A 121,896-nucleotide genomic window follows, 5' to 3' on the forward strand; every position below is an offset into this window, starting at 1 on the left:
GGACTTTAGTATATGATACCATACAGACTAGACCCAAACTCTACTATATACAGGTGAACGCTAGCTTGCACAGCGCCAGGGTTTAGTTGTTAATGTTATGTTACAATTTGTTTGTTGGAGGAACCCTAATTCCAGTGCAATGTACATTTTGACGCAGCAAGTCTGTCTTCTATGTAATTTCTTTAGATGGCAAACACTACACTGAGAAACGATCTGAAAGCAAACAATTTATCTTAATGCCAACCCCATATGGTGGTGTGTGTGGGGGGGGAGTGGGGTCTCCTTGATTTAATATTTGCTTAAATGGTATTTATAATCATTTTGTACAAGATGCCTATGGTTTTTAACTTTTCTTATCTGTGATGGCGGATAAAACAAGCACCAGCAATGTGTTGTCCAAAATCTCTGTACTTTATTACTTTGATGATAATGAATGTGTATTAAGGAAGCAAAAGAATAGGGAAAGTGAATAGAAGGAGGAAATATGCAGTAAAAATGTAACTATGTCTTGTATAGCAAGGTGTGGCTGTAACGTGCAAAATCGGCTTATCTGAAAACATATCATGAATGATCTGTTTACACCCAGATCTTAACTCTATTCCTGTAAATATTCACATTGCTTTGATTTGTGATGCATAGATTTCTGTATGAACTGTATATGAACACCACTATGAAGCTGGGGATAGGCCTGTGCATACATGGACCCTGTTTAATAGTACACTAATAAAAACGCCCATGACTCCATTTGCTATTATAGAAATAAGGGAAATAAGACCCAATCGAATCTTCAATTTAAAAAAATTTATACATTCCGGGTACTTCAAAACAAAATTTGTGTTATGCCCTGTACACATGGTCGGATTTTCCGACGGAAAAGGTCAGATCGGATTATATTCTCGGAAAATCCGATTGTGTGTGGACTCTATCGGACTAGCAAGATCTAATATTTTCCGACAAAAAAATCAGATCAGACTTTTTCTGATTGTTTGTAGAGAATTGCGATCGGAAAAATTGCCACGCATGCTCAGATCAAATTACGAGACCAAAGCTATCGGCTGCTAGCCTCAACATAGTCCCGTCGTAACGAACAAACGTCATCACGTTCCAAACTGATTTTCCGACAACTTTGTCTGACCGTGTGTATGCAACACCAGTTTAGGGCAAAATCCGTCAGAAAAAAATCAGACGGATTTTGTAGTCGGAATGTCCGACTGTGTGTATAAGGCATTACAGTTTGTTTTCTTTAGAAAGCAGGCAACTTACAGAATGTTGAACCCAGTTTTGAGTGCGAGGAAGAGTTTTATTAGTGCTTTCTGTGTCTGCACAGTAAGGGCTCATTAAACAGGCAGCCTGGGGGTGGTAAAAGCAGGAGGTTGAGCAGCGGTTTAACCAAATACTGGCCGGCCACCTAAACATAGAAATGCAGCCGCTCAGGGCTGTCTACTGCAAAAATTAAACGTGACCCATTCAAGTTACGACCCATTCATTGCCATGCTGCAACATCTTGCAACCTTGTGCAGTTTCAGTGTGGTGGCTTGGCATTTAGAGATTTAAAACCGGAGTTGATAAGGTGACATATCACCTGCTCACCGCTTGTCAAACACCCTCTGAAAAGCGTTCCACTGCTATCCTTCTCTGAAAACTGTCAGTAGGACTTTTTCGCCTAGAGCTCCTGGTGTGCTAGTACTTTGAGGGTCAAATTCCAGAGGCTGCTACAAGGACTGTGACTGCTCATCCTTCAGAAGCAACCTTCAGTAATGCTGGAAGTAGAGGAAACAGACAACTAATATAAGTCTTCATGTACACTAGCCTACACTGGCAGCTCCTAAACTTAAGTTTAGGAACTTATGGCGTTTTTTGCCTAAGCTCCTAAACTCAATTCCATAAAAGCCTATGTGTCAATGTACACATAAGCTTTTAGCATAGTTTAGGAGTTTCTGCGTTTAGGTGAGGTTTAGGAGAAGGTGAAGAACCGCATTCAGGATAGGAACCCTTTGGCCGCGAGAATATGCAAAATGCAGCAAAAACATGCGCTTTGCATTTTCCTGCCACCAGAGGTAAATGTAGGGTGTACAGGAAGCCTAAATACTGCTGGAACAGAACATTGCTTGAGAATTTGTCCTCTGATTCTTGCATGTGTTTTTGGATTGTTCTGCACCCTCATCCCTCCACCCACCTGTCTTCTGCAATAAATCTTCCACCAGACACCCCGATTCTGAGCTTGAGTTTTGTCGGTGTGCTGTTGAGCCGATACCTGGGCTGGCAACCTCGGAAAGAGAGACCCGGGTCATTGTAGCAGACCATCCAGAGGTATACACTAGATGCCTAGACTGTAAGCTCTAACAAGCAGAGCCCTCTGATTCCTCCTGTATTGAAATGTATTGTAATTGTACAGTCTGCCCTCATGTTGTAAAGATCTGCGCAAACTGTTGGCACTTTATAAATCCTGCATAATAATAATAATATCTAAGCCAAGGTTAGGCAACCTTTGATAGGTGGAGATTTACCTGGCAACATGGAAGGGATCAAAGATCACCAGGGTGTGGTGCCCTTTTTTATTACGTATAAAAAAAAAAATATATGAACTGCCAAGGCCCTTATAAAAAAAAAATAAAGACAGCATGAAGAAAGCTTAAAGTGGAAGTCCATGTTAAACTAAAATCCCTGCATCTATAGCCAGCAACATTCCAACACTAACCTGTCTAGCCCTCAAAAGGGCTAGACAGCTAGTTTTAGCATGGACTTCCACTTTAAAGTGGAGTTCCACCCAAAAATGGAACTTCCGTTTTAAGGTAAGGTGAACCCCTGACATGTCACGTTTGGCATGTCATTTTTTTTGGGGGGGGGGGCAAATACCCTTTTTTTAGAGGGTTTCAGCTCCCACTTCCTCCCGGGGCACAGTGGTTCCAGAAGTAAGTTCTCCTCTCCCCCTCCCTCTCGGCAATCGTCTGGGACACGTCACAGGTCCCAGATGATTGCCCGGCCAGTCACAGTGCGCGGCGAGGCTCGCACACGCGCAGTACGTGCTCCACTGTGAAGCCACAGCCAGGTGACAATGCTGGCGACGCAGAGAGGAGGGGGAGACGAGCGGGGCGTTGTTCCCCCACATCGCTGGACCCAGGGACAGGTAAGTGTCCAATTATTAAAAGTCAGCAGCTGCAGTATTTGTAGCTGCTGACTTTGAATTTTTTTTTTTTAAGCGGAACTCCACTTTAAATATAATAAAACAAATGTCACTGTAAAAATATAAATTTAGCCTAGTTTAAAAATTAGCTTTAGTGAGCTTTCGTTCACAATTTTTTTCACGTCAGGAGTGTAATGCCGCGTAAACGCGATCGGAATTCTCGTCTGAAAAATTTTGGATGTTTTTTCCGACAGAATTCCGCTCAAGCTTGGCTTGCATACACACGGTCACACAAAAGTTCGCTGAACTTTTGACCGTCAAGAACGTGATGATGTACAACACTATGATGAGCCGCGAAAATTAAGTTCAATGCTTCCGAGCATACGCCGAATTGTTTCCGAGTGTGCGTAGGAATTTTGCACGTCAGAATTGCTACAGACGCCGGAATTTCCGATAGAAACTTTTTCCGTCGGAAAAATTGAGAACATGCTCTCAAACTTTTGCTGGTGGAAATTCGGCCAGCAAAAGTCTGATGGAGCATACACGGTCGCATTTTCCGACGAAAAGCTCTGATCGATCTTTTGCTGGCCAAATTTCCGATCGTGTGTATGTGGCATAAATGGTCATCCCAACAAGACCAATGCAGAAGTCCATCATGAAGGCAGAACAACTGGCACTGCAGACTGACTTGCTCAACTAGTTTCAGGCCTGAAGATCTGGTCTAAGATGGGTTGAGTTCTGGCCAGTGTCAGATGGGTTTAAGGCAGAGTATAGGGGACAGTAATATGTAGTGCAATGTACAGGGGTCAATAATACGTAGGGCCGAGTACAGGGGTCAGTAGTATGTAGGACAGAGTACAGGGGTCAGTAGGGTAGTGTAAAGAGGTCAGTAGTATGTAGGGCAGAGTACAGGGGTCAGTAGTATGTAGGGCAGAGTACAGGGGACAGTAGGGTAGTGTACAGAGGTCAGTAGTATGTAGGGCAGAGTACAGGGGTCAGTAGGGTAGTGTACAGAGATCAGTAGTATGTAGGGCAGAGTACAGGGGTCAGTAGGGTAGTGTACAGAGGTAAGTAATATGTAGGGCAGTGTACAGGGGCCAATAGGGTAGTGTGAGGTCAGTAGTATGTAGGGCAGTTTATAGGGCAGTATATAGGGGTCAGTAGTATGAAGGGCAATGCATAGAGGTCAGTAGATTGTAGGGTAGAGTACATGGATCAGTAATTTAAAGGACAGTGTACATAGGTCAGTAATATGTAGGGCAGAGTACAGGGGGTCAGTACTTTATAGGGAGTGGCTGTTGGTGGCTCAGATGACAGGGGATCCGACACTCCCAGAAGTGTTTATTTTCAACGTGGTTAATGCAGTATATAAGGCCTCATTCACCCCGCAAAATCATGCTTGGAGTAATACCTTCATTCTGGGACAGATTGTCACCCCTGGATGCAAACAGCTTGTATCCAGCAATGATCATCTGTCCCTAACCTCGGGTTTTCAATCAGTTTGCGATTCCATCTGAACACCAGTGATAGGGGTTGCCACCTCATCCCTTTAAAACCCACATATCAATTGCACAGATTCTGTGGCTTATTAAGGTGGTAATTAAACTCACTTAGTGCCTTATCTGCATTAAATTAGCCTCAGAACCTGTGTAATTCATATGTGTTTGGATTTAAAGGAGAAGTCCAGTCTGAGCTCCTTTGGCTGGGCTTCTCCTATCGGTCACAGGAGTGCAATTTGTTTTTCACTCCTGCGACCTGTTTTCAGCAGAGAGCAGTCTGAAGTCCGCTCTCTGCTGACATCACTGGAATCAGACCAGGCACCTCGTCATCCCGACAAAGTCTGGATCCACCAGGTGCCTGGACTGACGCCCATCTCAGTGAGCCGCTGAGAGCCTGAGACAGCCCCTCCACAGCTTAGTGCTCCAGTGAGCGTGGAGGAGCAGAGAGGAGAGCTGCTGATTGACAGTCAGCAGCTCTCCGCTCAGCCGATCTTAGAGAACCGAGATGCGGCTGGGGAGAGATACAGCATCGGACCGATGCTGCATCCACCTAGGTACATATAAAAGGGGGGGGGACCTTACTTCTCTTTGAGGTGGCAAACTTAACCAGTGGACAGCTGTGGTCGCTGTCAGACTGACATTGCTATGTACAGGCTGGCTATCAGCATTTACCTGTGAATCAATCCACAGGAATCAGTTAGACTCTTGCTGCAGCTTTCACTTTTTTCCCATGTGAATGAGGCCTAATTCTTGTTAGGATGAAAATAATGCAGCAGAAAAGAGGGCTACTGAAGTAACATTTTTACAAACTGGCCACGTGTATGTAGGCAGGTGCAGTCTATATTCTGCACTGCAAGTGGCGCTCGACCACAGCGGCAATGCAGGTGGGGGTGGAAGTGGAGAGTTACCTTTTTCCTCTATGATGTCCTCGCTCACAGGGAGGCAGCTATCCAATTGGATGCTGATGCCCCATGTGATTTTGGCGAGCACCTTGGGTTAGACCATGTCGATTTAAGACTTAAGGCTGCCGGGCTTGGCACGCTTTCCTGCAAGTGGCTAGCATAGGGAGGGGAACCCCATCTGTCAGGGACAGTACTGAAGGAAACGTTCCTTCCAGGAAGCTTTCCCTTTTGAGTGTGGACAATCTAGGCAGCTAGCATTTTTACATTATGTGAACACCAAGTCTTCCACTGTGAGTGCAACCTATTGTTTTTATATGTTCTCCAATAAACGTTAATACACTAGAGCGGCTGTGCGCTCTCCTTTCCTCTATATTTTTTCACTAGCCTTTTTAAAAGAAGGTCAGCAATAGCAACAGTACAATTTCCATCATCACAGGTGTACTTTAAGACTTTCTAAACACAAAACCTTTAATGCAGCCTTTCTCAACTTTTTTACCTTAAAGGAACCCCCCCCCCCCCCCAAAAAAAACGAAATAAAAGTTATCAGGACTCAGGGGAAACCTTACTAAGACCAATTCATACTGGGTCATCTGCAAAGTTATCTCCAACAATTGTGGTCAGTAGGAAGAATGCAACCCTTACAGACAACTAAAAAGACAATTGTGTCTTGCTGCTTGCTTTGCCAAGTACCATGGCCCTGGAACTATGCAGGAGCCAGCAGGTCAATACGCAGCTCAAGTAACCCTTGGAACGTTGTGGCTCCATGGAACCCTGTTTGAGATTAGCTTTAATGTAACTGAATGAGCACATGAGAGTCTTTGAACCATTCATAAAGAATTTTAGTGCCATCTAGTGGCAGTGGTATATAAAAAGTATATACTGTATCATCACTGCAAATATGTAACTACGGCTTTTTATAGTGTGTAGACCCTTTGAAGTAACCATACAGTATGGCCCTTTCATGTGGCCCTTGTCAGGTGGTAAAAAAACTGTGGTTAAGGCACGTTTCTAATTTGTCTCGACTGTCTGCCCATACACAAGACTAGGAAGCTAAACTCCTGACAATGCGATCCACTGTGAATCGCAAGTTAGCTGCCAGGCCCATGTACAAGAGGCCTATAAGGTGAGATGGCCCAATGGAACCAAATAACTTTCTCCTACCGAGGCTTCTGTTTGTATTCATGAAGCCATATATGAGCGCCATAAGGTGGGACCCCCACATATCTTTCAAATGATGGCCACAAATGGGGACTGAAATAAGAATTTTTAAAATGAAATCCAATGACACCTTACGGGCCATATTCACTTTTAACTACACCACAAAATCCCTGATTTGAAGCCACACCCAAAATATATCGCCCACATTTTACGCATGCCCTCAAACAATTGTTTGCAGATTTTTGGCAAAAGATACAATTTCCCCTTTTGTCTAGCAATTTTTTCAGTACACCTGAGGTGATATTTTTGTCTGGTTGATGAAGAATAGCAAAGCACACAGCAGCTCACCACTGGTGTGTCATTATTTTAGCAGATACATGGCTGGGGATCAAGTGGGAACAACATTGAGGGCCTGAGGATAACAAGTGCCTTTTGCTATGGGCGCCATCTACTCAAGTCCCTAGCATGCCTATTGATAACGTATCCATATTTCCTCCAGAGCTTGGACAGTTGTTCCCTTAAAGGAGAAGTACAGCCAAAGCTTGTGGATCACAGGAGTGCAGTTCGTTCTGCATTCCTGTGACCCGTTTTCAGCAGACAGTGGGCTGAAGACTGCTGTCAGCTGACATCACAAAGCCAATCCAGGCTCGGGAAAGATTGTGACCATATGGTTGGGATCCGCCTATATGCCTGGACTGTCACCAGGCTCAGCGTCTCAGGAAACCGTTGTGAGCCTGAGCAGGCAGCTCCCGCCTCTTCCCAGCCCAGCGCTCTAGTGAGCGTGGGTGGTAGAGCAGAGACTGACAGTCACCAGCCCTCTGCTCACAGAGCTCTGATAACTAAGAAATTTGCAGTGTTTGATCGCTCGGTTCTCACTTTTAGAACCTGCGGGGGACAGATGCAGCATCGGACCAATGTTGCATCCACCTAGGTAATTGTGCTTTTTTTTTTTTTTATTATCTTTTAAAGAGGAAGTAAACCCTGATGGGTTTACTTCTTCTTTGTCTCCCTGCAAAGGTAAAGCATAATGGACTACTATGCATCGCATAGTAGCCCATCATGTGTCACTTACCTGATGACACAGGAGCCAGCGATGTCACTGCTGTCCCCTGTAGTGCGGAGCGTCCTTCTTACGGGTGTCACTGCTCTCGCCACTCACAGCGCCGAAGCAGCAATGACGTCACTCCCGCGCATGCGCACGGGAGCCGCCACTAGCAGCGGCATGCTGCTAACGGCGATAGTGAGCCTGCGTGCCGCTGTCTACGCCGCATGCGCCGTAGACAGAAGTGCCTGTATTCTAGTAAATATCTCCTAAACCGTGTAGGTTTAGGAGATATTTCTTGGACCTACAGGTAAGCCTTAATCAAGGCTTACCTGTAGGTCAAAATGGTTTGTAAGGGTTTACAACCACTTTAAAGCAGCCTGTTCTCTGCCAGTAGCTTGTAGATTATGACACAGCATGCGTTTTCTGCTCCATAGACTTCCATGGAATTCCATCAAAAATGCATGAAAACAGACACCTCCTCTTAGCAACAGTAATACATGGCAAAAGCGCAAAATACATTAAAAACGCATCAAAAATATGCATGAAAAAATGCAAAATGCGCCAAAAAACGGTCCTCAAAACTGCATCAATCACAGATGCATAGACGTAAGCGGAAGTCCACCCTAAAGTGTAGATTCCGCTCATTGGAACCCTCCCCCCCCTCCGGCGCCACAATTGGCACCTTTCAGGGGGGAGGGGGGTGCAGGTACCTGTACAGTACAGGTATCTGCACCCACTTCAGGCGTAGATTCTGCAGAAGCTACGCCCCTTTCCGCAGAATCTATGCCCCTTTACGAAGGTCCCCTGCTGTCTGCTGGGAAACACACGGATTCCAGAGACAGCGGGGACCATCCTTATTGCGCAGCGCGACTCGCGCATGCGCAGTAGGGAATCGGGAAATGAAGCCGCAAGGCTCCACTTCCTGATTCCCATACCCAAGATGGCAGCGGCAGCACCCGAGAGACGATCGAGAGATCGGCTTCGGCAGGGCTGGACTGGGACAAAAATTTGGCCCTGGACTTCATCCAGACCGGCCCACTCCAATTTTGAAAACACGCACAAAAACAGTATGCTGCGCACTTGCACGAGAGTGACGTCATCACGGCCCGGCTAGCCACATAGCAGGAGTAGGCAAACCCAGAAGCAAGACCAGGTGAAGGGGGAAGCCCCCGGCAGCAGTGACAGTGCATTACTGGAGGGCTTTGCTTCATAGGTCAGTTTGTCATCTGACAATAAAATCGTGCCCACACTGTAAGGGCTTGTTTAGGTCCAGGCAGCATGAAACAGGAAGATTTGCTTACTTGATCCTCCATCCTGTTAGACTGGTCCTCAGAGTCTTCTCCCCCCATGTTTCAATGACTTCTGATGTCATCAAGACTGATGCAGAAACCATAACACCATTTTTTCCCATTGGGCCCCCTTCATTCCATAGGGTCCTTCTTCTAGGCCCCCTACATACCATACAACCCCTACATTCCATAGGGTCCTTCTTCCCATTGGGGGCCCCCTTCATTCCATAGGGTCCTTCTGATAGGGCCTCTACATCTCAAATCTTCATTCCTTAGGACCCCTTCTTCCCACAAAAGCCTCTTCATTCCATGGGTCCCCTGGTGATCTTTTATTTTCCAGTCCCTCTCTACCCCCTGGTGTCCCCCTGTCACCTGCCCAAAGCCTGGCTCTGCATTATATATTTTAAAATAAACAACTAATGCACACACCTATTTTTGATCAACCGCAGTAGTGAGAAGCTGCCAACATCAAACAGGTTAACACAAACCCACAGATAAATTGAATATATAGAAAAGGATGTGACGCTAATCAGAATAACATCAAAAATCCATTTGGTGCAAATAATGATTCAAATAATATGCAAAATCCAACATAGCTAAAAGTACATCAAAAGTGTCAATTAATATTGAAATGTGCATAAAAAATTTTTCAGCAAAAAATTCATATATAAACCATTCATTATAAAACCATTATAACCATTGGATATAATGGTTTCATAATTAAAACCATTATATCCAAACTATGTCCTTGGTATTAAAGTGCAAAAAGAATGCAAAAAAATGGGGGTTTTAATTATAAGCATGGTTTATATATGAATTTTATTTTTATTTTTAAAATATTTTTATGCACATTTTTATATTAATTGACAGTTTTGGTGAACTTTTAGCTACCATATGTTGGATTTTGCATATTATTTTAATCATTATTTTCACCAAATTGATTTTCTATGTTATTTTATTTAGCGCCACATCCTTTGCTATATATATATATATATATATATATATATATATATATATATATATATATATATATATATATATACACATACACATATACATACAGCCATATTCTATATACAGTATAATTATATATATACACACATATACAGCTATATACACAGTATATATACACAGCCATATGCTATATACAGTATATATACATGTTATTTTATTTAGCACCTCTCTCTCTCTCTCTCTATAGAGATATATATATATATATATATACAGACACTACCGTTCAAAAGTTTGGGGTCACCCAAACAATTTTGTGTTTTCCATGAAAAGTCACACTTATTCACCACCATACGTTGTGAAATGAATAGAAAATAGAGTCAAGACATTGACAAGGTTAGAAATAATGATTTGTATTTGAAATAACATTGTTTTTACATCAAACTTTGCTTTCGTCAAAGAATCCTCCTTTTGCAGCAATTACAGCATTGCACACCTTTGGCATTCTAGCTGTTAATTTATTGAGGTAAGCTGGAGAAATTGTACCCCACGCTTCTAGAAGCAGCTCCCACAAGTTGGATTGGTTGGATGGGCACTTCTGGCGTACCATACGGTCAAGCTGCTCCCACAACAGCTCAATGGGGTTCAGATCTGGTGACTGTGCTGGCCACTCCATTACCGATAGAATACCAGCTGCCTGCTTCTGCTGTAAATAGTTCTTGCACAATTTGGAGGTGTGTTTAGGGTCATTGTCCTGTTGTAGGATGAAATTGGCTCCAATCAAGCGCTGTCCACTGGGTATGGCATGGCGTTGCAAAATGGAGTGATAGCCGTCCTTATTCATTTATTTAATGAAGATGCCAGTTGGGGACCTGTGAGGCGTCTGTTTCTCAAACTAGAGACTCTAATGTGCTTATCTTCTTGCTTAGTTGTGCAACGCGGCCTCCCACTTCTTTTTCTACTATGGTTAGAGCCTGTTTGTGCTGTCCTCTGAAGGGAGTAGTACACACCGTTGTAGGAAATCTTCAATTTCTTTGCAATTTCTCGCATGGAATAGCCTTCATTTCTAAGAACAAGAATAGACTGTCGAGTTTCAGATGAAAGTTCTCTTTTTCTGGCCATTTTGAGCGTTTAATTGACCCCACAAATGTGATGCTCCAGAAACTCAATCTGCTCACAGGAAGGTCCGTTTTGTAGCTTCTGGAAGGAGCTAGACTGTTTTTAGATGTGTGAACATGATTGCACAAGGGTTTGCTAATCATCAATTAGCCTTCTGAGCCAATGAGCAAACACATTGTACCATTAGAACACTGGAGTGATAGTTGCTGGAAATGGGCCTCTATACACCTATGTAGATATTGCACCAAAAACTAGACATTTGCAGTTAGAATAGTCATTTACCACATTAGCAATGTATAGAGTATATTTGTTTAAAGTTAGGACTAGTTTAAAGTTAGCTTCATTGAAAAGTACAGTGCTTTTCCTTCAAAAATAAGGACATTTCAATGTGACCCCAAACTTTTGAACGGTAGTATATATATATATATATATATATATATATATATATATATATATATATATATATATATACAGCCATATGCTATATATAGCAATCAATGGCTGTGCTGGGCCGGCCAGTTACCTGGACTGGTTCCAGCAGCACCACCGGCCTCCCTCATCTGCCGGGGACTTCTCTGCCTGTTGGCTGCTCTCAGGACATCACACGGCGGCCCCCGGCTCATTTAAATTCACAGCGTCCGTTACCGCGGGGGCCGCCGGAGATAGCCGAGTTTTCATAGCTGAAGCTGAAGAGCTGTCGGAGAGGAGGGGGCGGGGGAAGCCGAGCGGTGACGGAAAAGGACGACTGCGGCCCGGAGGTGGCCGAAGATCTGTGCAGTGTTCTGAAAGCACCGAGTGGGGGCGGAAAGAGCCGAAGTGCGCCGCGCTGCGCTCGGAAGTACAGCGGTGCTCAAATTAATGGCTGCGCGAGTAGCGCAGCCATTAATTTGGCAGGCTGTCACTGAAACCGGCCCACTGAGCCATCGGCCCACTGGGAAACTCCCGGTAGTCCCGATGGCCAGTACATGCCTGGGCTTCGGGTGCCGACATCGCGGGCGCGCTGGGCGGGTAAGTGTCCTTATTTTAAAAGTCAGCAGCTGCAGTATTTGTAGCTGCTAGCTTTTAAAAAAAAAAAACGGCGGACTCCCGCTTTAATGTTTGGTTAAAGTCACATTCTCTGCTTTATAAGGAATCAATCACACGAGCATTAGTTAAGAGTTCCAGAGAGGTGCTCATATCTGTTTCCCACTGTTCCATACATGGTCATTTGCAAACGAAGCCCGTTAACGCGTTAAATAGGATAGATAAATTACATGCAAACACTTTTATATAAAATAAATAAATAAAAAAAGTAGTTTGTTGCCATCTAGTGGCCACGTGGGGGAATGTGTTTGTTTCAACTACACAGGTATTAAAGGGACAGTGTCATGTTATCATTATTGAAGTGTAGGAGAATACTGAGTACCGTATATACTCGAGTATAAGCCGAGATTTTCAGCCTCTTTTTTGAGGCTGAAAGTGCCCCCCTCGGCTTATACTCGAGTCATCGCTGTCTGTCTGCCCGATCAGCGTGTCGAGCAGACAGACAGCGGCCATTCTAGGATTCAAAGGCCGCGCCTCCGTCTCCGCCTTCGCCTGTGATAGGCGGAACACTGAATTTCCCAGCAGTCTGTGTTCCGCCTATCACGGACGTCCTCTCATCCTCTTCCGTAGTATGAGGATGAGCGGACGTCCATGATAGGCGGACCACTGACTGCTGGGAAATTGAGTGTTCCGCCTATCACAGACATCCGATAGGCGGAACACTCAATTTCCCAGCAGTCAGTGGGAAATTGAGTGTTCCGCCTATCACCGACGGAGGCGCGGCTTTTGAATCCTAGAATGGCCACCGACGAAGAGCTGCGGGACGGGCCGGGACGCAGGCCGGGACGGGACGCAGGCCGGGACGCAGGCCGGGACGGGACGCAGGCCGGGACGGGACGCAGGCCGGGACGGACACAGGCTGGACGGACACAGGCTGGACGGACACAGGCAGGCTGGACACAGGTAGGCTGCACGGACACACACACACACACACACACACACACACACACACACACACACACACACGGATGCATGCACACACAGGGATGGATGGACACACACGGATGCATGGACACACACACACACACACACACACACGGATGCATGCACACACACAGGGATGGATGGACACACACACACACGGATGCATGGACACACACACACACGGATGCATGGACACACACACACACACACACGGATGCATGGACACACACACACACGGATGCATGGACACACACAGGGATGGACGACACACAGGGATGGACAGGCATGTCTCACCCTCGGCTTATACACGAGTCAATAATTTTTTCCAGTTTTTTGGGGGTAAATTGGGGACCTCGGCTTATATTCGGGTCGGCCTATACTCGAGTATATACGGTACCCTGCCGTCATTGTAATGCTTTAATTTGAACGCTGTCTGAGTCACTGACTTGCAGAAGTATAGCGATAAGTAGTTTGGACATTTCCCTGACACTCATACAATATGCTTGTTCTTGGATTGTTCCTGAAACTTATTAGAGTCAGACACAGCCAGGCATCTAGCCTTGTCAGAAGGAGGACCTAAATGGCACTCCATAATTCTCTTATGAAAGAAGAACTTTAATTGCATTCTGATTTTGCTCTTTTTCTTACATGTAAAAGCGATTTTTAAGAGAAATGTAACGGGCCGACTTTGTGAGTGAACGAAGCACATACATACCTCCCGCTCACTCCTCTGCCGCTATGTTCATCTGCGGGTGGAAAAACCAGCGTTTCTAGATATAAAGGAACACAGGACTCCTGCCTTCCTGAAGTGATATATTCAGTGGCTCAGTGATTACTTTCCAGGCCCAATACTGTCATATGGATATATTTCCACCTGGTCCAATCAGAGAACACTGGTTGGACCAGTGCAACTGCATTAGTTGAGAAAATGCAAAGTGTTATTTAAAGTGTTACTAAATCCACAACAGTAAAATCAGCCAGTATATGCAGTAGAGCATGCTTGTTATACTCACTGTGGAACCTAAGGGGTTAATCCTGCCCATTGTGTAAAAAGGCTGCTTGATCCTGTCTTCTCTGATCCTCCCCCTGAAAAAAAAATATAAAATAATAAATAAAAAAAAGAAAGCACCCCTGTCCCCCCGCGCTCCCATGGAAGGCAAACGCAAGCGTCAGTTTCGTGTCATATCCAGTAGACCTCTTCTGTAAATCTAAAATGATAACCTGTAAAGTGGTAATCTGTAACGGCTTTTAAAAATGTATGTCATTTATCGCCGCTGCACGGTTGTACGTAATTTTAAAGCATGACGTGTCTATGTACTCGGCATGAAATAATTTTTTATATTTTATCAAACATTTGGGCAATGTAGTGTGTTTTAGTGCATTAAAATTCAAAAAGTGTTTTTTTTCCCCAAAAAATTGCATTTGAAAAATTGCTGCGCAAATACTGCGTGAAAAAAAACACCCCCATTTTATTCTGTAGGATTTTTGTCTTCGAGTAGTTAGAAGAGAACAGGACAGGTAGCCCAAATGACCCCTTTTTGGAAATTAGACACTCCAAGCTATTTGCTGAGATGCATGTTGACTCCATGGAATATTTTATATCTTGCCACAAGTTTCGGGAAAGTGAAAATAATTTTTTTTTTTTCACAAAGTTGTCACTAAATGATATATTGCTCAAACATGCCATGAGCATATGTGAAATTACACCCCAAAATACCTTCTGCTGCTTTTCCTGAGTACAGGGATACCACATGTGTGAGACTTTTTGGCAGTCTAGCTGCATACAAGACCCTGAAAACCAATCACCGCCTTCAGGCTTTCTAAGGGCGTAAATTTTTCATTTCACTCCTCGTTACCTATCATAGTTTCGGAGGCCATGAAATTCCATGGTCCCCCAAATGACTCCATTTTGGAAAGTAGACACCATAAGCTATTTGCTGAGAGGCATGTTGAGTCCATGGAATATTTAATATTTTGCCACAAGTTTCGGGAAAGTGAAAAAAAAATGTATTTTCACAAAGTTGTCACTAAATGATATATTGCTCAAACATGCCATAAGCATATGTGAAATTACACTTCAAAATACATTCTGCTGCTTCTCTTGGGTATGGAGATACCACATGTGCAGGACTTTTTGGAAGCCTAGCCATGTACGGGGCCCCAAAAACCAATCGCCGCATTCAGGCCTTCTAATGGCGTAAAATGGTGATTTCACTCCTCACTACCTATCACAGTTATGGAGACCCTAAAATGGAAAGATAGCACAAAAGCCCCTCAAGTGAATCCATTTTGGAGAGGAATGGTGAATATTTTGCAGATCTCATTTGTTTGGAAAATGAAGAAAGAAAAGGAAATTTTATTTTTTTTTTACTTTTTTCAATATCCAAAACTTTGTGACAAAAAGCGAGATCTGCAAAATACCCAACATGCCTCTCGGCAAATAACCTGGAGTGTCTACTATCCAAAATGGGATAATATGGGGGGGGGGGGGGGTGCTATCTGGGCACTTCATGGCCTCTGAAACTGTGATAGGTAGTGAGGAGTGAAATCAAGAATTTACGCCCTTAAAAAGCCTGAAGCAGTGATTGATTTTCGGGGTCCTGTACGCAGCTAGACTGCCAAAAAGTCCCACATATGTGGTATCCCCATACTCAGGAGAAGCAGCAGTATTTGGGGTGTAATTTCACATATGCCCATGGCGTGTTTTAGCAGTCTATCATTTAGTGACAACTTTGTGAAAAAAAAATGTTATTGTAATTTTCCCGAAACTTGTGGCAAAATCTAAAATATTCCATGGGCTCAACAAGCCTCTCAGCAAATAGCTTGGGGCAGTGGCGGTCCATCCATAGGGGGTGCACAGCCAGTCACAAAGAAAAAATGAAAACAAAAATAATATATATATATTTTTTTAAACTGTCCATTTAAAAAAATAAATAAATAAAAAGAATAGAAAAAAGGACCATAAGTGCACCGTGTTCAGGCGCCATACACAGTGCACTATGGGAAGCACCACGTCTATGCAATCACGAGATTGCAGATGTGGCGCTTCATTTGCAGGCTTTTAATCCGCCTTGTGGCACGATCCATTGTGCCGAGTAGCTTCCGCATTACTATGCATATTATATGCATTAATATGGCTGGATGCTTTGAGTGACATTCGAGTTATGATGTCACTTCCGCTTTTATCTCCCAGTGCGCCCCAGCAGAGGAAGCATGAGGAGCGGACTCCTCTACTGCCGTGTGACTACACAGTCACACTGGGAAAATACATCCTATCCAGCCAGCCAGTGTATGGAAGGAAGGAGGCAGAGGAGGTGTCAGGACAGCTGCCTGTCACTAGCCACGGACTGCAGCCTGCTCAGGACGGAGCCTCATTAACAGAGATATGCAAGTTCTCATCATCAACTGTCTATCTTTCTCCCCCCTCTCACCAAGTGTCTTTCTAGCTATCTCACTCAGTATCTATCTTTCTATCTCACTCAGTATCTATCTTTCTATCTCACACAGTATCTATCTTTCTATCTCACACAGTATCTATCTTTCTATCTCACACAGTATCTATCTATCTATCTATCTATCTATCTCACCCAGTATCTATCTATCTCACCCAGTATCTATCTATCTCACCCAGTATCTATCTATCTCACCCAGTATCTATCTATCTCACCCAGTATCTATCTATCTCACCCAGTATCTATCTATCTATCTCACCCAGTATCTATCTATCTATCTCACACAGTATCTATCTATCTATCTCACACAGTATCTATCTATCTCTCTGTAAGACTTACTCCCAAAGGAGCAGCTGAGTGAGATTGGGCCTGTACTCTGCTATTAAACCCCCACTGAATTGGCTCAGTCCCCTTGACACAGCTGTGGTGCAATGTTGGTGTGGAACTAATGGTGAAGGATAACCCCACAATATACAATATAATAACAGTATACCTTTGTTATTACCCAGGTATCTGATGGCTCCACCTGCTGCTGAAAAAGGAACAACACTCCACACCAACGTACTTAACCAGATATGTATTTTTACTGACTAAAACTAAAATTCATACCAGACCCGAAGGGCCTAGTATGGACTGGGGGGAACCCACCATTTTTTTCCTTGATTTTTCATCTATATTGCCAGGAGTCGTCAATACATTATTATTATTATATTATTATATACAATTTATATAGCGCCAACAGTTTACGCAGCGCTTTACAATGTATGGGGGGGGGGAACAACACAATTACAGTACAATACAAAAGGTACAGGAGGGCCCGGCTCGTAGAGCTTACATTTTAAAAGGAAGGGGTGATGGTACAAAAGGTAATAGCTGCAGAGAATGATTTGATGGAGGTGGCTCAGGGACAGTTGTTAGGTGGGTGTGGGATAGGCTTCCCTGAATAAATGAGTTTTCATGGATCTCCTAAAGGTGAACAGGGTAGGGGCTGATCGGACAGACTGGGGCAGGGAGTTCCAGAGGATGGGAGAGGCTCTGGAGAAGTCTTGAAGGCGAGCATGAGAGGAGGTAACAAGGGAGCTAGAAAGCAGGAGGTCCTGGGAGGAGCGGAGGGGACAATCTGGGTGAAATCTGCAGATGAGGTTGGTGATGTAGATGGGGGCGATGTTGTGGATGGCTTTGTATGTTATGGTTAGCATTTTGAATTTTACGCGGTGGGGTAGGGGAAGCTAGTGAAGGGATTGGCAGAGAGTGGCGGCAGTCACAGATCGATTAGTGAGGTGTATTATCTAGCAGCAGCATTCATAATAGACTGAAGGGGGGATAGCCTGCTTAATGGTAGGCCATGAAAGAGAGAGCTGCAGTAGTCAAGGTGGGAAATAATCAAGGAGTGAACGAGTTGCTTTGTGGTGTCATTAGTCAGGAAGGGTCGAATTCTGGAGATATTGCGGAGGTGAAGACAGCAGGATTTAGCCAGTGATTAGATATGGGGGCGACAGGAGAGGTCAGAGTCGAGGATTACACCCAGGACTCTGGCATGTCTGGAGGGACCAATGGTTGTGTTGTTGATATTAATGGTGAAGTCACAGGAGGGGGGATCGTGAAGGAGGAAATATAAGAAGCTCAGTTTTAGAAAGATTGAGTTTGAGGAAGTGGTGTGACATCCATACTGATGTCATTCAGTAAGTGCCACGTATTAGTGCCACGTGTCATCAGTGCCACGTATAAGTGGCATCTGTCATCAGTGCCACGTATAAGTGCCATCTGTCATTAGGGCCACATATTAGTGCCATCTGTCATCAGTGCCACGTGTCAGTGCCACGTATAAGTGTCATCAGTGCCACATATCAGTGCCATCTGTCATCAGTGTCACGTGTCATTGTCCTGGTGCTCCAGGGCCTTCAAAAGTGTAATAGGTAGTCAACAAGTTAGATGTGTAATTTATGCTCCTAGAACACATGATGGCGCTCCCTGCATGTTGGGCCTCTCTATGTGGCCAGGCTGTGAAAAAGTCCCACACATGTGGTATTGTAATACTCAGGAGGAGTAGCAGAATTTTTTGGGGGGTGTCATTTGTGGTATACACGTGCCATGTAAGAGAAATAACCTATTACAATGACAATTTTGTGGAAAAAATTTAAAAAAATAAAAATTCTTAAATTTGCAAAGAATTGTGAAAAAATGACAACATCAAAAAGTGCACTATGCCTCTTACTAAATACCTTGGAATGTCTACTTTCCAAAAAGGGGTCATTTGGGGGGTATTTGTACTTCTCTGGCTTGTTTGGGTCGCAAGAAATGAGATAGTCCACCAGTACATCAGATATGATCAATTTTGTATGATTCGCACCACAGCTTGTAGACTCTCTAACTTTCACAAAGACCAAATAATATCCACTAATTTGGGTTATTTTTACCAAAGACATGTAGCAGTATAAATTGTGGCCAAAATGTATGAAGAAAAATGTATAATTTGCATAATTTTGTCACAGAAACAAAGAAATAGGCTTTTTTTTTTTTTAAATCGGTCTTTTTTCATTTATAGTGCAAAAAATAAAAACCCCAGAGGTGATCAAATACCACCAAAAGAAAGCTCTATTTGTGGGAAAAAAAGGACAAAAAATTCATTTGGGTACAGTGTTGCATGACTGAGTAATTGTCATTCAAAGCGAGAGCACCGAAAGCTGAAAATTGGTCTGGGCAGGAAGGGTGTTTAAGTGCCCAGTAGGCAAGTGGTTAAAAATGATTGTTTTAAAACTTGTTTTTGCATTGATACATGTACCCTGGGGCCGTATCCTGGGTTTGCATGTTCGCTAGAACTTTTTGCCTGTTCGCATGTTCTAGTGTGAACGGAACCGGGGGGGGGGGGGGGGTCGGTTCATCCCTAGTTGGTAGCACACCCCTTGGATTGATAACTGAAACCAATTGCTTCCTGTAACCATTGATGAGTTTCTTACACCTATCTACTGGAATTTTGGACCATTTTTCTTTCACCAACCGCTCCAGGTCTCTCACATTGGGAAGGGTTCCTTTTCCTAACTGCTAGTTTAAGATCTCTACACAGGTGTTCTATGGGATTTAGATCTGGACTCATTGTGGGCCAGTTCAGTACTCTCAAGCGCTTTGTCTTAAACCATTTCTGGGTGCTTTTGACATGTGCTTTGGGTCATTGTCCTGCTGTAAGACCCATGACCTCTGACGGAGACCTCAATTTTCTGACAATGGGCCCTACATTGCAACCCAGAATTCTTTAGTAGTCTTCAGATTTCATAATGCCATGCACAAAGTTAAGACATGCAGTGCCTGAAGCAGCAAAGCAACCCCAAAACATCAGTGAACCTCCGCCATGTCTGACTGTATTCTTTTCTTTAAAAGCCTCATTTCTTTTTCTGAAAACAGTAGAATGATGGGCTTTACAAAAAAGCTGTACTTGTTTCATCTGTCCACAGCACATTTTCCTAAAAGGATTTGGTCTTCCTCAGAGTTTCAAGTTTTGACAAAATTCAATCTGTCTTTTTTTATGTTTCTGTGTCAGCGGTGGGGTCCCCCTGGGTCTCCTACCGTAGTGTCCCTTTTCATTCAAATGGTGACATATAGTGCGAGCTGATACAGTTGTATTCTATGCTCGAATTTGTCTGGAAGTTGATCAAGATTCTTTATCCACCATTCGAACAATCCTTTGTTACACTCTTTGATCAATTTTTCTTTCACCCATGTCCAGGGAGATTAGCTACAGTGCCATGGGCTGTAAACGTCTTGACAATGTTGTGCACAGTGGACACAGGAACATTAAGATCTCTGGAGATAGACTTTAACCTTGAGATTGTTCATGCTTTTCCACAATATGTGTTCTCAATCCTCAGACAATTCTTCTTTGTCTTCTCCATGCTCCGTGTGGAACACGGAGACAAACAGAAAGAGTAAGTACATTTTTCACCATTTTAACTGGTTGTCTGTGTGATTTCTATATTGTCAGCACTTGTTAATTAATACAGATGAGTTTAATTACAAAATTACAGGAGCATCAAACTTGGAAGGCAAATATTTCTAACAATTTTGAGAAGGTACCAATAATTTTGTCTAGTCCATTTTTGGAATTTTGTGTGGAATGTGTCAGATTCGGCTTTTTGTTTCTCCACTTTTTTGTGTCACACCAATACAAACAAAAGAAACATAAGTTGCAAAACAAATAAATAAAAAAAAAAAAAATCGCAATAAGCGTATATTGATTGGTTTGCACAAAAGTTATAGCGTCTACAATCTATGGGAAAGATTTATGGTATTTTTATTGTTTTTTTTGTTTGGTTGTTTTACTAGTAATGGGGAGATTTTTAGCAGTACTGCGACATTGCAGCGGACAGATCGGACACTTTTGACAAATTTTTTGGGACCATTGACATTTATACACCGATCAGTGCTATAAAAATGCACTGATTACTGCGTAAATGACACTGGTAGGGAATGGGGTTAACACTAGGGGATGATCAAGGGTTTAAATGTGTTCCTTAGTTAGTGTTTCTTACTGTATGGGGGATGGGACTGACTGGGGGAGGAGACGTATCGCTGTTCCTACTTACTAGGAAAAAAACGATCTGTCTCTTATCCCCTAACAGAACAGGGATTTGAGTGCTTACACATACAAATCCCTGTTCTGGCTCTTGTGCTGTGATCATGGGTGGCCGGCGGCAATTGCACCCACCGGTTGTTTTGCGCACGGTGCCATTTTGCCGACATATATTGGTGTGAGCCGGTCGGCAAGTGGTTAATGAATTCAAGAAAAACTAAACAGTATAGTTACCCCAATTTTTTTGTATAATGTGAAAGATGATGTTACGCCGTGAGAATTGTGAGATAATGATGACCTTTATTCTGAGCAAAATAATCTTGATTTTCATTTTAGCAGAAATCGTGCAGCTCTAATATATATATATATATATATATATATATATATATATATATATATATATATAAAATATATTATGGATCAGCCATCATAATTCAATATAAACCATCAAGGCATGGACTCCACAAGCCCTCTTAAGGTATGTTGTGGTATCTATCACCAAGCTGTCAGTAGCAGATCCTTTAAAGTAGATGTGAACCCCCTATCTTGTAAAACAACCCATTCATTTAATAATAGAAATGAAAGGCAAAACATTTGTGTACACAGTACACATATAAAAAAAAAATATATATTATAAAAACCCTTTTTCCTTTTTTGGAAGTGATCACATACAGTGTCCTCTGTTCTCAGCTGCATAAGGAGCTCAGAGTGCTGGTCGAGGACAAACAGTAGCACACTAGTCTTCCCAGTGAATGGCTGTGCGGTGGGGGGGGGGGGGGGGGAGGTTGGCGTGTCAGCACAAGACTGATTATTGGAGGAGAGAAGGCAGAGTTCCCAGCACAGGCAGAAAACTGACCACACTGTGCTCTAATGCCTAGTGTGGTCAATTTTTAATATGAAAGCAGAGGGACTGTCAGGAACACCAGGGATTTTACACAAAGGAAGCAATACAAAGAGAACAGGATACTTTTTCATCCAAGTACATGATAAAGCAGAAATATTAATAGTTGGGGTAACATGTTCTTTAAATCCTGTAAGTTGTGAGGGTGATCTCTGTGGATTGGACTTGTTTTTCAAGCATTTCCCTCGGATACTCGATTGGATTGAGACCTGGAAAATTTAAAAGCCAAATCAACACCTCAAACTCATTGAGTTCCTTAAACATTTCTTGAATTCATGAGACCAGGCCACCTTCTTCCATTGCTCTGTGGTCCAGTTCTAATGTGCCCATTGTAGGCACTTTTGGCTGTGGATACGGCTCACCATGGGTGCCCTTACCTGTCTGTGGCTATGCAACCCCATATACAGCAAACTGCGATGCATTGTATCTCTTTTATTGGATCGGACTATACTGGCCTGTCTTCTCTTCCCATGTGCATCAATGGTCCCACGACCCTGTAGCCAGTTTATTGGTTTTGTCTTCCCTGGACCACTTTTGGTAGGACCTGACCACTGCAGATTGGGAACATCCCACAAGAGCTGCAGTGTTGGCATTTCTCTGACCCAGTCATCTAGCCATTACAAATTGGCTCTTATCAAAGCTTCTAAAATCCTTACACTTGCCCATTTTTTCTGCTTTCAACACATCAACTTCAGGAACAACATGTTCACTTGTTGCCTTATAATATATACCACCAATTTCCAGATGCAATTGTTACAAGATAATCAATATATATATACTGTGCAAAAGTTTTAGGCAGGTATGAAGAAATGCTGTGAAGTAAGAATGCTTTCAAAAATATATTTTAATTGATTATTTTTATCAATGTTATAAATTGAGCTAAAAGAATCTAAATCCAATCAATATTTGGTGTAACCAAACTTGGCTTCAAACCAGCATCAATTCTTACACTTTGTACACTTGCACAGTCAGAGCTGGTTCACCCAGGGGCGACTCAGATCCGACTTCAGGTCACCCCTAGTCGCCAAGTCGCGCTACATGTAAAAATCAATGTAAGTGAATGAGAGCCGTCTTAATGCACACTACTGAAGTCGCTCCGACTTCAGAAAAGGTTCCTGTACTACTTGTATCCGACTTGTAGGCGACTGGTACCCATTGATTTCAATGGAGGTCACCTCCAAGTCGGATCTCTGTCTATATGGAGGCGACTCTCACAGAATTATCAGCTCTCGAGAAGGAACTCCACGCCAAATTTATAAAAAAAAATTGGCGTGGGTTCCCCCTTCCGAGAGCATACCAGGCCCTTAGGTCTGGTATGGATTTTAAGGGGAACCCCCTACACCGAAAAAACGGCATGGGGGTCCACCCCAGATCCATACCAGACCCTTATCCGAGCACGCTAACCGGCCGGCCAGCAAAGGGGGTGGGGATGAGCGAGCGCCCCCCCCTGAGCCGTACCAGACCGCGTGCCCTCAACATGGGGGGTGCCTTGGGGAAGGGGGGGCCGCGCGCCCCCCCACACCCCAAAGCACCTTGTCCCCATGTTGATGAGGACAAGGGCCTCTTCCCGACAACCCTGGCCATTGGTTGTCGGGGTCTGTGGGCGGGGGGCTTATCGGACTCCGTGAGCCCCCTTTAATAAGGGGGCCCCCGGATCCCGCCCCCACCCTATGTGAATGAGTATGGGGTACAATGTGCTCGCTCATCCCCACCCCCTTTGCTGGCCGGCCAGGTAACGTGTTCGGATAAGGGTCTGGTATGGATCTGGGGGGGACCCCCATGCCGGTTTTTCTGCGTAGGTGGTTCCCCTTAAAATCCATACCAGACCTAAGGGCCTGGTATGCTCCTGAAGGGGGAACCCACGCCGTATTTTTTTTTTTTTATTTGGCGTGGAGTTCCCCCTTGAGAGCTCATTCTCTGATTGGCCACGGCAAAAGTCGCCTGGCCTGGGGCGACTTAAAGTCGTGTTGTAAGTCGCCCCAAGTCGTGTTGATAAGTCGTGTCCATGTATCCTTTAAAAGTCGTGTTGAAAGTCATGTTGCCCCTGTGTGAACTGGCTCTCAGGGATGTTGTAGGATTAGAGTCAGGTGTATGACTAATCAGTTATTCCAATCAGGTGCTAATGATCATCAATGTCATATGTAGGTTGAAACACAAACATTAATTAAAACAGCTGTGTAGAAGGCTTTAAACTGGGTAAGGAACAGACAAACTCTGCTACTAAAGAGTTTGTAGAAGACACATGGTCTTACACCATGGCAAGGCTGAGCCCAGTGACAATACACAAGGTAGTAATACTGCATCAGCAAGGTCTCTCTCAGGCAAATATTTTAAAGCATACCAGGGTTTCAATATGTGCTGTTCAAGCTCTTTTAAAGAAGGACAAAGTAATGGGCAATGTTGAGGAACATAGACACAGTGGTCAGCCAAGGAAACTTAATGCAACAGATGAAAGACACATCATGCTTACTTCACTTTGACATCAGAAGATGTCCAGCAGTGCCATCATCATAGAACTGGCAGAAACCAGTGGGCCCCAGGTACACCCATCTACTGTCCGGGAAGTCTGGCCAAAGTGGTCTTCATGGAAGAATTGTGCCAAAAAAAATATCTCTGACATGGAAACCAGGCTCAAGAGTAGCTCAACTATGCATGAAAGCATAGAAACTGGGGTGCAAAAAATGTCAGCAGGTGCCCTGGACTGATGAGTCAAAATGTGAAATATTTGGCTGTAGCAGGAGGCAGTTTATTCACTGAAGGGCTGGAGAGCGGTACAATAATGAGTGTCTGCAGGCAACAGTAAGGCATAGTGGAGGTTCCTTGCAAGTTTGGGGCTGCATTTCTGCAAATGAAGTTAGAAGTTTGGTCAGGATCAAAAGGTATCCTCAATGCTGAGAAATAAAGGCAGATACTTATCCATCATGTCATATCATCAGAGGCATGCGATTGGCCCCAAATGTATTCTGCAGCAGGACAATGACTCCAAACATACAACGAATGTCATGAAGAACTATCTTCAGTGTAAAGAAAAATAAGGAGTCCTAGAAGTGATGGTTTGGTCCCCCACAGAGCCCTGATCTCAACATCATGGAGTCTGTCTGGGATTGCATAAAGAGACAGAAGGATTTGAGGCAGCCTACATTAACAGAAGATCTGTGGTTAGTTCTCCAGGATGTTTGGAACAACCTACCTGCCGAGTTCCTTCATAAACTGTGTGCAAGTATACCTAGTAGAATTGATGATGTTTTGAAGGCAAAGGGTGGTCACCCCAAGTATTGATCTAATTTGGATTTCTCTTCTGTTCATTTACTTTCCATTTTGTTAATTGATAAAAATAAACAATTAAAACTTCTAGTTGTGAAAGCATTCTTAATTTACAGCATTTTTTCACACCTGCCAAAAACTTTTGTACAGTAGTGTGTGTGTGTGTGTACTCACCGGCCACTTTGCATACCTTGGTTGTAACGAGTGGTTATTGGAGTTACTGTTTTGCTGCCTTTTTATCATCTCAAACCGTCTGCTTAGAAAATAGAAAGTCTCTTATAGGAAAAAATCCAGAGAATAGCAACCGTTTCACAGCTGGATTTTACAGTCCCTGGATAGACCTTCTCTAACTAGGCGTAGCAGCCGGTAGGGTGTTAAAGCGGAAGTAATCCCATCAATCTAGCAGTTTGAAAAAACAGTTACACTCCCGGCATGCCGGAAATGTTAACTGTCACATTGGTTGTGCTCACAACCAAACTGTCAAACCATCCAATGGCTGGTGTCATAACTGATCACATGTGCAGCTTCATGGCAGTTAAAGATTAAATAGAGGCCAAGATGACAGCTTCGTTGGCTGAAAACGATAGGAGGGTTCACTTCCACTTTAAGAAAAGTCTCTGTCACAGACTTGAGTGTAGGATATTTGAGAAAAGTCTCTGCCGCAAATTTAAAGAGCTATTATACGGTACCAGTATCTCTCAGCCGATCCGGCGATACCGTACGAGTGTAGATCCATGTAGTGTCCTTCCACTAAGCCTCCAGAAGTCTTCAGAGAAGCCAGCCTTGCGCGGGGCCTTCTCCTGAATTGTCCTCCCCTGGAGTTTCTCTAGTTGCTGGGCCTCTCCCTTGGATGAGACGGCACCTTTGGATCAATAGGCCCCAAAATCCATTCAGGCCTGCCACTGCAGTTGCGTTGCCTCGGGCTGGCCAGCCCCAAGACTTGTAATGCATGGTTCCACACCCCAGGCCAGGAGGGCCATAGTGGCTGTTCAGGAGGACCAGAACCATACAGACAGAAAATATTCTCTCCAACAGAGCAGAACCCGCAAACACGTGATGTCAGTACCTTAAATACCATCTCCCAGAATGCACAGCAGGAGAACACTCCCACTGGGCTGGTTCCGAAAGAACAGTGGCATTCAATACACCTAGCTAGACTGCGTTCTCACACTTACCGGCAGTGACAGCGACACCTGCGGTCAAGAACCCAGTGCAACCCAGCAGGACTGGCACTGAAACCAGAAATTTAGAGAATTAGCCCCAAAACCCAACTATGGTTTCAGGAAAGTTACCTTTGAAAAAACCATAGTGCCCGCTCATCAGAAGCCAGCGCTACATATATAATTGTGCAAACGTTTTAGGCAGGTGTGAAGAAAAAAATGATTAAGAATGCTTTTAGGAAAATTATACGATTCCCATTATTGATATCATATACAGTGAGTATAAAAGTCGTACTAATATGTGTCTGCTGCATGCAGTTGTGGACATTCGTTTTGGTTACAATCTCAATGATGAACAGAGCAGGAAAGCCCCAGCCCGCAGCTCTGCATTTCTCAGGTTCCTCTTTTCACAATGATCAGGCTCAGGCTCGGATAGGCACTCGATTGAGGCCGCCTACTTCCTGTGTCTGGGCTCTGTGAATGGGACTCGGCGCTCTGCACTGTGCGGCCAGGTTGGGGGACATTGCAGCTGGTAGGTAACAGTGGCCCCCGGGCCAGAGAGGGGACAGCAATAAGGGAAGGGGTGGGGGAGGGTGTTCTGGAGGCAGACACTGTAACCCTTTCTCTTCCAAAAGCTCAGCATGGTCTCCTTGCTGACTGAGATAACTTTACTTTGTTTCTTGCCGGGTATGAGTTGTGCAGTGCAGGGGGTGACAGTGCAGCTCCTATAAGATCTTCTGTACACACTTCTGTATACCCATCATTCCTGTATATATACCTCTGTATACACCTCTGTATACCCATCACTCCTGTGTATATACCCCTGTATACCCATTGTTCCTGTGTATATGCCTCTGTATACCCATCGTTCCTGTGTATATGCCTCTGTATACCCATCGTTCCTGTGTATATGCCTCTGTATACCCATCGTTCCTGTGTATATGCCTCTGTATACCCATCGTTCCTGTGTATATGCCTCTGTATACCCATCGTTCCTGTGTATATGCCTCTGTATACCCATCGTTCCTGTGTATATGCCTCTGTATACCCATCGTTCCTGTGTATATGCCTCTGTATACCCATCGTTCCTGTGTATATGCCTCTGTATACCCATCGTACCTGTGTATATGCCTCTGTATACCCATCGTACCTGTGTATATGCCTCTGTATACCCATCGTTCCTGTGTATATGCCTCTGTATACCCATCGTTCCTGTGTATATGCCTCTGTATACCCATCGTTCCTGTGTATATGCCTCTGTATACCCATCGTTCCTGTGTATATGCCTCTGTATACCCATTGTACCTGTGTATATGCCTCTGTATACCCATTGTACCTGTGTATATGCCTCTGTATACCCATCGTTCCTGTGTATATGCCTCTGTATACCCATCGTTCCTGTGTATATGCCTCTGTATACCCATCGTTCCTGTGTATATGCCTCTGTATACCCATCGTTCCTGTGTATATGCCTCTGTATACCCATCGTTCCTGTGTATATGCCTCTGTATACCCATTGTGTGTGTGTGTGTGTGTGTATATACCTCCTGTATACCCATCGTACCTGTGTGTGTGTGTGTGTGTGTGTGTGTGTATATACCTCCTGTATACCCATCGTACCTGTGTGTGTGTGTGTGTGTGTATATACCTCCTGTATACCCATCGTACCTGTGTGTGTGTGTGTGTGTGTATACCTCCTGTATACCCATCGTACCTGTGTGTGTGTGTGTGTGTGTGTGTGTGTGTGTGTGTGTGTGTGTATATATACCTCCTGTATACCCATCGTACCTGTGTGTGTGTGTGTGTGTGTGTGTGTGTGTGTGTGTGTGTATATATACCTCCTGTATACCCATCGTACCTGTGTGTGTGTGTGTGTGTGTGTGTATATATACCTCCTGTATACCCATCGTACCTGTGTGTGTGTGTGTGTGTATATATACCTCCTGTATACCCATCGTACCTGTGTGTGTGTGTGTGTGTGTGTGTATATATACCTCCTGTATACCCATCGTACCTGTGTGTGTGTGTGTGTGTGTGTGTGTATATATACCTCCTGTATACCCATCGTACCTGTGTGTGTGTGTGTGTGTGTGTGTGTGTGTGTATATATACCTCCTGTATACCCATCGTACCTGTGTGTGTGTGTGTGTGTGTATATACCTCCTGTATACCCATCGTACCTATGTGTGTGTGTATACCTCCTGTATACCCATCGTACCTGTGTGTGTATATACCTCCTGTATACCCATCGTACCTATGTGTGTGTATATACCTCCTGTATACCCAGCATTCCCGTGTACACACCTCCTGTATACCCAGCATTCCCGTGTACACACCTCCTGTATACCCAGCATTCCCCTGTACACACCTCCTGTATACCCAGCATTCCCGTGTACACACCTCCTGTATACCCAGCATTCCCGTGTACACACCTCCTGTATACCCAGCATTCCCGTGTACACACCTCCTGTATACCCAGCATTCCCGTGTACACACCTCCTGTATACCCAGCATTCCCGTGTACACACCTCCTGTATACCCAGCATTCCCCTGTTCACACCTCCTGTATACCCAGCATTCCCCTGTTCACACCTCCTGTATACCCAGCATTCCCCTGTTCACACCTCCTGTATACCCAGCATTCCTGTGTGTTGGGCTCTGATAGGGGACTCTGTCTTCCTCTTCCCCCATAACTTCCAGGGGGACCCTCTGGGGGTGTACACCCCACATCTCACCACATCTCGCTCTTATTTCTGTTTGTTTATTGCACTGCAGTAGTTTATGCGTTTGGGTGCAAGTTCCCGCAGTGTTCAGTTGCACATTGGCGACATTCATTCTTGCAAATGGGCATGAGCTGCAGCACACCACAATGTGCTATTATGCATTATGGTGCGCTGAGTTATAAAAAATGAGTACATGCACTTTTTTGTTGGTGCAGGAGGAAGCCTGTTCATGGGCAGTTAGACTCGGCATGGTAACCTGTAGAAGAATGTGCGCTGACACACATGCTTGACTGCAGAACCCGGCCTACAGGCATTTAAAGCGTTAATAAACTCAAAACCAAAAATGCAATATATTGCAGCTTACAGAGACGTAACTAGAACTTTCAGTGCCCCCCTGACCCCCGGCCAGGGCCCTTCCCTCTGAGTCCCGAAGTGGAATGCCAGGGCCCGGTTACAAGTGTGACCTTAGTAGTAGTTCTGCCACTAGTGTCAGTAGTTTATTTATGTATGTATATATAATATTTTATTTTTTGTTTGCAATTTTATTTTTTATTGTTATTCACAATTTTTTTGGAAGCTCTGTTGGGGTGCTTTGGTGAGATATCAGGGGTCTAAACAGACCTCTAATGTTCCACCTTTGAGACAGAGAGGAGATTGAGGACACCGCCCTTAATCTCCATCTCTCCAGCCTCAGCTGCACAGAATGAATGGACAGGAATAGCTCTTTCCATTCATTCACAAACAGAAGCATAGAAAACACAGTTTACTATGCTTCAGTTATGAATGAACAGAATCAGTGATTAGTACCTAACATCGAATCAGAAAAGGAAGGGGCCACTAAATTACATATTTACCGGCTCCTTCCCCCACTCTCCATCCAGACACAGTCCCGCAGCAGCCAGCGGAAGAGAGGGGAGGGGCAGAAGGGCAGACAGGGGGCAGCAGAACCTGGATAGGTGTTGTGGTGGGGGCAGCATGTAGAGAAACTGCTCTCCTCCATTTTCCTCCTTCAGCCTCAGAGAGTGGAGAGGAAGCAGGCTTTCAGCAGCTGCAGGAGGTAAATCAGTTTATATGCTGCCCCTCCCATCCAGGTCTACAGGGGGGGCCAGGTTGCAATTGCAATCCCTGCAACCCATGTAGTTATGCCCCTGACACCTTACCAATCATTAGATGTGGTGGATGCATTTGTTTTCTTTTTTTAGGCTTTTTACCTCTGTTTTTACCAGTTGATCTGGCCAGTAACATACCTCCTGTATTAGGTTGCCTACACTCTGGATGAAGGGGCACAGGCAGCACCTTTTGGACAGCAGCATTGTCAGTCTGGGGGAGGGTATTGTAAGACCCCATACACACTATTGGATTTTCTGCAGATTTTTGTCTTCAGATTTACCAAAACCATATAATATGAGGTCAACCCTTAGGGGTTTCAGTTTGTATGCAATCAGGCAGGCTCTTGTACTACATGGTTTTGGTAAATCTGAACAGAAAAATCTGCAGAAAATCTAATAGAGTGTATGGGGCCTTATGCCGCGTACACACGGGCGGACTGTATGGCGTACTTAGTTCGTCATACAATCCGACGGACAGTCCGTCGTACTTTCGACTGAATGGACTTGACCACACACGGATGCACAAACAGTCCGTCGAAAGCTTGCGCGATGACGTGTACAGTACGTACGACGGGACTAGAAATAGGAAGTCCAATACACAGCAAAGCACTCTTCCGCCGTGTAAATCTTTTCTGGGCATGCGCCATTCTTAGTCCGTCGAACTAGCATACTGACGAGCGGATTGTTCGCTGAAACCAAAGTATGACGGACAGAATTTCGAAAAATCCGAAATTCTTAGTACTCCGGACTGCACGCTGAAAAAGTCCGCTGAAGCCCACACACGAGCGGACTGTCCGCTGAAATGTGTTTCGACAGACTAAGTACGCCATACAGTCCGCCCGTGTGTACGCGGCATTAGGCTGCATTCACACCTAGGTGTATTGCATCGTGAGCAGCTTTGCCGTGATTCTGCCCGTTATTTCAAAACGCCCAGTTGTAAATGATAAATCGCACAACGCACATTTCAGATGCCATTAATTTAAATAGCACGTAAAAAAACACGGTTTGGTTCTGACACGATTCTCGCGTGATAAATCATGCTGCGATCACGACACATCACATCGCGTGAAGCATGTGGTCCAAAAGAAGCTTCTGAACTTTTTTTTTGACAAGCTTCACGCAATGTGGTTTGCCGCGATTGCAAGTGCGATTTATTGTGGTGGAACCACACCGCGTTTTTAGTTGCCCTTTAAATGAATAGCATCTGAAATGTGCGCTTTTGTCATTCAAACCCGGGCGTTTTGAAATTGCGTGCAGAGTCGCGGCAAATCTTCCCGCGATTCAAAACTCCAAGATGTGAATGCAGCCTTAGAGGAACCATCTGATTTAAATACGGTAAAAAATTGAAGCCAAACTCCAGCTACCACTTTAGAGGCTGTTACAGCAAACTTTTAAGGATAAAGGTTTTACGTAAATGCTAATCATTGTAAGCACCTCTGTCAGTGGGAAATAGTAGGACTTCTTGCCAGTTTTTTTCGGGTAGAGTAGCCCATTTAAATGACTGGGCTGCCTTACATGCCACGCACAGGAATGACATAAAACGTATGCACATTAATGTGAACCGAGACTAAGCGCCATTGCAAATGGAACCTTATACCTATAATATCCCTGGGAGTCCTAAATGCACTCGATGAACATGCTTCATGGGAGGAGGTGTATCCGCTGGAAGCGGAATATGGAATATAAAAGAAGATACAATATCCACAAATAGAGAGAATTCTGTGTTTATGCAGTCTGTGAGAAATGTGTAAAGGAGGAATAGCAGTGTGCAGAGGGTTAAAGTGTGATGAGTAGTTCTGCTGGCTGAAGGGAAAATAAGCAAATATATTTCTCTATCCACACAAATAAGGTGAATGGAGGAATTACCAGCCACTCCCAAACCCTCACCCCGACCCCCCCATACCCACCCCCCAGGCATTGTATTCTGACATCAGCGATGTCCGAATAAACTGATCAGAAGCTGCAGCCCTAGGAGTCAAGGTTGTGAGCCTTTTCTTCTAGTCTGTGTGCAGAGCACGGCTGATAAACCAGTATAGTTATAGAAGCAGCTCTGTGCATGTTTTCCTACACTCATAGGTAATGTATTGTGCTTCTGGCCATAGGCTAGTTTGGGTATAACATTTGAATATGAAGGTCATAAAAATTCCTGTTTCTAATTAGCTCACTCACCTGTCGGCAACACAACTTCTGCCTTCCAGATTTCTTTTCCCTCTACTGAGTGCTGCCAGAAGAGCCATATTTTTACCTATTCTTTTCCTATGCTTGTGATTATAAACTGACAAATTGCTTGAAAAATATACTATTGTTTTGTTCTTGCAAAGAAATAAAGAATTAAAAAAAAAAAATATACAAACATTTAGGCCCCCATTCACACCTGTCAATCGCTGCAATATACAAACATTTAGGCCCCCATTCACACCTGTGAAACGCTGCAATTCTGCAATCTCCGCGATCTCAAAACACGCTACAATCAAAAAACACAGGTTTAGGTGCTATGATTTTCAATGGCACCTAAAAAGGGGTGTGGTTTCGCTGTGATTGTCGCACAGCCAATCGCATTGTGTGAAGCTTGTTGCCCCGAAGAAGCTCCTGCTCCTTTTTGTAAACTCAGCTATTGAGGTATAGGGGTGTTTGCAGCCATTGTTGCTTTTACGTGTTAATCAAAGTACTAAACGTATGATTTATTTTTTTTGTTCTGTTTTATTTAAGGTCTGCAATGACTGAGAGTGATAAACCGACTCACTGCTTTTCCCTGTAACAACGGCTGCTCTATGTTGTAACTGCACTGCGTGTTAATGGTCTGCTTCACAGCCAGGTTCCCAACATACAGACAGACATAGACTCAGCTCTGCAAGTACATTCCAAGCTTCTCAATATGGAAAATGAAGGTGAGCACAAGATTTGAGGTTTTATTTATTAGGAAGACTAGAAACATGTCTATGAAAGTTTTGAACAGATTTTTTTTTATGTTACTTTGTTATTGCTCTGTAGTGTGGTAGGCTGCCTAAAAAATATAAAATTATATTACCCTTTATGTTTATAAAGGTGACAGGCTTAACTGGTATTGGCAGCAGTAAACCATGCATGAGACTGGGACCAGTCCAAGCAGGTTTACTTTCCCAGTAAGACAATTAACGAACACTGTTTAATGCAGGGGGGTTTGTACAGCAAGTCTGTAGTGTAACATAGGGCATCTGCACGTCCGTGTCACAACTCAATTCCTGACTAACAGGGTGCCCCTGCAATTAAAAGAAAGCTTTCTTTGGCCACACTCCTGTTCTTGGTCACAGAAGAGCACTTATTTCTGTACTCCTGTGACCCAGATGCAGCTGACCAGCTCTCTGCTCAGAGAAGGCAGAGAACTGAGCAATCAGCGGTCATGTGATCACTCGGTTCACGTTCTTAGAATCGGCGGGGGGCAGCTGCAGCCATTAGGGTGAATGTGTAGGGGTTGTTTTTTTTTTTTTATGCACTTCTCCTTTAAATATAATGCAAAATAAGTCTGACAGGGGTGGTATCCCTTAATTTTATTTGGTAACCCTGATGCAGATGGCTAAAATGTTCTTTTGATCATACCAGAACATTCAATGCAATTAAGACATGGAAATGAACCTGTTTTACGCGGACCTAAGAAAAAATTCTGCTCAAACTATGTTATTAGAGATAGTACTTTACTTCCTTATAGGAAGGGTGTGTAGGATGAATAAATTCTGGATTATCAAGATAGTTGTTACATAATATTGCCTAAATTCTTTGAAATGATTGCATACATTTCTTGAGAAAACGGATAATATTGGGTAACAAATGCAGTATGCTTGTTGTTTTCGTTACTCTTGTATTGTATAGCTCAGGGGTAGGCAACCATTTGAGCAGAGTGTGGCGAAAATATTTTTCGAAGAATCTGAGAGTGCTGGCTATATAAAACAAAATGCACCTTCACACTCTCAATCATGAAAAATACATTTTATAATATAATTTATTAAAACAACTTGAATAATAGTAATATATACTGCGAGGTAAGTCTGGTAAAGTTGAAATGAATATGCCCAATTCCTGCCCCTTCACACCTTGGATCAGTCCCAATTCCTGGCCCCTTTACACCTCGGATCAGTCCCAATTCCTGGCCCCTTTACACCTCGGATCAGTCCCAATTCCTGGCCCCTTTACACCTCGGATCAGTCCCAATTCCTGGCCCCTTTACACCTCGGATCAGTCCCAATTCCTGGCCCCTTTACACCTCGGATCAGTCCCAATTCCTGGCCCCTTTACACCTCGGATCAGTCCCAATTCCTGCTGGGGACCCGATGCACGTGGCCACGCGCGATTGCGTGCACGAGCACCAGCACGGGGATTTGTGTGTGTAAACACACAAATCCCTGTGTTGTCAGGGAAGAGGAGCCATTTTGTTTGTTCCTACTAAGTAGGAAAAACGATATGTCTCCTCTCCTAGTAAATCCTATCCCCATGAAGTTAGAACACACTGAGGGAACACACCATTAACCCCATGATCGCCCCCTATTGTTAACCCCTTCCCTGTTAGTGACATTTACACAGTTATCAGTGCATTTTATAGCACTGATGGCTGTATAAATGCCAATGGTCCTAAAAAAAAGTGTCAACAAAAGTCTCTGATCTGAATGTCGCAGTACTGCCAAAAAATTGCAGATCACTGCCATTACTTGTAAAACAATAAATAAAAAAAAATTGCCATTAATCTTTCCCATAGTTCGTAGACACTCCAACTTTTGCGCAAACCAATCAATATACACTTATTGCAATTTTTTTTATTTTTTAACCAAAAATATGTAGAAGATTATATATTGGCCTAAACTGATGAAGACATTTTTTTTTCTTTTAAAAACGGGGATATTTATCGCAAAAAGTGAAAAAAACTAAAATTTTTATTTCAAAATTGTCGCTACTCTCTTTTTTTTTGTTTTTGTTTATAGCGCAAAAAATAAAAATCAGAGGTGATCAAATGCCACCAAAAGAAAGCTCTATTTGTGGGGGAACAAAACGAATGCTAATTTTGTTTGGGTACAGCATCGAACGACCGCGCAATTGTCAGTTAAATCAACGCTGTGCCGAATTGTAAAAAGTGCTCTGGTCAGAAAGGGGGTAAAATCTTCCGGGGCTGAAGTGGTTAATATGTTGTAAAAAAAAAAATCAGTTGTGATACGAATAAAAGACTTTGTATGTTATATCGGGGGGTTAAAATTGTATCCAAATATCTAGGTGCAGTCGCAGAATTCATTCCTGCCACAATTGGTCTCTCTGGTTTCAGGGGATCCTTATGTATTGTAGGGAGTACGTAAAATACAGGTGTTACTGGGTATCTAGGAATGAAGAAGGTTTTCTTTCACCATCAATAATACCATTCTTTAATGCCTTATTAGCAACAAATTCTGTCTTAGTTTGTACAGCAGCTGTTAACACTTACAGGGCAGTAGGCAGAACTATCTGACACCTTTCTGAGATCTTCTCCTTCCTAATTCACAGCAGTTATGAAGAGGAAGCTGTTGGCATCAGCCCTGTTGCAAGAGCATTGATTAGCTACACTGCTTGTGCAGTCTACCTAAATATTTGAAAGATATATCCACATGCACACAGTTATTATTTATTAATCTATTATTACTAGTTACTTATTTTACATCTTGCAGTCTGAAAGAAAGAAATGATATATATTGTCAGTGCTGTCCTGGACTACAGAGCATCTCCCCCTCTCATCTTCATGACATAGGTTCTATAGGCAGGGCTGACAACACTGCTTGAGATTTTAGTGCAGCAAAAGCAGCATTGTCCCCTAAATACAGAAGGTTAGTAGCTCATTGAATTTTTTGCAGGGTCATTGTTTTTGTACTTGTACTTCTGCAGAAAAATTAGAACACTGTTCAGGAGCCTGACATTGCGCCCACAGTCTACTGTTCACGAGTTACCTAACATTCATTACGTCCCTTTAACCACTTGTGGACTGCCCGCCCCCAATGTACTGCAAACAGGTGGCTCGCATTTTGTAAAGCGATGTACCTGTAAAAAAAATAAAAAAATAAAAATATTCCAGTATATACCATAGTTTGTAGGCGCTATGATTTTCACTCAAACCAATCAATATACACTTATTGGAATTCTTTCTTTCATCAAAGAAATGTAGCAGAATACATTTTGGACAAAATTTATGAAGAAATGTTATTTATTTAAACAAAAAAAATTTGGATATGTTTTGTAGTTTGTTGTTTGTTTGTTTGTTTTTTATTTTTTTTTTTTTTTTTTTTATATTGCAAAAAAGAACCCAGTGGTGATCAAATACCAGCAAAAGAAAACTCCATTTGTGTTAAATAAAAAAAAAACATGGTATAAATTTAGTTTGGGTACATCATTGTTTGACCACTCAATTGTCAGTTTAAAGTAGCTCAGTGCTAAATAGCAAAAAATGGCCTGCCCATGAAGGGGGGTTTAATCTTCTGGAGGGCAAGTGAATAATGTAAAACAACTGCACCAGGAAGATCACATGCAATTAATTGGTGAATAAATATACAGCTTTAATTCCATTAAACTACATTAAGATGAGTTGTAAAGCACAGCCACTGCTTTGCACCCCTGGGCAGGAAGTACAGCATGAATATGTTAAAAAAAAAAAAAATTGTGGCTGGTTGCGTTGAGTTATTTTGAGGGTACAGCAAATTTACACTGTTATACGAGCTGTACACTCACTACTTTACATTGTAGCAAAGTGTCAATTCTTCAGTGTTGTCACATGAAAAGATATAATAAAATATTTACAAAAATGTGAGGGGTGTACTCACTTTTGTGAGATACAATACTGTAATTATCAGCAATGATTATACTGTTTATTTAATAATGTGTTTTTTTTTTCTTTAAGGTGCTCCAGAAGAAGAGCTGAGGCAAAGAAACAAGGCCTCACCCTCAGAAGAAACAGAAACAAAGGACACTGAAGAGACCAAAAAAACAAAAGGAAGGTCAAAATTAGGAATATCGTCAAAATGTAAGATCTTCACATAAAAAAAAAATCATTATTACTGGTACTTTTTATTGCTGACATGCCCAAAATTAGTGACTTTGGTGATAGTGGAGTGGCTAAATCTATGCTTAATATGCATTGTTGCCCTTTATATCCTGCACAGTTAGTGTGCAATTCAAGGGAGTGCTAATGCAATTGTCATATCTGCAAATCTTGGCAGAGCTCATGTTTAGAAGTGTCTGAGTTATCCATCATAATCAGTTAAAATCTCACCTTCGTAGTTCGAACAGGGTGGTTCCAATGGCCAATCAAAAACGAGGTAAATAAAAGCTGTGTGCATTGCAGAATCGGATCTCACTGACTAGTTAAGATGTGTCTCTAGAAACAAATCCAATCCAATGTTTCATTTTGTTGTATCTATAAATGAAGAAATATACACTTGTAATATGTACCTGAAGTTATGTTATTGGGTACAATATCCTGGTGTCTTGTGTTACTTGGGGCATCAGCAGTCATCTCATCTTTCCTGTAATCCTGGTGAAGACGCAACCCTGCACTGCTTGCCATATACAGACCTGCCATTGTATGTGGCTGTAGAGTAGTTCACGGCAGAGTATATCCAGCCTGATCCGCTCCAGCAGTTCCCAGGAACATGAAGCTTGAAAGAAGTTTTCATTATTTCACACAGAGGCCACTTCAACTCTATAGGAGGGTCTGTTATCCTGGACAACTGCAGGAAGCTCAGTGTTAATTACACTGGGTCCAGCCATTTGGAGCTGTGTCTCACAATACAATTATTGTACCAAGCATGGGTTCAGTAAGTTCAGTGATGGTTGTCGAAGAGTACCTGCCAAAATCCACAATGGATAAACCTGGAGTTGACAAAACTGAGCAACATTATCCACTGGACAACCAGGGACATACCAGTACATCGCTGGAATTCAGCTGGTTATACAGGGATGATGCCTGCAGCTTCAGGCATTATCCGATACTGTTTTCTTATTTTTTTTTTTTTTTTTAGAACCAACGGTCTACTCTCTTCTGAAAGCAACCCTAGCTACTAACTAGCTACGCACATTATGTTACAAGCAGTGGGAGAGGACATTCTCCCCCCGCCCCCGTCCACACTCCGCCTTCCATGGCTTTCGCGGACTGTCCCATCCCACTTATTAAGGGTGTGACTTCAACCACCAACCCCCCTACCACCATACACGGCTTTATTATCCCACTAGGACACCTGATCAACCAGCCAGCGCTTCCGCTGGCTGATTATAGATGCAGACAAGGACTGGAACAGCTTTGATCGCCTCTGTGATATAGGAACCTGGAAGTGATGAGCTTACATTACTTTTGATTTCCCTAGAATGAAACGGCACAGTTTGTAAAAATGAAAAGCGTTTTATCACACCGATCTTGGTGTGATCAAATGCTTTTAAGGGCAGAGGAGGGATCTAGCGTCTTATGGATTCCAGATCTCTCCATAAAGAGAACCTGTCACATGTGATGTTTACATTCCTTTTGACAGCAATAAAAGTGATTGAAAAAAAGCATTTAAAGAGACAGCATATAAAAAAAAAAATTAAAGTGCCTACATTCCCCTGTGCTCGTGCACAAAGGCGAACGCATGTGTCGGTCCTGCATGCACGCAATCTTCCCACATGTGAGGGAGTACAAACGAACGTCAGATCATAGGCAGTAATTCTAGCACCAGACCTCCTGTGTAAATCTACAGTGGTAACCTGTAAAGGCTTTTAAAGCGTTGCCTATCGATAGTAAAATTAACATTGTTTTGTTGCCGCTGCACGGGTATTCACAATATCAAAGCGTGACATGTCTATTATTCGTTTCCTCGGCGTAACATCATCTTTAAATTTTACAAAAAAATTTGGGTTATGTATTGTGTGAGAGAGAGAGAGAGAGAGAGAGAGAGAGATTTTATTTATTGCTTTTTAACATAACAAGTATACACTAGACCCAATGGGCCACACACAAAAAGAACTATTTACATTTCTTCAGCATTGACTCTCTCCTCCTCCTTCCAAATCGTCACTCAGTGAAAGGATTGGAATAATAATAAGGCCACTTTTTCCTAATAACAGTCAAGAGTACTTTTCAATATGTCAAATAGTTACATACATGTTAAATCCCTCAACAGGTGCATTCCATTAGGTGCCACCGTAGTTTCACTATTCATCCAACTGCCCCACACCTTATCAAATTTCTGTGATATGCCCCTGCTAATGTATGTTAGCCTTGTATAAAGGTGCAGCCCTATTAATCACACCCTTCCACACTGATACAGATGGAAGATTGGGCTTTTTCCATGATAACACTATCGTTTTCCTAGCGTAATAGATTAGGATCATCAGAAAAGTACGAGTTACTAGCCTCTCTAGAATCTAGCCTCTCTTTGTGGCTAGATTGTCTACCAAACTCAAAAGGCACACCTCTATTGTGGGCTGTATAGCAATGGCAGTTATTTCTGCTATACATTCTGTGACCCCCTTCCAAAAAGCTTGGATGTACGAACAATTCCGAAAGATATGCATGAAATCGGCGGTGAGGGAACTGCACCACCAGCAACTAGGAGACTGGGTAGGGTACATCTTAGCCAATTAAGCTGGAGTAAGGTATATACGATGCAGGAATTTTAAATTGAATGTGTTGGTCCCTAGCAAAGACCAATCTAGTAAAATTAATGTCCCATACATCATCCCAGTCATCCCCATCAATCTGGCGGAACACCTCAACCCACACCTCCCTACGCTTTGAAAGGAGATCTCCCTCACCGAACAGTTGTTTATATATTGTAGACAAGGCCTTGTCCAAAGTGTTCTCCCTCAGTTAAGACTCCAAATCACTCATTTTCAGGGTAAAATACCAATATCTCCAAATCGGGCATTGTATTCATGTCTGAGCTGAAGATAACGGAACAAGTCAGTGTTGGGAAGATTAAATGTAGTTTTCAGGGCGTCAAACTGCAGAAGTTTCCTACCACCCACTAAGTCTTTCAGCGTCGTAATACCTAATTTAGTCCAGATGATTGTATCATTGTATCAGGGTACTCACAAAAATGCATTCATTTAGGATTCTTCCAAAGTGGCATGTGAGGAGAAATCTCAGAAGTCCCATCTTGGTCACTGCTACCATGCCCTACTGGTTGCACGCATGGATATTGTGAGCCTATACAGAGCCCTGACACATGTGGCAGCGCCTCATAAGAACCAACAATAGCCGCCTCTAGTGTATTGACAGTGCCATCCTCAGGCAGAGTAAACCACCTGTGCACGAATACAAGCTGACCCGCTAAGAAATATCTGTGAAAGTTCGGGACCGCCAGACCCCCTTGTTTCCACGGCAGTTGTAACACCCGGAGTTTAAGTCGTTATAAGTTGATATATTCTTTTGAATATATATCTCGGTATCCAAACTGGAGAATTCCGAAATATATATAAAAACATAGGTAAAAATGTAATTTTTACTAAATTCACCCTACCTGTGAGTGTCAAAGGTAGATTCCTGCCATGCCTGCAGTCTGAATTTTAGTTTAGTCAAAAGCAGATCGACATTCAAGGCAAAGTCCGATACAGAGTTGGGTATTGTGTTATTTTTGCATTGAAATTCAAGAAAGTATATATTTATTTCCAACAAAAAAATGGCGTTTGAAAAACTGCTTCGCAAATACTATGTGCTATAAAATAATTGCAGCACCCGCCATTTTATTTTATAGGGCCTCTGCTTTAAGAAATATATGTAATGTTCGGGGGTATCTTGGACACTTTCTATCAAAAAATACTGATTTTCACATGTAAACAAAAGTGCCAGAAAAGGCCTGGTCTTCAAGTGGTTATATAAAATAGTGTTCACTTGGAGTGTTGATTTGAACATGTGCATCCAGCGTGTGGGCAGAACCATTTTCCCGGTGACATCATTAAAGTTGGCATCTTTATCTGTACAGGGAATATTGGAATATTTGCTTACTGTTGCAGCTACTAAAAATTGGAATGCACCGATACCATTGTGTTACGAGTACTGATCCTATTAATGAACAAGAAAAGTTGTAAATATTAATCGTTTATAAAAATAGAAATTAACCAAAAAAAGAAATCCGCAGGAAAATAATAATGAAATGGAGAATAAGGAGTTGTTTGAGGCTGATTAGTAAATTTAAGGGGTTAAACAGAGGTACATTTAATAAAAAACAAAATCTGTAGATGAAGAAACAAATAGATGCAATGTTTCTTTTTATCTTAGTGTTTCAGGCCAGGTTCACATTGGTACGACATGGAAGTTGGACAACTTCTGCTCCGACTTTGCCCTACGACTTCAATGAAAGGGATTCGACTTTGATCTGACAATAACGGGCCCTTTGAGTCTGGTATGAATCTTGAGGAGGGGACTCCACAACAAAATTTAAAAAAAAGAAAAACTGCGCAGGGCCCCCCTCCGAATTCCATACCAGACCCTTATCTTAGCACGCAGCCTGGCAGGTCAGGAAAGTGGAGTGGCGAATGAGCACCCCCGGACCATACCAGGCCACATGCCCTCAACATGTGGGGTGGGTGCTTTGGGGCAGGGGGGGCGCTGTGCCCCCCACCCCAAAGCACCTTGTCCCCATTGATGAGGACGTGGGCCTCTTTACCAAGGCGGGCCCCCAGATCCAGGCCCCCCACCCTAAGTGAATGAGTATGGGGTACATTGTACCCCTACTCATTCACCCAAAAAACATGTCAAAAATAAAACCAGTACACAGTTTTGACACAGTCCTTTTTATTAAAGCGGTAGTAAACCCGCTATTTTTTTTTTTTTTTTAACACCTGCAAAGCAAAAGGCATAATGAGCTAGTATGCACCGCATACTAGCTCATTATGAAATACTTACCTTAGAACGAGGCCCCGACATCTGGCACGATCCCCGCCGAGGGAGATGACATGCTCCCTCGGCGTTTCTTCCAGGTATCGCGGCTCCGGCGCTGTGAATGGCCGGAGCCGCGATATCGTCACTCCCGCGCATGCGCGCGGGAGATTTCTTTCCGGCCGCCGGCCACTGCCGGATTTTCAGGCCGAGAATCCCCTCGTGCGCATGCGCCGCTGCAGTCAGCGGCGCATACCGAGGGGAATATCTCCTAAACCGTACAGGTTTAGGAGATTTTTTTTACCTACAGGTAAGCCTTATTATAGGCTTTCCTGTAGGTAAAAGTTACAAAAAAGGGTATACAACCACTTTAACCACTTCCCACCCGGCCAATGCACATATACGGCCGGGTGGGAGCCGTTTACTCCTGATAGGACGTTCAGGAACGTCCATCAGGAGGAGCGGGATCGCGCGCCCGCGCAGCGGCGCGATCCCGATGCGCCCGTGTCACCCGGACACGGCGCATCTCAGATCGGCAGGAGGGCTCTGTGATTGGCCCTCCTGATCACATGACGGCCGTGTCCAATCACGGCCGTCATGTGATGTAAACAAACAGCCGGTTGCTAGGCAATCGGCTCCTCCTCTCCTCACACAGAAGTCATCGCTGAGGAGAGCAGATCGCTGCAGCCGGCTGATGATCAGTGAGTATGAGCTGTTTTTTACAGCTTTTTACTCACTGATCACTAGTCTAGTGTACACACAAATCACCACACAGTAAACACACTAAACAGTATAAACACAATGTCCCCACACATGTCCCCAAAACATACATGTCCCCAAATAATAAAAACACATGTCCCTATTAATAAAAACATGTCCCCCACATATGTCCCACTAAAATCACATGTCCCAATGATTATCTGCACACATATGTACGTGATCACCTGCACACATATGTACATGATCATTTGCGTACATATGTCCGTGATCACACAAACCAATTATTATACACTTAACGGAATTTTTTTTACCAAAAACATGTAGCAGAATACATTTTGGCTTAAATTTATGACAAAATTTGATTTTATTGGATTTCTTTTAAAATAGAAAAAAGAAAATATTGTTTTTTTTTCCAAATTTCCGCATTTTTGCGCTTATATCGCAAAAAATAAAAAACGGAGTCGTGAATAAATACCACCAAAATAAAGCTCTATTTGTGCGAACAAAATGATAAAAACTTCATTTGGGTACAGTGTAGCATGACTGGGCAATTGTCACTGAAAGCGCTAGAGCGATGAAAGCTGAAAATTGGGCTGGGAAGGAAGGGGGCGAAAGTGCCCTGTATTGAAGTGGTTAAAGCAGCTCCAGCGTGTCTTCTTCCGTTGGTCCTTCTCATTGCACTCCTAGAACTCTAAACAGATGTTGCAGTCAGTTTTGCGGTGAGCCAGTTGCATGGAATATTGCATTCCCGGAACATCTCTGGGTTTACTGTACTTCATTTCTGTACATCTAAAGTTATGCTAGGGCACAACATTTCTTATTACAACATTGGGACTGATAATGCATCGGTACTTTCAGAGTCATTGACCTGAAATAAGCGCGTAAATTTAGGACTCCCGGTCTTCATAATGGTTCCAGATCAGTAATTCAAAAAAGTCAGAGGGTTAGCAGGGCAGGCATCTAGAACTTTTGCTAGCGACTTCAGTACGTCTTGAAGCGACTTTAAAGGAATGCCTGGGTGATCTTCCTGTAATGTCGGATCCAAAACGCATCAATATAGAGGAGGATCCGACTTGGAGGTGACATCTATCAAAGCCTATGGGCACAAGTTAGGTAGAACTTTTTTTAAAGTCGGCGTGACTTCAGTAGTGCTAATTAAGACAGCTCTCTTTGACTAGCATGGGATTTCACATGTCATGTGACTTGGGGTCACACAAGTCGGATTCCAAGTCACAATAGTGTGAACCAAGCCTTATTTATCTATGGAAAACCTTTATTCCAAAAGGAAAAACTGTTTACTATAGCTTCTTGTGAAATGTTAGCTGGATTAAATCTGCTAGTACATCAAATTACCCCCCTAACCCCCCCCCCCACATTAACAATGCAGCTGTCCAAAGGTGCCCCCTGTGCTCCTTCATCCAGAGTGTAGGCACTCTAATACAGAAGATATTAGAGTGCCTAATACCTTCACAGGTGAAAAAAATTGTGAAAAACTCAAAAAAATTACAATTAATGCAGTCAACACAAGTTTTGATAAACTGCAATATGTTACGTTTTTGGTTTTGGGTTTAATACCGCTTTAAACTGGAACATAGACAAGGATTAATAGATAAACAATCTGCATATCCAGTGAGTTATTAAATCAGCTGCAAAAAGTGAGTACACCCCCAAATGAAAATGTCCAAATTGGGCCCAATTAGCCATTTTCCCTCCCAGGTGTCATGTGACTCATTTGTGTTACAAGGTCTCAGGTGTGAATAGGGAGCACGTGTGTTAAATTTGGTGTTTATAGCTCTCACTCTTATACTGGTCACTGAGAGTTCAACATGGCACCTCATGGCAGAAAATGCTCTGAGGATCTAAAAAAAGAATTATTGCTCTACATAAAGATGGCCTAGGCTTTAAGAAGATTGCCAAGACCCTGAAACTGAGCTGCAGCACGGTGGGCAGGACAGGTTCCCCTCAGAACAGGCCTCTCCATTGTCCACCAAAGAAGTTGAGTGCGCGTGCTCAGCGTCATATCCAGAGGTTGTCTTTGGGAAATAGACGTATGAGTGCTGCCAGCATTGCTGCAGAGGTTGAAGGGTGGGGGTCAGCCTGTCAGTGCTCAGAACACACCCCTCACACTGCATCAAACTGGTCTGCATGGCTGTTGTCCTAGGAGGAAGCCTCTTCGAAAGATGATGCACAAGAAAGGCCGCAAGCAGTTTACTGAAGACAAGCAGACTAAGGACATGGATTACTAGAACCATGTCTTGTGGTCTGATAAGACCAAGATATTTGGTTCAGATGGTATCAAGCGTGTGTGGCGGCAACCAGGTAAGGAGTACAAAGACAAGTGTGTCTTGCCTACAGTCAAGCATGGGTTGTCAATTAAAATTCAAGGAGGTCCGGTCACTAAAAATTTTTCTGGCCGAGGTCCGAATCACAAGTCTGTGCCATGAAAGATTGTATATACATCATCTTTCTTTTTTTTGGGGTGTAAGCCCTGCTCTCTGATGCTTTTCTTACTGCTTCCTACACACACTCTGGTAATACTGTGTAAATGTCCCCAATAGTGTTCCGCCATACATCAGGTGTCCCTACTAGTGTAATTCAATACATTGGGTGCCCATCAGACTACCCCCATAAATTAGTGGCCACCGTTAGAGTACCCACTTATTTCAGGTGTCCCCATCAGAGTGACCACTTACATCGGGTTTCTTCATCAGAAGGTCCCCTTACATTAGGTGCCATCATCAGGGTACCCCTTTACATCAGGTGGGCCCATCAGAGTGCTCATTGACATTAGGTGTGCCCCCTTACATCGGGTGTCCCCATCAGTATGCCCCCTTAACATAAAATGTGCCCATCAGCATGCCCCTATTTTATGTTAAGGGGCATGCTGATGTACACATTTTGTTGTGCCAATTACAGTGCCCCTTAATAAAAATGTGCTCATCAGAGTGCCACTTTACAAAATATGCCCATCAGCGTGCCCCTTAACAAAAGTACTAGGGAGTCTGCACATATGGCAAGCTGCAGGGTGTGGAAACTGCGAGGTATCATACCTCACAAGGAGTGAGAGGAGAGCTGTGAGCAGCAGAGGGGCGAGGAGCGCATGTGACATCACGTCCCAACTCGCAGCCCAGCTGGGAGAAAGACTTGGGAGCGAGAGCCGTAGGAGAGGGCAGGGCGCACACGCAATGGTGTTCCAGCAACTAGAGGCGGGGTGCACATGCAACGTCATTGTCCCTGCAAATAACTGCTGAAATACGGCAACACACTGGTGGCCTGACGGACTGGGGGCCCCCATTTAATGACGGGTGGTTTAGACATTATTGGCTGTGTTGCGTTATTTTGAGGGGACAGCAAATGTACACTGTTATACAAGCTGTACACTCACTACTTTACATTGTAGCAAAGTGTCATTTCTTCAGTGTTGTCACATTAAGATATATAATAAAATATTTACAAAAATGTGAGGGGTGTACACACTTTTGTGAGATACTGTATGTCACTAGAGGGAGAAAAATAGTGGACAGATGACATGGCGATCCCACAAAGGTTGGTTTACAGTACTACCAAGGCTGTCCGGGTGCTGGACAAATGTGACTCACTAAGCTTCCTGTGAAGAACGGCTTTTTGGGTGAAGTTGTTGTCAAAGATGTTTTTCCAAAAGAATAAATAGACATTCATGTACTTTTTTTTTTGTTTTCTTCTTTTCAGGTGTGCAGTGGTTTGCAAAGCTGTTTATTGGATGCCTGTTAATGGTCACAAGTGGCATGATGTATGCAATTTACCTATCCACCTATCATGAGCGCAAGTTCTGGTTTTCTAGTCGGAGGGTAAGAATTCTATAGAATATTGGTAGTTGCTGAAGTTCTGCTAAGTTTATCTGTCACTCTGATCAGTACTATGAGGCAGCAAGTAACATGTCAGGAAGTCAAAATGATAAGAGATAGCAGTACAGTGAAGGAAGTGGCGAGATCCTGCATCTCTTGTGGCATTCTAAAAAACTTTCATTAAAAGGTTTAGTTCACATTTTCACAAAAAAAATGAAAAGGGGAACTAACATCCTACGTCCTCTCTACCCCCTTGGTCCCCACTGTACTTACCTCTGTTGGTGATGAGTTGTAAGTGCCCACATAGCCAATGTAGCAATCTGGGAATTTCAAATTCCCTGTTCTTCTTTCTGCAGGGCTTCCAGGATAGATCAGGGCAGTTCTCTGTGCTGGTTCTGACCAATCAGAATTGCCCTGATGCTGTCCCAGAAGCCCTGCAGGGAGAATGGGGAAAAGAGAGGAGTTTTCAGATCCCCCAGACCACCACATCTTCTGCCTGGGCACTGCCAGCTTATTACCCATGGAGGTAAGCGCAGAGAACTCCGGGGGGGGGGGGGGGGGGGGTTTGATGTGGGGAGGGTGGACCTCATGCTCTGGTATGGCAGGTCGGCAAGCCCAGATCTTGATCAGCAATCACAGAGCATCAGAGTGCCTTAAGCCAGGGCTGCCAGCAAAGGATGCAGGCAGCCACGGAGGGTGCAGGAGCCGCATAAGCCAATACTTCCTCTGTGTCACAGGCAGAGTGATACTAAGTGCACATCACCTGTTAAAGTTACAACGTGTAATGACAATGAGAACGGTGCCTGTAGAACGGTGCCAGCAGAAGCTGGAAGAAGTAAAGGTCAGTCTATTAACCACTTCAAACAAGATATATTTTTGTTCTATTAACCGCTTTAGCCCCGGAAAGTTTTACCCCCTTAATGAAAAAACACAGAACAGTTGGAGCGCTGCGAGTCTAGGGGCCAAGTAGAGTGCTCTGATGAGGAGTAATCAGATAAGTGGATCAGACCCACTGCAGCCAGCACAGCATGAAAGAGATGTGACAGTCAAATAAAACAACACAAAAGACAGCGCTCTGAAAGAAAATAAATCCCAACGTAGTACTGTATGCATAGACAATGCTATTTATGCTATTTATTCCATAAAGTAAAAAAATGGTTGAACAGCCAAAGTTTAAAATAAATGTTAGTGAACATTACCAGTGACCTCCGAGTGCATAAGGGGAAAGTAATCATTTAGGAGGCTTCCCTGAAGATGGTTTGAACCTCAATCACCATCCAAGGAAATGGAGGGAAGAAAATTCAGTTCCCAGAGGGGGCGCGTACTAGCTTCTGGTAAAGCCTGCCAGCTCCAGGTGGATGCCACGGCTGGATGGTGGTCAGCAGGATGGATAGAAAGGCAACCTGTATGATGTAAATGGCCCCAGAGGGAACAACTAAGCCAAGCAGGATCGATATTCTCCATGTGCCTATGTGCCTTCTGTTTATTTTTTTTATTGTACATCACGGGACACAGAGCAGCCATAATAACTAACGGTTATACACCACCTATAGGTGAATGGACACTGGCAAATCAAACAGACAGGAAGTCCTCCCTTATATAACCCCCTCCTACACAAGAAGTACCCCAGTTTTTGTCTTGTAAGGTAATGGTCATGGTTGGAGAAGCTCTTCATGATCAAGCTAAGAGCATGGTCCTGGAACAGATCCTGCAGGATTTAAGGGACTATATAATCGGATTCATCCGAACGGCGATGCACTAAAATTGATGGTACCCAAACCTCATCTACATAAGATTACAAGGTATTGCCTGTAATGTGACCCTTTGGGCACTGGACCCTGGGATCTGGACCCTTGGTAAGAAAAGACCCCAAGAAGATCCGGCAGGGTGCTTTACAGGTCCAAGGGAGTGGCCCCATATTCTGGGTAACCCGGTCCTTGAAGGTCCAAGAGACAGAACCCGCCATGATGGGGGAAGATTTGAATCTAGCTTTTAAGCAGAATCCTGTGGCAGGACTGGTAAGTGTTTTAAAAACTTTTTTGCACTTGCTTAAACCGTAAAATCTATTGCACAGTCTCTTACTTTTTATAGGACCATGTGTCATATTTTTTTATGTCCACTAGGGGCAGTGATGTCACGGTGCAAAGGCGCTTTCTCTGTGGAGGCTTCCAGCCTGGATAATCCCAACAGGAGGTGGGTGCCTCTTGAGATTCCCCCGCCCTGTAAACCTAGCCTCTACTCCGGCGCCTTCGTGGCCCTTTCCCACCGCTATTTATGCTGCTATAGGGGGTGCACGCGTGGGCAGATATGACACGACAAACGTGAACAATGGACGTGCACGTAGGAAGGACATGACAGGTGTGCAGGATGCTACGAGCTTGCATGTGGCAAACGTGCACACTGGGAATACGCAGTAGGGGCGTAAGCGGCCATATTAGGAGCTGTTTCAGATCCAGGCTTCTGTAAGCAGGCTCGAAGTGACACAGAGCAATGTTAGCTGTGCATCTGAGTCACAGTGGGTGTATGGGCCAGTGCACCGCAGGTCCTGTAAGAGCTATGTATTGCAAGGACTAAGTGTAGTATTTTGCAAGACGGTTGAAGTGCATAAAGTGGGTTTTTTGCTACCTCAAATTTTGTCTCAGGCATGTCTTCCTGGAAGAGGAGGGGGAGAGGCACAGCAGGAAGGGGTGCGAGTGCACTACCATCGGTATTGCAGGATGCTAGCCTTATCTGCTGTGTTTAACTCTCCTGAAAGACCTGAGGCAACTGGCCAGTCTGAGCCATTGCGGTTGTCCGGCATTGAAGCATCAGCTTCAGCTGGGCTGGAAGGAAAAATAGCAGATATGATTGCTTCAGTTTCCCAAGGTGGAAAGAAACGGGTTTAGATCCCCTTCACCTGAGCAGAAGATGTGAAAGAAGTGGCATTAAATGACCGGGAGGAAGGTCAGGCCACGGACTCCACTTCTGAGGAGTCAGGTTCTGAAGAACCGTTTTCAGCCTCTCAATCCCAGAGACTGCTAATCCAGTCCCTCATGAAGATGGTCTGTTCAGGATTTAAATTGCCGCCTGTGGAGGTCCCTGAGGTTTCCTTTTCATCTTTAGCACCTCTTCAGCCTCCACAGAGTTTGCAGGCTTTTCCCTTGCATCTGTTGCTAGAGCAAATTGGGTATGCTGACTGGGATCACCCTGATAAGCTTATTATTCTTCTTAAAAGGTTTGCATGTTTGTATCATATGGAGGAAAAGTTTATAAAGAAATGGAGCATGCCATCTGTGGAAAAGAGTCTTACCTGTCCTGTAGATAATGCCCAGGTGTTTAAGAATCCAGCAGATAAGAAATTGGAGTCTTTATTAAAGGCTTCATTTGCTATTGCGGGGTCTGCTGCACAACCGGCAGTCGCAGCTATTGGTATCTGTTATGCCGTGTACACACGGCCAGACTTTCTGGCAGACTAGGTCCAATGGTCTTCACGATGGACTTTCCGAACGAACGGACTTGGCCACACCCAATCACACCAAAGTCCCAACGGATTTGAACGTGATGACGTACGACCGGACTAGAATAAGGAAGTTCATAGCCAGTAGCCAATAGCTGCCTTAGCATCGGTTTTCGTCCGTCAGACTAGCATACAGACGAACGCATTTTTCAACCGGACTCGAGTCCATCGGAAATATTTGAAATATGCTCTAAATCTAAAGTCCATCTGATTTTTTGACAGCAAAGGTCTGATGAAGCCCACACACAGTCGAATTGTCCGACGGATTTGTTCCGTTGGACCTTTGCTGTCGAAAAGTTCAGCCGTGTATATACGGCATAAGTCTTTAAAGGACCAGGTGAAGCAGGTAGCTAAGACTATCCCCGATCAGGGGGTATCTGCTGAGGACTTGGCAGAGTTACCTTGTGCATTTATGTTTCGCAGTAGATGCTCTTAAGGATTCTATACAACAGGTGTCCTGGTCCGCAGGATTCTTTGGTTAAAAAATTGGTCTGCAGAATTACCCTGCCAAAGATTATATTTGGAGAAGATCTGGATAAATATATCCAGAAGATTTCAGGGAGTAAAAGTAAACTTCTATCAGTTAAGAAGATGAGTGCTTCAGTACCCAGAACTTCTAATTTCATTTATTTTCGATGGCCTCGGCCACCCGGGTCTAGGGGAAAGGCTTAAGGCTAAGGGCAGAAAAGGCCCTGGGCCCTGATACCCCCTAAAGCCAGTCCCAAGCCCTCCTTATGAAGGGGTGGAGGGGAGGCTATTAGTTTTCTCAGACGCCTAGGAAGAAGTGATCTGAGACTAGTGGGTTATTTCTATGGTGTCTCTAGGATACAAAATAGAATTCAGCCCCCCCGCTCTCGGTTCTTAAGGTCCAACATCCCCATAGATCTGGTAAATCGACTTTTCTTCGGGCAATAGATCATCTAAGGTCACAAGGAATGATTTCAGAGGCCCCAGCTAACAAGAGTTTCGGGGGCTTTTACTCAAATCTTTTCATAGTCCCAAAGCCGAATAGAGATTTAAGGCCTGTTCTGGATCTTAAGGCTCTAAATCAGTTTCTACACATTCGCTCTTTCCAGATGGAGTCAATTCGTTCATTCGTAGCCTCCTTGCACGGAAAGGAATTTTTGGTATCCATAGACATCAATGACACATACCTTTTTTATATGTGCCAATCTGCAAATCCCATCAAAGGTTTCTGTGAGTAGTAGTAGGCAACCAACATTTTCAGTTTGTGGCACTGCCCTTCGGGTAAGCCACGGCACCATACTGGCTCCGGTATTGCAGTTCTAAGATCTCAGGAAATATCGGTGGCAGGATACCTGGATGATCTATTATTGATAGATTAAACGGTTCCAGACCTGAGGCAGAACGTCTATTAGACACGGTAAAGACAAAGGTATTTTTGCCGCCATGGAAGGTCAGAGCCATGAAAGACCTCATCCAGGTCATAAAAGGGAAAAAATATCCATCCGCCGGTGTATGAGGCTACTGGGGAAAATAGTGTCTTCATTCGAAGCAGTCCCTTATGCACAATTCCACTCCAGACCACTACAGAACAACATTCTCTCTGCCTGGAACAAGACTATACAGGCTCTGGACTGGCACATGTCTCTATGGCTGAAAGTGGCCAGAGTCTCAGTTGGTGGATGATAAGCAAGAATCTGGTAAAAGGAAAGTTATTTTCCCTGTGGTCTGGAGGGTAGTGATGTAGACCCCAGTCATTCTGGATGGGGGCAGTCCTAGAGGAGGCCACCTTCCAGGGAGGGTGGTCCTGGAGGGAGAGAAGCTTGCTCATCAACATTTTGGAGAATCGGGCAGCTCGCTTGGCCCTAAGCTTCTGGACTTTCAGACAACATGGATGTCTTCAGGGATGTCCTGTGAGAGTCTAGTCGGACAACGCCACGGCTGTGGCATACATCAATTACCACGGAGGCACCAGGAGTCAGACAGCCCAGAAGGAAGTGGATCTCATGCTGACCTGGGCAGAGAGATTTGTCCCATCCCTATCAGCTGTGTTTATTCTGGGAGTAGAGAATTGGAAGGTGGACCTTCTGAGTCACCATCAAATGTTTCCAGGGGAGTGGTCCTTAAATCCTGAGATCTTTGCATCGATCTGCCGCAAATAGGGGGTTTATGGATGTAGACCTGCTGGCGAGGAGGTTCAACAGGAAACTAGACCCGCTTTCATTAGGGGCCTTTGTTATTCCATGGAATCAGTTTTTCTTTGGTCTATGCCTTCCCTCCAATCCAGCTGTTGCCAAGGCTACTACGCAGTATCCCGGAAGAGAGAGAGCCTGTGATCCTAGTGGCTCCCGCCTGGCCCAGAAGGACTTGGTACGCACAGATTGTAAGACTGGCGGTGGGAAACCCATGGGTTCTTCCACTCCGACCGGATCTGCTCCCACAGGGTCCAATATTTCTCTAAATGTAACGGTTTGCCTGTTGAAACCAGGATCTTAAAAGACTGGGGCATTTCTGGGTTAGTATTGTCTACCATGTTGAATGCTAGTAAGCCTGTCTCTAGGAGTATCTACTATAGAGTCTGGAAATCCTATATTGCCTGGTGTGAGGCCAGGAGGTGGCACCCCCCATAGATACTGTATGTCATTGGGAGAGTTCTGGCTTTTCTGCAAAAAGTAGTTGATATGAATCTGGGCTTAAGTACAATTAAGGGTCAAATTTTGGCCTTCGCAATCTTTTTTCAGAGGGCTATTGCTTCTCACTCCTTTGTACAAATTTGTACAGGAGATGATTTGTGTTCTTCCACTGGTCAGACCACCTCTGTGCCCTTGGGATTTAAATTTTAGTCTTCAGGGTTTTACAGAAGCAGCCTTTTGATTCTATCCGTCAGAATCCTCTGGTCCTTTTGACAAGAAAATTAGTTTTCTTGGTGGCAGTGATGTTGGCCAGGAGGGTGTCGGAGTTAGCGTCTCTGTCCTGTAAAGAACCCGTTTTGATCTTGCACCTGCATATGGCAGTTTTGTGGCCACAACCAGAATTTTTGCCCAAGGTAGTGTCCAGTTTTCATCTAAATCAGGATATCATTCTGCTTTCCTTTTTTCCAAATCCAAAATCTGCAGAGGAGAAATTATTTCATTCTCTTGATGTAGTACGGGCTATCGGGGTCTATCTCAGAATGTCGGCTCAGATCATTGATGATCTTCTTGTATTGCCAGAAGGTGTTCACTGATGTTCTGTTTGTATTGCCAGACGGTCCCAAGACGGGACAGGCAGCATCTAAGTGGACTTCCCAATGGATCCGCCAAGTGATTGTTCAAGCGTATAGATTAAGGGGTAAAGCCCCACCTTTTCCAGTAAGGGCAGACTCTACCAGGAGAGTGAGTGTTTCGTGGGCAGTTCATCATCAAGCATCGATGGCTCAGATGTGCAAGGCTGCTACCTGGTTTTCGTTGCATACATTCACTAGGTTTTATCATGTGAATGTTAGGACTTAGGAGGATGTTGCATTTGGATGCAGTGCACTGCAGGCAGCAATATAGATCCTGGGATTCTGATGGTGTTTGGTCATAATGGATTCCCTCCCATCAAAAGCATGGCTTGGGGACATCCCAGTTAGTTATTATGGCTGCTCTGTGTCCCGTGATGTTCGATAAAGAAATTAGGATTTTTTCTACAGCTTATCTGTAAAATCCTTTTTCTTGGAGTACATCACAGTACACACAGATCCATTCCCTCTTGTCTGGGAAGTTTATTGCTTGCTACAAAACTGAGGTACTTCGTGTATAGGAGGGATTATATAGGGGAGGACTTCCTGTCTTTTTTGGTTTGCCAGTGTCCATTCACCTTTAGGCGGCGTATAACCCAGTTAGTTATTATGGCTGCTCTGTGTCCCTTGTACACCAAGAAAAGGGTTTTACAGACAAGCTGTAGAAAAAATCCTAATATTACATATATATATATATATATATATATATATATATATATATATATATATATAATTTTTTTTTTTTTTTTTACATACTGTCACCAGTCCGTATCCCTGAGCACCGCCACACTGGTTATATGTTGACACTGCCCTGCTGACAGTATGTAAAAATTGTAAAATAATTGTGGCAAAAAATGACAACTTCAAAAAACTTGCCATGCCTCTCACTAAATATTTTGAGCTGTCTAATTTCCAAAAATGGGTTATTGGGGGGGGGGGATATTTGTACTGTCCTGGCATTTTTGGGCCTCAAGAAATGAGATCCATCAGTACATCAGGATTGATCCATTTTTAGATATATGCGATAAATTGTGGACTCTACAACTTTGAATAGATTTTGGCCTAAATTTATGAAGAATGATCATTTGCAAAATGTTATAACAGAAACAAAGAAAAATCTTTTTCAGTCTTATTTTGTTCAGCAAAAAAAAATAAAAAAAATCCAGTGGTGATTCAATAATAAGCAAAAAGTCATTGGTAAAGTCCAAAGCTGTTGTGCCTTATTAATGGCAGAACAGGAGCCACTCTCATCACTACAACAGTTGGCTGGCCTGGGGGACACTCAGAATCTTTAAATCATTCTTATCTTATTTGTTCTGAAACTTTGTGACTGTAACCTTATGTATATCTCAGAAATAATAATGAAACGTTATAAAAATGATCTTGAAGTAAATAAAAAAGATTTAAACAAAAGGTCCACCTCCGATTTGGACGCTGGTAAAAGAAATCTGCTGTCTGCTGACGTCACAGAGAGCCGGTCCAGGCTCAAACAAGATCGCGACAATGAATTTGGGATTCGCCCACGTGTCTGGACCTCCTCAGGGTCTGAGCTAAACCACTGAGAGCCTGAGCCAGCCTCTCCCGCCCCCTCCACAGCCCTGCTCTCCAATGAGTGTGGGATAGCAGAGCAGAGAGCTGCTGACTGACTGACCGTCACCAGCTCTCTGCTCACGGAGCTGTAAAAATAAGCGATGATTTATCACTTGGTTCTCAGTTTTTGAGCCAGAGGGCTCGGACCGATGCTGCATCCAGCTAGGTAAGTATGAATTTAAAAAAAAAATGGACTCCCATACTTTTCAAAGTTTAAGTACTGCACATTAGTGTTTAACAGTGAAGATAAACCCATTCCTTGAGTCACTTCACTAGAGCAACTATATACAGTTATTGAGTCAAAAATGCCCGTTTCCACAAGATTGTAATTGGGATCTCCCCAATGTTCTGTTTTTAGACCTCTCCTACTCTCAATCTACACCTTCGCCCTGGGTCAGCTGAGCTCCTAATATTTCCTGCCCGATGTGACCCTTTCCCTGACTTCTCTGTCAAGAGCATTGGCACAACCATCAACTCGTCCCCGTATGCCAGGGTGCTAGGTGTTCTCCTGGACTCTGAACTCTCGTTTTGGCGCCACATCCAATCGCTTTCCAAAGCTTGTTGCCTCAACCTCCGCAACAGCTCCAAAATATGCCCCATCCTAACCAATGGCACCACAAAGCTCCTAATTCACTCCCTGGTTATCTCTCACCTTGACTACTGGAATTCCTTCCTCATTGACTTACCTTTTAAATAGTCTATCCTCCCTTCAGTCCATCATGAATGCTGCTGCTAGAGTCATCCACCTTACCAGCTGCCCCTCTCTGCCAATCCCTCTATTGGCTGCCACGCACCCAACAAATTAAACTCAAAATACTAACAGTAACTTACAAAGCCACCTACAACTTTGGCCCCCAGCTACATCACAAGCCTAGTCTCAAGATGCCAACCAAATCATTCTCTTCGCTCCTCACAAGACCTCCTGCCCTCTAGCTCCCTCGCCACCTCCTCCCATGCTTGTCTCCAGGACTTGTCCAAAGCCTCCCGCATCCTTTAGTGTTCTCTACCCCAATCTGTGTTCTCTACCCCAATCTGTCTGACTATCTCCAACTCTGTCCAATCCCTGATCTTTTCTCTTCAGAGAAGCCTATCTTGTCTCCACCTAACAACTGTACTTTAATCTTCTTCATCAGCTCATCCCCACAGTTATAACCTTTTTGTATCAATTGACCCTCCCTTTTAGATTGTAAGCTCTAACGAGCAAGGCCCTCTGATTCTTCCTGTATTGAATTGTATTGTAACTGTACTGTTTGCCCTAAGGAAAAGCATTGCACAAACTGTTGGCGCTATATAAATCCTGTATAATAATTATAATAGTAGTTTTGTGTAGGGTCACTCACCCTAAGGCTAGCTCTTTGTGACTCAAATTTCAGCTGATTCAGCCAAGATTTGAGCCATTGGTGGCCTTGTCCACCTGGCTTGTTAACTTCAGATGTGGAAAATTGTCAGCCAAACGGCCAATGTATTCAATGAGATGAAGTTACTGTTCGGGTAATGACACCTCCATCTATGCTGTTTAACATGCACGGGGAAATCTGCAAGTTTATGGCTAGCATAAGTGCCTCAAAAGAATTTGATTTTATTTGATTTCACAAGAGGTCTGCAGGCCAGATAAACGCTAAGGATCCACTTAGAGCTGGCGACTTTCTGACCTCAGGACACCAGCAGTGACCAAGGCTTTGTGGCACATTAGGTCCAGCATTTCATCCACCATGTTTTACCTGCATTACCAGAGGTCAGCAAAGGCCAGAGCAAAGCTGTTTTTAAATAGAAGAAAAAAAGATTTTAACTATCTTTTATCTTTATTTAAACATGCCTTACCCTAATAACCGAAGATTCTAGTGGAATCATTTGGCAGGAAATGCTTCTGATGTAAAAGAGTTTCATCATTGAAAGTATGTTTTCCATAGCAGGTAATTATTAGATTCTCCCTTTTATCTACTAACTGCTTAAAACATAAAAGAGAAGTGTAATATACAGCTATGCTTTCACATGCTTCTGACCATGTCCTTGGGATGTCTTATGAATTCTTTCATTGAAGGAATTTAAAAGCCAAAAACGTTGCTAGTGGTTTTATTACAACAACATGATGTTATGCACAGCACAGTATACAGAGTGGAGTGGTAAGGTATATAACCAACAAAAAGTGGAGCACTGGCGAGTTTATAACATGAAGTATTGGCCGTGTGGTGGTCCAAAGTATGTAAGATATGGCACAAAGTATGGTTTGTTGTAGTCTGGAGTATGCAACATACAGCACAATGTATAGAACAGCCTTTTTCAACTAGGGTGCCCAGGCGAGTTGCCTAAAAATTGCCCCAAAATTGTTTACAAGCCGGTGGGTAGATGAAATCTGCCTTTTTAGTTACAGGTTTTCATTGTTACACCATTACAACCCTCTAGCTGTCAACCTCCTAACGACCAATGACATCATCAGTTGATAAGGAGTATGTCGGTTGCCTGCATATCATCCTTGTTTGAACCTCCTTTGACTCTTTCCATCAGCTTTGGAGTCTCATTAGCGTGATGGTGAATAACTGAGGGAGAGAGAAATACTGGAATACTAGTCAGTGTGCAAAAGTGTATTTGGATGCCAAGCCCAGTAATAATGGCATTCTGACAAATGTCCCTCATTGGGCTTTCTCTCATCATCAAGGTAGCTATAGAAATAGGATTCCTGGACTAAGTCTTGTATGAATGAATGAATGACTTGTATAGCACTACCTATGCGAACTGAATCGCCTCAGGGCGCTTTCTTGCCACCGGAATCCATCTGCAGCTTTTTTTTTTTTTTTTTTATGCGGTCCTTTTAACCAGTAGGGTCCCGACACACTTACAACATTGACATACACATACACATATTATGGCCAAATTTTTTTTTGGACAGGGCATGTCTTTGGAAATGTGGGAGGAAACCAGAGTACCCGGAGGAAACCCACACAGGCACAGGGAGAACATGCAAACTCCAGGCAGATAGTGTCGTGGTCGGGATTTGAACCAGCAACCCTATTGCTGCTAGGTGAAAGTGCTAACCACTACACCACTGTGCTGCCCTACTAACAAACCTAACCACCAGTTAGTGGGTATCTCCACTCTTGTTGCGATATGATCAGAGAAGCCGAGAGTCCCTTGATCACCACAATCTAGGGTAAATAATTTGAATTGTAGTTTATGTGGTTCCCCAGTCACAGTTAGGCCGCGTACACACGCCCAACTTTGTCCGTCAAACAGTTTCGGCAAACAGTCCGCTCAAAATTAGCATGGACGGACATGGCCACACACGACGGACGGACAGTTTGCTGAAACCGTGCGCGATGACGTGAACGGCACGTACGACGGGACGAAAAATACGACGTCCTATACACTGCATTATAACTTTCGGCGTGTAAATCCTTTCTGAGCATGCGCGGAACTTAGTTTGACGAACAAGCCTACACACGAGCGGACTGTTCGCTGAAACAAGGTTTCAGCGGACAGTTTTTCGGAAATTCCGTAAAACCTTGTTCGTCAAACTGTCCGCTGAAACTGTCCGCTGAAAGCCCACACACGAGCGGACTGTCCGCCCAAACACTGTTCAGCGGACAAAGTTGGGCGAACAGTCCGCCCGTGTGTACGCGGCCTTAGAAGCAGTCCATTGGTTTAGCCTAGTTGCGGCAGAAGTGTGTGACCCAGCTTCCAGTAGAAATGATCGGCAGTAATGACTTCATTATTGTAAAGGTGGGGCACATCTCTTGTTTGATATATCTCTAGATTAGAATTAAAAGTAAGAACTATTTACTCTTAAAGAGGAATTTCATAATTTATACATTGTTATTTTGAACTAGCTTGGGCCAGTGTAACTATGTACATACCACCATCCTTTCTGCTGTATGCCCCTGGAAGCTGGAAATCACTGAAGTGATGTCGCCACCCCACCTCTCTACCTCATCCAATCAGAGCATTCATTCTGCAAATGCAAAGCATTCTCTGAATGTTGCCTGTGCAGAGCGACTGACCTCCTGTGATCAGAATGCAGCAGGGTAGCTACTCAGCGTGAGACCCGGAAGCAAATGGAGATCACTGGGGGGAGCTGCGTCTACCTCATTAATTTCCTGCTTCCAGGAACATTGGCCAGGTATAGTGTATATACATAGTTACACTAGTCCAAGCTGGATCAATATAACTATGTATAAAATATTTATATCTTGAATTCCTCTTTAAAGGAGAAGTACAACCAAAGCTTGTGTGGCTGTAACTCTCCCATGAATTACAGGAGTGCAGTTCGTCCTTCGCTTCTGTGACCCAGGAAGCTGAAGCCCACTGTTGGCTGGTGTCACAGAGCCAGTCCAGGCTATGGAAAGATCACGCTCATATGGACAGGATCTACCAGATGCATGGACCGGGACCTGGCTCAGCCTCTCAGTGAGCCTCCGAGACTGAGCCAGCCGCTCCCAACACCTACACAGCCCATCGCTCCAGTGAACACAGGGGCGGGGTGGGAAGAGCAGAGAGTCGGTGACTGACAGTCACGGAACACTGAGAACCGACCAATCAGTGGTGTTTGATCACTCAGTTCTCAGTCTTAAAGCCGACAGGGGTCAGCTGCACCATTAGATCAATAATCAATAGCAAACTAGATCTTAATTCTAGTAGTACCTATTTAAAATGGGTATATAGTTAACACTGTGTTGCACTTATCTCCTCTCTAGGATCTTGAACGAGAAATCACTTTTCAGGGAGAAGGAGCCGTGTACTATTCATTTTATAAAGACATGCTGCGAGCCCCATCATTTGAAAGAGGTATAGTAATCTAGAACTCTTGGCTAACTATCATACACATGATATTTAACATTTGTTTTGGACCATTCTTGTTTGTCTCTGAATTGTAATTGATGTGCATTTTATTTCAGGTGTATTTGAATTGGCCTATAACAATAGGACTGTGCCCATGAAGACAATCAATGCTGTCCAGCAGATGACCCTGTACCCAGAGCTCATAGCCAGTGCCCTGTATCACATGTCTGGTAGTAAGGTAAATTCTACAAATTTTAGGGTCGCTTTCCTAGAAATGTCATTAAAGGAGAGCTAAAGTTAAAGTGGTTGTAAAAGCTGAAGGTTTTTACCTTCATGCATTATAAGCATATAGGTAAAAAAACCTGCGTGCTGTTCCCCCCACAGCCCCTCCTAATACTCACCTGAGCCCTTTCTCAATCCAGCAATGTGTATGAGTTCTTTGGCTGTCCCGGGACTCCCTCTCTATATTGGCTGAGACAGCAGTGGGAGCCAATAGCAGTCACAGCCAATGAGGAGAGAGAGGGGGCGGGTCCGAGCTGTGGCTCTGTGTCTTATGGATGCATAGAGTAGGCATGCACCAGTGCCCCCTTATCAAGTGGCTTGCTATTGCACTGGTCAAGGGGGAGGAGCCAGGAGCACTTGCGAGAAGAATCAAGGCTGCTCTGTGCAAAACCACTGCACAGAGCAGGTAAGTATAACCTATCATATATTAAACCTTTAATACCACTTTAAAATCACTCCTCTGCCTTAAAGTGGCGACAGTAGCCCTGACATAAACTTAAAAAAAAGGTAGCTGTGGGTTTCCTATGGAGGCATTTCATGTGACCAAACACCTAGACCAAATGCTCTAGGGAAGGAGTCAGAGTTTGGTTTGGCTAGCCCTCCCCTTAAGCAGGGGTTCCCTGGAATCGATCACAGAGACAGAACTGAGATTGTTTCTTCTCCTGTACAAAGTGCAGATATTCTTACCACTGTCTCTGGTCTCTTCACAGGGTGCAGTGGACCCCGTATATTTCTACATCGGAATCATATTTGGCCTACAAGGAATATATATCGGTGCCTTGTTTGTCACCAGCTGGATGATGAGTGGCACCTGGCTGGCTGGGATTTTGACAGCTGCCTGGTTTATTATTAACAGGTACAAACTGAAATTCATTTAGAGCTGACTTTTTACTCTGTTTAAGAAATAAAAAAAATTGATTCTTCACAATAAAGCTATTAAATATTAAATTCTAGCTGCAAAACCCCTGAAAAGTTGGCATTTCCCAGACATTAGCTGTGTACCACACTAATAACATTGTCATGTTTAAACCGCCAACCAGTATATGGAGGTTCACACCACCCACAGTGGTTTATATTGGCGTTTAAACTGTATGCATAGCCAAAACCTTTTTTTTACAGAGCAGGGAAGGATTGGAACCCCGTTCGATTTTTTTCTTGTTCAAACATTTTTATTGAAAAGTATTAACATGTACACACCAAATACATCCAGGATCCAAGTTGGGAAAAATAAAACTCCACACAGGAGAAGAAATAGCAATAGCAGCTATTGGCAGCTCTCTTTGGGACTACCCCTTAAACAATTACAAATAGCTCACATATTTATTTTTAATGGTTTTGTTACTTTTTTTTTTTCTTGGGGTGCTTTCTTTTTTCGAGTGAGGTCACTGGCTGGAGATTAAGCAGTGTGTAGTGTACCCCCCCCCCTTTTTTTTTTAAAGGGAATATGTTTATTTAACTTGAATGCCAAAATTGGGCTTGAATAGATTAGGTGGTTGAGAAGGGGGAAGAGAGCACAGAATGGGAAGTGTTGGGTACAATCAGGGAGGTAGCCGCATAGGGGCCCCCTGGCACTTTTTTGGGGGGGGGTACGTAGGGTCTAGTCGAGAGGTTGGATGGACTGTAGACCACAGTCGAGAGGAAGACCAGAAAAGGTATCCATTCTCCAAAGAGTAGGGTTTGTCTCATAGCTCCTTTTTTTTTTTTTTTCTTTCCATGTGATGTAAGGTCATAATTATATGCATACAGTGGGGTACATGAAATCACCTGGGATTTTTAAGGTTTTTTTTGTGCTTATTTTAGGAATGCCACTAGTGTTTTTTTGATTTTTGTACCTGTGTTTTTGATTGTTTTGTATTGTTGTTTTTTTCTAAAATTCTAGAAAATAAAAAATAGTTTAAAACCAAATTGGGGCTCAGTCATGGCAAATAGTTACCAGTTACTTCTGGAGTAAAGAATAGGAAAAGATAAGAGGGGGAGAAGAGGTTAGGACGAGAGGAGAAGGGCATTCAGGGGTTGGCCCGACATGTGTCTCAGCACTAAAAAAATAGAGCCCTGACCACTCGGCCCCTAACAGGGTAGTGTTGGAGGGTAAGAATTTGTCTGCCCAGGGTTGCCAAATTTTTAAGCATGGGCGGATTCCATCTTGCACTGTGGCCTCAATTTTAGCATGTATAATTGATTAAAAATAAGTTTAAAACCAAAAAAGGCCAAAATGCAGAGAGCAGGTGTTTTCCGGGACCTAGCAATAGTTTGCTTGGCTGCTGTTGTAACTTTGCTCAGGCACGGGGCATTGTGATCAGCAAAGCCACCTGAGGCTTGGGTTGTAGGTCGGCTGCATAACGTGGGCACCATTCAGAGAATGCTTTGCATTTTTTTTATGAATGCAAAGCATTCTCGGAAGGTTGACCGCTCTGCATAGGTAACATTCATTGTTCACAATGTAGTAGAACAGCTGCTTGGCATAAAACCCACAAGCAAGTAGAGATCACTGAAGTAGCGTTGTCTGCTTCAGTGATTTCTAGCTTTCAAGGGCATTAGCAAGGTGTGTCATATACATAGTTCTAGTGAGCCAAGCTGTACCGATTAAACTATGTGTAACATGTTGATGCCTAGAATTTAATATCATTATAATTAATAATATTAAATACAGTATTATTAATATACCATTGAAAGTATTTTGTCATCTCTGTTCAATAATCACAAAAAATACATGATGATCATGTCACCAATTCAAAATTGTTGAAACAAACTGAAATTGGGCAAAAAAGAGAAGTTCATTGCTAGGGTTTACATACACTTTTTCAGTATAATGTCTATGAGAAATAGGTGGCTCATCACTGAAGCCTATTATAAATGCAAAGATGAATTTCTAATTTAGCTAGGGATGCTTTAGATTAATAAATGCCCTTTTTATTTCAGGGCAGATACCACCCGAATGGAAGACTCCATTCCTCTGAGAGAAAACTGGGCTCTCCCGTACTTCGCATGTCAGGTTGCAGCACTCACAGGCTTTTTAAGAAACAGCAGAAATGTATATGCAGAGGTGAGTTGCCTGAACAAAATGCCTTTCTCTGGATGGTCACCGGGGGACGCAGCAGGCCTCTGAGGTATTATCCCTCTTCTAAAGGGGCAGGACATTAAGTTAAGTTTCTCCTCCCATTGTGCAACCCCCTGGACAGGACACTGAATCTTCAGTTTCTACTGAGCGCACTGGGAGGCCATATTTTGTAGACATTTAGTCCTTCGTCCTATTAGATGTATTATAAAATGTATTCTAAAATTACAGAAGATGTAAGAATATCCATCTGCTGCCTCTCTGCGAGCCTTAAAGTGGATGTAAAACCACCACTCACCCAGTATAAACATAATGGCACAGTATTAATGTATATATACATGCAAGCCTCCTGCATGTATCCCTACCTTGCACATGTCACCCCCTTCAGCAGTGGGAGCCCTGCAAAACTCTGGAATTTGTGGGTGCATCTCTTTGCCGGAGCTTGTGTGCAGAGTTGTAATGTCACAAGACTCTCGGCCCATCCCTACGCTCTCCTACACTTCAGTCACACTGATCATGCCCCATGTTGAGTAACATCCAGTCAACACTCAGAAAATTCTCCACATGACTTCAGCATGCCCAATCATTCTGAGGTGTGGAGCAGCCAATCCTGGGAGAGCTGGAGAAGAAAGGAGGAGGGACGTGAATCTGGAATTGTAACACACACTCTGCTCTCTGTTCCTGAGATAAAGAAATCGGATGGCAGTCACAGCAGTGAGGGATGTGGCCACACAAACTTATTTGTGTGTCCTTTTTTTTATCTTACTAAAAAAAGACAAGAGGATTGCTGGATTAACTCTTCTTGGCAAGACTGGGCACAGATGACTTGACATCCTCTAGTGTACTAGGTAGAAGTCTTCATTAAAAAAAAATAATTTAAGGTTTAGATACACTTTAACCACAGACCGGACCATTTTGCTGGTCAAAGACCAGACTACTTTTTGCGATTTGGTACTGCGTCGATTTAACTGACAATTGCGCGGTTGTGCGACATGGCTCCCAAACAAAATTTACGTCCTTTTTTTCCCACAAATAGAGCTTTCTTTTGGTGGTATTTAATCACCCCTGCGGTTTTTATTTTTTGCGCTATAAACAAAAATAGAGCGTCAATTTTGAAAAAAACGCATTATTTTTTACTTTTTGTTATAATAAATATCTCCCAAAAATATATAAAAAAAAAAATTTTTTCCCTCAGTTTAGGCCGATATGTATTCTTCTACATATTTTTGGTAAAAAAAAATGCAATAAGCGGTTATTGATTGGTTTGCGCAAAAGTTATAGCGTTTACAAAATAGGGATAGTTTTATGGCATTTTTATTAATAATTTTTTATAATTTTTTTTTTTTACTAGTAATGGCGGCGATCAGCGATTTTTATTGTGACTGCGACATTATGGCGGACACATCGGACATTTTTGACACGTTTTTGGGACCATTGTCAGTTATACAGCAATCAATGCTATATAAATGCAGTGATTCCTGTGTAAATGACACTGGCAGTGAAGGGGTTTACCAGTGGGTGGCAGTGTAGGGGTTAAGTGTTCCTAGGGGTCTGTTACTAACTGTGGGGGGCTGGGTTTTCATTTAGTGAACACTGATCTCTGCTCCAATCACATGGAGCAGAGATCAGCGTCACTAGTTGCTAGGCAGAATAGAGAAATGCTGTTTACAACGGCACTTCTCCATTCAGCCGTCCCGTGAGACGATCGCGGGTATGCCCGCGGCGATCGAGTCCACGGGACCCGCGACAGGAATCACGGGGGTCCCGACCGGATGGCAGGGCGGTATTGAAGATTGGACATACCTGTACACCAATATGCCTGCCCGTGCCATTCTGCCGACGTACATCGGCGTGCGCTGGTCGGGAACCGGTTAAGTGTATTTCCCATTTGGCTCCCTGTAGTGTCACATCAGACTACCTGACCTGGAAAATCACTGTGGGGAATATGCTGGCCAGCTGTGTCCCCCTTGCTCTAGTTAATCTACACAGTATGTGTATATCTGTATTGTCTTTTTATCATGCCAAACAATCCTCTGTGTTACTCACTCCACTGCTAGTTCTTGGGTTTTGGTTCAGGGGATTCTCTTGCCTCCCTACTACTTCTGTCTGCCAGACGCCAGACAAATCCTATACTATCAGTCTGCTTCTGGTAGATTACCAATCTCTCTAGTGGTTTCCGATTATTGGGATTTTCTTTTACCAAATATATGTAGCAGAATACATATTGGCCTACATTTATGAATAAATTTGTCTTTTTTTTTTTTTTTTTTATTGGACACGTTTTAAAGCAGAAAGTAAAAATGTAGCTCGATTTGTGGGAAAAAATTGCAAAACATTTATTTGGGTACAGCATTGCATGACCGTGAAATTGTCAGTTAAAGTAATGCAGTGCTGTAAGGCAAAAAGTGGCCTGGTCATACAGGGGGGTAAATCTTGCCGAGGTCAAATGGTTAACGACTTCAGCTCCAGATGGTTTTACCCCCTTCATAACCAGGCCAATTTTTTGCTATGCGGCACTTTGCTACTTTTTTTTTTATTCGACAAATCAGCATTACAATACAAAGCGATACAGTGCATTCATTGGTATAACAGTATGGATAGGAAAAACCACCTTCATCCGGCAGTCATCTTTTAGCTAATGTTCCAGCAGTGCAGGTGTTATAAATACCAGTTACATACGATCGTTAGGACATGTCAGCATTAGTGAAACCTTACATACATTTTGTAGATATCCGACATTCATGTGGGCTGGGGGGGAGAGGTTTAACAGAGAGGGGAGTGGCTGGGGGGTAAGGGGTGGGGGGGTATGACTGGTAGGTAGAAGGGAGGCATTATCAACTGGTATGGTCTAAGTCATAATTAGCGGGAGGGGGGTCAAAGCTATCAGAGGTATCAATCCAGGAGGACCAGATTTTATCAAACTTTCCTGGATATTGTGTACTTTCGTAAGTTAGTTTATACAGGGGGAGTACCAAGGTCACTGATCGCCTCCACAAGGCAAGAGTGGGGGGCTCTTCTAGCTCCCATTTCAATAAGATTTCACATCTAGCATAATATAATGAGAAGGTAAGACACAATTTACAATACCTGTCCCCCTCTACGTCTTCCAAATGGCTTAGTAATAGAGTCTGTGGGTCAACCTGTAGATTCGATACAGTCACATCACTCAGTGTAGAGGCCACTGCTGTCCAGTAGGGTTGGAGTTTGGGACAGGACCAGACCATGTGCCAGAAGGTACCCGCTTCTTGTTTGCATCTTTGCAGTTGGGGTCCCTTTGAGGGTAAATTCACGCCAGCCTCTGTGGGGTAAAGTAGGCCCTGTGTAGGAACTTAAATTGTATAAACCTGTCTTTTGCGGCGATCATACCTCCCACTCCTCTTTGCCCAGGAATGGGATATCCCCCCTCAATTTTTCCTGGGATTTGGTGTCATATTCTACTGTGAGATATAGGTATAAGGTTGAGAGAGGTCTCCCCATTACACTGGAGATCAGGAGACACTCAATGGAGTCCGATTCCAAAGTCAGGGGGGCAGGGAATTAGGCCACAAAGGCGTGCTTCAGCTGCCAGTATCTGAACTGAAAAGAGATCAGAAGTGCATATTCTTGTCTCAGTTGCTGGAATGTCATAAGCCTACCCTCATGAACTATATGTTTTAAGGTAGTGATTCCCTTTTTCGCCCACAGAGAAGGGTCTGGGATGCTGTATAGGTGGGAGAGCATAGGATTACCCCATGGGGGGTGTGTGGGGAGATGTGGTTGAGCCTGCCATAAATCTTCCTAGTCTCCTGCCAGACCCTCACTGTAGTTCGCATCAGTGTTGTCATAGATGAGCTAGCCCTGAGTCCACGAAACGGCAGATTGCTCAGGGCTGCAAATGAGCCTAGGATGGCTGCCTCAAGGGTGACCACTGGATTTTGTCTGAGCTAGGAGAACCACCACCGCACCGTGGCACCGCCATTAATAAAGATGAAAGTTTCGGGAGTGCCAGTCAACACCCCCCCCCCCCCCCCCCCCCGATAATGGGAGGTATAATATCTGCTTGGCCACCCTGGGGGGCCTCCCAGCCCAGACAAAAGATATCAGCAGACTCTCCAGCCTCCGGAAGAAAGTCCTGGGGATGTGTGTGGGGGTATTACGAAAGAAATATAAGTACTTGGGGAGATATTTTAGCAGATTGACTCTGCCCACAGGGATCAAAGGGAGGGAACGCCATGCAGAACATCTGGCCGCTAGTTGTGTCATGAGTGGCCGTAGATTGTTATCCATATAGTCCTGCGCTTTACTACTAATTTTAATCCCCGGGTATATGAAACTTTCTACCCATTTAAGCTGCGGATATGGCACTCGAGGGGTTGAGGGGTGGCACTTTGCTACTTTCACTCATAATTGCACGGTCGTGCAACGCTGTACCCAAATAATGTAATTTTATTCCCACAAACAGAGCTTTCTTTTGGTGGTATTTGATCACCTCTGGGTTTATTTTTTAGTATATTAACGAAAAAAAAGACCAACAATTTTGGAAAGAAAAAAAAAAACAATATTTTTTTTACTTTCTGCTATAAAACATATTCCATAAAAAAAAAATTCTAATGATTTGAGGCCAAAAAAGTATTTTGCTACATGCCTTTGGTTAAAGTGTAAGTGTATATTTATTGGTTTGCATTAACGTTATAGCATCTACAAACTATGGGATAAACTGCATCCTGGAATTTTTTATTTTGTTTATTTTATTTTTTATTTTTTTACTAGTAATGGTGATCAGCGGCTTGTATTTATTTTTGTGGCTGCAATAAGTAGAAGGATTCTCCTGTTCTTTTTTGGAGCCTGTGGTAGCTAGGGACCTCTCTGTTACCTTAGAATAGGCTGAAAACAAATTAGGAGATGCCAATTTTTTTGTGTAAATCTTCACAAATAAATATCGGGGAAAGATGGTCAAAGCTGTAGCTGAAGACTTGGAAAGATGGCGGCCATGGCACCGGTTGTAGTCTTGCGTCGAATGATGGGCACCATAAACAAGTTGTACTACAGTCTTGCTGGATTTAATAAACTAGGACTAATGCGTGATGACATTTTTTATGAAGACGATGACGTGAAGGAGGCCGTTAAGCGGTTGCCACCCAAAATATATGATGACAGAGTGTTCCGCATCAAGAGAGCTCTGGATCTTGATTTGAAAAAGAGCATCTTGCCCAAGGAATAATGGACTAAATCTGAAGCGTATGTCCGCTACCTGGAGCCATACCTAAAAGAAGTGATTCGTGAAAGGAAAGAGAAGGAAGAATGGAACAAGAAATGAGGCGACGGCCATTCTTTGACAGACGTTTTGTTGTATTTATGTAAAAATGTGTGGCTTTCACCAATCTTCCGGATCAATTATTGATCTCACTTACTGATCTCTATTTCTAGAGCCGACCAACAATAAATGTTTCAAATTATTAAAAAATATAGGGGAAAAATGAGGAAATGAAAAAACTAAAAAATGAAGCTGTCTGTTCTAAAGCAGAGAATGTCAATTTCACCAAACATTCTTGGAATCAAACACTGCCATTTCAAACACATGTACTTTAACCACTTGGCGCCCATACTACGTCATATGACGTCGTGGGCTTTGTGGTGGTATATCTGAATGATGCCTGAGGCTACAGACATCATTCAGATATCAGCATTTTCAGCCGGCGATTCCCTGCACCATAAGAACATAAGAATGATCATAGCGGCTGTTCCACCGCTTGATCGTTTTTACAGGCCCCCCCCTCCTGCCGCCCTCCGGTGCTTGTATCGACTCACTGCTTCACATCGGTGAGTCGGTCACAGGATCCCCCGAATGATACCATAGATATTTTTGGCGGACCGGATCGTCTCCAGAAGTCTCTATGATCGTTCGGAGGCCAAGCGCGATGTTATGACGTCACGCCCGGCCTCTGCATTCAAATTAACGGCGCCATTTTTTAATTTTTTTATTTTAGGCTTCCCAGCCTAGAGGTCAGATATAGGGTCTTATTGACTGTAAATAGGTCCGATCGTGCCATATTCCTATTACAAGGGATGTTTACATTCCCTGTAATAGGAATAAAAGTAATCAAATTTTTTTATTTTATTTTTAAATGTCAAACAATAAAAATAAAATTAACAATAAAAAAATGTTTTTAAAGCGCCCCTGTGCCCGTGAGCTCGTACGCCCACATATGAAAACGGTGTTCAAACCACACATGTGAGGTATCGCCGCGAACGTTAGAGCGAGAGCAATAATTCTAGCCCTAGACTTCCTCTGTAACTCAAAACATGTAACCAGTAAAAAAAATGTAAAGCGTCGCCTATGGGGATTTTTAAATACCAACGTTTGGCGCCATTCCACGAGCGCATGCAAATTTGAAGCGTGACATGTTGGGTATCTACTCGGCGTATGCTCATCTTTCACATTATGCACAAATATTGGGCTAATGAAACTGTTTTTTTTTTTTTCTGAAAAAAAACGCGTTAGAAAAATTGCTGCACAAATACCGTGCGAGATAAAAAGTTGCAACGACCGCCATTGTATTCTCTAGGGTCTTTGCTTAAAAAACATATATAATGTTTGGGGGTTCTATGTAATTTTCTAGCAAAAAAATGATGAATTTTACATGTAGGAGAGAAATGTCAGAATTGGCCTGGATGCGAAGTGGTTAAAGATTCTCCTCCAGAGCATGTTTTGTAAAAAATGCATTCTATACTTTGTAAATAGACCCTTAAGAGTTTGGGCCAGTAACACAGATGCATCTTAAGCACCTTCAGCCATTGTAAAGGCTGCAGGCAGATCCAAAATTTGAATCCAAGATAGGGAGGTGCTCGCCTGATGTATGTCCCTGCTAAGACATAGCTTTTGTTAGCACAAATTAGTAAAATTGCAAGAGAAGCTTACATGTTTAAGCCAACAGCCTTAATCATAGCATCCAAAATTCCAGTGAATCAAATATTATTCTCAGTTAGCTTGGAAATCTATTATACTCGGGCCCAGTCTGTGGCATAGGGAACTGGAGTCTCATGCTGTGATTACAAAAAGGACTATTTTAATATCATGATGTTAATGTATATGCTCTGTTGTTTTTCCAGAGATTCTGTTACCTGTTGATGAGTGCATCTACCTACACATTTATAATGATGTGGGAGTACAGCCACTACCTGCTTTTCATACAGGCCTTGTCACTGTGTCTGCTAGATGGCCTCTCCATGATCAAGAAAGAGAAGGTAAAGACTGAATTTGAGCAAATATTTAATATTAATAATGTGTTCTGATCCTAAATCGTATCTCAGTAGCATAAATCTTAATACTGTTAAGATGCATAAACCCATAATACTAACCTTGTCTTGGTCAGGACACTATCTGCATGGAGTTTGCATTTCCTCCCTCTGTTAGCATGGATTTCCTCTGGGTACTCCAGTTTCCTCCCACACTGCAAGACACAATATGTAAAGCGCTGCAAAAATTGTTGATACTGTATAAACCTGTACCTGAAATAAATAAATATCGACTGGTCATTGACCAGGCCATTTTTTGTGATACAGCACTGCGTCGTTTTAACTGACAATTGCGCGGTCGTGCGACATTGTTCTCAAATTAATTTGACATCCTTTTTTTTCCCCCCACAAATAGAGATTTCTTTTCGTGGTATTTTGATAATTTCTGCGGTTTATATTTTTTGCGCTATAAACAAAAAAAGAGCGACAATTTTGAATAAAACGCAATATTTTGTACTTTTTACTATAATAAATATCCCCAATTTTGTTCTAAACTGAGGAAAAAATTTGCTTTTTTAAGTCGATATGTATTCTTCTACATATTTTTGATAATAAAGATCGCAGTAAGCGTATATTGATTGGTTTGCACAAAAGTTATAGTGTCTACAAAATAGGGGATTGATTTATGGCATTTTTATTATAAATTTTTTTTTTTTTTTTTTTAATAGTAATGGTGGCGATCTGTGATATTGCGGCAGACAAATTGGACACTTTTGACACATTTTTGGGACCATTGACAATTATACAGTGATCAGTGCTATAAAAATGCACTGATTTCTGTGTAAATGTCACTGGCAGGGAAGGGGTTAACACTAGGGGGCCGATCAAGAGGTTAACTATGTTCCCTAAGTGTGTTCTAACTGTAGGGGGGATGGGATTGTCTAGAAGGAGAGAGAGATCGATGTTCATACTTAGTATGAACACACGATCTGTCTCTACTCCCTTGAAAGAACCATGATTTGTGTGTTCACACACACAGATGCCAGTTTTCGCTCTGTCACGAGTGATCGCGGGTGCCCGGAAGTCATCACGCCAGCCGGGCACTCGAATCGGCTCCAGGCACACGCTCGCCCCTAGTGGCCAAAAGACGAAGCGACGGGCGGTAACGTCTTTTCGTCCAGCCGTGCGTCTCCTGGTGCACAGAAACGGAGATATGAAACTACGGCAAGATGATCTCACAGGGGGTGGAACACAAGTATTACAAGAAAAGTAAGACCTCTTAATTTTAAACCTTATGAGATTTTTGTTATTAGAGCCTGGGGAGAGGATCTGAAAAAGCTAAACTTGCAGAATCCCCGAGTTCTGCTTTTAAGCATTGACCGCAACCGCATTGATCATTACCATAAGCCTTTTCTACAACATCTACCCTGGTCTCTTCATTGAACTGAATGGTTCCTGAAGGGGCTGGCATAGGCAAAAGGTATTTTAAATTTTAGCTATTGAGTGTTGGTGTAGTGTCTGTATACAGGAGTCATGGCAGGTGTAGACAGCTATTTTACTGATCTTGAAAACACAGAAGGATAGTCTAGCATGCTGTAAGACAAGCAAAGACAAAGGAAACCTCTCATTAGGTAAATAGGTAGGCTACCATTTCAGACCTCTCATTTTAAAAATGCTAGTTGCCTGGTGATAATGCTGATTCAATGGCTTTATTTCTCATCAGTATTTTCTCATCTGTAACAAATGTGCACATTAGATGTTATGACCTTTTTTGGTTGCATGCTTGTTCTAGGTAATTAACTTTGAAAGTACTGAAGCCACAGGCAGCGAGGCAGGAAGTCATGATGGTGTCCCACCTGTTTCTCTTAAGACTGGTTTTCTGTAACGGCATTAGTGAATTGGTGAGCTGGAGAGCTTACACACCTTTGGGCGTTATGTTTGTCACTTGAATCCTTGAATTCACTTGAAGCCAATGATGATCTGATTGTACAGTCTCCTTTAAATTTACTAAAACTGTGTATTATGAGCGCCTTCCTAAAAAATTGTGTGCATCCTATTGTAAAATGTATGGCCAGATTTTCCTTTTCTGCCAGTCTGTTAAATTCTATCATTACTGACAGCTAAGGATGAGCCGAACACCCCCCTGTTCGGTTTGCATCCACAGAACATGCGGACAGGCATATTCTGGATGCAGAACCCCACAACCCGATGTTGAGGACATGTGGCTTGGTACGGTTCAGGAGGGGGGGGGGGCTCGCTCTCTCTTTCTGCGGCCTGTCGGGTTGCGTGCTCGGATAAGGGTCTGGTATGGATTTTTGGGGGGACCTCACGCCATTTTTTTTTTTTTTTTTTGCCGCGGAGTTCCTATGGGGAAATTCCATGCCGTTTTTAGCAATGAACAGTTGTGTATTGTCGGACCGACAATTCATTATAGCCTCAAATAGTTTTAAATTACTTTTTTTTTTTTTTCATTTTAGAAATGTAATTTTGCTGTCAGACTGTTCTAAAAACTGGAAACATGCACCCCTTTACAGGCATACTATAGACACCCCCCCCCCCCCCAGTACAAAATTTAAAGGAATATTACACTTTTATTGTTACACTTTAAGCATTATTAAAATCACTGCTCCCAGAAAAGGCCCTTTATAAAACTTTTTTTTGCATTGATACATGTCCCCTGGGGCAGGAACCAGGTCCGCAAACACTTTTTATGACAATACCGTGCATATAAGCCTTTAAAATTAGGACTTTTGATTTCTCCCATAGACTTTTAAAGGGTGTTCCACGGCTTTCGAATTTGCCACAAACAGCCAAAATTGTTCGCTGTTCGGCCAATGTTCGAGTCGAAACTCATGTTCACATAAAGCTCATCCCTTCTGACAGCAAGCCTGACAGGCTGTGAACCCATGTATGTACACTAGAAAAGGGGTGCACCATAAAACACACATAGCTGAAAATAGATTGGGATATATTCAAACTCCTTCTCTTTGTTTTTTTATTTTTATTTTTTATATAATTGTGTGTTTTAAGTGTTGTGCGTTTTTACATGAGTTGTTATTTCTCCTAATGAAATGTGTTTTTTGCTGGAAACACCACCCATTATGCAGTAGACAGGTTTTGTTTTGTTATTTTTTTTTTTTTTTAACACACTGCAACAACACAGCAGTGTGAAGGCACCCTTTAAAGTGGATGCAAACTTGATTCATGAAATCTGAGCTGGGCACATATATCTGTAATGTTTTCTTATCTCTCTTCAAAGCACTAAGTCCCATGTGTTTCTGCAGTTTCATTCTCCTGTTATCAGCATGATAACTTCTGACAATTTCTCCAATACGGGAGATAAAAGCATCTGAAAAATGTGTGTTGTGGGAGGTTGCTAAAAATAGATTAGCAGAGAGCTTATCTTGTCACAACACAGCTCTGTAAGTCTCTACCTATTTGGAAAGGGGGGGGGGGGGGTGCCTTCCCTCCAATGAGCTGTCTCCCAGTGTAAGCCAAGAATACACTCCTACAGCTGACTGAGGAAATGAAAATTCTAACCCAATATAAAAATTCTAAAGAATATAGAAAGGGAAAGACAGCAGAAATGCATGTAAAACTTATGTAGGGAGATTTGTTTCATCTCTGTGTATCATCTGAGGCTGTTCACTTCACTGGGTATATGAGGGTTTGCATCCACTTTAAAGTCCAATACACATGGGCCGAATGTCGGGTGACATTGTCTAGAATAATAGAGGTCAGCCAACATTCAGCCTGTGGGTATGGCAGCTGTTCTGACAGAAGCCGGCCATTTGGCTGGCTTCTGTCGAAGGCTCATGACCAAAAAATGGTCTGCTGACCAGCTTCCAATCAGCGCTTTCAGCCAATGGCTGAGAGGGGCTGATTGGAGTGTTTGGGGAGGGAGCTTCCTCCTGTCACAACACAATAGCACAGCAGAGGAGATCACTGTACTAACATCAGATTGTTATTACAGTGGCTCCGACCTGAGCTGTGAGGTTTTGTTTTTTGCTCAAACTGCACAGGACATTTCGCTCATGTTTACTAGGCTTTAAGGTAGTCCTACCACAGTTTTGTATTTTGAATTTTTTTTTTTTTTTTTTTTTTTTTTTATTGTGTCTTTCTTAGGTTTATGAAGTCCATAAGATGTACCTGTTCTCTGTGTTCCTGGGATATTTACTACAGTTTGAGAACTCGGCTCTGCTGACATCCCCTCTTCTAAGCCTTGTTGTGGGTTGTATGATTGCCAAAAGCCTCCAGGTACTGGGTGATGGAATTCAATTCATATGAGTATCTCTTGTATTGTACTATTTTTTTTTTTTTTATGAATGTGTTAAAGAAATCAACTTGATCTAATCAATCAGTGGTAATGTTTAAAAACCTCATCAGATCAGCCTGTAAATTTTGTACCAGTGCTCTTTCCAGCCTTAGGTTGTTTAAAACTTCTAAAGCCTCAAAGACCCTCGCTTTGCACCTACTTTTCCAACTGTTTCTCTGTACAGAGTGTAGGCACCCCATCAAGCTGTTTGCTTCCTTTAAAGGATAAGTTAATCTTTGGGAACATATTACATGCTCCACCTGTTTTTAGGGTGGAGCGTGTAACATGTTCCCACTCCTGCAGCCTCTGCCTGCTCTGCTGCATCTAGTGACAGCAAGCAGGGGATCTTTTTCTCCCGCTCGCTGTCACTATTTAAAAAAATAAAATGCGGCCGTGTGGAGTTCCCCCTGCCCGGCTGCGTCATTCATTCACAAAGTTCTGTGAATGGGGAACTACAAGTACCGACAGTCTTTGCAGCTGACGGCTTGTAGTTCTCGTGAACTACCATGGCGCTATTATATTTGCCTGCCTGTACAAAGTATGAGCAGACAGGTACATTTACAAATCTCCAAGATCAGCAGATAGCGGGTGCAATGCTCCAAGTAAAAAGAATAAAAATGCATGAACGTTTTTTTTACCTGCAAAGAGATGTGCATTTATTTTTTTTAAAGGTAAACTTTTTTTTGTAGTACTTTAGTGAGGATTTTGTGCTAAAGTGGTCTATTGCCACAGTGAATCCAACAGAGCCCTGCATTGACAGGGCACTTTTTCAGTAGAGGAAATGGCTGTCGTAAACAACCAGTTGGTAAGCGGTTGGAGCTCTGTTTTCGCTAGAGGGCCCTGCCCTTTGCCTGAAACTAGCTGTGACATTACAATCCCAGATAATGTCAGATTGGTCAAAAGTCCCTTAAAGTGGATGTAAACCCTCACATACCCAGTGAAGTGAATAGCCTCAGATGATACACAGAGATGAAACAAATCTCCCTATTTACGTTTTACATGTATATTTGCTGTCTTCAAATGTATATACTGTTTAGAAAGTGCACATCCTGTTAGAATTTTAAGTTCCTTATTTATCTGTGGGTGTGGATTCTTGCCATACCCTGCGAGACAGCTGACTGGAGGAAAGGCACACACCCCCCTCCACATAGGCAGAGACTCTCAGAGCTGTGCTGTGAATAAACCAGCTCTCTGCTAATCTATTTATAGCACCCGCCCTGACACATATTTCAGCCTGGTTTTATCACAGTTGACTGAGCACTTGTCAGGAGTTATCAAGCTGATAACGGAAGAACAGAGCAGGAGAAAGCCATTAGACTTAGGGCTTTGGGAAGAGATAAGAAAACACTGCAGTTATATGTGCCCAGCTTAAATTTCATGAATCAGGTTTACATCAACTTTAAAAGAGATCTTGCTTCTGCTGAGGATGGGCCATCACTAGAAGCCTTCCCTCTCATTTCTTGCATGTCCGTTAAATTATACTTTTACTATTTTTTAGGTTGGAGTTAAAAAGGGCACATTCAGAGCAAAAGTGATGAAGATAATGTACTTTTACTTGGCATTTACTATTTCTGTATCACTGCATTATTTAATAAGGGTAAGTAGTCTTGTACTGATAATAGCACTTGTATGACATATTACTTATACGGATAATTAAAGCACAGCTACACAAATTAACACATTATCAAAAATGCTATTATTTCTGAAGCAGTTGTGCGATAGTCTATGGAGTGATTACGAAACATTGTTTCTAAGCACCAGTGAGTTATTCAAACCTCTGGTATCCACACAAAACACTGCCATTGATTTTGGGTGGACTAAGCCTAGCTTCACTAAGTTTTCTTTACATTAGCCCTCGCTCTGCTGGCAACTGGGGCTTTCCTCTTCTCTTTGCAACTTAGGGGTTATGGGTGGGCCCTCTGTGTCCTCCCTTACAATGCAGAGTCAGCAATTCTGCCTTGTACATAACAGTGTCCGAGTGCCGGTTACCAATGGTGTGGTGAATAGAAGCAGCATTGGGGGACTGCTTGCACAGAGAGTTGGAAGCCTGCAGGAGTGAGGAATAAGGTAAGTAAAACTACTTTTTAATGGTACCCTAAACAAAAATGAGCATTTAAAACTTGCAGTGCTAGGAAAGCCCCACTGGAAGGTTAAAGCGGTTGTATAGTGTTTTTTTTTTTTTTTTACTTTTACCTACAGGTACACTTATAATAAGGCTTACCTGTAGGTAAAAAAAATATTCCCCTCGCAATGAGCCACTGACTGCAGCGGCGCATGCGCACAGGGGCAGACGCCAGACTTTGCCGGAAAGAAATCTCCCACACGCATGCGTGGGAGTGACGATATTGCGGCTCCGGCCACTCACAGCGCTGGAGCCGCGATACCCGGAAGACACACAGAGGGAACATGTCAGCTCCCTCGGCGTGGATCATTGGCAATATCGGGGCCCTCATTCTAAGGTAAGTATTTCATAATGAGCTAGTATGCAGTGCATACTAGCTCATTATGCCTTTTCCCTTGCAGGTCTGAAAAAAAAAAAAATTTCAGCGGGTTTACTACCGCTTTAAAGTGGTTGTAAAAACTGAAGTTTTTTTTTTTACCTTCGTGAAGTCTATGCATGAAGGTAAAAAACCTTCTGTGTGCTGCTCCCCGCAGAGATGCTCCCTTATACTCACCTGAGCCCCCTCTGGTTCAGTGATATGCAGAAGAGGTTCAGATGTCAATGAACTCCCTCTCCTCATTGGCTGAGACAGCAGTGGGAGCCAATGGCTCTCACTGCTGTCAATCACAGACAGTGAGCCAATGAGAAGTGGGCAGGGTTGAGCCGCAGCTCTATGTGTCTTATGGACACATAGAACAGAGCTCGGAAGTGAGCACGTACCAGTGCCCCCATAGCAAGCAGCTTGCTATGGGGGCACTGGTCAAGGGGGAAGAGCCAGGAGTGCTGGCGGCGGACCCTAGAAGAATAGGATCGGGCTGCTCTGTGCAAAACCATTGCGCAGAGCAGGGAAGCATAATATATATTTTTTTGTGTTTTGTTTTTTAAAAGCCAAACGTTTAATACGACTTTAGATTTTTCCCATAGTTCAGCTTAAAGAAACCAGTCATGACACCTGGTACTTGTCCAAGGTCAATTGCATACCAAGCGTCGAATAAAGAATAGGAATGGCAGTTCTGATGCATTAACCTTAAACAAAAAAAAAAAAAATCAGGAATAAGAGCTTCTATATTTCTGTCCTTACTGGTTAAATGTTTTCTAGTAAGTTTTCATCAACACCAGGCTGAGTTCACCAATTCTTCCACCATTGGGTAGTAAATTTATATGCACTGATGGATAATGGGTCCATTTTAGCAAATTCAAAATTGTAACGTTCAGGATCACAAGGAGGTTTCCACCCAACTTCAGAATTATTCCTCTTTGCCTAACATAAGTCTGAAAATCTAAAGATTTATATTTTTTTGATTTTAAGACTGTAATTCCTCATAAAGAAAACCGGCAGCTTTTGAAATCTCTTGAAGTAAAGTTTGGACTGAACATGACGAAGTAAGTAGAACAGCAATTTCTTTATGTTATACATCAAGCCAAACAAGGCCAAAATCTTTTTGATAAAAACTTTTTTTTTTTTTTTTCTCAGATTTTTTTTCAACTAGTTGGGTAGAGTAGACAAAGTACTTTAGCCCTTGTAACTATATACATTTTATGAACCACAGCAATGTTTACATTTCCCCCAGGGGCCTGTTTATTTGGATGATAAATTTATTTATATAGGATAATAACGTAATATATACAGTATCTCAATAAAGTGAGTACACCCCTCACGTTTGTGTAAATATCTTATATCTTTTCATGTAACACTGAAGAAATGACACTTTGCTACAATATAAAGTAGTGAATGTACAGCTTGTATAACAGTGTAAATTTGCTGTCCCCTCAAAATAACTCAACACACATCCAACAATGTCTAAACCGCTGGCAACAAAAGTGAGTACACCCCTAAGTGAAAATGTCCAAATTGGGACAAACTAGCCGTTTTCCTTCCCCGGGGTCATGTGAATTGTTAGTGTTACAAGGTCTTAGGTGTGAATGGGGAGCAGATAACATTTGGTGTTATCGCTCTCACTCTCTCATACTGGTCACTGGAAGTTCAGCATGGCACCTCATAGTGAAGAAATCTCTGAGGATCTGAAAAAAAAAAGAATTGTTGCTCTACATAAAGATGGCCTAGGCCAGGGCTGTCTTTAAGGCAGGGCAAAAGGGGCAGCTGCCCAGGGCCCTGTCATTGTTGTGGGGCCCAAAGCAGCTGCCTCATACTTCCCAACTATCCCAGTTTACAGTCCCTTGAAGTTTTAGTCCTGTGCTGCTACTAATGCTGCCCAGCTCTGCCCTATTGTTGTGTACAGATGACTCACCTGCAGACCTGTGTTTACATGTAAATACTGGCATTCATAGGTAAATAGCAGTCACATGCATATGTAAATAGCTGAGGCCAACGGCATTGATATGTAAATAAAGGCAGCATTCATAGGTATATCATGCCCCCCTGCAGTGAGGAGAAGATGTGCTGTAACCTATCGCAACCAGTGAGCAGTATTACTGTACCGTAATCTCTAGCAGCCAATCAACAAGCAGAAATGTGCTGTAACCTCTAGCAACTAATCAGTGAGCCTTAAGGAGTGCTGTAACATCTAGCAACCAGTCAGTAAGCAGTAATGATATGCTGTAACCTCTGGCAACCAATTGCAATTGCTGCCTGATCTGATACAGTAAACTGATTTTAAGTCTAGCTGCTATTTATTGTATGTCTCAGAGAAGGTAGAGAGTGAAATTGCATGGGGGGGGAGGGGCTAAGAAAATGTTTGCCCAGGGTCCAATCAATATTAAAGACGGCCCTGGCCTAGGCTATAAGAAGATTGCCAAGAACCTAAAACTGAGCTGCAGCATGATGGCCAAGACCATACAACGGTTTAACAGGACAGCGGTTTAGACATTAATGGCTGTGTGTTGAGTTATTTTGAGGGGACAGCAAATGTACACTGTTTTACAAGCTGTACACTCACTACTTTACATTGTAGCAAAAGTAATTTCTTCAGTGTTGTCACATGAAAAGATATAAAAAAAATTTAAAAAAATGTGAGGGGTGTACTCACTTTTGTGAGATACTGTACATAGTTTTGGGGACAAACTAGGCTTTTTTTTGTAATATTGACTTTCCTCCCAAAATTTTTTATCTTCTGTCTGTGAACAAAAGATATACAAAAAAAATGTCCTTTGTTTCCCTGGCGTTGGTTTTATTAATGTACCTTTTACTATGAATTGTAAATAGTATATAAGTGAATATATGTAAAATTATGTTTCTGGCTCAAACCATAGCAAAGTTATTTTTAAATGGGAATTTTTTTCAATTTTGCAAAAAAAAAAAAAATTTATGTTGTGCTGAAAAAATAGCAAACAAAACACATAAAAACAAAAACTTAACAATAAAATATTAATGTTATAAAAATTGAAAAATAAATCAGCAGAAAACTAATTGATTAAGGGAGTAGGGGGAGGAAGGTGTTATTATTAAATATTGATTAGCTTCAACTATTAGTTAATAAGGGGTTAAATAGGAATACATTTAAAAAAATGTGTATATATTGTTTTACTTGTATGGTTCCTTTAAGTGCTGTCACATGCTGATCAAAGGTCAAACCTTTGATCTACATGTAAATGAAATAATTGAAATATATTGTATTGAAACAGTGTTATGTCCAAGAAGCGTTGTTGAAGTTTTTGTAGGACATAACTCTTACATTCAAAACACTCACTTAATCAAATGTTTGCAGTGGGAACACAGAAATATTAACCACTTCCCCCTGGTTGATGTCATATGATGTCGGGGACTTAGAGTGGAGATATCTGAATGATGCCTGCAGCTACAGGCATTAAAGAGAAAGTGTACAAAAATAAAAGAAACTGTAAAAAAAAAGGTTTAAAGCACCCGTGTCTCCTTGTGCTCGCACGCAGAAGCAAACGCATATGTAGGTTGCACCCACATATGGAAACGGCATTCAAACCACATGTGGTATTGATTGTTGGTGCGAAAGCAATATTTCTAGCATAAGACCTGTAACTCTAAACTGGTAACGTGTTAAAAAAAAGTGTCGCCTATGGAGATTTTTAAGTACTGCAGTTTGGCGCTACTCCACGAGTGTGCGCTATTTTAAAGCGTGTCATGTTTGGTATCCATTTACTCGGCGTAACATTATCTTTAACATTATACTAAAAAAATGGGGTAAATATTGTGTTTTTTGTTTTTCCAAAAATCGCATGTGAAAAATTGCTACGCAAATACCGTGTGACATAAAAAATTGTTATGACTGCAATTTATTCCCTAGGGTCTCTGCTAAAAATATATATATAATATTTGGGGGTTCTGGGTGATTTTCCCTTGACGGTATTGACATTTTTTGTACCATAGAAACTTCACAGTGAATTGGCTGCTTTGCCAGGAGTCCTTCCAGTCACCATCTCAGGATTATCTTATACGGCTCACTCAGTCTTCCTTGTTGCCTTTCTACATCCTTGTCTTGCTCATCTGCCTGTGCTCCATATGCCAGGGAATATTTAAAAGAATTTGGTAAGAAATTCTCTGCTTCAGAGAAAAAAAGCATTAAAGTAGTTGTAAACCGTTACATATATCCAGTGAAGTGACTGGCCTCAGGTGATACACAGGGATGAAACAAATCCTCCTGCATACATTGTACCTGTTTATCTGCAGTATTCTCTTCTCTACATCTGTTCAAAATCCAGAATATAAAAAGTTTTTGTGAGAGTTCAGAAAAAAGTGGGTATAGAGCTGAAGTTACTCTCTGCAGAGCTCCATGAGGAGAGCTCTGAGAGCTGATTGGAGAAAAGGAACACACCTCCCTTCACACAGCTCACAGGAACAGAGCTAAGTTTGTCAATCTGCTGGAGGTTCCTCCCCTGTCACTTTTTTTTTCTTGGTATCAGGAAAAATTGTCAGAAGTGATTCATGCTGATAGCAGAGAAGTGAAGCAGCAGGTAGAAATTTTAACTGAGACAAGTACACACTATAGAGGGATATGCTTTGTTCATATTTCATGTCTGAAGTTTACAACTACTTTCATTTCATTCATGTTGGTATATTGTGTTGCAGGCTAATGCTTTTTGTATGTTTTTCCTAGAAGTGGAATATATAAAATTTAGAATAACTGCATCGCTTGTATATTCAAGACTTTTAAATTTAATTAAAGGGGTTGTAAAGCCAAAAGGTTTTTTTATCTTAATGGATTCTTTGCATTAAGATAAAAAGCCTGTGTGCATCAGTCCCCCTAATACTTACCTGAGCCTGACACAGGGGGCTGCAACTCGGCTCGGGTACCCCCATAGCAAGCTGCTTGCTGTGGGGGCACTCAACAGAAGGGAGGGGTCAGGAGCACCGGAGAGGGACCCAGAAAGAGGAGGATCTGTGCTGCTCTGTGTAAATCCACTGCACAGGGCAGGCAAGTGTAACATGTTTGTTATCTTTATAGGGAAAAAAACAAGACTTTACAATCACTTTTAAGTAACCTGACTTTTACAATGGTCACTAAAACTGTTGACCTGTACAAGCTCTTCTACATTGCTTTAAAGTGCAACAGTGGCCAGACTATTACATGTTTATAACCTCTGTAGCTGCTTAAATTATGGAGCAATTCATATTCAAATTTATCACAGAAACACACAGCTTATCTAATTTTCCTACTCTCTGGCAGCCTGACAGCCTTTTAATCACTAAAATGCAACAGAGCAGATACACAGAAGAGGAGAACAGAGATAGAGAGAATGCTGAGACACATTGCTACTTTTCTCTGATCTCTTATGAATTTTGAGGGTGAATTTCCCCACAGTGCCTCCAGCAGGTAAGGGCTTCTTTAAGGCCTCATGCACACTGGACGTTAAAGAAGGAGTCCACCTAAAACAAAATTATTAAAAGGCAGCAGCTACAAATACTGCAGCTGCTGACTTTTAATAAATGGACACTTACCTTTCCTGGAGTCCAGCGATGTCGGCGGCTGAAACCGAGCAATCGCTCGGGTCTCGACTGCTGCTGGCGCCATTCTCTGTGAGGGAATCAGGGAGTGAAGCTTTGCGGCAATGGGAATGGTCTGCGCTGTCTCGGGGGACCCGTGTGTGTCCCAGCAGATAGCGAGGCAGGACAGGAAGAGGTATCCTGTGGGAGTCTATGCCCGGAAGTGGATGAAAATACCGGTCTTAGACAGGTATCTGCACCCCCCTCCCCCCTGAAAGGTGCCAAAAATGTGCATGAAGGCCGAAAGCTTATTTTATTTACTTAGGAATATGTAAATTCTTAAATGTTCAAATTCAGACCACAAATCTCTCTTAAAGAGAATCCGTTTGAAAGCCAGAAAACATTTGTAGGCTCCTGTAGTAGCTCTCAGATCTGATCACATTTGAATTGCAATTGCAACAATACGTTGATAAACTGTTCTTCAGTGATAGATACATGGTCTGATTAGTCGTGATTTATCATACTTATCGAGGCAAAACTTAAGTTAGCCATACATGATCAAAATTTGTCCGGTTTAGCATGGACTGTCCAAGATTCGATCCATGTATGGCCAGGCTGATTGTACCCAAGTCAATCCATCATCATTGTGTTCTGCTGCCCCCCACTCCACCACTGTCATAACATAATAGCACTGTGGGAGGCTTTCCCCCTCCCCCATCAACACTGACTGTCTTGATAAGGGGAATCAAGCAAATTTTCTCTCCTGCCAGCTGTGGAAGGAAAGCAAATTGAGTCGTCTGTGGGCTGCTTAAAGTGGACCTTGTGTAATTTTTTCATCTTTCCATCTATTAAATCTTCTGCCTTTGTTTTTTTTAACTATGGATAGTAAAACAACAGTAAATGCCTTTTATACAGTCCGCTTCTTGTTTCTTGTCTGAAAAAAAGCCTAGGCTTATGACACCATGCACAGCTCTCTCTAACTCATGTGAGAGTTTGCCAGGAAGGGATGAGAAAGGGGGGGGAATGAGTCATAAGAGGGCCAATGAGAGCTGTAGAGCGGGAGATGTGTCTCTGTATGTCTGTGTAAATCCAGGAAGTGAACAGGCAGCAGCTTCAGCTGCCCACATTTAAAATGATTGCAGCCAGACTTGGTGGAGGGAGATTTCTGCAGCATATTTGGATCACAGTATATATAAAATAATATGCAAAGTGGTTGGAGGGGAGCAAAGATGTTTTTATTACAAATTATATGAGCGGACTGCAATTCCTCTTTAAGTCTTTTGTGTACTGTTGCTATGAAGTCATCCCAGAGCATTCCAAGTGCATCCAAGACCATTATATAAAGATATATTTAGTGGGCTTTTCACAGTCACAGAGGAGAATCTACTAATGCCGGAGCAACCAGAATCTGGAGCAGCTGTACATGGAATCCAGCTTATTGGCTACTATGCACAGCTGCTCCAATTTCAGTCTACTCCAGTTAAATTCCTCTGCACAGTGCGTACTGGATAATATTAGTACTGGTTGCCTGGAGTTGCTGTACTTTTTGCTATGATATGCTTTATGTCTTAAGTTCAATATTCTTCTTACAGTGGTGTGCCTGTAAGTGCTCATATCCTCGCTAGGGAAGGACGGATAGGAGAAAGGCCAGAGGTCATCTACCATGTCATCCAAAGTCTTCTCCTGGGCTCTCTGGCTATGACCTTTGAGGGGTAAGAGCCTCTATTTTTTTGTGTTTGTATTCTGGATGTTATATAGACTGACTGCCTTCACTGTGTATAGGTTCAAAATAAAAAATAATCAGATTACATTCAACAGAATTGGGCAACCTATACTGCTAAAGACTCTGTGGCCCTTATGGCCCCCTGTTATAGAGACATGCATCATTATATAGTCATGATTATACTAATAGTTAGTATTATCATGTAATGCTTAGGGTAATACGTGAAGGTTTGTATTTTCAGGGTGAAGTACTTGTGGACGCCTTATGTCTGTGTCCTTGCTGCCTTCGGTGTTTGCTCCCCCGAGATGTGGATTACACTGCTCAGGTGGATCCGTGTGAAAACTGTACATCCAGTCCTCATGGTAAGAAATCCACATTAGTCTTAAATTGTACTAGCATCATAAAAGATGGGCTCCCTACAGTGCTGAATTATTTTATATAATGCTTTATTAGATTAATCGATAAGGCATAAAATATCCTACTTGTTTACATTACTGATCAATTTATTGGGGTTGATTTACTAAAACTGGAGAGATCAAAATCTAATGCAGCTGTGTACAGTGCTTCGGCCCCCTTGAACTTTTCAACCTTTTGCCACATTTCAGGCTTCAAACATAAAGATATAAAAATTGTATTTTTTTGTGAAGAATCACCAACAAGTGGGACACAATTGTAAAGTGGAACGAAATCTATTGGATTTTTGAAACTTTTTTAACTAATAAAAAAAATGAAAAGTGGGGCGTGCAAAATTATTCGGCCCCCTTGCGTTAATACTTTGTAGAGCCACCTTTTGCTGCGATTACAGCTGCAAGTCGCTTGGGGTATGTCTCTATCAGTTTTGCACATCGAGAGACTGAAATTCTTGCCCATTCTTCCTTGCAAAACAGCTCGAGCTCAGTGAGGTTGGATGGAGAGCGTTTGTGAACAGCAGTTTTCAGCTCTTTCCACAGATTCTCGATTGGATTCAGGTCTGGCCTTTGACTTGGCCATTCTAACATCTGGATACGTTTATTTGTGAACCATTCCTTTGTAGATTTTGCTGTATGTTTGGGATCATTGTCTTGTTGGAAGATAAATCTCTGTCCCAGCTTCAGGTCTTTTGCAGACTCCAACAGGTTTTCATCCAGAATGGTCCTGTATTTGGCTGCATCCATCTTCCCCTCAATTTTAACCATCTTCCCTGTCCCTGCTGAAGAAAAGCAGGCCCAAACCATGATGCTGCCACCACCATGTTTGACAGTGGGGATGGTGTGTTGAGGGTGATAAGCTGAGTTGCTTTTACGCCAAACATATCGTTTTGCATTGTGGGCAAAAAGTTCGATTTTGGTTTCATCTGACCAGAGCACCTTCTTCCACATGTTTGGTGTGTCTCCCAGGTGGCTTGTGGCAAATTTTAGACAAGACTTTTTATGGATATCTTTGAGAAATGGCTTTCTTCTTGCCACTCTTCCATAAAGGCCAGATTTGTGCAGTGTACGACTGATTGTTGTCCTATGGACAGACTCTCCCACCTCAGCTGTAGTTCTCTGCAGTTCATCCAGAGTGATCATGGGCCTCTTGGCTGCCTCTCTGATCAGTCTTCTCCTTGTCTGAGCTGAAAGTTTAGAGGGACGGCCAGGTCTTGGTAGATTTTCAGTGGTCTGATACTCCCATTTCAAAATGATCGCTTGCACAGTGCTCCTTGGGATGTTTAAAGCTTGGGAAATCTTTTTGTATCCAAATCCGGCTTTAAACTTCTCCACAACAGTATTACGGACCTGCCTGGTGTGTTCCTTGGTCTTCATGATGCTCATGATGCGCTTTCAACAGAACCCTGAGACTATCACAGAGCAGGTGCATTTATACAGAGACTTGATTACACACAGGTGGATTCTATTTATCACCATCAGTCATTTAGGACAACATTGGATCATTCAGAGATCCTCGCTGAACTTCTGGAGTGAGTTTGCTGCACTGAAAGTAAAGGGGCCGAATAATTTTGCACGCACCACTTTTCAGTTTTTTATTTGCTAAAAAAGTTTAAAATATCCAATAGATTTCGTTCCACTTCACAATTGTGTCCCACTTGTTGGTGATTCTTCACAAAAAATTTAAATTTTATATCTTTATGTTTGAAGCCTGAAATGTGGCAAAAGGTTGAAAAGTTCAAGGGGGCCGAATACTTTCGCAAGGCACTGTATGATAGCCAATCAGCTTCTAACTTAAGCTTGTTCAATTAAGCTTTGACAAAACAAATCTGGAAGCTGATTGGTTTCTATGCAGAGCTGCACCAGATTTTGCACTCTCCAGTTTCAGTAACTCAACCCCATTGTGTCACATAGGTTTACTAGATCTCAGCTTTGACACATCAGCTCTTCCTGTCTTGTTTTATAGGCTTTCATCTTAAGTGCAGCTGTCCCCACGGTGATTGGCTTCAGCTTATGGAGAGAGGTAAGGTCATTCATAGGCCCAAATGTTACTATAACATCCTGACTTCAAGTGTCAGTGGATTATTTTTTATTTATTTATTTTTTAAATGTATTTAATGTTTAAGAAATCAGACATTATAATGGAGAACTCAATGGAAAGAATATATGACAACTCCGTATGAGAAAGTAAGACCAGGCATTACAGAACACCACTAATAAGGCAGAGCATACACAAACCAAAGGCAGGCTAAGCAGCCCGTATAAATGTTGCCAATAGTGACCAGGAGCTGGGAACAATCATTAATCAGGGTCAAATTCTGAGGCCATATTAGTGGATTTGACTGTTGCACAGTATTGTATATTGATAACACCTCACATTTTCAAATACATTGGCCTTTGGGAAGACAAGCCAAGGCAAGATAGAAGTTTAACCACTTAAGCCCCGGAGCATTTGGCTAGCCAAAGACCAGACCACTTTTTGCGATTCGGCACTGCGTCGCTTTAACAATTGCACGGTCGTGCGACGTGGCTCCCAAATAAAATTTACTTGTTTTTTTTTTTCCCACAAATAGAGCTTTCTTTTGGTGGTATTTGATCACCTCTATGGTTTTTATTTTTTGCACTATAAGCAAAAAAAAGAGCAACAATTTTGAAAAAAACGCATTATTTTTAACTTTTTGCTATAATAAATATCCCCAAAAAATATATAAAAAAAAGTTTTTTTCCCCTCAGTTTAGGCCGATATGTATTCTATCTATCTATCTATCTATCTATCTATCTATCTATCTATCTATATATATATATATATATATATATATATATATATATATATATATATATATATAAATTTGGTAAAAAAAAAAAAATCACAAAAAGCGTATATTGATTGGTTTGCGCAAAAGTTATAGCGTCTACAAAATAGGGGATAGTTTTATGGCATTTTTCTTAATATTTTTTTTTAACTAGTAATGGCAGCGAGCAGTGATTTTTATTGTGACTGTGACATTATGGTGGAGACGTTGGACAATTTTGACACATTTTTGGGACCATTGGCATTAATACAGCGATCAGTGCGATTAAAATTGCATTGATTACTGTAAAAATGTCACTGGCAGTGAAGGGGTTAACACTAGGAGGCAGTGAAGGGCTTAATATGTATCCTAGTTTGTGTTCTAACTGAAGGGGGATGGGACTTACAAAGGAAACTCTGTATGAACAGACGATTTGTCAGCTCACTACTCAGAGAACCGGAAACTGTGTGCTTACACACACAGCTCCCGCTTCTCCGCGCACCCCCTAGTGGCTGTTTATGCTACCGACGTAACATAACAGCGATTTGCGCAGCCGAGCCATGCTACCGCAGTGCAACTGCAGCGGTTGGTCGGCTAGCGGTTAAAAGAAGAAAATATATAGAAGGCATTTCAATACAATGTATTGCTGTGTTTTATATTATATTATGACATGTTTCAGGATTTTTCAATTAATATGTAATTCCATTGACATAACTAAACCCCAGATATGTGTATTGCTGCAACTTTTTCTTAAATGTATTAATTACCTTAATCCCTTTCTGTTGCATGTACACACACACATATATATTCTGTATAATATAGCCTCACTGAAATGGGTTATATTCCGTGGGACCAAATATATGTGCACATGTGTTTCTGCTGGGAGCGTACACAAGGACCGGCCTCTCATCAAGAGCCCCACGTCCCGTACTACTGATCGGGAGCTGAGAAACCTGATCGCTGTGATAGCCTCTGGCTATAACAGTGGTCAGTCACTGTGCAGCCCGCCCCTGTGTTTTTTTTTTTCTCTTCTTGAATGGAGAAAAAAATATTGGGGTTGATTTACTAAACCTGCAGAGTTCAAAATCTGGTGTAGCTCTGCATAGAAACCAATCAGCTTCTAGTGTTTTTTTTTTTTTTTTTTTTTGGTGTCAAAGCTTAATTAACCAGTTCCCGACCGGCGCACGCCAATGTACATCAGCAGAATGGCACAGGCAGGCATATTGGTGTACAGGTATGTCCATTTTTAAATGCCGTACTGCCATAGCTGCATCAATGCATTTGTATAGCACCGATTGCTGTATAAATGACAATGGTGTAAAAAATGTCCGATGTGTCTCCGTCACAATAAAAATCGCTGATCGCCGCCATTACTAGTAAAAAAAAAAAAAATTTATTAATAAAAATGCCATAAAACTATCCCCTATTTTGTAACCGCTATAACTTTTGCGCAAACCAATCAATCGATTATTGCGATTTTTTTTTTTTTTTTACCAAAAATATGTAGAATACGTATCGGCCTAAACTGAGGGAAAAAATGTGTGTTTATATATTTTTGGGGGATATTTATTATAACAAAAAGTAAAAAATGATGCTTTTTTTCAAAATTGTTGCTCTATTTTTGTTTACAGCGCAAAAAATAAAAACCGCAGGGGCGATTAAATACCGCCAAAAGAAAGCTCTATTTGTGGGAAAAAAAAGGACATCAATTTTGTTTGGGAGCCACATCGCCTTACCGCGCAATTGTCAGTTAAAGTGTCACAGTGCCAAATCTCAAAAAGTGGTCTGGTCTTAAGCCAGCAAAATGGTCCGGTCTGAAAGTGGTTAAACAAGCTGATTGGCTACCATGCACAGCTGTATCAGATTTTGCACTCTCAATACCATTGCATCTTTTTCTCCTGCTAGAGGAGAAAAATGTAAAATAGGTACTGTAGATCAGTTTAAAGAGGAAGTAAACCCTTCCAAACAACTTGGACCTATAGGTAAGCCTAGATTAAGGCTTACCTGTAGGTCCAAGCAATATCTCCTAAACCTATATGGTTTAGGAGATATTTGCCCGAAAATGGGCACCGCTGTCTACGGCGCATGCGCCGTAGACAGCGGCGCGCATGCGCACTAAATGCGGCAAATCCAAGAATGGATTTGCCAAATTTGTCGACTCCCGTGCGCATGCGCGGGAGTGACGTCATCGCGGCTTCGCCGTATGACAGCGGCGGAGCTGCGAGGCGCGACTCCCGTGCGCATGCGCGGGAGTGACGTCATCGCGGTTGCGCCGCTGTGATTCGTCGGAGCTGCGAGACGCCACAAGCAACATGGATGCGGCGGACTACAGGGGACAGCGGTGACTTCGCTGGCTCCTGTGTCAGGTAAGTGACACATAATGGACTACTATGCGATGCATAGTAGTCCATTATGCTTTACCTTTGCAGGGAAAAAAAGAGGAAGTAAACCCATCAGGGTTTACTTCCTCTTTAACTTGGGTCAGTGTATTTTAGGTAGGATTAAAAAAAAAAGGTAATTAGTATCAGTGTCATTTAGTGTCAGTGTTAGGATGTTTTAGGTAGGATATAAAAAGTTTTTGTGTCCAGAGTTGAGGAATTTAAATTGTGCTTTAAGCTGCACCTATCACAGGTACAGGTACAAATTGGACACATCTAACTGCACATGAACCGCATAGTCACTTATGACGTTGGAAAGATGTATTGGGCAGGTTTGTTTTCACAATGACACCGGGCTGGTACTTTACACTATTAACATGGAAGGAGACTCCATTTATAACAAGAAAACTAGTCATCAGGTAAAAGCATCTGTAATAACTGGCAGATATTTTGTAGGTTAAGTGGACAGTTAGCATTTATATATAAGAATTGGAAGAACCATTTTATTAAATATAGCTCCTTATTACACATACAGGTTAGTAGAATGTAATAAACAGGCTCTTACCTCATAGTTTGTGTTTTGCTTCCAATAACAGTTCATACCCAGAATTGTCAATGAGTTATCAGAACTGGAGGAACACTATGAGTCTGACACCGTGGAGCTCATGAACTGGATAAAGTAAGAAATGATATGATGTTTCCCACAAATGACAATACAACACAAAAGCAACACAAAAAAGGAATGTATTATTAATTCTCTAGCGCTGTCATCTTTTCTCGCACACTGTACAGTCAGCGCTAACTAATACAGATGTATAATGCATGTCCATAGACGAGCGCAGCATAGTTATAGCTGTACATGAAAAGGCTACACTGTGTTCATTAAAGAAGAACTTCAGAATGCTCTATTACAGTAAAAGGCATTGTGGGAGGTAGTACACCAGAGAAGGTGTACCACTGCAGCATTCTTTCCAAGATGCAGAGCTTTAAATTAGACCTGAGCTTCAAAAAGTGCAAATTCACTATATTCTAGGAAACATCTAGAAATGTTAATTGTGCCTAAACAGTCCCCTGCAAAATCTACTTTTTTCTGTAAGTCCTCAAAAAAAAAAGTAGCAGTTCACTTCCTAATATGTGTGTCTGCCTTGGCCAGGGGTGCTCAACCTTTTGAAGAGTGTGGGCCACTTAAAGTAGAACTATAGGCAAAACTTTTTTTTCACCATCTGTGTCCCATTGTGAAAACTTTCCTTTACTTCCTGTCCCATAGCCAACAAGGAAGTGAGGAAAATTTCTTGAGGATACCCAGGTCACCAGAATTGGTGTCCCCTCTATTACTTTTCTGGGGACAACCCAAAATTTGTGATTTTTCTTTTACTTTTACTTTCAATGATAATGGTAAGCAGGACAAATAAAGAGGGTGAATCAGAGTCACAGACCGCAATTAAAACCTGACAAGCATTCTAATCCCTCTGCGCTTCATACAAAAATAAAAAAAGTTATATTTTAGGTATACTTTAAGTGATTTGGTAACAGGTCACGGGACAGAATGAACTATGGGGTTTTACCATGCCCAAAGCACAAATATAAACAAGCCCTTACTGTCTGAGCCCCTATAAAGCTACTTTCACAATGATGTGTTGCAATCACGGGCTTGTTGGAGCCGGGCATGAGCTTCCTCAATTTGAGGTCGCCGGCCAAATCAGAGAGCTCCATGGGTCACTGGTTGAGCACCCATGGCCTAGGCACTCTTGCGCCTAGAGTTTCATAGCTGTATGTTTGCAGTGTGGGATCTAGGATATTGCTGCCTCTGGCTGCTATCCTCCAGAGATTTAGAATGAGGCATTGCTCATAGTTCTCTATGCTGGAGGTTCTGACATGGAGATGCAAAGCTCTGCCTCTACCAAGATGGCCACCTCCACACAGATGCACAGAGCAGAAGAAGGCTTGGTGGGTCAGTAATGGGGAACGATCAGCTACAGGGAAACAATGAGTAATAGTGGTGACTTTTCCTTTGCCCTCAGCCTGCCTCTTTTAGGGCCCAGCTTGCAGAGATCAGTTTATCCTCGAAAAAAACAAAAATTAAAAACACGTTTGTATCATAACTCAAAGAGTTCCAGTGTGTGCCTGTTGATTGAATAGAAATAACTGCCCTGTGGATTCATTTCAGAGGTAATGCATAACCCTACATTCACACTTTTATGTTGTTGGAACAAGCGTTCCTGCTTACGATTTCAGTTGAGTGATTTGTATGTCACACATGGCCAGCCCATTCAGTCGAATAGGTTACCCTATGCATGCTTGTCATCCAAAAAGAAGCGCCTACTCCTTTTCGGGCGACAAGCTTCATGAGATTTTTTCAAGGCGCGGTTTGGCGCGTGATCCTGTCCTGTAACAATTTCGTCAGAATCACATCTCTTAAAGAATAATGACACCCAAACACGTGTCACATGTCGTGCATTGATCGTCACACAGTTTGGAATTGCAAGCAAAATAACAGCCGTTCTGCCTGCAATTCCAAATTAGGAAGTGGGAATGGAACTTAAGACTCTGGAAGTAACAGTTAGCCTGCTTTCACACTAAAGGCTTTTTCAGGCTGTAAAAGCGCCTGAAAACCGGAGTGCTTTCACACTGGGGTGGTGCACTTGCGGGATGGGAAAAAAAAGTCCTGCAAACAGCATCTTTTGGGGCGGATTGGGAGTGCTCTATACACTGCTCCTAAACCTTCCCTGCCCATTGTAATGCATGGACAGCGCTTCCGAAGCGCCTGAAAAGCATTTGCACGGACAGTTTTTAACCCTTTTTTCAGCCGCAGGCAGGGGTTAAAGAGGAAGTAAACCCTGATGAGTTTACTTCCTCTTTCATTCCCTGCAAAGGCAAAGCATAATGGACTACTATGCATCGCATAGTAGCCCATTATGTGTCACTTACCTGACACAGGAGCCAGCAATGTCACCGCTGTCCCCTGTAGTCCGGCGCATCCATCTTTTCGGTGGGGTCTCGCAGCTCCGCCGCTGTCATTCGGCGGAGCCGCGATGACGTCACTCCCCCGCATGCACACGGGAGCCCACACGTGCGGCAGCTCCGTTGTTGGAAATGCCGCGCTCAGTGCGCCTGCACGCCGCTGTCTACGGCGCATGCGCCGTAGACAGCGGTGCCTGTCTTTGGGCAAATATCTCCTAAACCGTATAGGTTTAGGAGATATTTCTTGGACCTACAGGTAAGCCTTAATCTAGGCTTACCTGTAGGTCAAAGTGGTTTGTAAGGGTTTACAACCACTTTAAAAGCACCCTTAAAAGGAGCAGCGCTTTACCGCTAACGCGATGCTGCCCCAGTGTGAAAGTAGCCTAATGGTGGAGCTGCCAGCCATTTTTTTTTTTTTTTTTTAGAGCTTGCATATTGTATAAAGCAGTGCTTCTCAATGTCAGTCCTCAAGTACCCTCAACGGGCCATGTTTTCAGGATTTCCTTTACTTTGCACAGCTGCTTTAACCACTTATAGCAATATGACGTTGGCAAAGTGGTTGCGAGTATACCTGACCGAACGTCATATGACGCCGCCAGGATATCGAGCCGCTGCGCACCGATCATTGTTGCTGTGTGTCAGTCTGACACGCCGCAACTCCGATCTAGGTAAAGAGTCTCTGACTGAGACTCTTTACCTAGAGCCATTGATTGGCTTTTCCTCACTCGCGTCCGACAGGTGCGATCAGCTGCTCTCCTGACGGGAGGGTCTGTGCTGATTGTTTATCAGTGCAGCCCCCCCTCGGATGCCCGTCCAAGACCACCAGGATGCCGTCACTACCGCCAGGGATGGCCACCACACTGGAGAACCAGGGAAATGGCAGTCAGTGCCCAGGCAGCTGCCAATCAGTGCCAAAGTAAAATGCCTGCCAGTGCCACAAGTGATTCCTAACAGTTAAAGCTATCAGTGCCACCCATAAGCATCGTCTATCAGTGCCCAGCAGTCTTACATATGAGTACCCATCAGTGCTACCTCATCAGTGCCGCTTATCAGTGCCTATCCGTGGAGGAGAAAATGTACTTATTTACAAAGAAACTTTTTTATTCATTTAGCAAAAAATAAAAACCAAAGAGGTGATCAAATACCACCAAAAGAAAGCTCTATCTGTGGGAACAAAATGATAAAAATTTAGTTTGGGTACAGTGTAGCATGACCGCGCAATTGTCATTTAAAAAGTGACAGCGCTGAAAGCTGAAAATTGGCCTGAGCAGTAAGGTGCAAAAGTGCCCGGTATTGAAGTGGTTAAATCAATATCAATGATATGGTATCGAGAGGAGCTATTTTATCTAAGGGAAGTTCCCAACACATGACCTGTTGGGAGTACCTAGGACTGAGGTTTAGAACCACTTGTAATAAAGTACACCACAGAGATTTTTAGATTTTCTATAATTACTGTGTTCCTTTCTGTATAATTAAAAGTCAATAGCACCCTGCGCTGACAATAGAGTTATAATGGGATTTGTTAAACACGTATTACAACATTTCTTGAGATCTTCTGATTGTGAAAGTCCCACTCTGTCCTTTCTGGGGGTTTTTTTTTGTTTTTGTTTTTTTCCATTTTGATTTAATTCTATTTTGGGCAAAACATAAAAGCCACACCCTAATAACCCCTTCAGCGCTTAAAGATCCCTTTTTGTATAATCTTTAGTACACCTAACCTTTTACAAATAAGTAAGACATTTCTTTTGGACATTTCCATAATTATTTTACATTTATCCTTGTACTGGGTTTAATTATAGGTCTTTAAGCCAAACTTGTGTGTTTGAACATTTATAGCTACACAATACCATGGGTTTAAAAGAAGTTTTGTAGAATGTGCTTTGTGTACTAAACATTAATTATTCAATGTTTAGTACACAATTCTTAGTCATCAGCAGCTGTGTTGATCTTTGTTCCCCAAATAATACAGGTTTTACTGCATTAAAGAGAGTCAGAGTAGCAATGAATGTCTACTTAACCACGATCAGATATTCCAGGGCTAAAGCTTATTTGCTGAAAGTTTTTTTTAGTGTGTAATAAAATTGTTAAAGGCTAAGTTGACCTTTAAAAAAAAAAAAAAACATTTACACACATTTGCAGGGAAGAAGTGTATTTATTCTTTTTCCCATAGGAGCCTGCAGAGCAATGCATCTATAATCGGTGGATCGCAGGTGCATTGCCTGGCTTCTGCAGACTCTTCCTCCAGCTCTCTGTCCATACTGAGGTGTGGGCTTTCAGTTGGAGAGCTGAAGGAAATGTCAATGGACGAGTTTGGTGATTACAGCACTCCTGTGCCACGAAGAACTGCCACGGAGGCGGACTGGATTTGTAGTTTATTCCATCACGGATCTTTGTGAGTGGAACAATGTCCCGATTTCAAAAGTGACAGCTGGTGTGGGGGAGAAGAACCCCTACACGCCATCACAAAGGGGGAATAGTTTGGGGGGTGTAACATGGTGCAAAGAGTGGGGCTAGCCTCTAAAAGGAAGTAATACCACCACAATAAAATATTTTGGGACCCCAGGAGCTAGCTAGTATAACCATATCATATTATGACAGTCTTACCATGCAAGTGATCCCTTCCAGCACTACAATGTTGGCACTTCCCTCCATCGACAGCGCTTAAATTTTCTCTCAGCAGTCTTCCAAGTTCATAGGCTTCGGCCTCATGATTGGCCAGGCTGCGTTAATGAAATTCCTGCACATGGAAGTTACTTTATCTCAGCACATGACTGTGCTGAAGCTGTTCGCTGAGGTCTGCATGGGTCTATAGACACTGATAGGCAGGGAGAAGTCATTATAACAAAGGAGACATGCAGAGTCTATTCTATCATAAAAATTCTACCTGCCAACTTTTTTTTTTTAATTTGACTCTACTTCTGCTGTCATCACCTTGTTAGAAGCCACATTGGGCTTTTCAGCTTTGAAGCTTGTCTCTAAGCACCATCTTAAAATGTATGTAAACCATAACAAAAATGCTATTTCCCTTTTGACCTGTTAAATATATAATTGAAAAATGTTTTATTAAATCTGTTTGATAAGGGCCAAAAAATTATCCATCCGGAAATCCGGTATTGTCCTATTTAGTCTGCTGCCTTATCTAAAGCAGGTGGCCAGTTCACCTCTGTGAACTGCAGAACACCTCCATATGTTATGGAGATGAGGAGGTGAGGTGCTCTGTAGTCTTTAGGCCTCATGCGCACTGCATATTTTTTTAGCTGCTCCTGGGGGCGCCTGCTGATTTTTGTCCTGCCTCTAAACTCCCGTTCATGTTAGCCTATGTGTCAATGTACCCATTGGCGTTTAGAAGCAAGAAAGAAAACTCAATGCCAGTCCTGGAGTTGCATAGTTTTGGCAGAATAAAATGTTAGATGCTTCTAAACACTTGCAAGCATTAGGCGTGTTTAGCGCTTGAGTGTTAATTAATTTCAGTGACCAGAATAAATTATTATTCTGACTAATGAAATGAATTTATGCCTAAACACGTTACACACTTTTTCAAGCGTCAATCGTTTTTACTTCCAAAACGCCCCAGCCAGGAGGAAAGATTTCTAGGGGAGATAGAAAATCGTCCAGTGTGCATGAGGGCTTAGACACTCCATGTCTGAGGACATGTCTGACAGAGCTGCTCCCTCATAGATACGGTACAATGAGTGAACATTGTCACCCTAGAACAAAAAAACAATGCAGCTACCGCATCTAAGCCCTTGTTCACACTGCCGCAGCTTCAAAATTTATGCGCCTTTGAAACCGACATCCCTGCACGACTTCATCGCAGCGTTCATATGATTCTTTAACAGAAGTCAATGCAAGTCGTGTTGATGTTGCACCAAAGTAGAGCACCAATTAGAACGGTTCCATTGCCGCTGTCATGCAACTTTGAACTCTTAACTTGCATGACGAGTTGCAGCAGTGTGAACTGGGGACTGATGAGCTATGCAATATAAATTGTGAAAAAAAAAATCAGAGCCAAAATAAATGACTTCCTCCTATAACAGGGTAAATGTGTGAAATCACCAATATATGTGACTGCACAGCTGCTGAACACTTACAGTGATACACCTCACCAAATTCAATATTGTTTTCTACATAGTGCAGGGCTGTGTCTCATTAAATAATGTGCATACAAAATTTATAATAAACGTTTCATGATAAAAAATAAAAAAAATGAAAATGTCAAAAAATTTGAAAGCTCATCTGTGTCAATGCTTCCAAAACAATCACCGCTGTGTGTGTTCGTCCTCAAAAGGACCAATATCCAGTGCACACCTCCACCAGCTTAAGTGCCTGCTCACCTCAAAGATGAATGTAAAAGCATAGACAAATCCCTCCTTGTGTCCACCACAATGAATCAACTTTCATTCTCCAATGGTAATCCTACAGTCTCCACAATCAGCGTTTGTATTGCCGTCAGACGAACCTTACTTCACTTTCTCATAAGTGCTCAATCACACTGTTACTTCCGTAGGTTATAGACATGAAACAACAAACACAAGTGCCATAGTGTACTCTGTTTGCCTGCTTATTAAAAGCCCCCAAAACAAATCCACTTACAAGATAAAAACTTTAAAACAGCATGCTTCAGATCATCATTTCATTCCCCGCAATTCTACACTCACAAAGCTTCACAGATTCGGCTCCTCCCAACACGTGTCATCATCTCATTGGCCTTCTTCAGTAGAGCTATGCAATATATCACATTTTTGTTTGAGGGGTTTAGATACATTGTAAGACAAACAAACAATAGCCTAATAGGATACATACGTTATCCTGCTGCAGGCCCAAAGATATCTAAGCCCTTGTACACACGGCCGGACATTCCGACAACCAAATCCACAAAGTTGTCGGAAAATCCGATCATTCAGAACGTGATGACGTTATTTCGTTGCGACGGGACTACGTTCAGGCTAGTAGCCAATAGCATTGGTCTAGGAATTTGATCTGAGCATGTGTGGCACTTTGTCCTATCGGAATTCTCTACAAACGATCGGACAAAGTCCGAGCGAGCGGATCAAGTTGTCGGAAAATTTTATAGGCCAGCTCTAAAACTTTGTCGGTCGGATATTGCGATGGAAACAGTCCGATGGAGCCCACACATGGTCGGATTATCCGACAACACGGTCCAATCGGACATTTTCTGTCGGAATGTCCGACCGTGTGTACAAGGGCTAAGACTAAATGTTCAGATTCTAGCTTAAACCCTTTTGTGACTGGTTCTCTGTAAAGTTGACCTGACAAGAAAGAAATATATAGGCTGCCATTACTGATCTTTCCTTTGGGAACATTGTAGTGGCCTGGCTGTGGTGCTGATGCAGTGGCTTAGTGCTTCAGTCACTAACCCAGAACAAATCTAGACATGAGAAATTTACAGTAGCTGCATGCTTGGTCCAGGTCAAAGTATTGAAGTCGGACATTAAATGATGGAGCAAGGGCACAGACAAAGTGGAGAGGTGATGTGGGAGCATGGCTGTGTCTCCATGAGTTTTTTTTTTTTGTTCATTGTATCGCAGCAAGTGCAATAGGATTTCTTGTTTTGTACATTTTATTTATTTTTTTCTATTTTTCTATAAGGTGATGCTAATGGCAAATAATGCCACACTAATGAGAGGATTCTGTCATGTATATAATAAATAATACAGAAGTTTCATTGTCATTTTGCTTGCAGAGGCCAGGCTCCTTTGGCTGCAGTGTTTGCTGGGAGTCCTCAGCTGATGGGTGCCATAAAACTTTGTACCGGATGGATGGTGACAAGTTTACCTGTATACAATGATGAAGAACTGATGAAGAGGAATGAACATGTAATGTATACAATTTCTATACTACAGACATAGCCCACTTGGGTACGGACATCCCCGCGAGTGTACATAAAGTACCTCACAAGTACAGACATCCTGCACCGTGCAGCTGCAGTATGGCATGAAATAGGCGGACCTGCCACCCTGAGTTATCGCCAGTGAAGAGGCAAAGTGCCAGCCAGCCCACAATTGCCCGCCAGCCAGCCCAGAGATGCTGCCTAAATGCAAATGTATTACTATATTGTACCATAATCTTCACTCCCCGACCCCCTCACTACAGCCCATGGCTCTCCACTATATGCCTTGATCCCCCCCCTCTACAGCCCCTGACCCCCCAGAAGTGAAAAAGGTATTGCTTCACTTTGAGTACATTTTCATTCTACATACATGATCTGGTCCCATTGTGTACTTAAAAGTGAGGTATGCCCGTATACTGTTTAGGAATTGAGCAGCAACAGACCTGTAAGAGCTAGCAGTGGTGAACACACACTGAGGCTTGGTTAAGCCTGAGATGTTGTCCCTGTAGTCAGAAATTTGGAGCCAATTTTGATCCAGCGCTTTGCCTAAGAGAAGTGGATATTTACACTCTCTCTCTCTCTCTCCTCACAGAAAAGAGAGGCAGCAGCGGGAGTTTTGGGCTCCTGCTGCTGTCAATCAAATCTTGTGACGAGAGAGTGGTGGCGGGTAAATCCGTGCAGTCTGTGTCTATGGATGTAGGCAGCACGGCTCAGGATTGAGCCCACATGAGTGCCCCAATGGGCGCTCTTTCTGAAGAGGACGAGCCAGATATGTTGGAGCGGGACCCCAGAAGAGAAGGCCCAGGGCTGCTCTGTGCAGGACCATTGTACAGAGCAGATAAGTATGACCTGTTTATTATTTTCTTTTTTTTTTTAAAAAAAGCTTAGAATCGCTTTAACCACTTGTCAAACGCGCTATAGCCCAATGACGGCTACAGCGCGATCATCTAGTTCTGGGCAGCACGCTCTGTGATTGCAGTGTCCTCCGGACACTACTGATCACAGATTGGGGTAAAGAGTCAATCATTGGCTCTTTACCACATGATCAGATGTTTCCAATCACAACTGATCACGGAGGTAAACGGATGGCGGTACTCTTTTCCTCAAGCTTGACAGCATGAGGATTGGAGAAGAGAGCCGATAACTGGCATCTCTAAAAGGGACATCTGATTATCTGTGTCCTGATTATAAGTTCAGTCCCACCAGTGCATCCAATGTGTGCCCACCAGTGCTGCCCATCAGTGCCCACAAGTGCAGCCTCATCAGTACCAACTCAAAGAAAGCTCTATTTGTATGAAGAAAATGACAAAAATGTCATATGGGTACAGTATTGCATGACCGTGCAATTGTCATTCAAAGTGCGACAGTGCTGAAAGCTGAAAATTGGCCTGGGCAGGAGGGGGTTAAAGTGCCCAGTAGGCAAGTGGTTAAGTACAATTTGTTTACTTCTGAAAACTTGTGTTTTCATTGACACTTTCCCCGCAGGGGTGTCTTTAAAAAGTTTCAAAGCCTTTCTAAATTGTAATACAATCTGGAATACAGTACATTATGAAAATGGCCTGGTCTGTACTAGATGTCATTACTGGAGTCATTCAGCAAGAATTTTGGAGGCATTATCATAGATATAAAATTGATAGATTATATTGTTATATATAGTTTAATTAAATAATGGGTGATTTGGCGCTTGCCTGGTATAAGATAACATTCCCCTTGATCATTGAATAAACACAAATTGCATTCATGTTAGTGTCTCTTTAAAAACGTTCCTTTGATGGGCCACTAGAGGGAGCCAGATCAACAGTTGGATGAATTAATTTAGCTCCCACAGCACTGTTTGTATCATATGTACTTTTCCTTTTTGTATTGCAGGTTTATCAGATCTATAGCATGAGGTCAGCAGAAGACATCTACAAGATCTTAACCTCTTATAAAGCGAACTATGTGGTGATCGAAGATTCAATTTGTAATGAGGTAGCTGGAATGAAGGGCTGCAGAGTAAAAGATTTGCTTGATATTGCAAATGATCATGTAAGTTTACCTTTCCATAAAACAGTTTCACCAATATAATGTAGCAGGGGAACTGTAAAGGTTCCCAAAATAGTAAGTGTTGCTTTGATTTAAGCCCTATTTATTTGTTTCTGACTGCAATCCCTGTAAAAGTCCAACTGGTCATCATGGATTCCAATGAGCAGCTGGGATTACCAGCCCTGCTTAGACATCACTGGTTTATCAAGCAAATTTACCAATGACTCCTTGCAACTGTTCAGTGATTCATTCCTTTGCAACAGTCACTTGCATAGTTTGATTGGCTTGTGATCTCTGGGGCAGCATAGCATACTTGATAAAGGCAAAGCTACAAGCAGTCAAGACCAGTAAGTGGTTAATGTCTGACATAAACCTGCTGGTCATCCCAAACTTGAAGTTTGAGTTTTAAATTGGAATGAATGGGACAGAATAATAGCCAGGTAACTAGCATTTTCAGAAGGTCAGCCATGACTGCCACCATATTTATCATCACTGCCTTTCTTTGAAATCTTTTCACTTACCCAGAGAGAGGAACTGTTCAGTGATTCAAGTTTACACATAGATATTAAAGATCATTTGGATGTTAAGGTACCATCCAGTGGTCAAAAGCAGATACCCCAACCATGCATATTTATAGACATGGTACATCCAACACTAGATCACCTCAGTGCGAAAGTAATAATAAAAAAGTACAAATGGGCATTGGAGACGGTGACAAACACGGGTGTCAGATCCTTGCCCTCCACGTTAACTCACGACAAAGGAACGGCCAACCTAACACCACGCTGTCACTTATGTAACAATGCCACTCTCAGCTGCGCACAGATTTTTCCAGCTTGCAGGACCGCAATCTAGGTGCGAGCAGCCTGAGAGCGATTGTCATTGGGCTAATTATGCAATTAACTCTTTAACTGCCACCACTCCCATTTTAAAAGACCGAGCCGGGGGAGACTCGTAAGTTTATACCAATACCAATTATGATTTCATAATAAACTTCTGCAACATACACTGCCACCACAGACAAGTCTGCTCAGAGGCCTTACCTAAAATGGTAGCGCTCTTGTAAGAGGCAGGTTCATTTATAGCTTTCATTAAGAGCTTTAGAGACAAGGTTAAGGCCACTTTCACACATGCGGACATTATGTCTGTATTTCATCCATCCGTTTGCGGATGAAATACGGACATACATGCATTCCTATGGGATAACGGGTGTCTGCGGATGAACATCCGCAGACACCCGCTATCGTCCGCCTCCGCTATTGTCCGATTCTGCAGACGGAGGAAAATCCTATTTTTCTATCCGTCTGCAGAGCGGTTCGGATGAACATGGACAGACGGTCCGTGCTCATCCGATCCCCCATAGAGGAGAATGGAGAGCTGACAGTGTGCAGGGACCGCCCTGTTATCCGCCGGCTCAGCGGGGACAACGGAGCGATCCCCGCTGAGCAAGCGGATCATCACGGGGCGGATCATTACTGATCCGTCCCGTGTGAAAGGGGCCTTACACTTTTCAACAAAAGGATTTATTATGAAAAGGTCAAGTTGGTACAATTAAAATATTTACAATAAAAAGATGTTTCGAAGAGATGACAATATACAGCCACGAAGAAATAGGGTAGAATTGGGAAGGAGGAATACTTGCAATTGTCCGAGGGTTGATCAGAGTTCGATCGATGAGCTGGGTAATCAGTTCTCAAACTTGGCAGCTGTTCCTGCTTGGATGGTAAAAGGAGAACTGTCTTGGCTTCTCCTCTTTTCTGCCAAATCAAAGGGGGTGTTGACAGCGACCAGTGACCAATAATCTGGTCATCTTGTTTAGGGGTTGGTTGCTGGGAGGTGTCTACACTCCTGACCATGGCCCAGGTACACTTTGTGATACTTATTCATATCTCTGCATCTATAGTGTTTACAGATTCCAAATATCCATATTATTGTGAGCGTGAGATTTGCTTCAAAACAAATATAAACATGCCATATCTCTAGTGTCTAGTCTACTTAGGAGGAATAAGGGGTACCAGTGGTTTCCCCTATGACCTGACATAGGGGGTCTGGACTAGAAATTATCTTAGGAAAATAAATATGTCCAAATTATGGCTGTGCTATTATCACTTTGGAAGTTTTGATACATACTGAAATTTCATACTTATTCCACTGTTTTAAGCTTTATGTGCATTCAGGTATTTGCGACCGATATCGGCTGGTTCTCTGAATTGAGAGGGTGAGAGTTTTACGACAGGCCTGAACATCCTGCCAGGCTGACATGAGCTGTTTTTATTGATCTAGCGTTCTGCTTTCTCTGTTCTTCTGATAACCTTTTCTTTGAAATTTTTAAAAACTATGAATTCCTAACACGAGGGAGGAGGGAGTTCAGATTTTTCTGTAATGTTACACGGTTAGCCAAGCTGTCATGGCTGCCCTAAGGTTCCAAACAACATGGCAACTAGTTACAGCGTTTCATGTCCAGTACATGATATCGTTACAGAGACTAAATGACAAATGAGAAGGCCTCCCTGCATGTGTCTGTTACTTCACCTTCCCGTGCTGCGTGAATGGAAGGTTTAATCATCATTACAGCTGAATTGAGGCTTTCTCATGGATTCAGTAACACACATACCAGTGTGAAATGAGAGGCTTTATCTGAATGATGCAGCCCATCCTCCCTCTAAATGGGCCTGAGATATTTACCTTGTTATGTGTACACCATTAAATGTATAATATGTCTTTTTTTTTTTTTTAAGTAGATGTGAATTTCAAGGGAATGACATTTTGTTTGTTAAAGCACTATGGGGTTTATTTACTAAAGCTGGAGAGTGCAAAATAAGTCTCACTTCTGCATAGAAATCAATCAGCTTCAAGGTTTTATTCCCAACCCTAATTGAACAAGCTGAGGAAAGAGGGAGAAGTGCCTGGAGCTGCTCCAAACATACTCTATGGCACTAAAAAGATCAAGGACTATCTCAGTACCCAGGGGTTAAACCAGTTAAAAGGAAAAATTACACATTTCATTAGAAAATAGACATGATTAAAAACAGTTGGTACAGAGGTATATACACTGTGCACATAATACCGTGCATGCTGATGAAAACAGGTAATGGACATGTAGATCCTAATACAAGGAAACTTGTATAGCCCGACTGAGTCCTCTACATGTTTTGCGGTATCCACAGCTTCTTCAGGAGGGGTCAGTCAAAAACATCTACAAGGATGGATAAAGTTTCATAATTGAACAGTTATACAAATTTCAAGATTGGTAAATTAAGTGTAGCAGACACTTGAGTAACAAGACAAATAGATTAGTCTTGGAGATTCTATAAAATTGTAGATTGCTTACCAAAGACGGCCCTGGAGGCGCCACGCAGTACCAAAAGAGGCACCCAGTGAGGGATATTCCCCCTCGTGGGAGACCCAGGAGACGCTATGAGCACAGAAGACCATAGTTGAGAAATGATAAGGTGACAATGGGTCTGTGTTAATAACTATGGACACAACAACAGGTGGGAAAGTGCAGTCCTCATGTCTTCTCTCTCTTTCCACCCCCTTCCCCCACCTCCTTTTTTCTTCCCCCTTCTCTCTCTCTCTCTCTCTCTCTCTCTCTCTCTCTCTCTCTCTCTGCACTTTTCCACCTTTTGTGCCTATAGTTATTAACACAGACCCATTGTCACCTTACAGTTTGTCAGCCATGGTCTTTTGTGCTCATAGAATCTCCTGTGTCCGCCCCGGGGAGGGGGGGGGGGGGGCGCTACCCCTCATCGGGTGCCTCTTTTGGTACTGCGTGGCGCCTCCGGGCCGTCTTTGGTAAGCCATCTACAATTTTATAGATTCTCCAAGACTAATCTATTATGTATTGTTACTCAAGTGTCACTCCAATTTACCAATCTTGAAATTTGTAGAATTGTTCAATTATGTTAATTACTTATTTTTTTTAATTTTAATTTAATTACTTATGTTAATTACAGTTAATTACTTATACTCTTTTAGAAGTTTTTGACTGACCCCTTCTGAAGATACTGCGAAAAATGTAGAGGACTCCGTCAGGATATAGATTCAAGTTTTCTTGTTTTAGGACCTATGTGTCAATTACCTGTTTTCATTACTGTTCAGTGTATTTACCTCTGTACCAACTGTTTTTACCATGTCTATTTTCTAATAAATTGTGTAATTTTTTCCTTTCTTTCTCGTACATCATAGGACACAGAGACTCAGTAATTACTGATGGGTTATAGGTTATCACTAGGTGATTGGACACTGGCACACCCTAGACAAGAAGTTCAATCCCCCATATATCCCCTCCCCCTACTGGAGGTACCTCAGTTTTTTTTAGCCAGTGTCTTAGGTGTTGGTCACAAGTAAAGATGGGCTGTGCTGAGCTCCGCTGGAATATCCTTACTGGGGCCATCTATGGAACCCGATCCATTCAAAGTGTCTTTTCCAGGCCGAATTGGATGGTACCTGGGCCTCGTGTCCGAAGAAACAAGGTTTTATCTTTAACGCTTCTCTTTTTAGAGAGCTGGATCCTGGGATCCAGGATTTGTTTTTTTCAGCCGTATTCCTGGCAGGGTGCTTTACGGACCCAGAACTGCGGATCCTCCTATTCAAGGGGGCCCCAGTCTCTGAAGATTTTTTTCCTAACAGAGCCCACTGTGAGAGGTGAAGATTGGGTCTGTTATTCAGACCCTGCAGCTGGATAAGGTAAGGGACACTCCTCAAGAATTTTTCTAATTCTAGTAGGTTTTCTCCTTTTAAGAAAATGTATACTATGCCTATAGTGGCCACCGGGGGGCTGCCAAGAGCACATACCTTTTCATGCCTGATCTGTCTGCTTGGTGTCCACGCTCTATGCCCCTCCAGCCATGCTCCAGGAAGGATGAAAGTAGGGGGGTTTTTTACTTCTGGGATTCTCCCTCCACGGATTAGGGGGCTGAGACAGGCCTGGGCAGAGAGCGGTAATATACCCCACCACCCGCCGCCATCCGCCCCGTCCACTGCCACCATTACAGCGGCTTTAAATCCATCGACCCTTCCCTCTCCTCTGTCCCAGCCTCCCCTCAATGCTTGCCAGCAGGGTTAGAGCCTCTGCTCGTGCGGGAAACGCTTGTTTTTAAAAACGAGCGGGGGGGCGGAAGTGGTCGGAGGAGAGGGGGGGGCGGAGCACTGGGCTACACAGGCTTTAAAGTGTATTCTTTTTCAGATGCACACAGCCTATGTAGGGACACAGAGCTGACAGGCGCATGTGAGTGTGGGAGACACAGGCATTCCCAGGCAGCATTTACACCAGACTGAGTCTTAGTAGCAGCACCAGTTGCTGAACTACAGGGCTCAGCAGTCAGTGCATTTTTTTGTGGTACCTCTACCTTTTGTTTCTTTGCACTATGGGTAAAAGAGGTACAAGTACCCCGAAGAATAAGGGCTCTAAGGGGTCCCCTTTGGGCTCTGAGGACCCCCCCCCCTCTGCAGAACCTTCCCCCCTGCAGGACCCGGGGAGGCTGGCCAGGGAGAGCTGTCGGTGTCACGGGCTGAAGTTCTTCTGGCACTTCAGCCCCTGTGTACATTACACAGGAGGTTTTTTCCTCAACCATAAATGGTTTAGAGGAAAGATTAGTGGCCTTAATCGCATCTTCACGCAGTGGAAGAAAACGCACTAGGCCCCCCTCTGTCACCCACTACCCTCAGAGTGAGGAACTCTGGGATAAAGGAGAGGAATCCCCCTCAGAGGATCGGGAGGAAACTGATGATTCCACTTCTGAGGAATCTAGTGGAGACGGGCCCTCTTCAGCTTCTCAGGATGAGAAAATGTTGGTGCAAATTCTTGCTGGATTGGTCCATTCCATGTTTGTTACCTGTACCTGAGTCAGTTAAAGAACCCACTTCATCTCTGGGTTCACTGAAACCTCCTCAAACTGCACATGCCTTTCCTGTTCATGGTTTGCTGGAAAGGCTTATCTATTCTGAGTGGGATTACCCAGATAAAAAATTTTTTTCCTCCTAAAAAGTTTTTTACACTTTATCCTATGGAGGAAAAATGTACTAAGATGTGGGGTATACCGGCAGTTGACGCCGCCATTTCCTCCGTAAACAAAAGCCTGACTTGTCCTGTTGACAACACTCAGATGCTTAGGGATCCAACTGATAAGAAAATGGAATTCCTATTAAAAAATGTTTTCTCCTTGGCAGGTTCAGTAGCACAACCTGCAGTGGCAGCGATTGAAGTCTGTCAATATTTGAGAGACCATGTTAAACAGGTGCTTAAAGCTTTACCTGAACAGCAAGCCCGGGGGTTAGCTAACCTTCCAGCGGCTCTGTGTTTTGCTGTTGATGCTATCAGAGATTCTATCCTTCAGACCTCTCGCCTTACGCTTTGATTGGTACACATGTGTAGAATCTTGTGGCTAATAAATTGGTCAGCCGAATCACCATGTAAGAAACTCCTGGTGGGATTTCCCTTTCGTGGTGCAAAACTGTTTGGAGAGGACTTGGACAATTATATCCAAAGGATCTCTAGTGGGAAAAGCACCCTTTTACCAGTCAAGAAAAGGAGTAAACGTCCCTCCTTTAAACGGGCGCTTTCTCCAGTACCAGGGGCATCAGCCTCCAGGCAGTCATGACGGCCTCCTCCGTCAGGCTCTAAGGTTAAAACTCAGTCAACCCCAGGGACAAAAGAAGTCCTGGGGTAGAAGGTCTTCAAGACAAAATGCTAAAACCTCCTTATGAAGGGGCGCCCCCGCTCACTCGAGTGGGGGGAAGACTACTAAAGTTCTCAGGGCTCTGGCAGGAGGAATTTCGGGACAAATGGGTGGTCTCCACAATAACTCTAGGTTACAAACTAGAATTCCGAGAATTCCCTTCTCCTTGTTTCCTCAGATCAAATGTACCCAGAGAAAAAGAAGTCTCTCCTTCTAGCATTGGAGCGACTATTGTCGCAAAAAGTTATGATAGTTCCCATGCAAGAGCAAGGAATGGGGTTTTATTTAAACCTTTTCACGGTACCGAAGCCAAACGGAGATGTCAGACCCATTCTAGATCTCAAAGATCTAAACCGATTTCTAGAGATACGGTCCTTTTGCATGGAATCGATCCGATCGGTGGTCTCCATCCTACAAGGAGGAGAACTTCTGGCATCAATAGACATCAAGGATGCGTACTTGCATGTACCCATTTTCCCTGCTCATCAAAAATCCCTGCGTTTCGAAGTAGAAAAACGCCACTTTCAGTTCGTAGCTCTGCCTTTTTGGGCTAGCTACTGCACCTCAGGTGTTTACAAAGATATTGGCCCCTCCTCTGGCCAGATTAAGGGCCCAAGGTATAACGATAATAGCATACCTAGACGACTTGCTCTTGATAGACCGGTCAGTAGCCCGCCTGGACCAAAATTTGGTCACCACAACTACCTGGAATGCCTAGGTTGGGTCCTCAACTTAGAGAAGTCTTCTTTAAAACCAGTAAGAAGACTAGAGTATTTGGGTCTGGTCATAGATACAGCCCAGCAGAGGGTATTCCTACCCCAAGCAAAGATCAGTGCTATAAAAAAACTGATTCAGGTAGTCAGGGCAAAGAAGGGTCCTTCTATTCATCTTTGTATGAGGTTGTTGGGGAAGATGGTGGCTTCATTCGAAGCAGTTCCCTACGCTCAGTCTCATTCAAGGCTACTGCAAAACAGTATCCTATCGGCCTGGAACAAGAAGGTTCAGGCGTTAGATTTTCCGAAGCATCTGTCCCCTACAACGCGTCGGAGCCTCAGCTGGTGGTTGATACCCAAAAAACTGCGGAAAGGATAATCCTTTTTACCAGTTACCTGGACAGTGGTAACAACAGATGTCAGTCTTTCAGGTAGGGGGGCAGTCCTGGATCAGTCGACTGTGCAAGGGAGATGAACAAGGACTGAGAGGGGGCTTACCCATCAACATTCTGGAGATCCGTGGGGCGTATCTAGCCCTAAAAGCCTGGACACTCAGGCTGCAGGGTTGCCCTGTCAGGATCCAGTCCAACAATGCCACAGCAGTGGCTTATATCAATCACCAAGGGGGCACCAAGAGTCGTGCAGCTCAGGAAGAAGTAAACCAGATTTTAATCTGGGCAGAAAGACGTGCCATGCATATCAGCAGTCTTCATTCCGGGGGTTCAACAACAAGGTTGACAACTTTGTGTCAAGAATGAGGGATCCTCTTGCATGCGGGACAGATACGTTGGTCACTCCGTGACATCAGTTCTCTCTGATTTATGCGTTCCCTCCTATTCTGCTACTGCCAAGACTGCTTTGCAGGATCAGACAGGAAAAGAAGTTGGTGCTTCTGGTGGCCCCAGCGTGGCCCAGAAGAGCTTGGTATGCAGAAATAGTGAAGATGGCAGTAGGCTCTCCTTGGATCCTACCGTCCCGTCCAGACCTGCTATCCCAGGGACCGGAATTCCATCCTACCTTACAAACGCTAAATTTAACGGTTTGGCTATTGACACCCACATTCTGAAGAATTGTGAATCCAGGGGTTGGCACCCCAGAAAATATGTCGTAGGCAGAATCCTCGAATTTCTGCAAAATGGATTAGAGATGAAACTGGCCTTGAGTACCATCAACTGTCAAGTCTCGGCATTATCGTTCTGTTGCAACGTCCACTTGCTTCGCATTCTTTGGTCCGAAGCTTTATACAAGGGGTAACGCACCTTAATCCTCCAGTTAGGGCACCTCTGAACCCCTGGGATTTGAATTTGGTTCTGTCAGCTTTACAGAAGCAGCCTTTTGAACCGATACATAAAATTCCCTTAGTTCTGTTGACAAGGAAATACATGTTTCTGGTGGCCATTTCTTCTGCCAGAAGAGTATCAGAATTAGTGGCCCTCTCTTGTAAAGAACCATATCTGATAATGCACAAGGATAGAGTGGTGTTACGCCCTCATCCTAGTTTTCTACCGAAGGTGGTCTCAGGTTTTCATCTAAAGCAAGATATTGTTCTGCTTTTTCCAAATCCCTGTTCTACGGAAGAGAAGTCACTACATTCTTTGGATGTAGTGAGAGCAGTCAAAGCCTATCTGGAAGCGACGGCTCAGGTTCGCAAAACGGATGTTTTGTTCGTATTGCCAGAGGGTCCTAAGAGAGGACAGGCAGCATCAAAATCTACCATTGCTAAATGGATTCGACAAGTAATTGTTCAAGCTTATGGTTAGTAGCAAAAGATTCAGCCTTTTCAGATCAAGGCGCACTCCACTAGGGCTATTAGTGCTTCATGGGCAGTGCATTACCAGGCCTCCATGGCTCAAATCTGCAAGGCTGCAACCTGGTCATCAATCCATACATTCACCAAATTTTATCAGGTGGATGTGAAAAGGCATGAGGACATCGCCTTTGGGCGTACTGTGCTGCAGGCAGCGGTACAGGGTCCTCCGGGTCTGATTACACCCTATGTTGTGTGGTTCCCCTCCCCTCAGATAGCATTTCTCTGGGACATCCCATCAGTAATTACTGAGTCTCTGTGTCCCATGATGTACGAGAAAGAAAATAGGAATTTTATAACAGCTTACCTGTAAAATTATTTTCTTTTGAGGTACATCAGGGAACACAGAGGTCCATCCCCTCTTCTAATACACTTATATTGCTTTGCTACAAAACTGAGGTACCTCCAGTAGGGGGAGGGGTTATATGGGGGATTGAACTTCCTGTCTAGGGTGTGCCAGTGTCCAATCACCTAGTGATACCTATAACCCATCAGTAATTACTGAGTCTCTGTGTCCCGTGATGTACCTCAAAAGAAAAGGATTTTACAGGTAAGCTGTTATAAAAATCCTATTTTTAACTGGTTTAATCCCTCGGTACCGAGATAGTCCTCGACCTTTTAGTGCCATAGAGTATTTGGAGCAGCTCCAGGCACGTCTCCCTCTTTCCAATATCCATAATTAAAGATGATGGTACCCATCCCTATCCCTATCACCTTGAATGAGGTTTCATTTACTAAGCTGAGGTTAGAAGCTGGTTTCTCTGCAGAAGCTAGACTGATTATGCACTCTCTAGCTTTGGTAAATAAACCCAAATGTGTCAAACATGCAATCCAGTGTGATAGATTCATGGCAATTCTCAGGATGAGTTTCCTGTTTGTGATTACAGTGTGTCATGTCTGTATAACATGTGTTGAAATGGCCATTTGTATTCTTCATCAGAAAACCTGGTGACAATGCAGGAACATGATTGGGAGATATAGATAAAGCATTGTCACCTAAGGAAAGCCCTTAGAGCAGGATCACAAGGTTTAATTTAAATGAATGTTGTAATTAAAAAAATATTAAAAATATTTATAAAGAAACATTAACATGTTAAAGGGGTTGCACCCCTAGGATGCATTAAGGTGAAAAAACACCTGGCAGTGACCGGCCCCCCATTTTAATTACCTGAGCCCTGGAATTTCACACACCGGAGATGCGCACTTCCTCTGCCCGGGATTCTCGTTTCTTGATTGGATAGATTGATAGCAACTCAACTTTTGGCTCCCACTGCTGTCAAATCCAAGGACTCGGGGGCAGGGCCGAGTTCGGCATTCGTGTCTGTGGACGCAAATGCTGGACTCGAGAGCGTGCCCGCAAAATAACCCCCTCCCCGGGAAAGCGGTTCTCCTAGGGGGTTATCTGATGCAGGGAGGAGCCGCGAGAGCCACCGAGGCACCCCAGAAGAGCATGTTCGGGGCCACTCTGTGCGAAACAAGCTGCACAGTGGAGGTAAGTATGACATGTTTGTTATTTAAAAAAAAACAAATAAACAAGCTTTAACAATCGCTTTAAAGCTTTTGTGATATTTTAATGATTGAGATTACTTAAATCTACATTAATTTCTGCCTGCATATGGGCAGTTCTGGCTTCCTTTTGGTGTTACACAATTAAGCAAATGTTGTCCATTTGCATATTTATAGATGTCTAATTATTCTGCTTTATGTACCTGCATGAATTATTCTGACCACCTGTTCTCTCTGTTGACAGGTGGTGAACGAGGATGGGGATGTATATGCCTACTCAAAATATGGACGCTTCTGCCATGAAATAAAAATGAATTATTCTCCATATGTGAATTACTTCACCAGAGTGTTCTGGAACAGGTCCTATTTTGTATATAAAATCAACACTCTTATATCTTTCCAGTACTGACAATCATGAGGAATTATGATATCGATGACCATCATTTGAGACTTTGTGATGCATCACGGTTCTTCTTCCAAGGCCCTCATGGGTGTGTGTCTATTCAAAGCATGGGTTGTTATCATGTCTCCATCTAATGTGTGTAGTATTGGCTGTTTGTACTGTGGGCTTGAGGATAAAGATCAAGAGCATTCTAATGAGACAGTGTGAATGTTATATCATTGAGTTGTATGTATCCTGTGCTTTGAAATATGCAAACTGATAAATATTTTATTTTGTTTTAATATGTGTATTGTATAAAACTGTTTAAAATGTTAACATATTTTGGCTCTCCTGAGAGATGGTATATTACTGGGTGCACCAAAAGAGATTAACCTGTCAAGCCCACTTTACATTCAGTTCCATATCATGATCCCTTATTGTTTGGAAATTATCTGTGCCAGCTCTGCAGCCGCCCTCCCCCTCCTACAGTGGAGTTTTATATACCTTCTGTTGCAGGAAGTCTTGATGCATATGCTGCAAAAAGATTACAGCATGTAATGGTTGTTGCAGATGGGCATAGCTGGAAACTCAAACAGCCCATGAACTGTAAAATAGGCTGGTGTGTATGGTTCGATTATCTAGCTCTAAAGAACAACCCCCCATTCCTCTATAATCAACTTTTTTGCCCTCCCCTTTATTCTGTTGCTTCATCATAGTCCCCGGCTAATGCCTAGTGCCTTTGAATATAAGGGAGCATGTGACTTCTTCCTTGGATGCAGTGCTTGGGCCCGACTGGCCAATCACCAGGTCCACATACTGTTGCGTGAGGGCAGGGGTTTACACAGGGTTTGGACTTCTAGCTCTGCCAGGTAAGCAGAGAAACTGAGCAATGGTTATTATGGGGGACATTTTTTTTTTTTTTTTTTTTAAGAAAACCTAACAGAATCGATTTAAACAATATCTATAGTTTCCCAAAGCCAATAAAGCAAAGACTCCACAAGAATAAGACCAGTGGCCTATGGTGGACTGCTTACACATCTGTTCTATCTATTCTGCTGGTCAGATACATAACATTACTAGAAATCTTTTGGGCTGCTCTGATCTGCACCTCTTTTTCTTTTTCTTTTTTTTTATTCCTCTACTAGGTGTCAGGTTTTCAGGATAGTAAAGTTGTGATACTCAGGGAATTGAAGGCACAGGCTGTAATCTTCCAAAAAGAACTCAAGCCGTCACTCTTCAATGGAGATTCAGGAGCACAAAGATCAGCTTACAAACATGCCTTTCCCCACTTACCTGACCACTGATAGTCGAGCTTTTCTTTAATTCCATTCTTAGAATTTGGGACAGGCACATTGTAAAAGTGTGCTCAAAGTATAACGCTAAACAAAGTTGTATAATTTGGGGAAGGTTTATAGGTTTTTCATTGCTTTCTGTGTCCTTGTTGGGGAGGTGCACTCATTATTTGTCATGTTGGCCATTATAACCAGGACAAAGTAGGTGAAATCCAACAACGTTTTACTGTTATAACCAAAAGGTAGTAGTGGGAATATTTCCCCATTAGGTCACCTGTTCTGTTGACAATTCCCAAAGGTGGGATTTTCCCTCGTTTTTGGGAGGTTGCCTCTCACTTCCCATCATGTCACCACTACAGGAAGTGAAAGAAAATGTCTCAAACTGAAAAGTTTTTTGGTGGTTTACTTTAAACCTACAGCCTTTACTTTTAATTCAATACTCCACTGGTCATCTCTTCCCCCTGCTGTTCTTGTCTACCAGGTTATGAGAAGATGCCTGATTGAAGGGATTGAGGACACGTTGGGGGTTATTTACTAAAACTGAAGAGTGCAAAATTTGCTCTGCATAGAAACCAGTCAGCTTCCATGTTTTATTATCAAAGCTTAACTGAACAAGCTGAAGTTAGAAGCTGATTGGCCACCATGAACAGCTGCACCAGATTCTGAGTGCACCAGGTTTAGTCAATTATTATTTCAGGTACTTATGTAGTGCTGTCAATTTACGCAGCACTTTACATAAACATTCACATCAGTCCCTACCCTCAAGGAGCTTACAATCTAAGGTCCCTAACGCACATTCATACATACACAGTCCAATTTAGACAGAAACCAATTAACCTATCAGCATGTCTTTGGCGTGTGAGACCAAACCGGAGTACCTGGAGGAAACCCACGCAGGCACAGAGAGAACATGCAAACTCCAGGCAGGTAGGGACCAGCGACTCTTTTTACTGCTAGGTGAAAGTACTACCCACTACGCCACTATGCTACCCTAAATCTCCCCCGTAATTTGAGAGAAGTAAACGGGTGACACTGGAAGAACATTGATGTACTCAAACAGAAAAGCAGGGCTGTAGAGTACACAGTCATACTCTACATGTCCCAGCAACCTACATCTGTAATAAAACCAGTGCTTCCTGCAGGAGATCTTTAACTCTGTTATGTACGTATACAGACTGCTATTCATTTTTTTTTTTTTTGCAAATTATTTTTTTAAAGTATTCAGCATCCACAGGGTAGTAAAACACATCAGAAGAATATATACATGAAGTGACCACAGTAACAGCCCTGAACCGTCAGGAAATACAGCATCAGTTAATACCGTAAGATGCAGGAGTGACCTGTTCAAAATTGGTACTGGAATTCTTATCCAACATTGTGCAAGTGGACAACAAACTACCTTTGTTAGTTGTCTAGCTAGAACTAAGTGCATGTTCAACTTTGTTCCTTAGTAATTTACTGCCCTACGTCTCCTGTGCCAAGTTGTACAAAACTTGCATTAGTGGCATACATTTCGCATGGGTCTATGAATCAAAAAGAGCTTCCAGATTGCTTAAAAATCCCACAGCTGCCTCATTGAACTATCTTGTCATTAACTGAAAGTTCCCAATACCACATACATACTGTTTATGCATTGGTGGTAGGACTCACGTCAGACTATTAAGATACAGTGGGGCCCTATAGCACCTACTTTATGTAATTGGTTGGCCTGCAGTCTTGCATTTTCACCAGCGATGGTATCTGCAAGCTCATGAGTCATTACAGTCCTCGTGAATTCTAATACATCACATTTAGAATTTCCATTTAAAGCACAAATTACCTTTTTAAGATTTGTAGCCTGAAGAATTGTTTGAGACCTTCCTGGTACCGGACCAAGTATTTCCATACTGGCTGCATGCTTGTGCTTAGCCAATAAGTAATCAAGTGGTAAAGGAAGGATCAGGATGCTACCTCAAGGCCCTACTCTTCATAAACTGAAGTCACAGCTTGCATATTGCTCTTCTCACACATTTCTTTTCATTTGAAATTAAGGAGGTTTACACTTTTTAATACCACCTCAGTACCAAAGCTATGCACACTGGCACTTGTTGCCACCATTGCCTGTACAGAACATGCTTGTTGTCCAAAAGTGTTAGGTACTGGTTGTGTGACCAAGCTCTTGCTTTGGGGCTTTCAAATATTGCTTTACACACAAAAAATTCAAGAATGTATACAAATGAATAACAATCTAGTCTATGCAATTCTGTATGCATTGTTTAAAAATGCTTATACCTATTATTATAAAGAACCTCTAAAGGGAAGCAAATAGCCTTAAAGTAGCTCTGGCGCTAGATTAAAAACTTATAAAGAGGTCTTCCTACAAAGAAAATAACCTGCAGCACCAAACACACCTCTTGTAGTGATGGATATCTTGTCCCCTCTGCTATGTGTTGTAGTTATTTCTGCCAGCCTCTACTTCACTACTGTGTCCTGTAGTGACATGGTTTGTGGGGAATCGGAGAGCACATTTTGTGGCTATTTGAATTTATTCAATAAATGATTCCAAAGGACAGTAGTGCAAAATATAGTGGCCCAAAAAAGATCAGCCTTCAGTTTACTAAACTCTGATCGGTAAAAGGTGATCTCTGGTTGTTGTGAGTTGCTGCACTTTGCACACATCTTCTCTCCATAAAATATTATAAATCCTATCCAGAATGAATTGCTTTTAAATGTTAAAGTGTAGATCTAGTGCTACTAAATCTGCTTTGTTTTTTTTATAAAGAAATTGCATTGCTGATAAATGCGTATATATACATCACTAAGTTCCATTTTGATTATGTTGAGATACAATTTATCTCTCCATGTTTAACTTAAAGCAGAATGCCAGGCAAACAAACCTTTAGTAATGTTAAACAATGATTTAAAATATTTGATTTAGTACTATATAACTGCCTAAGATCAGTTTTTATATTCTCATCCATCTTATGCACAACAGAGTTCAGACAGAGAATGATAAGTTGGGCACTGTGACCAAAATCAAGCCCTACTATATCATTCTTCTAGTATACCAGGTTGTTGGTCATTGGGGGGGTGACAGTTAAGGTGGCTTATACAAGCAGGAGTTTGATAATTCTCTTTGCAGTCCAGTGGCATCCCCATCCTACATATTCTGTGAAGCAAGAAATAAAATCCTTGGTAAACAGATTGAGATTTATTCATTTTAGCTGGAATGTAGTACTTTAGCTAGAGTTCCTCTGTAGCCATGGCTGTGTGAGCCAGTAGGTGGAGGTCTGCACTCCCATTTACCTGTTTGAAAAAAACTAAGCTGGGTGATCAAGAACATCTGGGATTATTTACAGTTACCCACGCAGGCACAGGGCACAGGCTATGTTATTACTGCTCTGTATGGGGTTGAGAAAGACTGTTACAAAAGGAACAGCTAGTGCTAGGTTTTCTGAAAACCCCAATTGCTCTGCAAAACCAGTGCCAAGTGTATCCTGTATTGACTTTTAGTGTAAAAACAAGTTTTTATTTGTATATAAAAAAAAAACAATGTATCATGATCTCCTTTTAAAGCTGGGTCACAGTGTCCAAAACTCAGTAGATTCAGCAGAAACCGGCCAACTTTTGGTCATTGTGTACAGCAGTCTTTCCGACAGAAGCCAGTCTAATGACCAGTTTTTGTCAAAGGGACATGCTGGAAAAGCAGCATCTGATCAGTGCTTGCAGCCAATGACTGCAAGTACTAATAAGTGTATTCTGGCAAGGGGGAGTTCCCAGAATACAAGAGCACAACAGGGAAGATCTCTGCACCAACATTGCTTGTGTTGGTACAGCAGTCTGCCTGTTTTTTTCGTTCTACAGTCTGGGTTGAACCAAAAAAAAACTTGCAGTGTCTATCGGGCTTAAAACCATGGTTGTCTGCCTTGACTCAAGTATTAGCTGCAGCCAGTGAATTCAGAACAGCTGACCTGTATTATTGTTCCAGGTCAGTGACTTGCAAAGCATTGAAGTAATTGGATTAGCTTAACAGCCAGGCAAGTCGTTCTTTCAGTATTTTTTTTTTCTTTTTTTAAGGTGGAATTGCTCAGCTTTGGATTTGCTGGAGTACCAGTTGCTAAAAACAGTACAGACATAAGGCTTCCTGTAGCCTTAAAGCGGAGGTCCGCCCACCACTACTAAAGTTAAAAGCCACCAGCTGCACATATTGCAACGGCTGACTTTTAACCATCGGACACTTACCTGTCCTGGAGTGCAGTGATGTCGACATCACAGCCGATTTTTCCATGCATGCCGCCTCCATTGCGAGTAAGGCTTCACTGCCAGGAACCCTACTGCGTATGTGCAAGGCTCTGCTCCTCTCTCCTACTGGCCCGGCGGCCGGGGAAGGAGGTGGGAGCCTGGGCGGTGACGTCAATATCCGGAAGTGGGAACAGTATACCTGTGAAAAACAGGGATCCTGTCCCCACTCTCCCCTCACCCCCCCCCCCCCTTAGGTGCCACATTTGGGGCAGGAGTACAATGAGCAGAAGTTCCACTTTTGGGTGGAACTCCGCTTTAAGAACAGTCAGACTTGCAGACCCAATCCAAACTCCCTCTGGGGGCAAAGAAAAGTAGGACAGCTCCAATGACTGCCTATTTGCGAGTGTACCAAAAAAATAAGGTCTTTAACCTTCCTAATTCATCATATATGGCACAGATCAGTTGTTCAGGCTTGTCTTAATGTTCCTCCAACATGAGGCGGTTGCCCAAAACAGTTGGATCAAAGACCGCGTCTATAGTGTGAAAGCGTTAACCCCTTCCCTCCCGTCTGTACATTTGTGTTTCTTTTATATAATATGTGGTGATTAATAAAGGCCATTTGCGAATTCTTCATTTCGAATTTGCAGCCATCTTGAATTTTGTTTAGTATACTTCAGCGACAACTGGGCTTGGACTGCAGACCTTACAGACCACATAGCCAGGTGCAGGCTCACCTGGAGCAGCGGAAGCATGCATAACAATTTACCTAGTTGGTCACTCAGATGAATAGCTCAGACTCCAAAATAACTGTCTTAGGCTGGATTCACACCTATGCATTTTTAGTGCTTTTTGCAGATTTGTACTACAGTCCATTTAACATGGTTTCCTATGGAACACTTTCTGTAGTGCAAATCTGCAAAATGCAAAAAGCACTAAAAATGCATAGGTGTGAATCCAGCCTTACAAGTGTCTATTCAACGCAAAACACTTTAAAGCCTTTGACCTGCCTATCTCAAACAAAAGTAATTCATGTTTTGTTACGAATATATTTATATCCTAAATCTCAGTACCTCCCTAGTCAAACCTCATGAAGAATTTTAAGGAAGAACCTTAGGTCACTAATTTTCTGAAAATTGTATACTGTCCTTTCGTACAAAATGTGCGCACTTTAAAACTTGATGCATGAGCTTACTTAGAAGGGTAGTGTGAAGTGTACTCATGATGTGGGAAGTACAGGACCCAGTGACAGCCAATCAGGAGTCGCCTCCTAAAGTGTTCTCTTAAATGATTTGACTGTCCTGGTGATACCCTGCATATGACCTATCCTCTGTGCTGCTTTACTGAAAAAAACTAAAAGTGTAGTTTTTCGACCATCACACCAGCTGATTTCTGCACTGAGGCAATATTTCTATTCGGTGTTAAAAGTTTTTCTGTGTATTATGATGAACTGAATTGTTATGCCTTGTTACAAGCACTGAATCATTGTCCATCAGGTCATATTGGTGGCATTGATGTTTTGTGTATGGTTTATCATGTGTATGCGTGGATGGTTGCTGTATGTTTTAATAACAAGTGTACTTATTGTATTTTGGTCTGTAAGCCAAAGTTCACTGCCAAAGTGAAGTCAGAGTCTTGTATGTTACACAATTAAAAGAGGAGAATTGTGGGAAATGCTGCTGGCCATAAAGTTTATGTCTTAGAATTTTGCTCTCCAGAATTTTGAAATCTGTAGAAGTGATGTCAATAAAACTGTCTTTTAATTACTCGTCCTAAGTTGTTTTGTAATGTTGATGAGGATGCCATTGAACAGTGGCTTCATAGCTTTTTCTTGTGACCAGAAAAACAGCTATAACATGCAATAGAGAAGAAACACAAGGTAGGTAACTGCACAGTGGCTTAACATTGGGGGTTGATTTACTAATACTGAAGAGTGCAAAATCTTTTTTTTTTTGCAGGTTTTCTTGTCAAAACTTAACCAGATGTCGACTTCCCCACATACTTTTACTGCAGGAGGGCAGCCGATGTGGGCAGAATCGTGTACCTGTATGTAAAACTACACTTCCAGGTCTGGGGCACGCCATCAGCGGCCTGCTCCCACTGTGATTGGTCACAGCGGGAGCCAATTAACGGGTCTGGCGGACCACTTTTATTTCTATAACTAGGCGATTATTTTGCCAGACATCCTGCCTGTGTGTTGCTACATGGCGTCCGGACATTTCTTTTTCATGTGTGTCCATGTTGTCATGTTTTGTGTTTGTGCTTGTTTGGTGTCCACACCCTACATACTCACTGCAGTATAGATGTGGAAACCTGTGTTGTTGTGAAGCTGTGCTATCATCCTTTTGGCTTATACTTTTACATTGTGCCATATTTTGTCTACAAATAAATTCAGATTTTTTTTTTTTAGATACACTCGAGTATGATCCAATTGTTACTACAGTAACCCCTTTTTTCCTGGTACTCTACACCTGGATTTGTTTTCTACATGACGTTTTGGTTATGGTAACCACGCCTGATGTGACAAGTGATCTATGAGTGACCACTATATTAAAGTGGATTCATTCCCTTAGATACCCCTTCCTCTGTTCAGTTTTAATGCCACCACATGAGCCCATCTTTGCAAGGTAAGGCAAACAAACGACACAGAGAATATAATTACACTAGTTTTAAAAAAACGAAAACAGTTGAAAGTGTACAATGCCTTTAAAGCAGTACTCGACCACAAAAAAAAATCTTCCCCCTGCAAGTTAAGCGCATGATGTGCTAGTATAGATCACATACTAGCACATGTTGAAAGATCAGGCTTCCATCTTTACCCGGTCTTCCTTCCAGGTTTGCAGGCTTTGGCCGCTTGGCCTAGCTGTGATGTTGTCACAGGCCATGGCACAGCCCTCTCAATGGATTGCATGCCATATATTGAGAGCACAGTGCACATGCGCCAGTGATGTCAGCGGCTACAGAAGTAGTGAATACCTCCTAAATGGTGCATTTAGCAATTAGGAAATATGCACTGTACCTTCAAGTAAGCATTATTATTGGCTTACCTGTAGGTATAAATAAACAAGTGGACTTTACTACCACTTTTATGTAAATTAACTGCTTGCCTACTGAATGAAAATCATATTTGGTGGCAAGGTGGCTCTCCTGCTCTGGATCACATACTAGATATGTGATCCAGTGCTTCCAGGTAAGGGGCATGCTTCTTCTGCTGTGATTAGTCACAGCAGAAACTGATTAGCGGGTTTCTGGCCAATGGATGACTGCCGGCACCCGTTGATTGGCGAGGAGACAGAACAGAGCTCTGCATATGTAAACAGTGCAGAGCTCTGTCAGTGAGAATGTGCTGGACATTGTTTCCCTGCAAAGCAGGGGAAAAAGTTCAGTTCCTCCCTTAGTAAAAGTACCACACAGTAAACGCAAAAACACTGGTTAGGCACACATTTAACCCTTTGAACACCCTAGACGTTTAACCCCTTCCCAACCAGTGTCATTAGTACACTGTTAGTGTCGTTGGCTTAAACAAAATGTCAGATTGTCCGCTGCAATATCGCAGTCCCACTATAAATTATAGACACTATAACTTTTGTGAAAAACAATCAATATTTGCTTATTGGCATTTTTTACCAAAAATATGTAGCAGAATAAGTGGGCCTAAATTTTTGAAGACATTAAATTTTTTACATTTTATTTTAATTAATAAATTTTAAAGCAGATAGTAAAATATAAATATATATATATATATTTATAGTTTACAAATTTTTTATTTTTTTTTGTCAGTCTTTTTATGTTCATTGCACAAAAAATAAAAAACCCAGTGGCGATAAAATAGCACCAAAAGAAAGTTATATGTCTGGGGTAAAAAAGGATGTAAATTTTATTTGGGTACAGCATTGCATGACCGTGCAATTGTCAGTTAAAGTAACGCAGTGCCGTATTGCAAAAAATGGCCTGGTCATGAAGGGGGACAAATCTTCCAAAGGGCAAGTCGTTTTTTTTTTTTTGTTTTGTTTTTTGCACGACTGCAGTGTTATCAACTCTTGATTGTTTTTCCCTTGCTACTGCTCTTTAACAGTAATTATATGCATTAATGTTATTTTCAGTTTTTTACTAGGATCAGCTGTACAATTTCATCTTCTCTCTGACTTTGTAAATCACCTGTACTTTTTGCAAAAACATTTAATTAGTTTATTTTTTCTATAAAATGTCACTTTAAATATCCGCTTTCTATAATTTGGTTGTAGATAGCAGCAATTTAAACACATTTGACCCTAATCACTAACCGCTCTCCAGCTGAATGTGACACAGTGACGTATTGTAGATAATCATCAGGTTGCGGTTCCCATGTGCTCATTCTGGCCTCTATTTCCCTATGTCCGGTAATGTGTCTTTATCATTATTGCCTGTCTGACATTACTAAACTTCATAATCCTATTTGTCAGCAATGAGCTCTTTGCATTTCTCTGTATGTCTGAAATAATAAGCGTATTTTTGGTAACTGAGAATTTAATTTCGATTTAATAAGATATATCGAGTTCTCCCTAATGGAA

General features: G+C 42.7%; 1 protein-coding gene and 1 pseudogene across 1 annotated transcript; both read left to right on the forward strand.

Annotated features, from left to right (window-relative positions):
- The first annotated feature begins 26,872 nt into the window (after positions 1–26,872).
- Positions 26,873–119,112, forward strand: DPY19L4 (dpy-19 like 4). The gene is made up of 20 exons (XM_077493053.1): positions 26,873–26,967; positions 32,977–33,155; positions 37,148–37,270; positions 46,529–46,647; positions 59,645–59,735; positions 59,846–59,967; positions 60,722–60,867; positions 62,931–63,054; positions 70,156–70,290; positions 74,407–74,538; positions 76,095–76,193; positions 78,067–78,140; positions 81,058–81,216; positions 84,204–84,323; positions 84,576–84,696; positions 86,708–86,764; positions 90,508–90,590; positions 98,577–98,709; positions 100,593–100,751; positions 111,699–119,112. The coding sequence occupies exons 2-20, from the start codon at positions 33,143–33,145 to the stop codon at positions 111,861–111,863; spliced, it is 2,175 nt and encodes a 724-aa protein (XP_077349179.1). The 5' UTR covers positions 26,873–26,967; positions 32,977–33,142; the 3' UTR covers positions 111,864–119,112.
- Positions 68,009–68,381, forward strand: LOC143997437 (cytochrome b-c1 complex subunit 7 pseudogene; annotated as a pseudogene).
- Positions 119,113–121,896: the final 2,784 nt, after the last annotated feature.

Source organism: Lithobates pipiens, unplaced genomic scaffold (genome assembly GCF_037356315.1).
Source record: "Lithobates pipiens isolate NorthernLeopardFrog02 unplaced genomic scaffold, aLitPip1_a1.2 Scaffold_19, whole genome shotgun sequence".
NCBI classification, from domain to species: Eukaryota; Metazoa; Chordata; class Amphibia; order Anura; family Ranidae; genus Lithobates; species Lithobates pipiens.

What these genes read in the sequence shown, in the direction of transcription:
- DPY19L4 (XM_077493053.1), top strand. An exon ending in TTTGGACTGAACATGACGAA is followed by an intron (nt 78,141 to 81,057) that starts GTAAGTAGAACA and finishes TTTGTACCATAG; the next exon opens with AAACTTCACAGTGAATTGGC. An exon ending in GCTTCAGCTTATGGAGAGAG is followed by an intron (nt 86,765 to 90,507) that starts GTAAGGTCATTC and finishes TTCCAATAACAG; the next exon opens with TTCATACCCAGAATTGTCAA.